Source organism: Eleutherodactylus coqui, chromosome 10 (genome assembly GCF_035609145.1).
Source record: "Eleutherodactylus coqui strain aEleCoq1 chromosome 10, aEleCoq1.hap1, whole genome shotgun sequence".
NCBI classification, from domain to species: Eukaryota; Metazoa; Chordata; class Amphibia; order Anura; family Eleutherodactylidae; genus Eleutherodactylus; species Eleutherodactylus coqui.
The window spans coordinates 45,995,284-46,139,462 of record NC_089846.1 but is presented as its reverse complement, the minus strand read 5'-3'; the positions used below and the strand labels follow the sequence as shown (position 1 = coordinate 46,139,462).

Here is a 144,179-nt window from a genome sequence, read left to right as displayed (position 1 = left end):
ACCATCCTTTCACCTACTCGACGGCATACAAAAACCCTGCATGATGTACCAAAGTTGTCAAATTAATCAGTCCATAAGACCTTCTCTTCTACTCCAGTAGTCCACTGGAAGTGCTGTTTGGCCCAGGCAAGTATTTTTTTATTTTGCAATCTTAGCAATGACTTTCTTACTAATGTTCTACCTGTCAAACCTGCAGATAGAAGTCTTCTCTTCACAGCTGAAAGTGAAACTTGTTCATTTTTTACTGCATTAAGCTGTGCCGTGAGGTGCCGATCATGCAAACTGTTGACTCTAAAAAAAAACTTGGCATCTGATTTTGTAATCGCCTTTAGTCTGCCAGACCTCTTCCTGTCAGAGTTTCCTCCAATATCGAAGTGCCCTTTGATGGTATAGGAAACTGCACTGACTGCCCCCTTGGCTTTCTTACTAATTTCTCTGTAGGACAGACCTGTACTTCTAAGGGTTATAATTGTCTGTCTTCTTCGCACACTTAGAATACAGCCACGCACACTCTGCTTACATGCTCATTTATATTTGCATTATACAGCACTTATCTATAATACTTCTGCTCCTCCTCTGTTTGGAAAGGGCAAAACTGCCCAAACCCTGCTCTAGAGGGTGTTGTAATGTGGTTTGTTTCAACACTGGTTATATAGAATCAGAGGGTTTGAAAGTAATCTACAAACATTGAGACACCTGTAGGAATAGTTTGCATCCAATGTCAAACATAATTTGCTTTCTGTGCTGCAGAGCAGCTGTTCTTGACGTGTTCTCCTAAAAAGCCCTTTACTTAAAATCATAAATTCAGAATATTGTTGGGTTGTTTGAGGTTAAAATTTCATAATATCTTTTATGTTCTTATCTTAGTTTTGAACCTTTGAACCAATTCACATCATTTTCTGGGCTTGAACTCTATTAATGTCAAAAATAACTAAAAAAGTTGAGGTGCTCTAAAACCTTTGACCGGTGGTGTACATTTTTCTTTGGCAGATCTCCTTATCTGAGGACTGCGTATAGTCACAGGTCTAATGTATCTATTGGTAAATTCAGCCCTCTTCAAAGCTAATTAAGTCTAAATGCATTAAATGGGATATTACAAAAAATAAAGTTACCCTTTCCACAGAATAATTACATGGGAAGGGGGAGCCCCTGAGTTCAAGTGCTTGGCTACTGTATCTCTGGAGTCTACCATGAAATGAATGGAGCAGTGGTGCACATGCATAAGCACCACTACTTAATTTGGAGACTTCTGGGACTCCTATTCTCATGATCATTGGTGGTTCCTGCAGTCAGACTTCCACCAATCAGGAAGTTTATCCTCTATCTGTGGGACAACTTTTCTAAATTTTATTTTATTAAAGGGGTCATCCGAGAATGATATAAATGGCTGTTGTCAGTGTAGCCTGTAGAAATGTGTTCTGGGGCAGGAGAATTCATATGCAGACTATAGCGAGAAGAAGGCAGGACCACAGGAAGAGGTGGACCTTATTAGTACATTGACAGGAGAATTCATGTGCAGCCCGAAGGGGAGGGGAGCCTAGACAGGGTCACAAGAAAGGGGTCGCCTAATGCTACACTGTTTTGAATAGTGTAGCATTAGGCACTGCCCTAACCCTCTTACGGGCTGTATGTGAATTCTCCTGTTTTAGGACAGGTTTTCAATGGCTGCATTAACCGCTATTCCTGGACAACCCTCTTATATGCCTACTATATGTATATTGACACATCTATTACGTACAGTTGTCCCACCAGCATTGTTTAATAAAATAGTTACAGTCTCTATTGTACTATTTTAATGATCATGCTTTCCAGTTTCCGTAATTTTAGCATGTAGCCCTGGCATTACTATCTCACTTACTTTTTGAAGCCCCAAGGGGGTTGTGTATGCTTGTGACCTTGTATATGCTCTTCTATGTCCAATGCTATGAATCATCCCATAGGGGAAATGTATAATGCAGACAGGAAGTCTATAAAGCTATATGGCTAACAGAAGAAAACTTTTGTACTATTCTGTAACCAATACAAAGCTTAAAACTCAAATGATAGTGACAGACGGAAGTTTTATTTCTCAGCTTAAATGCTTTTGTCAAACCGAAAAAAGGGATATTTCTCTGTTAATTTTGGCACAATAGATACTGACTTCAAAGTTTGTATAAAGTGGCCAAACACAGCATATGTAGGAAAAAAATGGACTACTTTGTGACATTTGGCCCTGCATGTGCATTACTGAGGGATATCCAGCCTGGGTGCACCTGTACGATCCATAGCAGCCCCACAGTGATCTTGTTCAAAGCGCTCGTTGGGGATCTCGGCTAAATATATTATTGTTTCTCTGGGGTTTCACATTTGCCTTACCCAAGTATTTCCTCGCACAGCTGTCTAGTCACTAACATTAATAGGAAGTTTTCACAATCACAAAATAGGGAAGGGAGCCATAGAGGAAGGTCGGGAACTACCATGCTCGCTGTAAAGACATGTGAGAACTGAAAATAGATGTGTTCACAGAATAACAAGTTGTATAAAAGCAATAACATATAAAGTCTCAGTAAAGTGACCAAAGTAGGGCACGGAACAGCTCTTTACGAACGCTGTTTGATACTATATGAGTACAGTGTGCTGTGTGGGCATAATATGATGCCATGTGGGCACAGTTAACCCATTAACGATTGAGCGGTGTAAATATACGGCACTTGGTCCTGGACTTTAGGCCGCTTTCACACGGGTGACAAAATTGCGCAATTTTCTCATGATGCGACCGCTACAAATCGCATGTATGTGAAGCCCATGGTCTCTCATGGGTTCTTTCATATTAGTAATGTTTTGTAGGATGCTATATTTTGAGAGAAAAAAAATAGCGGCATGCTGAATATTGTCGCGATTTGCGCAGTTATGTGGCCCATGTTTCCCTATTGAGCCTTTTTTTATGTTGCATCGCATCACACGAAAATGTGGTTTTTGTGCGGTGCAATTAGAAATGAGCGAGCATACTCGTCCGAGCTTGATGCTCGTTCGAGTATTAGGGTGCTCGAGATGCTCGTTACTCGAGACGAGCACCATGCGGTACTCGTCTCGATTAAACGAGCACTGACCGTTGAATTCAATGGAGCCGGCAATACAGCCGGCTCCATTGAAAGCAATGGGCTGCCGGCGAGCACGGGATAAATTTTCGGGAAGGGCTTAAAAATATAAGCCCTTCCCTGAAATTCATCCAGAAATGTGTAAAAACAAAAAAAAAATATATACTCACCCGGTCCCGGCAGACGGAGTTCAGCCGCAGCCGGCAGCAGTTCTCCTTGCCGCTATTGTGGCTTAATAGTGGGACCTGGGAACTTGAGATGCAGCCCAACATGTAGCCCCTCGCCTGCCCTATCCGTTTGTGTCGTTCCCATCACTTTCGTGAATTTCCCAGATTTTCACAAATGAAAACCTTAGCAAGCATCGGCGATATACAAAAATGCTCGGGTCGCCCATTGACTTCAATGGGGTTCGTTACTCGAAACGAACCCTCGAGCATCGCGGGAAGTTTGACTCGAGTAACGAGCACTCGAGCATTTTGGTGCTCGCTCATATCTAGGTGCAATGCAACTTTTACAGTAGAAAATCCTACTGTGTCCCCTAAAATAACCTCTAGCTACATTTAAAAAAAAAACACAATACATCACCTAAGGGGCACTGTCCGGCTTCGCTGCACTTCTCCTCTGCAGCTCCGGCAGACTTGCTTGTAGTTTTCACTCAGCGCTTCCTGGTCAGGTTTGAAAATCCCCGCTTCCAGGAAGCTCAGCTCTGATTGGCTGAACTGCAGCACTCGAGAACCAATCAGAGCCAGCGCTCCATGAACCAATCACAGCTATTCAATGTAATGGCTGTGATTGGTTCATCAAGTGGCTGCAGTGATTAATGAACCAACATGACCTTCGGAGCTCGAGAACCAATCAGAGCCAGAGCTTCCTGGAGGTGGGGATTTTGAAGCCCTGATCAGGAAGCGCTGGGTGAAAACTACAAGCAACTGTGTTGGAGCTGCAGAGGAGAAGTGCAGTGGAGCCGGAAAGCGCCTCTTAGGTGATGCATTGTGTTTTTTAGCTTTTTTTTCGGTAGCTAGGGCTTATTTTCAGGGAAGGACTTATATTTCAAGCCCCTCTGAAAAGCCGGGCAAAAGAGTACTACAAAGTCGCACAACTTTGTAGCGACACAAAATCGCGATATCGCCGTGAGAAAATGCAGTGATATTGCACAGAACACAGATGCAATATCAGTACGATTTTCTCACAGTCATTTTGCTGTCGCCCATGTGAAAAAGGCCTGACTCCCAACAGCTAGTAAAATTAGAGTGTGGTTTTAAAGCTCCTGTATTCTAGCAGGAGCAAGTCAGATCAGAGACAGCCGGGGACCCGGGGAAGAAGACAGAAAAGGTTTATAATCATGTCTGCCTTCTCTTCTGGTGGCTACGTAGCATTCAATGAGCACAGTGTAGGGAATAGAGGAAGTGGTAGTGCTGTTTCCTCTCTTGGATCTGGCAATCACATGATCGCTGAAAACCCCTGGCATAGCAAAGCTGCTGAGTCTTAGCAGACCCCGGCCCAGAAATGCCAGTGACTATTCTCACTATAGTGGATGTTTTCTCCTGTAATTCAGGCTCGTATGGATGCTGTTCTTATGTATGCCTCAAGTACAATGGGAAATTGTGATATAAGTGAAAAAAAAAATACTATGTAAATGTCCTTAGAGGTCTTATGTGACATCATCGGGGATATAAATGTTTTAAAAAGTTACAAAAATAAGTTAAAAAAATTTACAGAATAAAATAAAAATGTCTAAACTCTTGGTTTTCAGAATTACCGCACATATGTCTCAATGAACAATGTGAATTGCATACAAGCTATAGACCCCAGTGACCAGTAAGTTCCAGACGGGGCTGTTTTCTGCTGGACATTTGGGTCCCATTATTGTGTCAGAGCCTAACTGTTACCAGAGGATCTTACCAGAGGATCGTGTGTTATGCAATGGTACAGAAAATGACAGACACTTTATTCTCTCTGTCATTAGGCTAGAACCCATAGCTTCCAAGTTCACCATCTGAGGAGTAATGCTTATTCAATATCAGATGTGGTGATTATGCCCAGTGGTCTAACAAGTGACCATGGGGCCCCATAAGAAAACTTAGAATGGGACCCTGTGTCAGTATGACCACCATCATCAGCAATTCAAAGCATGATTACCATATATACTCGAGTATAAGCCTAGTTTTTCAGCACATTTTTTATGCTGAAAAAGCCCCCCTTGACTTATAATCGAGTGAGGTAAAAAACAACAACAAAAAACCCGCAATACTCATCTCTCAGCCTGTGAGCACAGTATGATGTAATGCTATGGAACTGCTGCCGACGGGTGTCCGCTGTAAGAACAGCCGCCTCTCAACGTTGTATGGAGTGGGATACAAGTAGGGGACCAACTGTATTTTGTTATGTTTTTTAGGGCGACTTCACACGGCTATATGCGCAACTACACTCATCGCTACGGGGTGTAGTTGAGCATGAACGGGGTTTTAATTTCCTTCTCGGGCCGTTCAAACTCCGTGCCACAGCGCAGGAGTTTGAAAAAGACTGCGGGAATAGAGGTCCTGGCCTATCTTTGTTCTATGTAATATTAAAGGGGTTGTCCCGCGATAGCAAGTGGGGTTAAGCACTTCTGTATGGCCATATTAATGCACTTTGTAATATACATCATGCATTAAATATTGGCCATACAGAAGTTATACACTTACCCCCTCCGGTGCTGGCGTCCCCGTCTCCATGGCAACGATCAAACTTATCCTCTGGTCGCCGCAACAGTCGCGCTTGCACAGAGAGGAATCCTCTTCTGCAGGGTCCCGACTCACGAGCTGCATCCTGGCTCCTCCCCCTTCTCAGCGTCATCACGTAGCTCTGCCCCGTCACATGGTGCCGATCAGCCAATGAGGTGGCTGTAATCGGCAGTGGAGCTCAGACTGGAGAAGAACATCCACGGTGCACCATGGGAGAAGACCCGCAGTGCACCATGGGAGAAGACCAGCGGTGCACCATGGGAAATGACGGCGGCCATCTTGAAAGAAGAATTTTTATAACTTCATGAAACGATCTAACGGTGAGTAGAAACTCTCTTTAAAATCGCTTTCCACGGGTAGATTATCATGTTTGCTTTAGGAGGGGGACTGGGCAGAGAAAAAATTTACAATTTTGCCGCGGGACAACCCCTTTAACTACTTGCAGGAAAGATAGGGCAAGTCCTATCTTTTCTCGCCCACTATTAACGGATAAGAATCCCACTGATGAACATAAAACCATTGAAATCAATCATTTTGTGTAGTCCCGTTATTCAGCTGTAATTATCACGGACGCGTAATAGGACAAAATCACGTCCATGTGTTTAAGCCCTCACATTTACATAGGAAAATCTTTTTCCATCAAGATCCAGTCGGCCGATCCTTCTGCATCGGTAACTTTAAACTAGGATTCGTATTAGGACTTTTTCAGATGACCGATTATGCATTTGCACAATGCATTTGTGCGGTGAACGAGGTAGATTTGCGCATGTATCAGCGCATAGTACTGCACTTTTTGCACATGCAGGGCCCGTTCACATGCGCATGCAAAACACCCCACATTTTAAAAGGCTCTTTAGCCTAATAAAGTCCTGATGTATTCTGTTTTTTATGGAATTGTGCAGCGTATTTTCGCACCTCCCATAGACTTTTATTGGGGCCTTTGCTTTGCAATAAGCAGAACGATAGATCGGGTATTATTTTTTTGAGTGCGCAAACACGTTAATGAGAACGACTCCCATTGATATCAATGGGATATATTCCCTGCAGATTGCACACATATATTTCAAGCGAGCAAGAACATGTGACAATACAGTCAGCTGAAGAAACCCTTACTTGTGTTTTTTCTATGTCATCTTCCCTTTCTCTAGTTGAACTTGATGCACTTACGTCTTCCTTCTGCCGCACTTGTTGTGACACTCTCCTTTCATCTTTGATGTACTTTTTGATATGAGCTTCTTCAAGTTGTCTATACTTTTTTGCCCACAGCTATTTGGACTAGCAGTGCACTTCCATGATCTGTAAGCTCCTATTGGTATTTCTATACTTTTACTGTATTTATATTGTTTTTTCGCTATGATGTTTCCTGCTCGAGTCAGTAAGCTTAGGCTTTAACCACCAGCATCCGGTCGGTGTGGGATTTTGCCCTATTTCCAGGAAGTGATGTCTATACAATCTCAACCTTTCTCTAGCATCTGCTATTTTCATGTGGTCAATAAAATCTGGTTCCAACAGTTATTTCCAGTCTCATAAATGTAGTACTCAGCAGGCTTTCATGTTAGGGTCCATTCACATGGATTCCAATTAATTCTGCACTGAATTTTGCATGAAATCTGCATATTTCAGTGTCCTTTTAATTGGACTGGGAATACAAATCAATATAAGACATATCACCTTTTTTTCCTGCAACTGGGATTGTAAACCTATACATGGAACAATCTACATGAAATGCATTGCATTACATTCATTGCAATGGCAATCTGCAAAGAGGCAGCCGCATATGGATTAGCCCCATACATCACATCAGAAAGGGCTTCTCCAGACAACCATATGAGCAATTGTGCATGCTTCAGAGCAACATATTTGAGCAGTAAATGAGATTTAATAAGGTAGATTTGGGCATGTATCAGCACATTTTACTGTACATTTTGCACACGTAGGTGTTATGTCCGCCAGGCGCACCTCACCACAACACAAATGCACTAGTTCCAAAACCGTAAATACTGCACAACTGCACACACAAAATGCCAAAGGAACGGTGAACTACGTAGTAAAATCATGGACAGATATAACATAAGGACTGTAAACAGCCAAAGCACTCACCTTGCATACCCACACGCATAAACACCTGCGCAGATACACAAAACACGTTACTGTTCACACACATATACACTGAACATGCCTGTTCACACCTGATGTCCGGCCACCCGCACAGACACTGAACATGACACTGTTTACATCTATACACACACAACAAGAAAACAAAACCTAGAATGGAGGGATACCAGTTTCCTCTTGCAGAGGTGTGTCTCCCTCCCAGCAGCACAAACCTGACAGCAGGGCCAGTTCACATGCACGTGCAATCCTCCCCCGTACCATGATTTAGGCCTCATGTCCACGGGAACAGATCCGCAGCGGGTCACACTCAAGCGTGATCCGCTCCCCATTGGGATGTCATTTTCCCCTGAGGCTCAGATTGCGTGTGCGGGAAAACACCCACAGCATGCTCCAATTTAGTGCGAGTCTCCCGTGGGGACGGCTCCCGCAGGCTTCTATTGAAGCCAATGGAAACCATCCGGTTCTGCTGCACACCGGCAGCTGAATTCCTGCTCTCTGGCGCGGGAAAGCAGGAGTTAAAAAAAAGTGGAGTGCACGGCGCATGTGCACGGTATCACATCCGCCGGGTCGAAGAAAGAAGATCCGGTCGCGACGGAGGGCAGATCCGCAGCGTCTGGACAGGTAAGTAATGCTTACTTTTTAGCCTCATGTGCGCAGGAAAGGAGGGACCCGCTGCGGGATTCTGCATGAAGAATCCGCGGCGGGCCTGATTTTCCGTGTGGGCATGAGGCCTTAAAGGCTATTTAGCCTAATGAGGTCCAGATGTGTTTTTTTCATGGAATTGCTCAGCATTTTGCACATTTGCGGGGGCGGTTTCACACAGCCATATACCGTATATACCGGCGTATAAGACGACTTTTGAACCCCGAAAAATCTGCTCTGCAGTCGGGGGTCGTCTTATGCGCCGGTAATAAAAAAAAAAAAAAAGTGTAAAAAAAAAAAATTTTATTACTCACCTCCCACGGCGTTCTGTCGCGCTCCGGCAGGATGTCGCTCGCTCCGGCAGGCTGTCGCTCGCTCCTCGTCCCCGCCGCAGCATAGCTTTCTGAATGCGGGGCTTGAAATCCCCGCTTCCAGAAAGCTAATACACACGCCGGCAGCCATGACAGCATTGAATGGCTGTGATTGGCTAAAGCACACGTGGCTTCAGCCAATCACACTATTCAATGACATCATTGAATGGCTGTGATTGGCTGAAGGCGCACGTGTTAGCAATCACACCCATTCAATGATGTCATTGAATAGTGTGATTGGCTGAAGCCACGTGTGCTTTAGCCAATCACAGCCATTCAATGATGTCATGGCTGCCGGCGTGTGTATTAGCTTTCTGGAAGCGGGGATTTCAAGCCCCACATTCAGAAAGCTATGCTGCGGCGGGGACGAGGAGCGAGCGACAGCCTGCCGGAGCGAGCGACATCCTGCCGGAGCGCGACAGCACGCCGTGGGAGGTGAGTAATAAAATTTTTTTTTTTTTCTCCACTGAATACCGGCGTATAAGGTGACAGTTGGGGGGTCGTCTTATACGCCCCGTCGCCTTATACGCCGGTATATACGGTATGCAACTATACTCGCCTTTACAAAGCCGTTCAAACTTCATGCCATAGTGCCGGAGTTTAAAAAAAACTGTGGGAAGATAGGTGCTGTCTGGAGATGAGTGAGCACCAAAATGCTCGGGTGCTCGTTACCTGAGACGAACTTTTCGCGATGCTCGAGGGTTCGCTTCGAGTAACAAACCCCATTGAAGTCAATGGGCGACTCGAGCATTTTTGTATATCGCCGATGCTTGCTAAGGTTTCCATTTGTGAAAATCTGGGCAATTCAAGAAAGTGATGGGAACAACACAGCAACGTATAGGGCAGGCGAGGGGCTACATGTTGGGCTGCATCTCAAGTTCCCAGGTCCCACTATTAAGCCGCAATAGCGGCAAGAGTGCCCCCCCCCCCAACAATTTTTACTTCTGAAAAGCCCTCATTAGCAATGCATACCTTAACTAAGCACCACACTACCGCCAACAAAGCACAATCACTGCCTGCATGACACTCCACTGCCACTTCTCCTGGGTTACATGCTGACCAACCCCCCCCCCCCCCCGCACGACCCAGTGTCCACAGCGCACACCAAACTGTCCCTGCCCAGCCTTCAGCTGCCCTCATGCCACGCCACACTCATGTCTATTTATAGGTGTGCCTGCCATGAGGAGGAACCGCAGGCACACACTGCAGAGGGTTGGCACGGCTAGGCAGCGACCCTCTTTAAAAGGGGCGGGGCGATAGCCCACAATGCTGTACAGAAGCAATGAGAAATCCAATCCTGTGCCACCTCCATCTGGAGCTGCACACGTGGGCATAGCAATGGGGAACCTATGTGCCACACACTATTCATTCTGTCAAGGTGTCTGCATGCCCCAGTCAGACCGCGGTATTTTATAAATAGTCACAGGCAGGTACAACTCCGCAATGGGAATTCCGTGTGCACCCACAGCATGGGTGGCTCCCTGGAACCCACCGGCTGTACATAAACGTACCCAATTGCAGTGCCCATCACAGCTGAGGTAACGTCCGATTAAATGCAGGTGGACTTCGGCCCACACTGCATGCCCCAGTCAGACTGGGGTTCTTTAGAAGTGGACACATGCAGTTACAACTCCCTGTGGACCCACGGCATGGGTGGCTCCCTGGAACCCACCGGCGGTACATAAATATATCCCATTGCATTGCCCATCACAGCTGAGGTAATGTCGTGCTTAATGCAGGTGGGCTTAGGCCCACACTGCATGCCCCAGTCAGACTGGGGTTCTTTAGAAGTGGACACATGCAGTTACAACTCCCTGTGGACCCACAGCATGGGTGGGTGCCAGGAAGCCACCGGCGGTACATAAATATATCCCAGTGCATTGCCCAACACAGCTGATGTAACGTCAGCTGTAATGCAGGTGGGCTAAAAATTCATTTGATTACACTGTAGGCGAGGGCCCCCAAAAATTGGTGTACCAACAGTACTAATGTACCTCAGAAAAATTGCCCATGCCCAACCAAGAGGGCAGGTGAAATCCATTAATCGCTTTGGTTAATGTGGCTTGATTGGTAACTAGGCCTGGAGGCAGCCCAGTTAAAATAAAAATTGGTTGAGGTGAAAGTTTCAACGCTTTAAAGAGCATTGAAACGTATAAAAATTGTTTAAAAAAATTATATGACTGAGCCTTGTGGGCCTAAGAAAAATTGCCCGTTCGGCGTGATTATGTGAGGTTTCAGGAGGAGGAGCAGGAGGAGGAGGATGAATATTATACACAGATTGATGAAGCAAAAAGGTCCCCGTTTTGGATGGTGATAGAGAACGATGCTTCCATCCGTGGGTGCAGCCTACGTATTGCTTAGGTATCGCTGTTGTCCGCTGGTGAAGAAGAGAAGTCTGGGGAAATCCAGGCTTTGTTCATCTTGATGAGTGTAAGCCTGTCGGCACTGTCGGTTGACAGGTGGGTACGCTTATCCGTGATGATTCCCCCAGCCACACTAAACACACTCTGTGACAAGACGCTAGCCGCAGGACAAGCAAGCACCTCCAGGGTATACAGCGCGAGTTCAGGCCACGTGTCCAGCTTCGACACCCAGTAGTTGTAGGGGGCAGAGGCGTCACCGAGGACGGTCGTGCGATCAGCTACGTACTCCCTCACCATCCTTTTACAGTGCTCCCGCCAACTCAGCCTTGACTGGGGAGCGGTGACACAGTCTTGCTGGGGAGCCATAAAGCTGGCAAAGGCCTTGGAGAATGTTCCCTGCCTGCGCTGTACATGCTGCCTGATCTCTGCGCCTCCCCTGCTACCTGGCCCTCGGAACTGCGCCTTCGGCCACTAGCGCTGTCGGATGGGAAGTTTACCATCAGTTTGTCCACCAGCGCCCTGTGGTATAGCATCATTCTCAAACCCCTTTCCTCTTCGGGAATGAGAGTGGAAAAGTTCTCCTTATACCATGGGTCGAGCAGTGTGTACACCCAGTAATCCGTAGTGGCCAGAATGCGTGAAACACGAGGGTCACGAGAAAGGCATCCTAACATGAAGTCAGCCATGTGTGCCAGGGTACCTGTACGCAACACGTGGCTGTCCTCACTAGGAAGATCACTTTCAGGATCCTCCCCCTTCTCCTCCTCCTCCTCCTCCTCTGGCCATACACGCTGAAAGAATGACAGGCAAGCAGCATGTGTACCCTCAGCAGTGGGCCAAGCTGTCTCTTCCCCCTCCTCCTCATGCTCCTCCCCCTCCTCCTCCTCCTCAATGCGCTGAGATATAGACATGAGGGTGCTCTCACTATCCAGTGACATACTGTCTTCCCCCGCCTCCGTTTCCGAGTGCAAAGCATCTGCCTTTATGCTTTGCAGGGAACTTCTCAAGAGGCATAGCAGAGGAATGGTGACGCTAATGATTGCAGCATCCCCGCTCAGCATCTGGGTAGACTCCTCAAAGTTTCCAAGGACCCGGCAGATGGCTGCCAACCAGGCCCACTCTTCTGTAAATAATTGAGGAGGCTGACTCCCACTACGCCGCCCATGTTGGAGTTGGTATTCCGCAATAGCTCTACGCTGCTGATAGAGTCTGGCCAACATGTGGAACGTAGAGTTCCACTGTGTGGGCACGTCGCACAGCAATCGGTGCACTGGCAGATGAAACCGATGTTGCAGGGTCCGCAGGGTGGCAGCGTCCGTCTTGGAGTTGCGGAAATGTGCGCTGACCCGCACCTTTCCGAGCAGGTATGACAAGTGTGGGTAGATTTTCAGAAAGCGCTGAACCACCAAATTAAAGACATGGCCCAGGCATGGCACGTGCGTGAGGCTGCCAAGCTGCAGAGCCGCCACCAGGTTACGGCCGTTGTCACACACGACCATGTCCGGTTGGAGGCTCAGCGGTCGGTCTGCTCTGTCAGACCCTGCAGCAGTTCGTGGGCCGTGTGCCTCTTCTCTCCTAAGCTGAGTAGTTTCAGCACGGCCTGCTGACGCTTGCCCACCGCTGTGCTGCCGTGCCGCGCGACACCGACTGCTGGCGACGTGCTGCTGCTGACACATCTTGATTGCGAGACAGAGGTTGCGTAGGAGGAGGAGGAGGGTGGTTTAGTGGAGGAAGCATACACTGCCGCAGATACCACCACCGAGCTGGGGCACGCAATTCGGGGGGTGGGTAGGACGTGAGTGGTCCCAGGCTCTGACTCTGTCCCAGCCTCCACTAAATTCACCCAATGTGCCGTCAGGGAGATATAGTGGCCCTGCCCGCCTGTGCTTGTCCACGTGTCCGTTGTTAAGTGGACCTTGGCAGTAACCGCGTTGGTGAGGGCGTGTACAATGTTGCGGGAGACGTGGTCGTGCAGGGCTGGGACGGCACATCGGGAAAAGTAGTGGCGACTGGGAACCAAGTAGCGCGGGGCCGCCGCCGCCATCATGCTTTTGAAAGCCTCCGTTTCCACAAGCCTATACGGCAGCATCTCCAGGCTGATCAATTTGAAATGTGCACGTTTAACGCTTGAGCGTGCGGGTGCGTGGCGGCGTACTTACACTCGCGCTCAAACAGTGGCGCTAGCGACGTCTGGACGCTGCGCTGAGAGACATTGCTGGATGGGGCCGAGGACAGCGGAAGTGAGGGTGTGGGTGCAGGCCGGTAGGCACTCGTGCCTGTGTCCTCAGAGGGGGGTTGGATCTCAGTGGCAGGTTGGGGCACAGGGGGAGAGGCAGTGGTGCAAACCGGAGGCGGTGAACGGCCTTCGTCCCACCTTGTGGGGTGCTTGGCCATCATATGCCTGCGCATGCTGGTGGTGGTGGCTCCCCAGCTGATCTTGGCGTGACAAAGGTTGCACACCACTGTTCGTCGGTCGTCAGGCGTCTCTGTGAAAAACTGCCAAACCGTTGAGCACCTTGACCTCTGCAGGGTGGCATGGCGCGAGGGGGCGCTTTGGGAAACAGTTGGTGGATTATTCGGTCTGGCCCTGCCTCTACCCCTGGCCACCGCACAGGCTCGGCCTGTGCCCACACCCTGACTTGGGCCTCCGCGTCCTCGCCCGCGTCCACGTCCTCTAGGCCTACCCCTACCCCTCAGCATGGTGTATTACCAGTAGTGCAGAAACAGAACGCTGTAATTAAATGTACCGCTTATTGGCCTGTGGTTGGAGGCTGACTTCGCTTAAGGAACGCCAGGAAATAATTTGGAGGACTACTACACCCAGCAGAGACCCAGAACACTGAGGACAGTCACAGGCAGCCCAAATAGATTTTTTTCCCCAATTGTTTTTGCAAAGGCCCACTGCCTATATTCAATCAATATATCTCTTCTCTCTCTGCGTCACCACTTCTGGCCCTGGAGTATGTCAAAGAACTGCAGAGTGTTGCACTGTGGACTGCAATACAGCGGTGATTTAACAGCCCAGACAGAGCCAGGAAATAATTTTGCACAAGCCTGCTGTAACACTTAGCTGGCTGCGTATGAATGAGGAGGACTACTACACCCAGCAGAGACCCAGAACACTGAGGACAGTCACAGGCAGCCCAAATAGATTTTTTTCCCCAATTGTTTTTGCAAAGGCCCACTGCCTATATTCAATCAATATATCTCTTCTCTCTCTGCGTCACCACTTCTGGCCCTGGAGTATGTCAAAGAACTGCAGAGTGTTGCACTGTGGACTGCAATACAGCGGTGATTTAACAGCCCAGACAGAGCCAGGAAATAATTTTGTGCAAGCCTGCTGTAACACTTAGCTGGCTGCGTATGAATTAGGAGGACTACTACACCCAGCACAGACCCAGAACACTGAGGACAGTCACAGGCAGCCCAAATAGATTTTTTTCCCCAAATGTTTTTGCAAAGGCCCACTGCCTATATAAAATCAATATATCTCTTCTCTCTCTGCGTCACCACTTCTGGCCCTGGAGTATGTCAAAGAACTGCAGAGTGTTGCACTGTGGACTGCAATACAGCGGTGATTTAACAGTCCAGACAGAGCCAGGAAATAATTTTGCGCAAGCCTGCTGTAACACTTAGCTGGCTGCGTATGAATGAGGAGGACTACTACACCCAGCAGAGACCCAGTACACTGAGGACAGTCACAGGCAGCCCAAATAGATTTTTTTCCCCAAATGTTTTTGCAAAGACCCACTGCCTATATTCAATCAATATGTCTTCTGTCCCTGCCTCACAATATATGTGTTCTGTCCCTGCCTCACAATATATGTCTTCTGTCCCTGCCTCACCACTACTGGCCCTGCAGTATATCTAGTTACTGCAGGGCGCAATGCTCTGAACGGCCGATATACAAAAAAAAAAAAGTGCAACACTGCAAAAAGCAGCCTCCACAGTACTGCACACGGTTAGATGTGGCCCTAAGAAGGACCATTGGGGTTCTTGAAGCCTAAAATACTCCTAACGCTCTCCCTATAGCAGCTCCACCAAGACAGCACTTTCCCTAAAGTATGTCAGAATAAATCTGTGGCGAGCCGCGGGAGGGGCCGATTTTTATACTCTGGTGACACCTGATCTCGCCAGCCACTCACTGCAGGGGGGTGGTATAGGGCTTGAACATCGCAGGGGGAAGTTGTAATGCCTTCCCTGTCTTTCTATTGGCCAGAAAAGCGCGCTAACGTCTCAGAGATGAAAGTGAAAGTAACCCGAACATCGCGTGGTACTCGTTACGAATAACGAGCATCTCGAACACGCTAATACTCGAACGAGTATCAAGCTCGGACGAGTACGTTCGCTCATCTCTAGTGCTGTCCTAACTTTCCTGCATATAGTTAATACTATGAGCGGTAAAGATAGGCCAAGTCCTATCTTTTCTTGCCTGTATTATTAACGGGCAAGAATGCCGATAGTGAAAACAAAACCATTGAAATCAATGGTTTCATTTTGTCCCGTTATGTGGCCATGATTATCATGGCTGTATATAGAGACTAAAACATGTCTATTTGCGTACCTCCTATACATTTCTATGGGGCTCTTGGTGTGCAAATATCCAGAAAAATAAAGTAAGTCCAATTTTTTTTTGTGCGCAAAACATCTATTCATGAATACAAACTCATTGACATCAATAGGTTCAATTTTCTGTGCATTGCGCGTATATATTTTATTTGCATGCAAATACGGTTATCTGAAGAATCCCAAAAACTCATAAGGGCAGAAACACATGGGCACATGCGCTAATACGCTCACTGCTACGGACCTGCCCTATCTTTCTGACATGTAGTACTAACTTTGTGCGAGAAAGATAGGACAAGTCCTGTCATTTCTCGCACATCGTATTAATGTGCAGGAATCCCGATAGTGGAAACAAAACCAATGAAAAATTTTCACGGCTGCATAACGGGACTAAAACATGTCCATCTGTTTAGGCCCTAAAAGTGTTTCAAAATAAACAACATTCAAGGGGATGACAAAGTAATATAAACCTACAACAGTACCCGGCTGTAAGCAGGACACCATGGTAATACTCCTGCCAAGATATTAGAAAACACGTCCGTGGACAGGGGGCCTAAATGAACAATCTGTATGGAAAAAAAGAAAACATACATAAATAAACCATTAAAAAATCTAAGATAAAGAGGCTAAGTACTACTATACTGATGCATAGTAGTGTTTTGGAAGCTTGATAAAGGATTTTGATAATCAGTTCCCCTAGTGGGACTAAAACAAAAGGTAAAACTAGTAAAAAAAATTAAATAAAACCATCAGAATCACACATTTCCCCTTCACTAAGTAGAAAAAAAAAAATAAAAATAAAAATAAAATCACACGGGGTATTTTTGCGTTCAGAATGTCCCAGAAAAAAAAGTTGGCACATTATTTCACCTGAACAGTGCACGTCATGAAAAAAAAACCCACAAAAAATGCCGAAAATGGTTAATTTTGCCTATCTCGCCTTACAAAAAAAGAATAGTAAGTGATCAAAACATTGCATAGATCAGGAAGCAGTACCATTAAAATGTACAACTCATCCTGCAAAAAAAAAACAACTTACCACAGCACCGTTTACAAAAAAAATACGGGGGGGAAGCGACGGGGAGAGAGAGATCTCTCACTCTCCCCCCTAGCCCCACGCATTTGCTTGGACGAGTATGCAGATACTCGAGAAGATCAATGCTTGCTCGAGTATCTGCCTTAACCGAGCGTGCTCGCTCATCTCTATTTACAATACATCAGTGGACGTGGGTGTATTTCTGCAACGTAAAAGTGCCCGGCCGGCCAAGATAGTGCATTTCAGCCAGGAGCATTTACTTTGCTGCCAGCTGCATAGATTCATATGGGAGCCTACGACAGCGGCGGGAGACGGGAGGTGGGAGGGAGTCTAGCAGCATCACTGCTAAACTCCCACCTCCTTCCCTGCACCTCTCCGCCCCTTGCCGGCTGTTTGCAATAGGAGGGGGCAGAGCTAAGCTCTGCACCACACCCTCCCATTGCTGGATGCGACAAGGGGCAAAGAGGGGCGGGAGCTTAGCACACTAGCTTCCGCCCCATCCCACCTCCTCCCCTTGCTGAGAGAGAGCAAGGGGGAGGGAAGGAGGGGACAGTTTAGGAGGGTGAGGGGAAGGGAAGGAGGGGACAGCTAAACTGTCTTTCCCCGCCCAACAGCATTGCGGCCTCGGCGTATACATGCTGGGCCCAGGCCGTCTGAATGGGTGCACAAGCACCAGATTTGTGCGCCCGTTCATGCATTTTTATGTCGACTCCAGCCGTGTGAATCCAGCCTCAAAGTGTGAAAAAGTTGTAAAAAAATTCTAATTTGGTATTGATATAATATATCATTTATACTGCACGGTGAACACTGTTAAAAATAAAAGTAACGCACTTGCCAGAATTGCAGATGTTGTTGGAAACAGGCTTTGTCACTAAGGGGTTATTGAAACTATAATGAAATATGTGAGGCATTATTAACTTTAATGCTTACTGTAATTGAAAGCAAATGGAGGGATCTAATTTCCCAATATTCAGCTTAGTCATGCTCAGACGTTACCAGCGACTCCAGTAGGAGACTGAACATTAGTCCTAAAGTGAATGAATTCCACAAAACGCATCACAGTAACGTTCTGTCACATACATTGTGATAAGACCCCCCCCCCCCCCCCTCCCCTTTAAAGCTCATTTACACTTCTCAATCAACCATTGTCACAATTGGCTCATTCTGTGCGGTCTTAATGATAATAGTACAGTATTAGAAGATCAAGAAAATTTTCATTTTCTGTCAATATTCAAGAATCAATATTGGAGGCTGTGAGATGCAACAAAATGTATGCCAGACTCGACACAAGTGCCAAAATTTGCTCCAATTTGAATTGAGCAATGTGATGTACAGTGCCCAGGGGCAGACCACAGGGTGGACTTATTCCCAGCTCCTCGGATCCAACATTGCACCAAAATATGGTGTTGCCCTAATACACTTTGGTGCCCCCCTGACTGTTTCTGCCAGGTAGGTCAGCCACCCTGGTTATGCTCACTGGCTGGATTATGGACCTTTCCGGTTTCCAGTAGTTCAAACACCGTTACTAAATCTTCGGGGTTATGGATTTAAGACTTTATTATAGAAGGTAGCAATGCTTCTATAAAAAATATACGAAAAGGATAATATACCAAAGGGGAAGGGACATTCTATATAGACACAGAAAAATTCTGAAAATAAAAGGGATAACATAATAGAAAATACCAGTCTTACGAAGTCAGTTCGAATAGTCCTGGTCGCGAGGAACACACGGAAGTATGGACAGTCCAGTATTCAGGTACAGCTCCTCTGCCTGACAGGTTGGGGAAAGTAACCCCACAATTTTAAAGGCTCTTCAAGCTGCACCTTTGACCTCCCCCCATGACATCCGGGAAAGACTGACTAAGTGGGTGCACAGATTTTTGCTGCACTCCAAGAGGGAAGTAATGGCATGACTTTATCTAAAAGTAGATACCAAAAATCATATGTGCAATATGAGTAGTCCAGTGGGTGTGTGATTCCACGTGTTCTGGAGATTGCACAACAATGGGAGTGGATGCATTGAGTTTGTACTCAACTGAATTCTGAAAATAGAATTGGTTTGAGGGTAAACTCCTCAAATGATTCATAATCATTAGAGTCCCATGTAGCGCAGAGTGCTAAGGTAGCAGAAATGTAGTCCTAAGCTCTCGCTCACGACCTGAAGGTTGTGAGTTCAATCCCTGCATTGGTTCAGGTAGCCGGCTCCAGGTTGACTCAGCCTTCCATCTTTCTGAGGTCAGTGAAATGAGTACCCAGTCTTGTAGGGGTGATAAATTACCTGAAAGCGTTTCAGAATAAGATGGCGCTATACCAATAACAAGGTTTATTTTATTTATAATCACAGTTATTCCTTTCTCTTTTGATTGACAGCAGTATTTCATCCCAGAGATGTATATCCTGGGGTTATGGATTGTGCAAACAGATTGGGAACAATGATTAGGATGTTGCTGGCTGGTAATTTCATTATGGCGATACAAAGAACCATAGTCATGCTGATTGCCATATCCTCAATGTTACAGTGACAGAGGATGGGGTGAGAAAACTCCTATTTAAGTGTGATAAGGGGTCTTGTGACTCTTAATTGAGCTTTGCTTGTGACAGGATGTACACATAATAACCGCTGACAGTATATATATGTCCTACAGGCCTAATGCGCACAGAAGATTTTTACTTTGGAATCCGGAGCGAGCGTTCACCTCTGGATTCCGCAGCGATAACCCTCCATGGCATGCTATAGAAAAATGATTCATCATGCACATGAGTGGAAACCAATTGTGGTTTCTGCTCGCAGATGAAAAATCGCAGCATGCCCCATTTTCCTGCGGTTCCTGCACAGACGGCTTCCATTGAAGTCAGCTTAGTGCTCAGAGGTCCGGAGTTGTAGGTGCATTGTTGGGCATGGAGGAAGGCTGGTGTTGCGGTAACTGTGAAGAACTCCAGGGATGCAGAACTGTATTGATGCCTGAAGAAGCCCAGTTGCGGCGTTTTTGATGCTGAAGAGCTGAGAGTCATTAGAGCCGAAACCTCCCGCCAGCGAACCATGAGAGGGCCTAAATATATAGGTATACACACCAGATGAACTGTTATCAGATAGGCCACTGGCCTGTGGCAGGGATATCCGGAGAAGCTGCAAAAGACCGGGTTAATTGGTGAACTATATTCTACTGCACCAAGTGTGGGATACTGAGCCTAGTGACAAGTACAATTTGAAGGACTTTTGCTGTAAGTCTGAATAGAGTGATGAATCCCCTGTATAGCAAGAATATAAAAACAACTGTTTGCATTGGTTTACTTGCAATATTTGCTTACATCTTTTGGAAAAATTTCTCAGTGAGGTTGGGCGAGAAAATCACGTGATGCAGAAATTTCGCACGAATATGAACCCCATTCTTTTGAATGGCATCAGACACATGAGCAATGTGGGAAACAAATCGCGGCATGCCCTTTTTTTGTGCATGCTCTCGCATCGCATCTCCCATTGTTTTCAATAGGGCCAGCGGCAGCATCGTACCAAGTACTAGGTGGTCTCCGCATTCAAAACAATGAGAGAATTTCTGTGATTCTCCACCGTGGCTGACCACTGTGGCGGAGGATCCCTACTTCCTTGAAGTGACGCGAGGCGGTTTAGTTACAAAAACACCTCGCATCCACAGGGAAATCGCATATTGGAGAGTGCGATATCGGCCTGTGATTCACAGTCCGATATCACACTCCACCGTGTGAAGTTAGCCTTAGTAATAAATACTGGTGGGGGAGACAGAGTGAGCGGCAGAGGCAGCAGAGCAGCTTCCCCGTTGGCCTCCCTGCACTCAGCAGCGGCTCCGCATTTTGGTGGACCAGCGGCGGCATCAGCAGTAGCGGTGGCCGCAGTACTGCGATGCCTCACAGTGAGTAACTGAGGGAGGGGGACGTGGAGGCTGGAGGCTAGCGGCATACAGTGAGGGAGCGGCGGGGACGGCAGAGCCGCTTCTCCGTCGGCCTCCCTTCACTCTGCAGCGGCCGCCGACAGAGGGAGTGGGGGACCCGCGGCCCTGACTGTCACTGAGGGAGGGAGGCAAGGGGACGCTGGAGGGCAGCGGCAGACAGTGAGGGAGCAGTGGGGGTGCCAGAGCTGCTTTCCCGTCACCCTCTCTGCACTGTGCAATGGCCGCAGACACACAGGGAGTGGGGGACCTGCGGGGCTGACAGGAGGCTGGAGGCCAGCGGCAAGAATGCAGAAGAAAGGACCTTACAGACTTGAGCCAATTGGGAGCTAGGGGTGTGACAGGGGCGTTCCTCCTGTCAAACCCCTAGCTTCCGGTGACTTCAAGATACACTAATACCTTACACCAACATATCATGACTGAATAATGCTACCACACTGTAACTGAATAGTATCACTACAGAGAAAGTAAATACCTCCATACTTTAATAAATAATATCAATATACAGTAACTAAAAATTATCACCGTACAGCCACTAAATACGACCACAACACAGTAAGGGAATAACCGCAGTGTTACTGAATAAATACAGTATATGAAGAGCAATATTACAACACAGGTGGTCTGCAAAGTAATCTCATACAAAGCCAGGACTGGATTCAAAGGGAGTGGAGAATATAAAGAAAGCACTTAGGGTAAATTCACATGGCAGAATTCACAATGAAATTTCCCATGATGAATTCTGCCTCCAGAAAAATGCATCAAAATTTGCAGTTTTTTGCCTTGTGAACATACAGCTAAGTTTCCCTGTCTGAAGGATTCACTTCTGGCTTTGGCTCGAAAAACTACAACAAAAACTTAAAAGGAATCTATTACCAGGTTCATGAAGTTTGACTCGGAGCTAAGCTCTGAGTCACAGAAGAGTACCGCATGGGCTTCTCCCTGTCCACATCATGCAGGCTGGCAGGTCTCTCCCCTTTGGTGTATAGGGAGAGAGCTGTCACTTTGTATGACGTGGGTTGGGAGAAGCCGACGTGGCCAGCTTCCGTGACTCAGAGCTCAGTTCCGAGTCAAACTTCATGAACCTGGTAATAGATTCCCTTTAAATTGCAGCATTCCACAAGATGAAATGTATGCACTGACATCAAGGCCCCCAAACACCCCCCATCATTAAAGAGTTGGGCTGGTTTCACATGACAGTATTCTGGACAGTATTTTGTATCTGTATTTATAAACCAAAACCAGGAGTGGAACCTTGTTTTGGCTTACAAATACTAGTCCAAAATACTTCCATGTGAAAGTAGCCTTAACTATATTGATAGTTAAACTATATATATATATATATACAATCTGTAGCCCTACATCTCTTCTAGTTTCAATTACAATTCAAGTCTAACGAAGACCGACAAGTTGAGAGAGTCTTCTAAAGGCCCATTTACACGCAAAAATAATCTTTCAAACAACTGAAAGATTTTGCGATCTTTTGGCATAAAGTGTTAATAGCCATTAAAGGCCATTAACACTTTATAATCATCACTTGCATGTAAAAGGGCCTCCAGGAGTTGTATGCAGAGCCCAGCGTGTGATTAATCACATGCCCAGCTGTGAACACAGCTGCATTCTTCTCCTCAAGGCTCCGGGCAGATTACAATGTTACAATGACTGCCGTGGAGATAACAGCATGTGGTCTACTGAGAGACACTTTACCTCTCAGTGTCTGAAAGATGGATTTTAAGTTCACCTTAAAATCATCGTTCCAACGAAAACTACACGATGCCCGCGTTTACATTTTCAGTCGTTTGAATGAATTTTGAGCGATAATCATTACTAGAGATGAGCGAACGTACTAGGTTCGGGTGTTTTTGGACTCGAGCACCGCTTTTTCCGAGTAACTGACTACTCGGACGAAAAGATTCGGGGGGCAGTGGGCGGCGTGATGGAGCGGGGGTAGCAGTGGCGAACAGGGGGAGCTCTCCCCCCTCCCACTCCCCTCTGCAACCCCCCGAATCTTTTCGTTCCAAGTAGTCAGTTACTCGGAAAAAGCGGTGCTCAGGTCCAAAAACACCCAAACCGAGTACGTTCGCTCATCTCTAATCATTACGTGTAAATGGGCCTTATGCCATGCAGTGCTCCTTGGGCAAAAGGTATGCAAACTGGAAATAGAAAAATCCCTTTGTATATAAATATAAATGGCCCAGTTCAAATTTAGTTTTGTCGGCACTTATAATCAGTCAACTCATCAGAAAAAACCTACGACATGCTGATGCTGAGTACAAAAGTGCTTCAGAGTTTAGTTTTGGCTCTTTCCCATCCTCCGACCCTGCTGATTGGGTGTGGTCTCATCAGAGTTAAACTAGTGTAACTTAAAGGAGACTTTCGGATCAGACAACTTCAAAACATCCATAAATAATGTGGATTCTGAGTGGGAATGTATAAAGTGAATTAGGTTGGAGGCCTTAACAAGTACGTTCTTCGACCTAAATTTCCTCCACTTACAGCCTTCAATTGAGCCAGAAAAGTTCATATAAGGCAACACACTGTGCATATGATATTTATTGTGTCATGAAGTAATATATAAGATGATCTGTGCAGATGAGATATTCCTCAGTGCAATCAGCATATTATTATCATATTAACCCTTTCCAATCCAATGTCGGGCCTGCCCCGACATCATCATTTTCCTCCACAGCTCCAATGTCGGGGCAGGCCTGACACTGCAGTGCAGGAGTGCATCTGCACCCGATCGGCAGACACATCAGGTGCAGATACGCTTGTGCACTGGTCCCCATCGAGGACCCCCTAGGAGAAGTCAGAAAGGGTTTTTAACCCGTTCTGCCTTCTCCTTTACACATTACATAGCGCTCAATTAGCGCTATGTAATGCATAGAGATTCCGGCCGGCTGGCCGGCGATCATGTGACCGCCGGTGTTACCTGACCCCCGGCGGTCACATGAACTCCGAGCCGGAAGCCTGTACCGTGAGGGGACCTGCTTACCTGACCGGCGTCTTGCGCGTTCTCCTTCTGTCTCCCGGACGGCGATCATGTGACCGCCAGGTACCACCTGACCCCAGCGGTCACATGATCGCCGAGCCGGGAGGCAGAAGGAGAAAGCGGAAAATGCCTGACAGGTAAGCAGGTCCCTCCACGGTGCAGTGAGCACCTGCACCCTCAGTTCAGGAGGGTGCAGGGAAAATGTATTTTTTCTCACCCATTTTCCCCAGCTCCAATTTATTTGGAGCTGGAGAGAATATATGGGAAAAAATAATTGGATTGGAAAGGGTTAACTGAACACTAAGGATTAGAGATGAGCGAGCACCAAAATGCTCGGGTGCTCGTTACTCGGGACGAAATTTTCGCGATGCTCGAGGGTTCGTTTCGAGTAACGAACCCCATTGAAGTCAATGGGCGACCCAAGCATTTTTGTATATCGCCGATGCTCGCTAAGGTTTTCATTTGTGAAAATCTGGGCAATTTAAGAAAGTGATGGGAACGACACAGCAATGGATAGGGCAGGCGAGGGGCTACATGTTGGGCTGCATCTCAAGTTCCCATGTCCCACTATTAAGCCACAATAGCGGCAAGAGTGCCCCCCCCTCCCAACAATTTTTACTTCTGAAAAGCCCTCATTAGCAATGCATACCTTAGCTAAGCACCACACTACCTCCAACAAAGCACAATCACTGCCTGCATGACACTCCGCTGCCACTTCTCCTGGGTTACATGCTGCCCAACCCCCCCCCCCCCCGCACGACCCAGTGTCCAAAGCGCACACCAAAGTGTCCCTGCACAGCCTTCAGCTGCCCTCATGCCACGCCACACTCATGTCTATTTATAAGTGCGTCTGCCATGAGGAGGAACCGCAGGCACACACTGCAGAGGGTTGGCACGGCTAGGCAGCGACCCTCTTTAAAAGGGGCGGGGCAAAAGTCCACAATGCTGTACAGAAGCAATGAGAAATATAATCCTGTGCCACCGCCATCAGGAGCTGCACACGTGGGCATAGCAATGGGGAACCTATGTGCCACACACTATTCATTTTGTCAGGGTGTCTGCATGCCCCAGTCAGACCGCGGTTTTTTATAAATAGTCACAGGCAGGTACAACTCCGCAATGGGAATTCCGTGTGCACCCACAGCATGGGTGGCTCCCTGGAACCCACCGGCTGTACATAAATGTCAGATTATAAACGTCAAATTAAATGCAGGTGGGCTTCGGCCCACACTGCATGCCCCAACCTGACCGGGGTTTTTAATTCATAGACACAGGCAGGTACAACTCCCTATTGTGAAGTCCCTGTGGACCGACAGCATGGGTGGCTCCCTGGAACCCACCGGCGATACATAAATATATTTCATTGCAGTGCCCATCACAGCTGAGGTAATGTCATGTTTAATGCAGGTGGGCTTCGGCACACACTGCATGCCCCAGTCAGACTGGGGTTCTTTAGAAGTGGACACATGCAGTTACAACTCCGTGTGGACCGACAGCATGGGTGGCTCCCTGGAACCCACCGACGGTACATAAATATGTCCCATTGCAGTGCCCAGCACAGCTGAGGTAATGTCATGTTTTATGCAGGTGGGCTTCGGCCCACACTGCATGCCCCAGTCAGACTGGGGTTCTTTAGAAGTGGACACATGCAGTTACAACTCCCTGTGGACCCACAGCATGGGTGGGTGCCAGGAAGCCACCGGCGGTACATAAATATATCCCATTGCATTGCCCATCACAGCTGAGGTAATGTCATGTTTAATGCAGGTGGGCTTCAGCCCACACTGCATGCCCCATTCAACTGGGGTTCTTTAGAAGTGGACACATGCAGTTACAACTCCGTGTGGACCAACAGCATGGGTGGCTCCCTGGAACCCACCGGCGGTACATAAATATATCCCATTGCAGTGCCCAGCACAGCTGATGTAACGTCAGCTTTAATGCAGGTGGGCAAAAAATTATTTGGATTACACTGTAGGCGAGGGCCCCAAAAAATTGGTGTACCAACAGTACTAATGTACCTCAGAAAAATTGCCCATGCCCAACCAAGAGGGCAGGTGAAACCCATTAATCGCTTTGGTTAATGTGGCTTAATTGGTAACTAGGCCTGGAGGCAGCCCAGTTAAAATAAAAATTGGTTCAGGTGCAAGTTTCAACGCTTTAATGAGCATTGAAACGTATAAAAATTGTTTACAAAAATTATATGACTGAGCCTTGTGGGCCTAAGAAAAATTGCCCGTTCGGCGTGATTACGTCAGATTTCAGGAGGAGGAGCAGGAGGAGGAGGATGAATATTATACACAGATTGATGAAGCTAAAAGGTCCACGTTTTTGATGGTGATAGAGAACAATGCTTCCATCCGCGGGTGCAGCCTACATATTGTTTAGGTATCGCTGCTGTCCGCTGGTGGAGAAGAGAAGTCTGGGGAAATCCAGGCTTTGTTCATCTTGATGAGTGTAAGCCTGTCGGCACTGTCGGTTGACAGGCGGGTACGCTTATCTGTGATGATTCCCCCAGCCGCACTAAACACCCTCTCTGACAAGACGCTAGCCGCAGGACAAGCAAGCACCTCCAGGGCATACAGCGCGAGTTCAGGCCACGTGTCCAGCTTCGACACCCAGTAGTTGTAGGGGGCAGAGGCGTCACGGAGGACGGTCGTGCGATCGGCTACGTACTCCCTCACCATCCTTTTACAGTGCTCCCGCCAACTCAGCCTTGACTGGGGAGCGGTGACACAGTCTTGCTGGGGAGCCATAAAGCTGTCCAGGCCCTTAAAGACTGTTGCACTGCCTGGGCTGTACATGCTGCTCGATCTCCGCACCTCCCCTGCTACCTGGCCCTCGGAACTGCGCCTTCTGCAACTAGCGCTGTCGGATGGGAATTTTACCATCAGCTTGTCCGCCAGGGTCCTGTGGTATAGCAACACTCTCGAACCCCTTTCCTCTTCGGGAATGAGAGTGGAAAGGTTCTCCTTATACTGTGGGTCGAGCAGTGTGTACACCCAGTAATCCGTAGTGGCCAGAATGCGTGTAACGCGAGGGTCACGAGAAAGGCATCCTAACATGAAGTCAGCCATGTGTGCCAGGGTACCTGTACGCAACACATGGCTGTCCTCACTAGGAAGATCACTTTCAGGATCCTCCTCTTCCTCCTCCTCCTCAGGCCATACACGCTGAAAGGATGACAGGCAAGCAGCATGGGTACCCTCAGCAGTGGGCCAAGCTGTCTCTTCCCCCTCCTCCTCATCCTCCTCCCCCTCCTCCTCATCCTCCTCAACGCGCTGAGATATAGACATGAGGGTGCTCTGACTATCCAGCGACATACTGTCTTTCCCCGCCTCTGTTTCCGAGCGCAAAGCGTCTGCCTTTATGCTTTGCAGGGAACTTCTCAAGAGGCATAGCAGAGGAATGGTGACGCTAATGATTGCAGCATCGCCGCTCACCACCTGGGTAGATTCCTCAAAGTTTCCAAGGACCTGGCAGATGTCTGCCAACCAGGCCCACTCTTCTGTAAAGAATTGAGGAGGCTGACTCCCACTGCGCCGTCCATGTTGGAATTGGTATTCCACTATAGCTCTACGCTGCTCATAGAGCCTGGCCAACATGTGGAGCGTAGAGTTTCACCGTGTGGGCACGTCGCACAGCAGTCGGTGCACTGGCAGATTAAACCGATGTTGCAGGGTGCGCAGGGTGGCAGCGTCCGTGTGGGACTTGCGGAAATGTGCGCAGAGCCGGCGCACCTTTCCGAGCAGGTCTGACAAGCGTGGGTAGCTTTTCAGAAAGCGCTGAACCACCAAATTAAAGACGTGGGCCAGGCATGGCATGTGCGTGAGGCTGCCGAGCTGCAGAGCCGCCACCAGTTTACGGCCGTTGTCACACACGACCATGCCCGGTTGGAGGCTCAGTGGCGCAAGCCAGCGGTCGGTCTGCTCTGTCAGACCCTGCAGAAGTTCGTGGGCCGTGTGCCTCTTCTCTCCTAAGCTGAGTAGTTTCAGCAGGGCCTGCTGACGCTTGCCCACCGCTGTGCTGCCGTGCCGCGCGACACCAGCTACTGGTGACGTGCTGCTGCTGACACATCTTGATTGCGAGACAGAGGTTGCGTAGGAGGAGGAGGAGGGTGGTTTAGTGGAGGAAGCATACACCGTCGCAGATACCACCACCGAGCTGGGGCCCGCAATTCTGGGGGTGGGTAGCACGTGAGCAGTCCCAGGCTCTGACTCTGTCCCAGCCTCCACTAAATTCACCCAATGTGCCGTCAGGGAGATATAGTGGCCCTGCCCGTCTGTGCTTGTCCACGTGTCCGTTGTTAAGTGGACCTTGGCAGTAACCGCGTTGGTGAGGGCGCGTACAATGTTGCGGAAGACGTGATCGTGCAGGGCTGGGACGGCACATCGGGAAAAGTAGTGGTGACTGGGAACTGAGTAGCGCGGGGCCGCCGCCGCCATCATACCTTTGAAAGCCTCCGTTTCCACAACCCTATACGGCAGCATCTCAAGGCTGATAAATTTGGCTATGTGCACGTTTAACGCTTGAGCGTGCGGGTGCGTGGTGGCGTACTTGCGCTTGCGCTCCAACACTTGCGCTAGCGACGGCTGGACGGTGCGCTGAGAGACATTGGTGGATGGGGCCGAGGACAGCGGAGGTGAGGGTGTGGGTGCAGGCCAGGAGACGGTAGTGCCTGTGTCCTGAGAGGGGGGTTGGATCTCAGTGGCACGTTGGGGCACAGGGGGAGAGGCAGCGGTGCAAACCGGAGGCGGTGAACGGCCTTCGTCCCACCTTGTGGGGTGCTTGGCCATCATATGTCTGTGCATGCTGGTGGTGGTGAGGTTGGTGGTGGTGGCTCCCCGGCTGATCTTGGCGCGACAAAGGTTGCACACCACTGTTCGTCGGTCGTCTGCACTCTCAGTGAAAAACTGCCAGACCTTTGAGCACCTCGGCCTCTGCAGGGTGGCATGGCGCGAGGGGGCGCTTTGGGAAACAGTTGGTGGATTATTCGGTCTGGCCCTGCCTCTACTCCTGGCCACCGCACTGCCTCTTCCAACCTGCCCTGCTGCTGCACTTGCCTCCCCCTCTGAAGACCTGTCCTCAGTAGGCGTAGCAAACCAGGTGGGGTCAGTGACCTCATCGTCCTGCTGCTCTTCCTCCGAATCCTCTGTGCGCTCCTCCCTCGGACTTACTCCAATTACTACTACCTGAGTGATAGACAACTGTGTCTCATCGTCATCGTCCTCCTCACCCACTGAAAGCTCTTGAGACAGTTGCCGGAAGTCCCCAGCCTCATCCCCCGGACCCCGGGAACTTTCCAAAGGTTGGGCATCGGTCACGACAAACTCCTCCGGTGGGAAAGGATTCGGAACCATTGCTGCCCATTCTGGGCAGGGGCCCGAGAACAGTTCCTGGGAGTCTGCCTGCTCCTCAGAATGTGTCATTGTAATGGAGTGAGGAGGCTGGGAGGAAGGAGGAGCAGCAGCCAGAGGATTCAGAGTTGCAGCAGTGGACGGCACAGAATTCTGGGTGGTCGATAGATTGCTGGATGCACTTTCTGCCATCCACGACAGGACCTGCTCACACTGCTCATTTTCTAATAAAGGTCTACCGCGTGGACCCATTAATTGTGAGATGAATGTGGGGACGCCAGAAACGTGCCTCTCTCCTAATCCCGCAGCAGTCGGCTACGATACACCTGGATCAGGAGCTCGGCCTGTGCCCACACCCTGACTTGGGCCTCCGCGTCCTTGCCCGCGTCCACGTCCTCTAGTCCTACCCCTCAGCATGCTGTATTACCAGTAGTGCAGAAACAGAACGCTGTAATTAAATGTGCCGCTTATTGGCCTGTGGTTGGAGGCTGACTTCGCTTACGGAACGCACAGCAGAAGCAGGAAAGAATTTTGCGCAAGCCTGCTGTAACACTTAGCTGGCTGCGTATGAATTAGGACAACTACCCCCAGCAGAGACGCAGTACAGTCAGGACGGTCACAGGCAGCCCAAATAGATTTTTTTTCCCAAATTTTTTGGGAAAAGCCCACTGCGTATATAGACTGGATATGTCTTTCACTGTCCCTGCCTCACCACCACTACTGGCCGTGGACTATGTAAAATTACTGCAGACTGTTTCACTCTGGACAGGATGACAGCGGTGATGTAAGAGGCAACGCAGAGGCAGGAAAGAGTTTTGCGCAAGCCTGCTGTAACACTTAGCTGGCTGCGTATGAATTAGGACAACTACCCCCAGCAGAGACGCAGTACAGTCAGGACGGTCACAGGCAGCCCAAATAGATTTTTTTCCCCAAATTTTTTGGGAAAATCCCACTGCATATATAGACTGGATATGCCTTTCACTGTCCCTGCCTCACCACCACTACTGGCCGTGGACTATGTAAAATTACTGCAGACTGTTTCACTCTGGACAGGATGACAGCGGTGATGTAAGAGGCAACGCAGAGGCAGGAAAGAATTTTGCGCAATCCTGCTGTAACACTTAGCTGGCTGCGTATGAATTCGGACAACTACCCCCCAGCAGAGACGCAGTACAGTCAGGACGGTCACAGGCAGCCCAAATAGATTTTTTTCCCCAAATTTTTTTGGAAAAGCCCACTGCGTATATAGACTGGATATGTCTTTCACTGTCCCTGCCTCACCACCACTACTGGCCGTGGACTATATAAAATTACTGCAGACTGTTTCACTCTGGACAGGATAACAGCGGTGATGTAAGAGGCAACGCAGAGGCAGGAAAGAATTTTGCACAAGCCTGCTGTAACACTTAGCTGGCTGCGTATGAATTAGGACAACTACCCCCAGCAGAGACGCAGTACAGTCAGGACGGTCACAGGCAGCCCAAATAGATTTTTTTTCCCAAATTTTTTTGGAAAAGCCCACTGCGTATATAGACTGGATATGTCTTTCACTGTCCCTGCCTCACCACCACTACTGGCCGTGGACTATGTAAAATTACTGCAGGACGCAATGCTCTGGACCCAATGCTCTGCACGGCTGATATACAAAAAAAAATGTGCAACACTGCAAAAAGCAGCCTCAACAGTACTGCACACGGTCAGTTGTGGCCCTTAGAAGGACCGTTGGGGTTTTTGAAGCCTAAAATCACTCCTAACGCTCTCCTTAGGGCTTAGTCACACGGGCGTTTATTGCCGCGATTTGCGCATGCGCATGCGTCCGGCGACTTTTTAAAACCATTGCTTTGCAATGGTATCGGACACATGAGCGCTTTTTATGCGCTCGTCCGATAAATTAGAGAACAGAAATCGCAGATCGCACCTATCTGCGATCTGCGATTCCTGTTCTCTTCTCTATATGCGCTCAACGGGGCCGGCGGCAGCAGCGCCGACCCCATTGAGAACATATAGAAGACAAATCATTCTTCTCTGCCACAGCTGGAACAGCTGTGGCAGAGAAGAACGATGTTTGCCCATTGAATTCAATGGAGCGGCAATACAGCCGCTCCATTGAAAGCAATGGGCTGCCGGCGTGCGCGGGGTTAATTGTCGGGAAGGGGTTAAATATATAACCCCTTACCTGCAATGCATCCTTAAATGTGAAAAAATAAAAAAAAAGGATGTTCTCACCTGCTCCCGGCAGCTGGAGATCCCGGCGGTCGGCCTGCAGTGGGTGTGAAGGAGGTGTGACTCAGGCTTGCCCCTGATTGGCTCAGCCTGAGCCAATCAGAGGCTGAGCTCAGTCACACCCATTCATGAATTCATGAATGGGTGTGACTGAGACTTGCTTCTGATTGGCTCAGCGCTGAGCCAATCAGGGGCAAGCCTGAGTCACACCTCCTTCACACCCACTGCAGGCCGACCGCCGGGATCTCCAGCTGCCGGGAGCAGGTGAGTACATCCTTTTTTTTTATTTTTTCACATTTAAGGATGCATTGCAGGTAAGGGGTTATATATTTAACCCCTTCCCGACAATTAACCCCGCGCACGCCCGCAGCGCTTGCATTCAATGGAGCCGCTGTATTGCCGGCTCCATTGAATGCAATGCGCTGGACAGCTCCGGCCCGTTTCTAATGAAACGCGGCTAGGAGCAGATTTTCGGGCGATTTTTGGGCCGATTTTTCGGCGCCGGTCACGCGATTTGCGCATGCGCATCCGTCATGCGATGCGCAAATCGCGTGAAAAAACGCCCGTGTGACTAAGGCCTTATAGCAGCTCTGGCATCAGCAGCACTTTCCCTGATCTCTGCCAGAATGCATCTGTGGCGAGCCGCGGGAGGGGCCGATTTATATACTCGGGTGACACCTGATCTCACCAGCCACTCACTGCAGGGGGGTGGTATAGGGCTTGAACGTCGCAGGGGGAAGTTGTAATGCCTTCCCTGTCTTTCTATTGGCCAGAAAAGCGCGCTAACGTCTCAGAGATGAAAGTGAAAGTAACTCGAACATCGCGTGGTGCTCGCCTCTAGTAACGAGCATCTCGAACATGCTAATACTGGAACGAGTATCAAGCTCGGACGAGTACGTTCGCTCATCTCTACTAAGGATCAAAAGGTATTTCTGAAAGGACTGAGTTTACTTCATAACAACTTTGTAGCCTATTTATTAAGCCCTGGATGCCAGAATTGTAGTGGCCAAAAGTTCTTGGGTATTTATGCTGCACCCTGCCACTTTTTCAAAAATTGGGTGTGGCTTGGGGGTGTGCAAGGCCCATACATTTCCCATATGCCAGAAACTGTCTTAAATTATAGCAAAAACCTATGCCAGCTTAGGTTTTCATCTGGCGCATGGAGGTGCCACCAGATGAGACACAGTTTATATAGACCAGTGTATGAAACCCTGGTCTAAGTAAGTATGCCCCATTGTTTTTGTCATTCTTTATTGTAAAAGTAAGAAGTCTTTGTGTAGTGGCCCACAGGGTCCTTCAAAATAGCCACACAGTCATAGTCCTGTCACACTTTGCTATCTGTTTCCAGGAGACACAGAAAATGACTTACATCAGAGAAATCTTGTTTCCCCCTTCTTCCTAAGGGCGCCCACCCACTGGCGATTTTTTTTTCTTTGCGTTTTGCGTTTTTCCTGCAGAGCAATTAGAATTGAATGTACTCCTGTCCACTGGCGTTTTGCGTTGCGTTGCGTTTTTTAACATAGGAACTGTCAGTTGCATATGTGTCCTTATTTTTCTCCTAATGCACCCATGAAAGTCAATGGAAATTAATGGAAAAGCCGCGAAAACGCCGCGAAAACGCGGCAAAAAACACCGCGAAAATCGCAAACGCCAGTGGGTGGGCGCCCTAAGGCTGTCTGTCCACTGGCGTAGCGAAATCCCATGGCGGATCTCCGCCACGAGAGCCACCGCCGGGGGGAGGGGAGGAAACCGGAGACAGTTGATGGTTCTCCGCACTAAGCCTATCTGACAGGCTCACCGCGGAGAATCTGGTAAATCGCACCAGGGGGCGGGGGAATAAGGTGGGCTGCGCTTTCCATAGCAACGCTATGGAAAGCGTTCACTGCATTCCCCGTGGCTGGATTATCACCATGGTAAAACGCAATAAAAGAACGCCCGTGGACGGGCAGCCTAAGCTCAAAGCTTGGCAACAGCTAACTGCTTATTGGCTGTATGTCATGCCCTCACTGATTAGTCAAGGGGTATGGTCAGAGCTCAGAGTGGCAAACTACACAGTGAGCCAGTATTCTGAGGAGTAGAGAAAAAGTGCAGGAACATGACAGGACGTGAAGGAGGAGTCAGTAGCAGTCTGCAGGAGAGTCTGCTTAGAGAGTCGTCGGAGGTCAGCAGAGCGAGCAGCTACAACACGCAGGGAAGCTAATATTTCCTGCAGGGAAGCTAGGATTAATCAACTCCATAGACTACCAGCATTGAGGAGGAGAGAAATTGGGACCCATTCCACTAAAAACAGTGAGTTTACACAACACCCAGTGAAGTCAAAGCCAGGGATAGTCAAGTGGTCCTTTGTCACATCTCAACTCTAATAACTGTGTCACCAACTTCTAGTAAGTCCAACAGATGACTAGGCATGTGGGAATTTCTACTGTGTTACTTCTAGAGATAGTTAGGGAGAGAGTATTGAAGAAGAGACTCTGTTCATTCAAAATTCAACTGTATTTCAAACATGTTATTCTACTGCTTAATCAATTGCTCTGCCAAACATCTGCAAGACTGCCATTATTAAATTGTGTTCTCAAGTAAAAGCTTCAGTAAAACTGTGCTCTTCCAGTTTACTAAACAAACGCTACCAGTACTCGTATCAAGTTATTTTCCGCCATTTACACTTACAGTCCCGGATTAAGTACTTGCATTACTTGACAGACCACTGTAGGAAAACTATCCATCATCTGTACCACTGTGGTGCAACCGAGTAGGACTTCTATTGCCACCAATGTTGGGTGAGATTGCAGAGCCACCCATGACATTCATCTTGTAATCCCCGTGGTCTCCCCCACTTTGGCGCATCTCACTTGGGCGCTGCATTTGAAAAAACTACAGTCTCATATTTTGGCAAAGCTATGTAACTGTAGGCAGAAAAGCTGGCATCAATGTGACTCAAATGCAGATTTTATAGATGTTGGTGCAGGTAGGTTCGATCTAGGACTGTTTGCATTAATACTGCTGACTATATACTCCAGATGTATACCGCTGTGTGCCTATACAGTAACATATGTGAAAGGGATCCCCTAGAGGCTGTACTAGGCTTCAAAAGGGAGCACCAAGATGGCTTCTCCAAACAGAATTGAGCATGCTCCTTGGGAACTTTCTAAAGAGATAATGTTAGCACCATAAAAGGAATTTCTGCTGCACCACAGACTGTGTTAGTGCAGTGGTCGAGCCAAAGCACACCAAAGTAAGGGAGACCACGAGGTTTTGCAAAAAGATTGTCACGGGTGGCTCTATGGTCTCGCCCAAGAGTGGCGCCAAAGGTGCTCTGGTCGGGGTTATGCAGTGACCCAGGGGACGAACGTAGTATGCTTACAGGAAGGCCTGTTTTGTCACGCATGACGCCAGTACTCCAATTGGACCCTTGGGATGGAATGTCGAAATAATTGCTAGCTGAGTAAATACTGGCAGGGGAGCCACGGCCCCTGCCGTGGTGAGCATCTGATGGCGGTGTGTGCCAGCAGGGAGAGTTCTGCGCGCCGCCTCTGGCACGCGAGCCATAGGTTCGCCACCACTGCTGTATGATAACACCACGCCACAAAGATGATTAATAAAGTGTACATGTGAATGTAGTTTTATCTGCACAATAAACAGTTTTATTACACACATTGTATACAACTTTCTACCTCTCTCTCCCTTACAAAGTTATAATCTTTATTCCAATCTCTGCTGATTGGAAACTACATGTTATCAGCCAATGAAAAGCTGATTGTATGTTGCTTACAGCTTCTCTGCTGTCCCCAATCACTTCATTGTTTGTTGATAAAGGGGTTTTCCAGGCCATAACTATTGATAACATTCTCAGGATAGACGATCAATAGTTGATCAGAGAGGATCCGCCACTCAGAATCCCCACAGATCAGCTGATTGAAGTGACAGCAGTGCTCGGGTGAGAACCATGTCACTTCAGTCCATACAAGGCACAGCATTGTACATTGGATGGTGTCTGTGCCTCGCATTGCAGCTCAGTCCAATGCACTTGATTGGGACTGAGCTGCTCTCAGGCTGTGTGACGGATTGAAGTGATGTCATAGTCCCGAGAAGAGGCCACAGGACTCACCCAAGTTTTGCAACCTCTTCAATCAAATGATCGATAGGAATCCTGAGCAGACGACCCCAGTCAATCAATTATCGATGACCTATCCTGAGGATAGGTCATTAATAGTGTAGTCCCAGAAAACCCCTTTAATTTCTCAATGACACAGGACACAAGTTTTTGTCAAGGGGGCATGGCACTTATTGCAACAGGGTGTAAACTTACGTCTTGTGCTTAAAGTGTCACCAGGGTGGCAATCATAGTGAAACTGTAATGATGGCTGCTAACATAGTTAGCAGCAAATCAGTAATTGTGGAAGCGGCTTACACAGTTATTGCATCTTAGTCAGTATCAGCTACGGTAGTGAGGATGACCCAACGTTTATGGCATCATCCTCTTCACCAAGTGAGTCTGAACCTGTACCCCTGAGAAGATGTCCAATGCCACTTCAGAGGACCCAGATTCATCTGATGCTCAATGGATTACCACAGAAAATTTCAGACCCCAGATCCTTGATTTTACTTAGGAAACTTAGGGGTACAATTTAATACAGCAGGGTGCAGAGGGAGTGGACTTTATAAGTTTGGTGTTTTTTTGGATGACTTTACTTCCGACATTGTTACCCAGACCAATTTATATGCCCAGAATTTCATCCAAGAAAAACCCAACTCCAGTTTTGCAAAACCCCACAAGTTGACCCCCGTGAATGCATCAGAAATCGCAAAATTTGGAGGCATTGCATTATTTATGGGGCTATTAAAGAAGCTGAACATTAGGGCCTATTGGAGCAGGGATATTTTACACTACACCCCCAAAGAAAGGAAGGACACCAGAATTGAGTCCCAAAAATCCCCCCCCCCCCCTTACTCTCTTGGGAATTGCAGGAAATCATATAGGAATTGGTGCCCCCACTGCTGGAGCAGAGTTATCACTTGTACCTGGATAATTTTTACACCAGTGTTCACCTAATCCAGAGCTTTGCTTCCAAAAAAACTGTGACACGTGGAACTATTAGAAATAAACAGAAAAGCCCCCGTAAGTCATTGCTTGGGCAAATTCTAAGGAAGTGTGAGAGCAGGGTACTATGCAGCAGCAACGTATTAAGTGCCAAGTATAAGGACAAGAGGAATATTTTACACAATACATACCCGTAGCAATACCCCTTGTCCAGTACCAGTGACCAGTATAGAGACCCCCAAGCCAGACTGAGTCCTTGACTACAATAGGTACATGGAAGAAGTTGACCTTTCTGATCAAGTACTAATTCCTGTGGAACATCTACAGGGTTTATAAACTTTCTAAATGCTGTTTTGAATACTTTGAGGGGTGCAGTTTTTAAAATATGGGGATTCATGGGTGTTTCTAATATATAGATTCCTAAAATCCATTTAAGAACTGAAAGAGTCCTTTAAAAAATCAGCTTTTGAATGTAAGAAACCGATTTCGTAATGTATCAGGTGTCAAAATTGTTTATTTTCAAGGATGTTACTGTAGTGGGTTAAGTAATGTGACCCCTACATATGTTTCCCCACCCCCACCCCTCCCCACAACCCCCCACTACCTTGATTCTTCGATCCCCCACCCCTCCCTGTGTACGCTAAGGGAAAAGGAGAAAAATAGAAATCTGGAAAGAAGCGGTAGCTGTCTTGACAAAAAATATAATATGTAACCCTATGATGTAATAATGTGTACAGCTCCGTATAAAAATGTATTCCCTTAGTGCATGTCCTGGGTGTAAGCAGAAACCCTGCTCAATGGAAAGATGCTCGATAAAACTTGTCGAAATAAAACAGATTTTCCACAAGACAAGGCTCCTAACCTTACACCCACCCCCTACCTTCTACCCTCCCTTTCCTCTCCCCCCACCCCCCTTTTCCGCACATACTGGGGCAGAAACTCAAAGGAAAGTAATTTTAAAAGCCATAATGGACTTACTGATGGAAGTATATCCTAATACTTTTGTACTATGCAATCTGACAGACAGCCTAATATAAATGCATGATCATTACTGCAAACCCTGTATGTGAACGGAGATCCTGTTTAATTTGAAAAATGTTTAATAAAAACATATTAAATAAAAATCAGCTTTTGAAATTTACTAGTAAGGGCTCCTTCAGATGTTTGCTCAGATACACTTGCTGCAGCACAGCATATTTGCACAAAGAGCCATGTAATCAGACTGTTGCGCACATCTCAGCACATATTACTGTAATATTTGCGCACTCTGGGCCAGTTCACACACCCTTTCCATGGAATTGATTGGCTATTAAAGCCTAATAAGGTCCGACTATCTTCTTTGCGTGCATTTTGCGCAGTGTTTCACTCTTACCCTTGCATATTTGTACACCTCCCATAGAGAAAGTCCTTTTTTTTTTTTTTTTGCGCACCGAGAAAATGTGCGTGCAAAACACGCCTATGAGAACAAATCCATTAAAATCAATATGTTTTATTCTCTGTGTTTAGCGTGCACAGCTTTTGTGTGCGCAACCATGGCCGTGTGCAGGAGCCCTTACATAGAATACCTCCGTAAAAGTTTTACATATCCCAGTGATTCTGGCATTGTTTTTCTGCCTCATATTGTACTTCATTTAGGTAGTAAAAATAATCAGATAGAATTTGTGTATATTTATTAAAAGCACCAAAATTGGGAAACTTTTAAAAAATTGTCATTTCTTCACATTTTCAATTGTAATATATCAAATATGTGCAAACATGCTGTACAAATTTTTGATAAGATATACATTTCCATCTGTTTACCTTATTTTGGACGCACATTTGAAGAGCCCCTGTTTGTCCTTTGTTCAGAAACATACCCGTTGTGGCCCTAATATTATGTCTGTATAGACAATGGGGCCCAAACTGAGGCTTTTAGAACAATTTTGCTTGAAGGTGTTTCAGGCCCCATAGCACACTTGTGGAGCCTTTGAGTGACCAAATGATATAGAACCGCCACAAATGACCCTATTTTGAAAACTAAACCCCTTAACGAATTCATCTAGGGGTGTACTGCGTATTTTGACCCTACAGCTTTTGAATGAATCTAAGCAAAGCAGAAGGAAAAAATTTCGATTTCAATTTTTTGGCAACTGTGCCATTTTAAAAACATCTTTTTTTTAACACCAACATATGAATGAAGAAATGGATACCCTTGTTTGTCCTGTGTTCAGAGACATACCCATTGTGGCCATAATCTTCTGTCTGTATGCGCAACGGGGCCCAAAATGAAGGAGCAGCCATTGGCTTTCAAAACAGAAATTTTGCTTGAAGGTGATTTAGGCCTCATAGTACACCTGTAGAGGCCGTGAGCGGCCAAAACAATGGATAACTGTCACAAATAAACCTATTTTTAAAACTAGACCCCTTAACAAATTCATCAAGGGGTGTACTGCGTATTTTGACCCCACAGTATTGGGAAAGAAAAGGAAGGAAAAAATTACAATTATCATTTTTTTGGCAATTGTGTCAAATTAAAAACAGGTTTTTTTGCACAGCACACACATGAATGAAGACTTTCACCCCAAAATGGACACCTCTGTTTGTCCTGTGTTCAAAAACATACTGACTGTAGCCCCAATCTACTTATAGGACACATGGCTAGGCCTATAATGGAGAGAACACCCGTTAGATTTCAGGGCACAACTGAATAAATTCCAGGCCCCATTGCCCACTTGGGCAGAAGAAAAATTGACTCCCTTAAAATAATCCCCCCATCTTCATTTTTTGCCATTCCCTAAATCTTAGATAAAAGTAATAATGTAAACTGCGTGGTATGTTTAAAGGGTAATTAGGGAGATTGGTTGGGATGGGCACATGGGGCAATAAAACCAGGTATCCCTCCTGCTCCCATGCTTTTTTGAAGGGTATTTCTTGACCCCAGTGGCAGGGATGGGGTGTAAAAAGTGGCGCTCTGTGAGCCTTCGTAAGCTTGCTGAGGTGTAGTGGTCTCACACAGAAGGCGCTCAACAAGCTGCTCCTGGAACTGCAGGAAGGCGAGCATTCCTGGATCTTCTTGTAAATTACGTATTACAGGTAGCCGTTCGAATAATACCAGACTCACGTGGTCGTATGTGGAATCTGCTTGTGGAGGCCCGCAGCGGATCCCAGCTTTGAGCCCGGCCATGGCCCTGTGTACAGCCGTGTACTGCGCCTAACTGCGTACCCACTAATTTGAGCGGAATTGTGTAATCCAATGCATTTGACCGATCTGTGTATTACCACTGATCAAAACATACAGCAGTCCCCGGTGACATCTCCCTGCACTCGGCTATCTTTGACTGTGGGGTGCAGGGAGATTTTGAATTTGCCGAGCTCTCCAGCCTTCTGCGCATGCGCGACACATTGGCACATGTGCAGAAGCCCACGGCAGGCCCCGATTGCCGGGGGACATCATGGAAGAGGGGGGGGGTGAGTATTTTCACCTCCCCTCATGGATCCGATCCATTAGGGGAGGAGGTGAAACTTTAACTTTTTTAAACTTTTGTGATCACGACAGTCCCCGGTGACATCTCCTGCCACCCGGCTACCTTCAGGAGCCAGGATCCAGGAGATTTCCAATTTGCCGGGGCTCCCGGCCTTCTGCGCATGCGGCTGACATAATGACGCCTGGCGCACATACGCAGAAGGCTGGCGTCAGGTCCTGCAGGACCAGATCAGCGGGAGCAGCATGGAGGATGGGGGTGAGTAATCTCAGCTGCCCCCATGGATCCGATCCATGAGGGCAGCTGAATCTTTCACTTTTTAAAAACTTTTTTTCACTTTAATGCAATCGGAGCTATCCATCAGATAGCGCCAATCGCATTGCTGGGGAGGGGGGGGGCTCCCCGCAGCCCAGGATAAGAGCTCCATGTTGTCAGCTACCTCCGGGCACCGACAGTATGGAGCTCTCACGTTCATAACCCACGGAGCTTTAATCCCTGCAGGATGCATGTTTTTATGTCCTCGGGGATTAAAGCCCACTTAGCTAGGATGTAAAAACACTATGGGCTGGTCACTAAGGGGTTAAAAATGATTGCAATAACTAGTGCTGGGTAACTTAGATGTTGGAAAATCGTCCTTGTTCCATCTGCTGTGTCATAACCAAGTCGTGGGAAACCCATCATGGATTGTTAGCTGTTCGGTGGATGTCCGGCTTCATGAGTATCGGGAGAGGACCCCATAGGGAAGACATTTTATATTGATTTGTGGGACACATGTGATGGATCTTAAGTCCCAAACAGCCTCACCCGAACCAAAGATTGTGAAACAAATACACAAGACACTTTCATTTGATGTTAAATTGACAACATTTTATTTGAAATAACATTATATTTTTATTCAGTATCTCAAATGTAAGATCAGACCAATTGCTATAAGTAGACACTGAAAATGGCGCACCTCCGACTCACGAAGAGTCATCGTCCAGCACTCAGGAGAGGAAAAACCCCCTGTGGAGGAAACCTCTGGGGAGCCATGGCTGGAGGACGGCCCTCCCTCCGGGCTTAGGGGGTTAATGCCAATGTGTAACAGCAGACTTTATCAGAATTGATACATTTTATCATACTTACAGTCATACATCCTATAACAGAACATTACATATGATGGTTATTAGTAAACAAGGCGAGGGCAAAGCAGAGGCCCCATGTGATGCCTAATGGAGATATCCAAATGTGACCTCTCCGGGCAGCGGATACTGGATATGACGGAGATCTGGCTACAGCATCTGTCACCCCATGGATCGCTAGGGATAATAGACATGATCTGGCTGGCTGCGCAGTTATGGCTGATCGGGCTGGCTAGGTAAATATGGCTGATCTGGCTGGCTAGGCGGGCATCCCCTCCTCCCTCACAGATGGTGAAGCTCCAGGTCTCCAGACACACCAAGCACCACGCTGCATCTGGCCGTGTCCCCTTCCGTCATGGAGTTTTATTGTGTAGGCTCTTTATGACGTAGGCCTAGCTGTGGATGACATCAGCACAGTTGCCATGGTGACTGCAGGTGTTTATCACCAAGGCCTCATCCACTTGAAGTCACCCATAATTAACTGTTTAATGACTGGTAGTGTGCTTTTCTACAGAATCCTATTAAGAAGTAAAATAAAATGATTGCAATGTAAAGTCGGTATGGTAAATGTTAACCCCTTAGTGACAAAGCTTTTTAGTTTTTTATCTATTTCTGTTTTTTCCTTCCCCCCTTTTAATAACTCCTTTATTTATCCATCGACGTCGCTGTATGAGGGCTTGTTTTTTGCGGGCCGAGTTGTATTTTTCAATGGTATTATTTAATCTACCATATAATGTACTGGGAAAAATTCTAAGTGGAGAGAAGTGGAAAAAAATTAAATTCCGCCATCTTTTGGTACGTCCTATTTCTATGGCGCACAAACTGCAACAATAATGACATGATAACTTTATTCTATGGGTCACTACGATTACTACGATACCAAACATATAATTCTTGCTTTTGCTGTACTACTTGTATTTTTTTTCAAAGATATTTAATGTTTTGAAATTATTCTCTGCCACCATCTTCTGCGCCCAATAGCTTTTTTATTTTTTTGTTGACATAGTTGTGTGATGGCTCATTTTTTGCAGGATATCCTGTGGTTTGCGTTGGTACCATATTGGAATACATACGACTTTTTGATCGTTTTTTATTGCAAAAAGCGCATTTCTGGCGTTCTTTATTTTTTTTCTAATGATATTCAGCGTGCGGGGTAAATAATGCATTACTTTCATAGATCTGACATTTATGGATCATACCAAATCACACAATGATACCAAATATGTATTTTTGTTTTATTACTTAGATTCCTTTATTATTAATACAGTCATGCCTCTACTTTTGTCGTCTTCGTCTTTCACCGATTTCTAGTTTCGCCGATTCTCCATTGCTGAATCTTGCCTCTTCTTTCATCGCTTGCTTCTAGATTCGCCGCCATCCCACGTGACCTCACTGCTAAGGTCACAGCAATTCATGGATTGCTCCAATTACAGCCATTCATGGATTGCTCCAATCACAGCCATTCATGGATGAATGGCTATGATTGAAGCATCCAGCTCTGGCTGTGATTCGCTGAGTGGGCTGTCACTTAGCTGACTCAGCTAATCAGAGCAATCTTTTGCGGGAGGCAGGGAATTTCAATCCCCTGTCACTAACAAGATGCTCTGATCATTTGACAAGTGCCTAGCAGCCTGCATGGAGCTCCGGAGAGCGGCCCCTGGGACACTGACGGCACCTGCTAGGTGAGTACGTTGATTTTTTCCTTTTCTCTCAAGCAGTGTAGCTAGGGCATTTAGCGCTACCAAAAACACGGTACCAAGCCAAAAACGCTGTAACCACTGCCCATTCATTTCAATTGGCGACGCAGGGCCAAAAACACTTGTGTGAACAGCCCCATTGAAATGAATGGGAGCGTTTTTGGAATGTCTAGAACAAATTAATTGCATTTACATTGATAGGCAATGCATTCTGCCATGACAGCCCTGGGGAATTTCAGAAGGCCTGAGCCTGCCATGACACCCGTACGACTCCCTGCGGGGGGCCCTATGGGATGATGTTTGGGGGATTTAAATGCTGCTGTCAGAATTGATTAACTGTTCCGATGAGCAGTGCAGTTTATCACACCCGTTGACGCTAGGTGTCGGCTCTAAGAAACAGCCCGTGCCCGCGATGTATGGAGGGAGATCGACGCGCGTTCATTCTTCATACATAGACTGCCGATACAGGCCATGGGATTGCCGGTGACATCATTATCTGTCCTCAGCGTTATCATTGTGTTCTCTGTGCTGTTACATAAGACTGCAAGTGACATCTACTGTACTACAGTACATCATCTGTCCTCAGCGTTATCACTGTGTTCTCTGTGCTGTTACATAGAACTGCAGGTGATATCATTATCTGTCCTCAGTGTTATCACTCTTTTCACAGGCTTAGGATTGTATAAAATAAAGAAAAAATACATATTTACCTGTTTCAGCAGCTTTTTGGTTAGCACTGGAGCCTTAGTGCCTGCAATCATAAGCTTCAGCAGTCATGGAAGAATCACTGCTGAAGCCTGTGATCGGCTGAGCTGTTACTTGCAGAATGAACGGCACATTATTGCCAGTCTGCTTCTTCAGGATGCCAAGCATGTGGGGAAAACTAGTTTATCTAATCTGACCCCACAAAAGAGCTACTGTAGCACAAAGTTATGAAAAAGTTAATGCTGGCTATGATGAAAAGGTGTTGGAACACACAATATTTCACCACTTTTCATGTATGGAACTGCATTACCAGGGCTCATGCTGACTTCTGTGCTCAGCCAAAAGCACCTGCTGTGAACACATGGAGCATCTGAAGCGGACCATCGAGCAATAGAAGAAGGTGGCCTGGTCTGCCGAAATAATAATAATCTTTATTTGTATAGCGCCAACTTATTCCACAGCGCTTTTGAGGCACATAGGGAACACAAACAATATGAAAATTACAGAAATGATAAAAGTTACATATGGTATTCAATTATTTGGAAACAAGGGGCGGGGGGGGAGGGGCGGGTGGAGGTGATAACAGAAGGTATAGGGGCAGGCAGTGGAGTAAGGGGGAACACAGCAATGTGACAATAACATGCGATATACAGTTTTTAGGACACAAATGGGGTAGTGGTAGTGTAGGAGGTGCGGGGCAGGAAATGTACATGATAGGCAAAAAGTAGAAAGCTATAAGAGGGGGAAGGGAGCATATTGTGGGGGTGGGGGACTAGATCAGGAGGTTTGGTATGCTGCTATGAAAAGGTTTGTTTTTAAGGCGCAGCTAAAGTTCCGTGCATCCAGGATTGTCCGGATGTTTTGGGGTAGAGCGTTCCAGAGGATCAGTGTTGCTCTAGAGAAGTCCTAGAGGCGAACATGTGAGGTTCGTATTAGAGGGGTGTTTAGTCTGAGTTTGTTAGCAGAGCGGAACATGTGGGATGGGTGATGCATGGACAAGAGGGAAGCGATATACGGCGCCATGGAGAGCATTGTGGGTGAGGGTGAGGAGTTTGAATGGGGCAGAGGCGTCCAAAAAGCAGCTGGATAGGAAGATGAGCCTGGCTGCTGCATTTAGTATGGATTGGAGGAGAAAGAGTTTGGTTCGGGGAAGGCCAATGAGCAGCGAGTTGCAGTAGTTGAGTCGGGAATGGATGAGAGCGACAACGAGTGCCTTTAGCGTGTCTGTGGTGAGGAATGGACAGATTTTAGCAATATTTCTGAGGTGCAGGTGGCAGAGATTGGATGTGGGGGGTAAAGGAGAGGTCAGAGTCCAGTGTGACCCAAAGGTAATGGGTGTGCTGACTGGGGGTTATGATGATGCCAGATACTGATATGGAGATGTGGGGGGGAGGTCAGCTGGTTGAGGGCGCAAAGACAAGACAATCAGTTTTTGGGAGGTCAAGTTTGAGAAAAAGGTAGGACATGGTGTTATAGACAGCGGACAGACAGTCGGTGATGTTTTGGAGGAAAGGTGCAGAGATGTCACGGTAGACGTGTATAACTAGGTTTCGGCAGCATAGAGGTGGTATCAGAGGACATGCCTGTAAATGATTTGTCTGATTGGGGCTGTGTAGACAGAGAAGGGGCCGAGGACCAAGCCCCGGGAGACCCCAACAGTGAGGGGGAGTGGAGACGCTGAAAGAGTGGTCAAAGAGATAGGAGGAGAATCAGGAGAGAGTAGTATTTTATTTTACACCATGTGGATGGCCAAGCACATTTATCTTGGGAAGAAATGATACTACAATGCCCTAATGGGAAGAAAGCAAACTGGTGGAAGCAGTGTGATGCTCAGGGCAATGTTCTGCTGGCAAACCTTGGGTCATGGCATTCACATGGATGTTACTTTGACACATACCATTTACTTAAATATTGTTACTCAACAAGTACATTCCTTCATGGCGATGGTATTCCCTAATAGCAGTGGCCATTCAGCAAGATATTCCTGGTCAGCTGCTGCCCCATCTGGAGATACCTCCAACTGCTCAGAAGGCATTAAGGTTAAAAGGCCCGAAGTAACTATAAGTCTGCCTTAAAATTGGGCGCTGTTGACTCTAAGGCTCCTCTGGAGCAGGAATCCACTTTGTTATATCCAAGCAGAGATTCTCGAGCAGATAATGGAACAGACTCTTCTCCTATTCAAAGAAGAAATAACAGATAACAAGCAACGCATTTCGATTCTGATCTGGAATCTTTATCAGGGTAATAAAAGATGTATTTGTATTAAAATAGTGGGTACAAGAGACATTGGTGTGGTAGATTGGGGATAGAGTTTGTAGAAATAAAGGTGATGGTGGTTACAGTGACAATCTGGACACTGGTACTAACCTTCATTTAATCTCTATTCGAACATTTATTTCATCATTTCACTTTTTTTCAACCCTACCATTAATTATTTCTTTTCCAAAATAGAGAATGTTAGAGTGTTTTTCACAACTTTCCTTGGCAAAACTGGAAAGTTTCTTCTTGGCATCCTACTCCATCAAATCATTGGCTTTCTTCTGCTACATAGATAACATCGCAATGATCTGAATGGACCGAATAGGAACAAAAACATTCCTTTCATTAATTTCTGAACACTGTCATTAGCTGCAGCAGCCCATCATATCCTATATACAGAGGGCTGCTGCAGCCTGTAAACATTACATCAGAGGAAAGACCCAGAGCTCATCATGCTGTACACAGCAGGAAGTCCAGAGAGGTGAGTATAAGCTAATTTGTTATTTTAACACATGGAGAGCCTGTTTCTATAACAATAAAATAAGTCTAATGACCCCTTTAACTTTTTGGACACTACCATAAAAATTCTAAACAACTCAATACAGACATCGTTGTATTGAAAATCTATTGATCAGCCTTTATGGCTCTGATAGGACAGCTTCCACCCTAAACACATTAAAAAGTCTATCAGGTTTAGCCAGGCAATCAGATATAAGTGTATTTTTCCAAACCAATGGTCAAACTCAACATACAATCACAAAACTATAGCACGCTGCAGAACCTTATGGAACCTATTATTCAGGCACCCTGCAGTGCCTCATATAACAAGTGAAGTGCCCAGATTGGTTGGGGATAGGAACGTTAGGTTAGTTGTGTATTGGCCCTTAAAGAGGCAGACTGAGCAGGTGTGCACGCTATGGGAAGATCTGACAGCCAGTGGGATAGAGTGGCGTATGCCATGCCAGAAGGACAGAAGGTACTGACAGCTGCCACTAATGCAGGAGACATGGCCATTAAATGGTATCATCTCAAGATTACAAGATTATTTTCTTTCTATTACAGACAGCGATAACAATTTTTGTCTACTGGCCAATATAATGCCAAAAATTCTTTATTTTCTCAACTTTTTTCAAGATCTTTAGGTCTATACTCTCCCAATCTATTACTATCACTTACTATTAACTGCAGGCACATCTGTTTGTGAGTCCCCCCTCCCCTCCTCATTATAAACTTCAATGACCAGGACGGGTCCTTCATTTCCAGTTATCTGTCTTGCAACCTCTGTTACTAGAGACTGACTTTAATTGACAACAGGCAGTGGACAGCAAATTAGAAGGAGGGAGACCTCTAGTGGTCAGCACTTTGAGTGCTTTTTCAACACAGAAAGGCCATTTTAGGTAAATAAGGTTAGGCTGCCTTCACATCTGTGCTGGAACCTCCATTCGAAAGGTTTGCTGCAGATCTGTCACAGAATGCTGGGCAGCTGAGCGTAAACCAAACAGACCCCATTGAAGTCAATGGGATCTTTTCGGCGCTGTTTGGTTCCGTCATAAGAAAAACCCGTTCAGCCAGTGGATTCCCTTTCCTGCTCTCTGAACAGAGCAGGTAAAACAGAACCACTGCTACAAATGCAGGCAACCTTAGGCCTTTTACCCACTAGCGTTTTTTTTTTTTTCCGCTGTGATTTCGCTGCTTTTTTTTCCCCCAAATGTCAATGGGACTTTCTAATGTTAAAATCGCATCACACAAAAATCGCAAGTTTGCGTTGCTGCAATTTTTGTGCGATTTTAACATTAGAAAGTCCCATTGACATTTGGAGAAAAAAAATGTATCGAAATCACAGTGAAAAAAAAAAACGCTAATGGGTAAAAGCCCTTAGTTGCATTTTTTTGCTAGTTTACACATTGGCTATCCTATTAACACAAGTTATTTTAAAAGTTAGTGGCCAGATAAGACTTTTGCGCTGGCTAGGACAAATGCAGTTGGACAGTCTCACACTAGAACATGGTGTTCAGGGTGAAGATCCAGAATGTTTCCACATCCATTCCAACAGAACACCAATAGTCAGTAGTCACGGGCAGCTATTTAAATTGGCTGGACTGAAAAAAGATGCATAATATGGTATCATAGTCATAGGTAAAGGTAGTAGAAATCGGGTAGAATATATATAGTGATAGATACATTTCTATAAAAGTCTTTGGAACATCAGAAGTTTTTTTGCAAAGTTATGAAAAAAATGCAATAAAACATTGTAAAGTGATATTACGTGACATCAGCCCTTGCTGTATGGACAGCATCAGCTCTGTTATACTGTATCTGTCCACTTGATATGTAGCTGGTAATGTCCTCATCTGGGTTCCAGTAAGTATTTCTCTCCGAGACAGGGACATTGCTATGCTGTGCCCAGCTGGCTGAGCCCTGGTATTTCTTCCAGACTGCGAGATGTGAGGCAGGACAAGTTCTGCCTTCTATATGAATGTCCTTATTTAGTCAGCCTGTGAGGTGGAGCAGTTCTCTGCATTCCCACAGCTCAGGGGAAAAGAGTCAGACATCAGCCCATGTTAACTCTGTGCGTCCTCCCTGCAGCCTCACAGACATGACTGCAGGGATTTAACCCACTCCGAAAGGGATTAGGATGCCAGTATAATGCGTGTGCCCGGAGGTGATCAGGATGAAAATGACCCCACAACAGAAAGCGCCTAGCAAGGACCTGGGGTCGTGGCTTCAGGAAGGAGGGAAGGTGGGTATTGCTATTCCTTATCATTAATCTGGTGTTAGTGATGCAGACTGTATGAAGGCTACACGTGTGGGATGTATGGAGACTTTCTTACCAAGCGATATCAAGCCGGCACCAGAGCTCAACTAGTTGGAAAAAATAGCTACACATTCCCATTAGAATCAGTTCAGATAAATCATTTGCATCTTAGTGCCTATGCAAATGTCCCTTTAATTGTTAAAGCGTTAATTAGGTAGAGTATTGTTCATATTAATCTGAGTATAACACAAATCTGTAAATATCAAGCACCGTATTTGTCACCACATTATGGACCGCATTTTTTTTTTACTTTTTTTTTCCTCAAAAAGTAAGTGCCAGAATATTGCACTCAAATCCTAAAGGCAGACTGCTGCCAGACGAGACCTGTCAGATTTCTGGTTCAGCCGCAGTAGATTTATGAAATGTGTTATGTAGCACATACTGACATTTCACATTAAAAATGAGTCTACCATAACTACTGACACTTTTTGTTCAAGCTGTACTGCACCAGCAAGACTTCCAGCCTGCATCTTGATATATATCTGTGGCTTTCTCACAGACAAATGACTGTCTATTAGGCCATTAAAACAACCTTTATTTGATATATTAAAACCAGGAACACTATCAAAGATTAATAGACCTTATACACTAACCTCAAAAACTTTACAGCGCACCCACCCCGAGAAGGGCGACCCTGTCCGGAACCTAATCCTTACTTCCCCTGTAACACTCTATATAGGGGGAGATCACAGTTAAATACATGATTTAATTAGCAATGATTGAATATGATACCCATTGAATAGAAAATGTCTAATATTTCAATCAACACTACTATGTATAGGTTACCCCAATTATAGCTTTCTCATAAATTCTAGACTTGCCATAAACACTAAATGCAATGAATGACATCAATCATTATCAATATAATGGTTACATTAAAGCAATCAATCCAAGCAATAGAAATTTTCAGGGATGCTATTGTCAGTAATACTGTTGTTCTACAAGTTTTTAAGGCAATCCTACATGGAACGCTTATCAATCAATTAATCGTTGCAGCGTGCGAAACGGAATGATAGAACAATGAATGATAATTTGTTTGCTTATCATCCGTAGGCATAAAAATCATTGTTAGTCGTTTTGTGTAAATTAGAAAAAAAACAAAAAACGATTGTTCAGTCATTCGAAGACGCGGGATGGGTATTGCTCCCCGATAGACCAACGATTGACTGAGCGAGCGAAATGACGAAAAAATGTAAACAATTATCTGTCCGTGTTAATAGGCGTCCTTTGAAAGCTAAATCATTGCTTGTTGTTTGCTCATTAAAATGATTAATTGCTCCATGTAAAAGGACCCTTAGCATTGAGCCTCTGGATGCATCGCATACCATAAATTGTGCATATAGTAAATTCCTATCACCTGATATGTCTTTATGATACCACTGATGAGAATCCTGACGCTGAGACCCCCGCTGATCACTAGAATACAGAGGCTATCCTGCTCTTCACATCTCTATGGTTCTTGCTGTTTTCAATTGCCTTTATGCAGGACAGACTTTGATGCTCCATTACAGCCAATAGGCTGAAAATAGGAATTTGTGCACAAAGGTACATCATAAGGCAGGACTATACAATGCCATGAAGGTGGGAATACTAGCAACATTGTGGTTGTGACACGATTTCGATACTTCTTTATGGGAGAGAAGGTTACAAGTAGTAACGTTGGATGACTTAAATACACATTTGTTATTGTGATGTTTGACTTAGAATGTGTTAGATGGGGCTGGGGTAGCGCCAAAAGCTCAGACAGAACTCAGATTTTGGTCCCTTACTAAACTGTTTGTTCATGAAATGTTTTTTAGATGTACAGGGGTGCTTGAAAGTTTGTGAACTCTTTAGACTTTTCCATACTTCTGCTTATATTTGCGCTAGATAAATCAGATTTTCACACAAGTCCTAAAAGTAGATAAAGAGAAACAAATCAAACAAATCAGTCAAAATATTAGACTTGGTCATTTATTTTTTGAGGAAAATGTTCCAATATCACATGTCTGTGAGTGACAAAAGTATTGTGAACCTTTGCTTTTAGTATCTAGTGTGACCCCCTTATATCTGCATCTAATAATAATAATCTTTATATAGCGCCAAAATATTCCGCAGTGCTCTAAATGTTTCCAGTAATTGTTGATTAGTCCTGCACATCGGCTCGGAGGAATGTTAGCCCATAAATCCGTACAAAACAGCTTTAACTCTGTTATGTTGGTGGGTTTCCTCCCATGAACTGTTCGCTTCAGGTCAGGATAGGATTAAGGTCAGAACTTTGAATTGGCCATTCGAAAACTTTGGAGAAAATTTAAAAAACCCAGCATTTCCAACACTGGTTTTAGTAGGATTTCCACTGGCGTACAATGCTGCTAATACATGAATAGGTGCACGCCTCTTTGTGTATTGGGCGCATCTTGGCACCTCCGTGCACCTATACAGAAATGTACACCAGGTCTAACCTGGCGTATATTTCTGGAATAATTTATGCCAGTTTCTGGTGTAAATTATACATTAATCTGTCAGTAATGGGCATCCAATCCCCCTTCCAGAAAGTCTCACCCAGTTTTTACAAAAGTGGCAAGACCAGCCCAAAAAGCTGAAAAGTTACACATTTTTTCACAAATTCCCATGTGCGAAAGAATGTGTGACCTTTAACGCCAGAAACTGGAGTAAAAACTAGAAATGCCCCATTTTAACTTTATTCTTCTTTAACCATTCTTTTGTACAACGACTTATTTACTTTGGGTTGTTGTCTTGCTGCATCACCCACATTACCTTGAGAATCAGCTCACGGGCAGATGTCATGACATTTTCCTTTAGATTTTTTCTGTAATTCAGAATTCATTGTTCCAAAAAGCCTAAAAGATCTCTTTTGGTCTCATCCGTCCAATAGCCCTTCGGCTTGTACATAGGCAGCCATGTTTTGTTTTGGAAAGCATCGGTTTTCTCTTTGCAATCCTGCCATGCACACCATTGTTGTTCAAGTCCTCCTTATGATGGACTCAAGACCATAAACATTAGCTTATGTAAGAAAGGCTTTTAGTTGCTTAGAGGTTACCTTGAATTCCTTTGTGAACTAAAAGACTATTATATGCCTTACTCTTGGTATAATCTTTGTTGGTCGACCATTCCTAGGGAGGATAACAATGGTCTTGAATTTCCACCATCTGTCTGACTGTGGATTGGTGAAGTCCAAACTCTTTGAAGATGGTTTTATAACCTTTTCCAGCCTGATGAGCATCAACAACTTTTCCTCTGAGGTCCTCAGAAACCTCCTTAGTTCGTGCCATGATATCCTTCCACAAATGTGTTGTGAAGATCAGACTTTGATAGATCCCAGTTCTTTAAATAAAGCAGGTTGCCCGCTCACATGCGATCGTCATCCCATTGATAGAAAACATCTGACTCTAATTTCATCTAAAAAATTATCTTAAGGGTTCACGTGCTTTTGCCACTCAGAGATGCGATATTGCATCATTTTCCTCAATAAATAAATGACCAAATTTAATATTTTTGAGTGATTTGTTTGATTTGATTCTCTTTATCTACCTTTAGGACTTGTATGAAAATCTGGTGTAATTTTAGGTCAAATATAAGTAGAAATTATGTAAAATTCTGAAGGGTTCACAAACTTTCAAGCACTAAAGATAAAGAATATACTGTAATTATAATACATGTATTTCAAGACTTTTTAGATATTGATATTTATCTTCAAACAAGTGTTTATGTTAAACATATTAAATAGAGATGAGCGAGCGTACTCGGATAAGCACTACTCGCTCGAGTAATTGGCTTTATCCGAGTATCGCTGTGCTCGGGTCTGAAGATTCGGGTGCCGCTGCGGCTGACAGGTGAGTCGCAGCGGGGAGCAGGGGAGAGCGGGCGGGAGAGAGGGAGAGAAAGATCTCCCCTCCGTTCCTCCTTGCTCTCCCCTGCAGCTCCCCGCTCCGTGCCGGTACCCGAATCTTCAGGGACGAGCACAGCGATACTCGGATAAAGCAAATTACTCGAGCGAGTAGTGCTTTTCCGAGTACGCTCGCTCATCTCTAATATTAAATCGAGTTGAATCAAGTTTTTATTCTAGACATCAGAAACCTTTTTTGGGCAGGGATAACAGTATTGGAACACGTGTTACTGGTTGTCAGTAAAATTGCACTTAGGTTTCAACCTATAATCGTAATTTCCTCATTTAGTTTTAGACTTCCTGATATCACTCAAAGTGTTACCAGTATGGAGGTGAAGAGGATCGGTGAGCTACCCCCCCCCCACCACCACCACCATTCACTGTAAGCAGATAGTCGTTCAGAAGTGAACGACTGTTATTTACATTGAACGGCGCATCGTTAGGTTTTCTGCATTTAGAAACAGAATTGTTTAGTCGCTGCATGTGTTTACACGAGACGACTAACCCTCAAATTCCTGCGGGAGCACAGGAATTTGAATGATATGGAACGCTAATCATCCCGTGTAAATGGGCCCATAGGTTGGTTTTATACAGGATGACTATCGTCCAATTACTCGCTCCAGAGAGTGAATGTAAATGAGTTGTTTTTGTGTTAACACAGCCACCAACAGGGTGAAGAGTGATAATAATAATTTGGCCTTATGCACACGGCTGTGATGGGCTCTGCTTTCCACAAGCGGAGTCTTTCATCCGCCCCCAAAGACCCCATACTAACCTCCGGATCCGCTGCTTGAAGTCCCGCATGATGCTCTGGCACGCATGCGCAGTACAGTGCATGACGCGTCGGTAGTGTCATATGACGCTGTGCTACAGCGGAAGTATAGCGTGACGGGCGGCTTCCATTGACTACAATGGTATCCGTCCGCATGTATACCCACAGCAAATAGGACATGCTGCGGAATTCCGCAGTATGTACATTGAGCTATTAGGTTCAATAGAACCTAATAGCTGCAGTGAAACGCTGCGGAGAGAGAAATTTTACTTTACTCACTAGTCACTAGTCGTTTTTGTTCAGCTTACCTAGAAAATAGTCGCTGGTTGATCAAAAGTTGCCTTGTACAATTTGTGAACAAATTCACATGGAGATTCCCCCTATGAACTACTTCTTAGCGAATAGCTAACACACAACACGCACTCGGTGTAAAAACTTTCCAACAACAGGCGTTCGTACACTTCGGCGACTTTTCTATGAATCATAGGTTCTTAGTAGAGATGAGCGAACGTGCTCGGCCACGCCCCTTTTTCGCCCGAATACCACGAAAAAATTCGGGGGGCGCCGTGGCGGCACGGGGGGTAGCAGTGGGGAGTGGGGGGGAGAGGGAGAGAGAGAGGGCTCCCCCCTGTTCCCCGCTGCTACCCCCCGCACCGCCACGCCTCTTCCCGCCCCCCGGCGCCCCCCGAATCTTTGCGCGCGAGTACTGAAGTACTCGAAAATGGCGGTACTCGGGTGCGTAAGTACTCGTAATGAGTACGTTCGCTCATCTCTAGTTCTTAGTATAAGGCCTCACTCATATGGGCGATGCATTTTTATGTCGGCTGCATCGGGGCCGAAAATCGCATCGATGTAGAATATCCACCATCGACTCCCGAGATTAATTAGCATTGTCTCATCCATTCACATGGGTGTATCGTGTGAAAAATATGTTGCAGCGCAGAATACTGTCGGTTGGCAGAAATCCTCGGAATGACTTCTAATGATTAAATAGATCCAGCTGTCTTCTTTCTTGAGCGCCGAACGCAGGTAAACACCCTCCCCTTTTTTTTAGCTCCCTTAAGAGTCTATGGGGGCTTCCAGTGTTTTTTGTCAAAAGATAGGTAAAGACCTAAGATGTGTCCGTGATTTATTTTGGGGGCTGGTTGTACTTGAGCGGGTTATTATGATTGCATTATCATCATTTTACAGTTCACAGCAAATATTGGTCACAAATTCATATCCGTATCTGACCTATAAGCATGTATCACTTATAATATTTATCATTCAGTATCATTTTCTGATGCATCCGTGAAAAACATCGGCTGTCCGTGATTTTGAATAAGTTGTCCAGAAAAAAGAAAAATTCAGGTTGGCGACCCTGCAAATGAGCAATAAAAGAAATTTTAGTGCAAAAGTGTGTAGAGCCGTCGAATTTCATTTCATTGGATCCTGAGCAGTCACAATAGGCTGTCACCTCCTGTCACTTTTCAGTTCTGCTGTCTACATTGCGGCAGGTTCAGCAATCAACTCATTGTCAGCACAGGCAGGTATACAATTAAAAGTAACACCCTTATTATAAACTGGAGGCAGATAAAACAGGATGACACCACTGACAATATAAGATGGACTAACCATTCAAATTCTCTGTACGTTGACCTCTGCTCTTAAAAAAAACGGACAGCGCCTTAGAATGTGGTAAAGAGTGTTGTAAAAAAAAATAGGACTAACCAGGTGTAAGCCCTGGCAGGCTGCTACACTGCTGGTCCCAATTTGCTTGTAAAACAATGGTTGCCTTGTTGCCTCACCTCTGATCTCCGTTGGTGTCTGCAATGACTGGGAGAGCGTTTGGGATATGTCTGAGGTACGGGAGGGTCTGGCCCACAGAGCCAGGAAGAAAACAAAGTTAAAAAGAATCTCAAGCTCTCGGTGTTGTGACAGTGCAGTAGCAAGAGTGGCCTGTAGAGGGCCTCTGAGCACAGTCGTTGTGTTTGATTTAGTTAACCTGCAGCTGCAAGGGTGCGGCTACACAGTTTAAATTTCCCCTCCCTCACAAACTCAGGGTCCTTGAAGCTAGGTGAAGCTTGGATCCATTGAAGCCTGTGGGGCCTGAGGTCTATGTAGACCTGGTGCTGGTCTGTGAGGGACCTGGAAGCACGGGTAGTCGGCCCCTCACTCATCGCTTGTCAGGGCGAAGTCACCTTCCTGGAAGGTCCACTGGAAGAAGTGGTATGTGTGGCTGTGAGCACTGTGGTGCACAACAGTGTGCAGTTGCATGTTGCATATGATATGCTGGACTGTTTGTAAACTGAATACCTATGCTGAAATAAATGCTGGAGGAACCGGCATTTGGACTTTACCCTGTTTCTGGACATCATTGCGGTGCTGCCACCCCTGGGCAGGGGAAAATAAGCAGGAGATCCCGGGCAAGTAAGCCCAACTAGCCACAGTGTGTATTTGAAAGATACAGCATGAAAATAGCAAAGAGAGAACTAACTTTGATGAGGGGATCATTGCCACAGTGAACCTTCTCACAAATCCAATGGGGCTTTTCACAATCAAATAAACAATTGTCCTGGTGTCTTTCTTATTCAGTCTTTATTCTTGGCAGTATAATAGGACAGAATACAAACAGTACGCGGTTCAAAGGTCTTTGTGACATACTTGCCTCCTTTTTAGCACAATGTGTAGGGCCAAGAATGGAATAAAGATTGGACAAGAAAGACACCAGACCATTGTTTATTTGATTGTGAGAAATCATAGAATAGTAGAGTTGGCAGGAACCTCCGCAGTCATCGGGTCCAACCCCCTGCTCAGTGCAGGATTTAGTAAAACACCCCAGATAGATGTCTGTCCAGCCTTTGTTTGAACACTTCCATTGAAGGAGAACTCACCACCTCCCGTGGTAGCCTGTTCCACTCATTGAAAGATTTTTCTAATATCTAATCTGTGTCTCCTCCCTTTTAGTTTCATCCCATTGCTTCTAGTCTTTCCTAGCAATGAACCCCTCAACAAAGTAAGTTCTCTCATTGTTAGGCCGCCTGCAGACGAGCGGGTCGGATCCGGCAGCGAGAATTCTCGCCGCGGGACCCGACCCGAGAGCCTGCAGAGACGAGCGCGTACTCACCTGTGCCTGGCGGCCCCGGCTCTTTCATGTGCCGGCTGCCTCGCAGCCGGCGCATGCGCAGACCGGAGCCGGCGGCTGGGTGAGTGCGAGCCCCGCACAAAAATAGGACATGCCGCAGTTTGTTGGCCGCGCGAGATTTCGCGCGGCCAAACCGCGGCCGTCTGCATAGGAGTGCGTATTGTAATGCACTCCTATGCAAACTTTCAGTGGCGGAAATCCCGCGGGAAATCCTGCCGCGGGATTTCCGCCCGTGTGCAGGTGGCCTTACTTTGTTGCCCTCTCTCTCTTAACACACACCCAGAGGGCAGGATTCTTTTTTTTCTCATTAACCTCTGCTCGTCATTCTCAAATATCCACAAACTCTGCTCGTAAAATAGATTAAGTAATGTTAAGTAACTGTTTCAGTTAAGCTTTTTAATAGTATCTCATTAGTACAGAAGTGTGACTTCTACACCTTTCAGTAAAGCTGGATTCAACAGGCGAGCTCAATATCAAACCAAAAAACACAGAAAAAATTTATTTTCACTGCAAATAGTCACATGGTTTTTTAATAGGAAAATTAAGTACAGCAAAAAATAATAGGAGAGTTTTCTGCAATCTCACACACAAGACAGAACATGTCTCGATTTGTTTCCCACATAGCATCACATGGCAGTGCCATACAGGAAAAAAAACGCTCATGTGTATGACTCCATTCAAAAGAATGGGGTTCATATTTGTGATAGATATGTGCATGTCGCAACACACAAATATTGCACAATTTTTTCTGCAGTGTGAAGCCAGCCTTAGGCTGCTTTCAGATGAGCATATATTGGCTCCGTATTAGGTCCATGTGGAGGGGACCATAATAAGGAGAATATGTAAATCTATAGGGGTAATCACGGGTCCATATTTTATATTCCAAAAACTTAATGTGATCTGTTTTTTGTGTGTTTGTCTCCATATTTGTATTCTTTTCTTCTGGGCTAATATGGGTCAGTATTTGTCAATAGAAACTAATAAAAATACATAGCCAAATACGGGTGAAAAATTGATGAAAAACGGATGTAATGTATTGTGAAACATGTCTGTAATAAACAACAAAGCAGGCACATTCGCCTCAGGCACAATCGCCATAAGGCAGGCACAATCGCCATAAGGCAGGCACAATCGCCATAAGGCCGGCACAATCGCCGTAGGGCAGGCACAATTGCCGTAAACCATCATAGAATGCAGTTAGCCAGACTATGATATGAAGGAGCTACTTGTTCAATGCAGACTCAACCCAGCCCATATTGAGGAGGAACGAGTGCAAATAAACATAGCCCGCACATGTGAAGAGATACCAAAGAAGCCAGCCAAAGATGGATGTGGCCAACCATACAGGATATCAACTCTCACTGATATAGCAGCGGATTGCCCTGTATTTCCAAAGGGGGTGATTGTGCCGGTGGCGATTGTGTCTGCTCTGCAGCTATTGTGCAGGTATTGCATTTTTGGCTTTTTCAGTGTCTGTTTATTCTCTCACCTCTGTGATTTTAATGTCGGTAATAAACCACCCAATCGAGGTGGAGATCATCATCGCAAGCTTCCTGATAGAGAGGCATTTTGGATGTATATTTTGCAAACCCACGAACTGCATGGTATGAATCGCCGACTTGATTTTTTATTGCACTATTTGCTATTTTTTATTCTTATTTTTATTCTTATTCTATTTCTTTGTTATTGTAATTTGCCTCTGGTGTCATGTCTTTTTGCTTCAAGTGTCCCATTGGCTGTTTATTGTGATTTAAGTGTTACTCACATGTGCCTTGGTGTCTATGATTAAGGACAATATGCTTGCCTGAAACATGTAAGACAGCACATGATTCTTCTTCCTCTGTCTGTCTGGATTTTGCAATAAAGAGAAAGAGTTCTTCTCCTACACTGGACCTACTCCCTTTTCCTGTGCATCTGTTGTGGTTTCCAGACATACAACTTTTTCTCCGGGTCTGTGAAAAATGGCGGAGGCACTTCTCTGGCTTTTTGGAACAGGTGTGAAAGAATCATCCTGTTCATGATGCCATAAGTTCCACCCTGCAGCATTCGAGGTGCGGGCCCACAGCTGAGAAGATAGCAGGGTAGATCGTGGCTTTGTCATGGGGCTCTACCATCTCCTTTCCTGGGGGTAGTATGGGACCTGACCAAGTTACTGCTGGGAGAGTTTCACAGGGAAACCTAGTTTGCAGTTTAAGTCCTTGTCACTCGTGATGCCACCGTTCTGTCTGCTGCGCTGAATCTAGAAGTTGGAAATAAGTAGTCGTTTACTCTAACTAAAGGTTACAGTTCAAAACTTTACATACGCCAGCAGGACACGGGTACAGACACAATAGTGGTGTGACAGGGAGGATTCACAGAATGACAGATGAGTTAGCAGTCTTAGTTATCTGGGGGGGTTCTGTTCCCGGCCAAGTAGCACTCAGCACTGACTGGTGGCTCCTCTCACTCTCTCTATCTCAGTCCTCCACGTTAACAGCAAGGAGGCCTGGGTGGATTGGACCCAGGGCACACATCAGGCCATCGCGCAGCCTCTTCCATCCTGGGTATCCTCTTAGTACGAGGCACAGTTTCTCCTACTTACTAAAAGGCTCGCACTTTCCTAGACTCCAAACTCTCTTCAGCAATAATATCCACTATCTCTTAGACTGCCTCTTGCTAACACTCTCTGCACTCTCCCTTAGACCCACTTGCATTCACCTTGCAAACACATATATCTAAAACATGATCACATGACACAGAACAAGATACATTTTCCAGACATAACCCAGACATTAACCCCTTCAGTTCTGCAGGGGTGCAATACACATCACAAATGCACACACATTGAAGACACTGACAATGCCATTGCACAAGCAAAACACATTTATACTTATGGAAGGGCCCCGTTAACTGTGAGCCACTACACTCTATACTACTCCCATAGGTGGAGAAACATGCTGGAGAAGACACTGCTCTTCCTTGCCCAAAGCTACCTTCCCTATGGTATTGAAAAATGGCGGACTGGCCAAACAGTTGGGAGATTGGTATCCCTTCCTCCTCCTCCTAGCAACACGTCATTGTCCCTGAATCCATTGCAACATCTGTTCTAACAGGCAGACAACAGGGATGGTCACTTATCAGTGCATCATCACAACTGGCCATTTTGGTCGTTTCCTCAAAAGAGGATAAACTGGCACACACGTCTTTTGATCTTCAGCCACTCCACAGGTGTCAATTGACCGACATTCATACAGCGACTGCTAATGGCATATCCATCTGGTATTCTGTGATCGCTCTTTGCTGCTGTCTTGGCCTCTGCAACATATGCAACCTGGAATTCTACCATGTAGGCCCATTACAGATGAGACAGTTGGATAGTAGCCCGAGCTGTCGCTACACCTCTGCCAAGCAAGAGGTGTGAATGCTGAAAGTGTGAGTACAGTTTTCTGGCCTTTTCCAGCACTGGATGTAAACTTGAGTAATTGTTTAGGAAGCATTGCATTGCCAGGTTTATCACATGGGCCAGGCAAGGTACATGTGTGAGATTGCTAGGGCAAAGGGCTGCCATCAGGTTGGGCCCATTGTCATAAACAACCTTGCTTGACTTCAGATTGTGCGGGGTTAGACACATTTCAGCCTGAGCCTGCGGAGCTGTTTCCAGCTCTTTGGCAGTGTGGCTGCGCTCCCCTAGACATATGAGTTTTAGGACAGCATTTTACTATGTCCACCAATTAGAGATGAGCGAGGGTACTCGGAAAAGCACTACTCGCTTGAGTAATTTGCTTTATCCGAGTATCGCTGTGCTCGGGTCTGAAGATTCGGGTGCCGGCACGGAGCGGGGAGCTGCAGGGGAGAGCGGGGAGGAACGGAGGTAAGATCTTTCTCTCCCTCTCTCCCGCCCGCTCTCCCCTGCTCCCCGCTGCGACTCACCTGTCAGCCGCAGCGGCACCCAAATCTTCAGACCCGAGCACAGCGATACTCGGATAAAGCAAATTACTCGAGCGAGTAGTGCTTTTCCGAGTACGCTCGCTCATCTCTAGCACCAATGTATGGAGGTCGGATTTTGTCATATATGGATATCTGTGCCAATATAGAAGTTGTTGAAAGGTGGTATGAAGTGGTGGTTGAAAAGAAAAAGGAGGAGGGGTGTGAGAAGGGGACAGAGAAGAATGAATGTCCCACAACTCTTTTGGCTTCATGCTATAACTGCAGGACATTCACCCAATGTACTGTTAAGCATTTCTAAAGCCCCTGGCCATGCTTGCTGGATCACTTGTCTGTGGTCAGATGCACCCTGCCACTGACAGTATTCTACAACATAAGGGACATATTATCACTCATATGGCAGGGCAAGGACGACTTTTTGGACAAAGAAATGGCAGTTGGTACTGTCAGTTAGCATGGAGCATCACATTGCAGAAGGCGCCTGTGTCCACTAGCGTTAAGCGTAGCATTTCCATTGCAAGCAGCTGTACAATGCTTGCATTCAGGCTCTGTATTCATGGATCTTTGGAGTGGTATTTTTTTACATTTCCATAGCTGGGGAATGGAAGGTTGGCTGCTGACCTGGGACATGCTGGAATATGGGGTAGATGTCAAGGTTAGTGAAGGTGATGGTGATGGCGGTGGCTCAACCTCTGCTTTTCATTGATCATAACTGTATACAGTGGATTGAACATGATGAAAATAATAATATTGACTTGAATAACAATTTACTTCAATGCTCTCTCCTGTTTTCAAGCTGAGCCGGATTTGTAAGACAATTCCCCACTAGTTACTCTAGCTGAAGGGATGAGTAGATTCAACAAAGTATATATGAAGCAGAGTGTAAGGTGGTAGCTAGACTAGTCCTGGCTTTGAGTTCACCAGGTAACTTTAGACTCACTGTTTCAGTGGAAGACCGACCTCAGAATACATTCTCCTCCTCTGTGCTGTGGAACACCAAGGGAGTGGAATGAGATCTCACTCAACCTCGGGACTACTGTGTAGTTACTGATTTCTCTCCTGCCCAAGCACCTCCTCCTTCTCTGACACAACCTCTCTCCTCCAACACCTGACTACAACTGAACACCCTCCGACTGGCTGAAAGCCAGAAGCCCCCCACTGCTCACTCACACCTCATTTTATGTCCTCCTCTTGTTCCCTCACTTTTTCTACTCCCCCCACTCTGCATAGGGGCTTGATTTGCTGTTTTCCCACCCTTGTACTCCGCACCAGTGAATTTGAAGCTGACTATCAGCCAATAGGGCACCAGCTGACATAAGGGCTAAGCTGTAGGCTTAGTGGAGAAAAGGAGAGAAACAGGGTCTCTCCTACAGACAGCACCCTCTATGCCCAAGGATGGCACATAGGCAGGTGAAAGTAAAAGTTTTACCAGCAGCACATTCAGACCCTCCCTGAGGCAGGACTCCATGATGATGCAACAGCCACAGGACAAGAACCATATCCAGAAATTGCAACCAGAGAAACTTGGCAGCATCGGTAGGTGCAAAGAAAATCTTGAAATGTTTATTCTCCCAGGCTTGACAAAGGCCCAATTGGTGGCTGTAACGTCGCTGCATTTTGTTCTTGCTATGGAAGAATAAAAGTTTTAAGATTTTCTTTGCACCTACCGATGCTGCCACACTTCTTTCTTTGGGCACATAGACAGGTGTGATAGAACAGGTATTGCTGTAAGTCTTCTGTAGGACCCACTGGGCCACTCCACTGCCCCTACACAATACTGACTCTCTGTGCTCAGAGGCTACTGCATGAACAGGGAGGGAGATTGAGGAAAAGGCAGCAGAAGAGGGAGCAGGATGAGGCTGACTCTTTGCCCTCTGGCCCAGTTGGTCTCTTCAAGGCAGCAGGTGGTGGGAGTTCATACATGTTGTGTTGAGGTTGTTTTCGTTCTTGCCGCCTTTTTACCTGAGATTGTACAGATAGTCATTCTTCTCTCATCACATACAGTTTCACAGAAGGCCTAGGCTGCACAAGTCCTGTGAGCAGACCTAGCCATGGGCCTGATGTTGCTGCTGTTGTGAATAGTAGTTGCTGAGGTTGCAGGAATTTGGCATGGGTTGAAGTATGGAGATGATGCTCATAGCCGACTGACTGCTGTGTGCTTGAGACTGGGAGGAAGAGGACGTGGTGGTACTTAAGGCATGTTGTGTCATCTATTCTACAACCTGTTCTGCATTCTGCGGATATAGCACATAGATAGAACCACTTCTAAGAAATGACAGTGGGCTTGTCTTGCCTCCTGAAGAATGTGGAGCTGTTGGTTCAGTGGGAGCCGCTTGAAGTGCCAACTTGGCCCATTCTCTACCAAGTCCACTAACCCCACTGCCTTACACAAGTTTCTTATAAACACAATTATGGACTCGCGATATGGGAAATGTCTTGGCCTTACTGTGGATCTACTGACCCAAACCCAAAGCACCATAGGGATCTATAATGCCATGAGTTCAAATTACTAGACCCATGGTCAGGCCAACACACTTGAATGTATTACGTATGGATAAATGCACCCATAATTCCTTTGTGTGACATTGGTCATAGGCATACATTTGATGTATATGTTGGGACATTTTCCTGCCATATATGGCACATACTATGCAATACAGAGGGATATAAACCGAGCCTTAGGGCGCCCACCCACTGGCGTTTGCGATTTTCGTGCGTGAAAAACGCCGCGTTTTCGCGGCGTTTTTCCCGCGTTTTTCGCGGCGTTTTCGCGGCTTTTCCATTGACTTTCATGGGTGCATTAGGAGAAAAATAAGGACACATATGCAACTGACAGTTCCTATGTTAAAAAACGCAACGCAACGCAACGCAAAACGCCAGTGGACAGGAACACATGTTATCTCTATGCCTGTGCAGGAAAAACGCAAAACGCAAAACGCAAACGCAGGTAAAAAAACGCAAGTGGGTGGGCGCCCTTAGATGTCAAAACATTTCTGTAACTGCAGAAGCAATGGATTAAAGTTGAAGTTGGTTAAAGTTTCTTTCAGTTGCGAAATCAGAAAATTGATCAATTAGTACCTGGGCCAAGTGCCACTGAACTACGTGAGTATTAAGACTCTTGTTTCCAAGTGTTGCCCGGAATCCTAGCTTACTAACATGTAGGATCAATTCCACCAGGTGATACTTGTAAGTGGTCATGCATCAGCAGCACGTCCTAATGAAGTCCAGATGCAGGGAGCTGTGTTTACTCAACGGATAACTCTCCGTGCCAAGCTGCTAACAATTGTATTACATTACGGTAAACACTATTCCAGCGATAAGAAAGACTAAACCGCAGCCAACATGAATTAAACCGTTAACAGAAACCACAGTCTTCTGACATTGCAGCTTTAACTCTATTAAGTGGTTATGGTTCAGAATCTGAGGTACACAGTCCTTAAATTCTCTCCCCCAGAAACTAGTGGATGCATATGGAGGAAGTTGTGTGTAAGGTGTTTTTCAGAGTTTTTGAACTTCAAGTAGTCCTCCTAATATGTTTCACCATAGAAGGACTATAGTATAATAGTTTAATATGAGACCACCAACAAACTTCTGAGTTTGCTGGATGAACTGGCCATCAGCTTTTTTTCCTCTGCTGCCGCTACATAAGACATATTGTATCATATGCAGTGAATCAAAGAAATTGTATGTAGTATATGGATGGGCTGGATCCGCCAGAGTTTACTACCAGATCTTCACTCTGTCTCACAATGGAGGATCCTAATGGGGGACCTTTTACATCCATATCCCCATGACATATGGAAAGGGGGTAACTCTATTAATATACAAGTGGAGGCAGTCTTGTGTCCGGATGGGCACATTATGAAGAAACTGAGTTTAAAATTAAAATGTGAGCAGGTCCGGCACCCCAGGAATGAAAAATTCAGGTAACACATAGTTACATTTAAAGAGGATCTCCCATGGTGTAAAGTCAGCAGGACTGGTACATAGCTTTGCAGCCGTGGCCCCGTACACTCTCTCCCTTTTTTCTCATACTCACCTTTGTTCACCTGGATGGGCTCTTGTACCACACAAGCTCTTCACAGGGGAACACAGAAGCGGACGTCACAGTTACTGTTGATGATGATAGACTCCTGTCTCATAGTTATATTGAAGGAGATGATGGTTCATCCTTCCTAACTGTATACTTGTGGTCTTTTGTTTATTAAGGTGAACATAGAAGGTAATGATAATCAGTGTCCTCCCAGCAGGCAGAGATGGTACTAGCTCTAACTGCTCATGTGATGCTGTGCTGTGCTGATGCTTTGTGGGATTATTAGCACAGCACAGAAGAACAGAAAGTAGGGAGCAATCTAAAAAACAAGATGGTGTCTGATAAGTATCAGACAGGTGGCTGCATTGCATGGAAGTGACTGCACTATACATAGGAGACATCCAGAGTGTGACAGACAATCCGGTGAGGGGGCAGGGATGGAAAAACGTGTTTTCGTTGGAGTGGCCCTTGAAGCTTCCTATACAGGTCATAATTAGAGATGAGCGAGCATACTCGTCCGAGCTTGATGCTCGTTCGAGTATTAGGGTGCTGGAGATGCTCGTTACTCGAGACGAGCACCACGCGGTACTCGTCTCGATTAAACGAGCACTGACCATTGAATTCAATGGAGCCGGCAATACAGCCGGCTCCATTGAAAGCAATGGGCTGCCGGCGACCGCGGGATGAATTGTCGGGAAGGGCTTAAATATATAAGCCCTTCCCTGCAATTCATCCAGAAATGTGTAAAAATAAAATAAATATATACTCACCTTGTCCCGGCAGAACGATGTTAGCCCATTGAATTCAATGGAGCCGGCAATACAGCCGGCTCCATTAAAAGCAATGGGCTGCCGGCGATCGCGGGATGAATTGTCGGGAAGGGCTTAAATATATAAGCCCTTCCCTGCAATTCATCCAGAAATGTGTAAAAATAAAAAAAATATATATACTCACCTGGTCCTGGCAGACGGAGTTCAGCGCGGCCAGCGGCAGTCCTCCTGAATTGCTCTGAACAGCTGTGAGTAGTATTCAGCAGCCGGGGATTTAAAATCCCCGCCTCCTGAATGAGCTGCCTCTAATTGGTCACAGCCTGACCAATCAGAGGCAGATCTCACTCACACACCCATTCATGAATTCATGAATGGGTGAGTGACTGCTGCCTCTCATCTGATTGGTCCCGCTGAGCTAACATCGTTCTGCCGGGACAAGGTGAGTATATATTTTTTTTATTGTTACACATTTCTGGATGAATTGCAGGGAAGGGCTTATATATTTAAGCCCTTCCCGACAATTCATCCCGCGATCGCCGGCAGCCCATTGCTTTCAATGGAGCCGGCTGTATTGCCGGCTCCATTGAATTCAATGGGCTAACATCGTTCTTCTCTGCCACAGCTGTTACAGCTGTGGCAGAGGAGAACGATCTTTATGCTGACAGTGCGGGGGGGGGGTCTCACTCTTGCCACTATTGTGGCTTAATAGTAGGACCCGGGAACTTGAGATGCAGCCCAACATGTAGCCCCTCGCCTGCCCTATCCGTTTCTGTGTCGTTCCCATCACTTTCTTGAATTTCCCAGGTTTTCACAAATGAAAACCTTAGCGAGCATCGGCGATATACAAAAATGCTTGAGTCGCCCATTGACTTCAATGGGGTTCGTTACTCGAAACGAACTCTCGAGCATCACTGAAAGTTCGACTCGAGTAACGAGCACCCGAGCATTTTGGTGCTCGCTCATCTCTAGTCATAATCTATAAATAATAATTTTCTGCTATTTCAGTGCTTGCTGCTTGTCTGATTTTTGGCTTTGTTTTCTTAGGGCACAGCTATAAACGGTATTACAGTTTAACGGCATTGTCTAAAGAGAGTCTAACGAACTCAGAACCCACCTCACATCACATATTACAATTCAGTCCCTTCCATATAGTTGAGCTGTAGTTACACGGATGAGTTTAGATCAGTGAAAATCTGACCTACATTGCACTCATTCGCCAGCAATTTTTCAGCAATTGTCACATATGTATGGTGCAAGTTGGCATTACCAATGCATGATTTGCATTGATGTACGTGTGATGTTTTCACACGAGTGAAAACATCACATGTGGTTCCTATAGTTAAAATGGTAAAAAATAATGCATCGCACTCACATGCTAACCACATGGCATGCGAGTGCAATGTGTTTGTTTTGCCACTGTCATAGTAAATAATGGGTGATTCTTGAACAAGAATCACCCAAAAATAGGATGCGCTGCAATTTTTCTATCCCGGACTATTGTTGACTGTTGTATAAATACATGGCCATCACAAATTTAGCAGAAAGTTAGGACACAGGGTTCATTTTTTCTATTGTAGGAAGTTTATAAACTAAAAGTAATTAAACTACCAGCAAGTAAAATGGGTTTAGAATGTAGCTTCAGTATTATATATAGGCTGGGTGCACACTGCGAGTTTCGGGCTCAACTTGCATGGGACACCATATGCTGTCCAATACATGGATGGTCTTTAATATACATTTGTGTGTCATAACTCTCGTCCATGATAATTACAAGAACGCAAAAATACCTCCACAGTGCCATCTATCGCATGGCAGAATTCCTTCATATCACAGTGACCTTATAACAAGTCATTAGAGATGAGCGAGCATACTCGATAAGGCAAACTACTCGAGCGAGTAGTGCCTTATGCGAGTACCTGCCCGCTCGTCTCTAAAGATTCGGCTGCCGGCGCGGGTGACAGGTGAGTTGCGGCGATGAGCAGGGTGGAACGGGGGGGGGGGGGGGGAGAGAGAGGGAGAGAGAGAGATCTCCCCTCTGTTCCTCCCCGCTCTCCCCTGCCGCTCCCCGCCCCCCGCCAGCACCCGAATCTTTAGAGACAAGCGGGCAGGTACTCGAATAAGGCACTACTCGCTCGAGTAGTTTGCCTTATCGAGTATGCTCGCTCATCTCTACAAGTCATCAATCATTGGGAATATAAAACCAAGCCAGAAACCATGCACAGACAGACAGACTTTATTGGGGTGCTTGCCCCTAATCAGTGTGCAATAGGATTCTGGCTTAGTCTGTGAGGGGCCTACGACATGAGCCAGGGGATATAAAACTAAGCCAAAAAACCATGTACAGACAGACTGTTTTGGGGTGCTTGCCCATGTCATAGGCCCCTCACAGACTAAGCCAGAGACTTACTGCACACTAATTAGGGGCAAGCATCCTGAAACAGCTGTCCGTGTATGGATTCTAGCTTGGGTTTATATTCCCAATCACGGATGACTCACCTACAAATTATAAGAATAGGAGATGCAATAAGTTTTTCATGCAATGGTCCATGTTCATGGACCCCATAGGCTATTATGGGTCCATGTGCTGTCCGTGAATCGACACAAACAGCACACAGACCCAAATACGATTGTGTGCTGGGGGCCGTATTGAGGAAAATGAGCATCATATTAGTGGAGGCTGGGAACCCCCTTTAATCTTCTCTGCTAGAACCTCGTATTTATTTAGATTCATTTGTTTGGTTTTGTGTTTTCCCTTCACCTCTTCATAGCATGAGTTACCTTTTAGCGCAGAATAGTCTTGTTTTTGCGTGTTTCAAACTAGTAACCAGATAGCAGGATCAGGGAAATCTACATTTTGCATTATATTGCTTGACTAATGAGGGCTGATGTGAGATTACAGGGACTACAAGTGATGTGAGGTAAGATAGGGCGACTCCTGCCAGATCCGAGTTCTTACAAAACAGTGAAAATGATTCCATTATATATTACAAAGATTTTCCAAAGTTATCCAAAATGCTATTACTGTGCCCAGAGCAGCTCAAATCAACGATTGAAATGGATTTATATTCTAAGCATAGCAATAGGTTCTTGATGTAAATAATAGTAAAGCACAAGAGAGCACAAGACGTTGTTATACTACAAGCTGTATTCTATATGTTACATTAGATGTTGGCGGATAATCATGGGACCCTGTACTAAAACTTGGAAAATAGCCTTTCTTTCCAAATGTCCGATGTCAACATAATAAGATTTAAAGGGGTTTTCCAAGATGTAAAAAGATATTATGAAAAGTAATAAAAGAGCATATACTCACTTGTCCTGGACCCTCACAGCCCCCGTTCACCCTACCGACACTCTGGCATAATGCAGTCAGCATGTTTACGGAAAATCACAGACTGGCAGCAGATAATCACAGGTTTCAGCGGTTTACCACAGATGTCAAAGTAGATAAATTATTACTAGAGATGAGCGAGCACCAAAATGCTCGAGTGCTCGTTACTCGAGTCGAACTTTCAGTGATGCTCGAGAGTTCGTTTCGAGTAACGAACCCCATTGAAGTCAATGGGTGACTCACGCATTTTTGTATATGACTGGTGCTCCGCTAAGGTTTTCATTTGTGAAAATCTTAGCAAATCACCAAAGTCATGTAAAAAACACAGAAATGGATAGGGCAGGCGAGGAGCAACATGCAGGGCTGCATTTTGGGCTCCGAGGTCTCACTATTAAGCCACAATAGTGGCAAGAGTGAGCCCCCCCCCCCCCCCCCACTGTCAACATAACGATTGTTCTCCTCTGCCACAGCTGTAACAGCTGTGGCAGAGAAGAACGATGTTAGCCCATTGAATTCAATGGAGCTGGCAATACAGCGAGGGATGAATTTTCGGGAAGGGCTTAAAAATATAAGCCCTTACCTGAAAAAGAAAGATTTTAGTGTAAAAAAAAATAAAAATGCAGGCATTCTCTTCAATGGAGCCGCTGCTGCTGCCGGCGACTCCATTGAAGACAATGGTCCGCTGGCACACCTGAATTCTTTTTCAGGGAAGGGCTTTACATATAAGCCATTCCCTGGAAATGAATTAAAAGTGATTTAAAAAACAAAAAAAATTGATACTCACCTCCCTTCAGCTGCCGGGGCACAGCCGCATCTTCTCCTGCTGTCCCCTACACTGTGGTGCTGAACTGCTGTCATTCAGCTGTGAGCTGCGCTGAGCCAATCAGAGGCAGCATTCACTCACCCATTCATGAATTCATGAATGGGTGTGAGTGAGATCTGCCTCTGATTGGTCAGGCTGTGACCAATCAGAGGCAGCTCATTCAGCAGGTGGGGATTTTAAATCCCCGGCTGCTGAATACTACAGAGAGCAGTTCAGGAGAACTGCCGGCCAGACGCGGCTGAACTCCGTCTGCCGGGAGCAGGTGAGTATATATATTTTTTTTATTGTTACACATCTCTGGATGATTTTCAGGTAAGGGCTTATATTTTTAAGCCCTTCCCGAAGATTCATCCCACGCTTGCCGGCAGCCCATTGCTTTCAATGGAGCCAGCTGTATTGCCAGCTCCATTGAATTCAATGGTCAGCGCTCGTTTAATCGAGACGAGCACCGCGTGGTCCTCGTCTCGAGTAACGAGCATCTCGAGCACCCTAATACTCAAACGAGCATCAAGCTCGGACGAGTATGCTCACTCATCTCTAATTATTACCCACTAAGACTGGTCATCCCTCTGGGATCATTTTACATACTGCTAAGAGCCATATGGGGAGGTGTTAATAATCTCACACAGAGACATGGTGTGATCAAACAGTGTCTCCAGCTAAAATACTGAGGAAGAGGCGCAACGGCCTCGAAACGTGTCTATTGAATGCAAGTATTTTCATTAATAAAAACTGAGGAGTCAAGCTTAAAACTACCTCTTGTGCCTCTTCAAGAAAAGGGATTGGCCTACAATCACTTTTTTTCTTCATTTAGTCTATGTATTTGCACGGCCTTCTGGGAAGGTGTAACGTTTTGTGGACTGGCTGCACCCTCTCAAACTCATCAGGAATTGAGCAATCTCACTCCCATGTATAGCATAAAGGGAGGAGAGTATAAAATTCCGAAACCAAGACATCGGTTTATAGACTTTGAAACTCCCAAGTACATGCTCTTTTTTCCTCTCATCTGTCATTAGCATGGTGTGATCAAAAGCACTCCAGATTTTATTGTGACAAAGAGCATTATAGTCTTTCTTATAAGCAAACGACCTACTGAGCTTGCACAGAGAATGCCATCACTTCCATAACATTTGAAATTTCCCATAATGTCATTCACATCTGTATGTTTTAATTATCATCGAGGTACAAAGGTCAGGAATAAACAATAAGTAGTTAATTAGTGAAAATAATGTACTCAAAAATCAAGAAATAGGGAGTATATGAATAATTGCAAAGACACCTGTCTTATAACTCAGTAATAATTGTCAGGAATTTTCAAGAGGTAAACAATCATGGTTGACCTATGTCATCTTTCACATAAATCTGTTACAACATCAGATATGTTTTATGCCATTATATCATTAGTGAACTTGCTTATCATAAATATTTGTTACGCATTCTGAAAAAATACCATCTTCAGAGTTTGTTAGGTGTATTCTATGCCTGACGTTTTTGCCAATTATCCATCTTAAATTAATAGTAGATCATGTAAGTCCAACAAAACATCAAGTAGGCGTGCATTAGCAACATCTGGGAACTTCAGAGGTCCAAGATCACTCATAGTAGTCTTTAAATGCAACATACAGTATTGATCAGAATGACACACAGTTGCTCTTATTCAGACGACCATATATCGGCCGGGTTTTCACGCCGGGCCGCTATACGGTGTCCCTCTCTGCAGGGGGAGGCTGCTCCCAGCTCTTCCAGCCTCCTCCCTCTGCATAGAGGGACACTGTGTATTGGCTGGGCGTGAAAACCTGGCCGATATGCGGCCGTCTGAAGCCGCCCTTTGGGTGGTTCCCATCTGTGCACGAGGTTCCACTTTCCTCTTCTGTTCGGAAGAGCAGAAAAGGGCAATCCCCGGGGCCAAACAGCTCCTTCTCTGGACAGAACCGAACAATGCTGGATGGACCACATTGACTATAATGAGGTCCATCCGCTTTCTGCTCAGCTGTTCGGCTTTTGGCTTTTTCTTTCGGTATTTTGAGCAGGATCTGTAACGGAACGGATCTATCTCCAGATGGAGGTTACGACGAAGATGTGAAACCAGCCTTACAGAATACAAATATTGATAGAATTAAGAAACAAATCACTCTGACACAGATATAACTAAGAAATACTTGAACAGAGTTATCCGCAGCATGGCTGAATTCAATGACCTACATTTATTGGTGCAGTATGTTTAATGACATTTTGGAAATTGTCATAACTTTTACTACTGCTATGTTAGGCAATCATATTTAGAATAAACTGTTGAACAGAAAATAAATGAGCGTTGCATTGTGCTCAAATAAGATTGCATAACAGTGTCTGAGACCATGTAAAGCTTTTCCAAAGGCAGAAGTGGTTAGAAGAATGGCATTTGTATACAGGACTACTGGATATAGGAAGCAGATGTTCTCATCAGGAGGCTGTGAGTGTGTATATATGTGTCTGCAAGTATGGCATTATCTATATGTGTTTCTGTATGTGGTCAGTATTTACAGTATGTGTGCACAGTGATACTGAAAAGAATTCAAGTGGCACCTCATATTTTGCAGCAGGGCTACAAGGTAGTTATAGTGTATAATGGGCTACAGATGTGGAAAGTACAGAGTTGTTTCAAACCAAACTTCCAGCAATAAGTATCATTATCTGATGTGGAAATAGTTCAGATGCCCTTTGGATTGTCTGCCTGGTACCTATACTTCTAGTCCTGGTTCCAACCCCTAGCTAGCTCCTGACTATGTTGGGCAAACACAGTGAGACGTGCAAAAAAAGGGAACAGCACCCCCGAAGAAGAATAGATAAGTTATTAGCAAGTGGGAACAGACTCACCTGGTGTGGTTGAGCCGCCTCTGCAACTGCGGGGTGCACCACAACAACTGAACGCCTGTTGGCTTTGTATATACACCTCAATGGGTGGAAGGAGAGTCCTTGTCTGCTATAGACATCTGCTCTGAAGAGTATCAATCACATCCAACTGTCTAAACCTGCAGCAAAGCTCAGAAAAAAGGAAAGAAAATGGAAGAAAGCGCACCAGGACAATCTTCATGCAGTAACCAGAAGGAGAAAGAGTAAAATGCCATTTTATCTTTCCGAACTATGTTGGGTGAAAAACAGGGAATTCCTTAGAATTCCATCAGCGGATTGGGGTTTAGAGAATGATGATGGTGGTGGTCAGCACTGTTGCCTTGCAGGGCTGGAGTCCAAGGTTCAAATCTGACAACATCTGCGTGGAGCTTGTATGTTCTTGCTGTATTTCATAATAATCACTTTTACTTAAAGGGGTTGTCCCGCGCCGAAACGGGTTTTTTTTTTTTTCAATAGCCCCCCCCCCCCCGTTCGGCGCGAGACAAACCCGATGCAGGGGTTTAAAAAAAAAAACGGATAGTACTTACCCGAATCCCCGCGCTCCGGTGACTTCTTACTTACCTTGCGAAGATGGCCACCGGGATCTTCACCCACGGTGGACCGCAGGTCTTCTCCCATGGTGCACCGTGGGCTCTGTGCGTTCCATTGCCGATTCCAGCCTCCTGATTGGCTGGAATCGGCACACGTGACGGGGCAGAGCTACGAGGAGCAGCTCTCCGGCACAAGCGGCCCCATTCAGAAGGGAGAAGACCGGACTGCGCAAGCACGTCTAATCGGGAGATTAGACGCTACCATGGAGACGAGGACGCTAGCAACGGAGCAGGTAAGTGAATAACTTCTGTTTGGCTCATATTTAATGCACAATGTATATTACAAAGTGCATTAATATGGCCATACAGCAGTGTATACCCCCACTTGCTTTCGCGGGACAACCCCTTTAACATCATTCAGATGTTGCCTTTAGTGAGATTTGAACCTAGAACATCAGCACTGCAAGGCAACAGTGCTAACCACTGAGCCACCATGCTTCTTCTTCCTCCACTCTCTCCTCAATACATGTAAGCACTTGATAAAAAGGGTAATTATTATGAAGAAGAAACCCACACAAACACAGGGAGAGCATACAAACTCTGTGCAAATGTTGTCCTTGGTCAAATTTAAGCCTAGGACCTCAGCCCTGCAGGGCAGTAGTGCTAACCACTGAGCCACCATTCTTCCTCCTTCTCTCACTCCTCATCTTCTAGAAGTTATTATGTAAGGATCTAAGCAACTCTGACAAGGAACAAATTGTGATTGCTAGACGACTGGGTCAGACAATCTCTAAAACAGAAGGTCTTGTGTTCTTGGTATGCTGTGGTTAGGTTTCATCAAAAGTAGTGAGAAGAATGATAACTGGTAATCCAGTGACAAAGTCATGGGATTCCATGTTTGTTGATGTGTATTGGAACAAAGGCTAGTCTGTCTGGTCCAATCCCACACAAAAAAGCTCCTGTAACACAAATTGCTGATAAAGTATATGTTGGCTGTGATGAAAAAAGTATCTGAGTACACGTTGCATCATTGTATCAGTGCTGCATTTTGGGTGTCAGAGCTGCAGAATAATCAGAGTGCCGATTCTGATCCCATGGTATGATGAATGATGTTTTCTTTGACATCATGTGGGGAGAAGAAGAGGAGGAATGGTGGCTCTAGGGCAGTGTTCCCCCAACTCCAGTCCTCAGGGACCGCCAACAGGTCATGTTTTCAGGATTTCCTCAGTGTTACACAGGTGATGTAATTATTGTCAGTGCCTCAGACATTGCCACAAGTGTTTTTACTATAGGATATACTGAAAACATGACCTGTTGGTGGTCCCTGAGGACTGGAGTTGGGGACCACTGCTCTAGGGCAACATCTGCATAGAGTTAAATGAAGGTGATTATTATAAAACACAGGGAGAACTTACAAACTTCATGCAGAGATTGTCAGATTTGAACCTAGAGCCTCAGGACTGCAGGTCAACAGCTCTAACTGATCAGTCACAGGGAGACACGGGACACAGCAGATAACATTGTAACCTGCCGGCAGCCGCAACGAGAACAATGCAGCTATTTACACAGCTGGACCTATGATTAATCACACACTGGGCTCTGCAAACAGGTCATGGAGGCCACATTTACACGGAAATGAAGATGATAAAAGTGTTAATGGCCATTACCACTTTATGCAAAATGATCAATAAATCTTTCAATCTTTCAGTTGTTTCCATAGCTTTCATTCACTTCAATAAGAACTACACAAACAGCGCTTGGTTGAGGCACTTATCTATTTACAATATGGTCAGAAACAAAGGGCCGTTTTTTTCATCTTGGTCATGAAAAGTCAAGATGGGAACATCTCTTTAAGACCTCATAGAAGTGTATGGGTATCTTATTACTGCTTTGTAGAACTTGGAAGTTCTGCAGAGCCATAATACACTTGATTACACTTAAAAAAAATTTTTCTTATTGCAGCAAATAACTGCTTATTGCATGACAATGATAATTAGAAGTATGAATATGATGTGGGCCAACTGTAATCGCAACAATCCAAAGATATTGCAAAATATTTTAGTAAGCAAAACTTAACTTGAGTAAATGAGGAAAGGTTGCTTAATGCTTATAATCCTAATGTATTATGTCATGAATGAGCAAAAACGCAGAGGCGTAACTTGTAGCTCCTGGGCCCCAATGCAAACCTGTAACAGGGCCCCCAACTATAATGCTTTATTCATAGTACTGGGCTCCTTATATGGAGAAGAGAGGCCTTATGGGCCCCCTAAGGCTCCTGGGCCTGGGTGCAACTGCATCCCCTGCTTCCTCTATAGTTACGCCAGTGCCTGTGCACAGAGGTGTAACTTGAAGTTCCTGGGCCCCAATGCAAAACCTGTAACAGGGCCCCCAACTATAATGCTTTAGTCATAGTATTGGGCTCCCTATATGGAGAAGAGATGCCTTATGGGCCCCCTAAGGCTCCTGGGCCCGGGAGCAACCACATGTTGCTTTTATACACACAAGTGTAGCAAACCACAACAAATCTGGATTTTTATTTGTAGCGAGCACCAAAGTATATAAAGCTCAGAAGTTCTCAGCACAACTTTAATGTTTTGCATGAAACTACTTTAGATGTACTGTACCAATGTGATTTATTGTGGGAAAGACACTCAGACTTTTCTCGGTTTGGCATTCTTTGCTTTTATTTTTTCGAAGTAGCTTTAAGAAGTCAAAATGAGCGTCACAGAGGTTAAAGCAACACTCTGGTCCGCATATTAGCCTCTTACTCTCAAGCTCAGTACTATGCAGTAATTTCAGCAACTTCATTGGTTCTGATTCACAATTCCAGCAACCTGATTGGTTGTTTGGGTTCCCTGATTCAACCTGATTGGTTGTTTGGGTTCCCTGATTCAACCTGATTGGTTGTTTGGGTTCCCTGATTCAACCTGATTGGTTCTTAGGGCCAAGCTTGAGTGTAGTATAGATACAGTATATGCCTTTGGTCCAGGAGAAACAAAGATGGCTGAACCACTTCTCTGACTACTTGATGCACACTGTGTACACTATGTATTGGTATAAGACACTACATCCAGATTTGACTGGTCAGTACTGCTCATGTGGACAGCACTGGTCAATCAAAACAGGTATAGAGTCTTAGAGTTCTGATGCATACTAAGGCCAATGACATTGAGTACTTGTTCTGGGCCGCCCATCGTCATGTTCTATCTTGGCGTGAGTAATACGCGCCAAGATAGAACATACTGTGATTTTAATTGCGTACCTATTTTATGCAATTCGTGTGAGCGGAAACATGGCCACATAGGGGAGATTGGTAGAGCGTATTCTGCGTACAAGACTTGCAAAATTGCGTCAACTAAACTACAATGCTTTTCAATGTTCCTCTCACACTTGCGTATATTTAATGTGTGCTACGCGCATAAAAGAAGAATGCAGCATGTTTTACTTTTCCGCATATTACGAGCATAAGAGCCCTATTGTTCCGTATGCAATGCATTTGCAATGAGTTTTCCTATTCTCAACGTATTTTTTTATGATATTACTAAGAGACTAAGTTAAAAAAGAAAGCGGGAAGTTGTTGCAGGTCGGTGCAGGAGTCTTTAGGGACCACCGACCCATCCAAGCTGTTGTCTGTGGATATTGGAGGCTATAATAATGCTACCATGGCTAGTTTTCATATGGGCAAACTTAATGGTCAGTGGAAAAAAACTGTGAAGCCTAGAGAGCCTCATCCTCTAGTGAAAACACGGTTCTCAGAGCGCCGCTAACAACTCTCACCAACACAGGAAAGCACGAGGTGTTTCCATGGGATTGGACAACGTCTGACATCATTTCCTGCTGGTGTTCCTTTTTGTGCATGTAACATATGCATGCATACACGCATAAAAACGCACGCATATGCGGCAATACACAAAGATACATATTTCCATATGCATGTAAAGTGCTGTGAATTTCACGCTTCGTATTACGATAAGGTCATGTGAGCCTGGCTTAATACACAGTGTTCATCAGGTATTCAGAGAAGCTGGTGTGGTAATCTTTGTTTCTCCTTGGGGATCGCTTTAACACTGGATTGTTTGTTTAATTTACGGAGCTTTATACTGCAGCACCATCTTTTGAAGGCGGCTTCATCAGAAGCCTTGCTTGGGTCTCCCATGTCAGGGAGAGTGGGTGCTCGGCTGTCAGATGACATCAGGGACCGAAGAAACTTTTGATCCCTGATGTTTCACCCTTTACATGCTGTGGTCAGTGCAACCGCAGCATATAAAAGGCTGACAGAGGGAGGGTGCTCCCTCTGTCACCTACCCGACCTCAATGATGTGATCGTGGGGTCCCAATGGGTTGCTATGGCACTTTAATATAGCCTCCAGGTCTGTCAGCTACGGTGACTTATGAGGCTCAGCCTGTGGTTATTTCAGTTATTTCTGAGAGCCACATTGAAATTAGTGGGGCTGTAGCCATGTGTTAGCAGCCAGTGGTCCATTCACTGTGACATTATAGCGATAGTGAGAAGCAACCCTGCATTAATAAACAGGGGGGACCCCCCACCAATCTATCATTTCTCAACCATCCGATGGATGGGGGAAAACTTGAGGAAACTTTTAATCTCCCTCTAATGGCCAAATGGTTTTGTGAGTAAAACTGCTGTTCACTTGCAAAATGGCAAAGAAATTAAAAGTTAGTTTGAAAACTTCTATTTTATGATAAAACTGCATGGCGATTCACTTGTCCGCCATGCTGTGGCTATTTTGTGTGATTTTAAACTTTTACAAGATATGTCGTTAATGCTACCCCTGAAATCCTCACCTATATCCCGCGCCGGTGCTTGGTCCTCTGCACCTACGTTTGTTTATACGCTGCAGTTCCATGTGGTTTACGGGACATCACAAGCTCTGCAGCCAACAACAGAGCTCAGTGATCGAGTGCTGAGCTCTGTCATTGGCTGCAACGCCTGTGACGTCCCATAAACAGGATGGGGTAGCCTGTAAATGTGACGTCCGGTGGGAGACCTGGAGCAGCGAGACACAGCAGAAGCAGGGAGAGGTGAGTATATGTCTATTTGTTATTTTTGAGCATGAGAAAGGCGTTTTACCCATAAGCTATAACTCGGGCAGCCCCTTTAAATTATGATACAGTACCCTGTGGGCAAATACTTGGCGCCAGGATAAAACGTGCCATTGGTACTGAGCATGTTGAGAAATTTTGTATTGATATCATTAAAATATTCTGTTTTCAACAGTAAAATAATTAATGATATGTACAATATGTTCAGGACACATTCATCAAAGGCTTATGAGCGGACCGAAATGCGTCATCAAGATATGTATCAAGTTACTTGAATGAAAAAACTGAAAAAGCAAAGTTATTTCCCAAGATTTCTTGTGTATTCCTGTATATTGGAGTATACTCACTTCCCTCCACATCCACCACAAATACGGCAGTATAGCTTAGCACATATACATAGAACTTGTTACACTATAGATGCTATGTAAATTTGTTTCACATTTTGCCTTAATGGAGGGTATCAGATTATAGTATATTTTTTCTTTTACGGAAGAACTTCCAAGGACAATGTAGTGAAAACAACTCAACTGGATGTTGCTTTAATCCATAAATGGGTTTGAAATGAACAATATTAGAAGTTCTTGTGCCAAGAAATACAGATCTAGAGCTGGCAGTTCACTGATGGATAATGCACCATTACTGCAGTCCAAGGAGAGACAAGCGGGTAAACTCTGAGAAGTTGCCTTGGAAACATAACACAGAGACAGAGTTGTTGATGAAGTTGTCCAAGTGACAGGTTTGAAGTTGAAGCCCAGTCAAAGCCAACGTCCACTACCCAATATGGCCTCACTGGAGGGAACAACTCCCAGTTTGGAATGACTTAATATTAAAGAGAATGCATCTACTGCACGATGTGAGGCTGAAATGGGAAAACCCTGACTGCTAGAAAGATTGTGATCTCTACAGGATTTATAACTGTTTAACAAACTCAAAATGATATTCTAGTGTTGTATTAAAACTGAGGTTTTTTTTTATTTTGGAAGAATAGACAAAGTTTTTGTGTTAGTTTTTCATTAAGTTTTTGAGCCAATGCCAGACGTGAGAACAAGAGATATATGAAGCACACTCATTGTAAAAAAAATCCAGCAGGAGTTGTTAGAGTCGAACTAAAATCTATATGTGTGATTGTAACGCTGATATAAGTAAGTGATTACAGTATTAGAGCAAAATGATCATTTATTGTTGAACACTGACCTCTTAAAGGGAGGCTCTCTTACCTTGTTGTACCATCTCTAGCTTGGATACAGGATCTGATACTGGCAGGCATGGAGGCTCTAGTACCCTGCTGTACCGCCTCTAGCTTGGATATAAAATGTGATAAGGGTGGGTATGGAGGCTCTAGTACCCTGTTGTACCACCTCTAGCTTGGATACAAGTTGTGATACAGACGGGTATGAAGGCTCTAGTACCCTGTTGTACCACCTCTAGCTTGGATATAAGATGTGATATGGGCAGGCATGGAGACTCTAGTCCCCTGTTGTACTGCTTATAGCTTGGATACAAGATGTGATACGGGTGAGCATGGAGGCTCTAGTACCCTGTCGTACCGCTTCTAGCTTGGGTACAAGATGTGATACAGGCAGGCATGGAGGCATACAGGTTCTGTATGGTATACTACAGCATATCACTCCACATTTGCGGTAACTCAGCCTCTTTATCTTGCAAACTTGTAGGCAGTCGAAATTGGCATTCCAGATGGTCTCATACACCTGGCGACTGGGCAGGCCACAGAAGCATGGCAATGTTGTGGAGGCATTCCTGTGACACCCTTATTGTGTGCAGCCAAGCATTATCCTGATAGAAATGCCTCTTACAAGTCTGTCATGAGAAGCAAAATATTGCTGAGCTGTTGTTGTCCCTCATACCACTAGTAGGGGTTACCGACTTTCGTATGTCATGGCCCCCCTGGACCATCAGACCAGCAGTGGGGACAGTGTGCCACTCCACAGCAATGGCAGGGTTGAGGCACTCACCCCTAGGTCTCCAGACATGAACACTGCTGTCTTTGGTGCCAAAAGAAAAATTTGGATTCATCTTTGAAGACAACCAGGTTCCACCCTGTAGCAGTCCAGTTTCAGCATTCACAACACCACGGTGAGTGGTTGTCAAAGTCAATACATATAATAGGCACCGTGAGACCAAATGTCTTTCAGACAAGTGCCTGAAAGTGGTTCAGACAGACACAGAAGCCTGTAATGATGGTGCCACCTGTCTCTGGTGGACAACACAACAAATGGGGCTGCTCATGCTCTTTGGAGGATCAGACGATCCTCTCTACTGGTGGTCTGTCAAAGGTGTTCTGAGCCCGGTCACCTGGTGTGCGTGCCCTCATGCATCCACTGGTCCTAACACATCCTAACAGTCTGGTCAGAACGGCCCAGGTGGCGGGCAATTCAACAATACGATTATTCAGCTTCTCACATCCCAATAATGCGCCCCTCTCAGACTTTGGCAACTGGGTGATATCTCTTCTCTGCGTCGTAGAGGGGTCAAGTAGTCAACAAGCTCTACACAAGCGGAAGAAGAGATCACTACATACAAGTATGCTCTGAGAGCCTTTTTTAGGCCAAGGGTTGAACCACTTTTAGGTTCTCAGATGGCAAGGCTGTTCATCTAATCACCAACAACACCAAATTTTTGAGATGTAACTGCATACCGAGTTTTGCAGCAAAATGACAAATCCTTCTAGGTGCTGGATTTTTTTTTTGACAATGAGGGAATAAGGAAGGACTTATACTTCTTCTTGCTGGAGCCACTTCTTGCTTTCATTAAAAAAAGCATCAAAAACTACATGAAAAACTATCACAAAAAAATCTCTGTGTGAAACCACCCTAAAATAATAAATAAAATAAAAGTCGAATAACACAAAGTCTGTTGAGAGGTTTTTGCTGCCGTGCACTATAGGCGCTATCCTACTATTACCTGGGGGTTAGCAGATCATACTGTACATCACCTCACCATCAAATCAATGTGTGAATCTCATTTGATATCTTCCCAAGTTATAGAAGATTGATAACGCAAAATATTCTATTGTAGATCCAACTATTACATAACTTTACATAATTTATATCACTAAGGGTTTATTCGCACTTCTGTATTTTTCATCAGTATTTTGTGAGCCAAAACGAAGAGTGGAACGTACAGAGAGAAAGTAGAATGGGGAGATTTGCATTTCTTCCATATTTTGGACTCACTCCTTGTTCTGGCTTACAAAATACTGCTGAAAAATATGGACATGTGAATAAACACTAAAGGCTGGTGAAGGGGGTGATTCTTATAGGGCATGTGCTCTGTTAAACCACTATTTGACAAATTCTCTTTTAGGTCATGTTTACCTAAGGCAGCATGCACATGGGCAGGTCAGATTCTGCATGCTGGAGCACGCAGCGGAATCCGACACTGTGCCCAGCCAGCATCTGCGTATACCTGCATTTTCTTATTTTTTTCTGTACTGCGGATTGTCCGCATGGCTCACTGTCGATTATGTGCAGTACAGATATATATATATGTATATATATATATATATATATATATATATATATATATATATATATATAATTTTTTTTTTTTTTAATCCTGCTTTTCCCACAGAATCTGTGGCCCAGTCACAATGTTAATGGAAGCCAAATTTTAATAGCAGGATATGCACATATATTAAATATTATATATAAAGAGAACCCCAAATGGAGAATTAAACCAAAACCCACATTAGGGTGTCTTTACCGTGTATACATTATTTTGATACTCTGGAATAATATCAATTTATGATTATTCTTCCATTTGAGCACTTTATGGATAATGACTTTGATAAAACATACAGGTGTGTCCTTCTTCTAAGTTCAACCTATCCCAAGATTTATGTTCCAGGATGACCGGCTTTGTAAATACGATTTTGTGATACTGTGTTGGGAGATATCTATGTTATATGAGTCTATGTGTGGCCACACAGTGGTTGTGTTGTGAATTGCAGCCTGTCAAGAGTTTTGCTAGCATATCGTAATGTATTGAATTTGTATCATGATGAGACATTGGAGTCCTAAACAAAATTTGCAGAAAGTTATTGGTGGACACATCTGTAATCATGTAGATAAATTATTTACTTATCGGTTTAATGATATGTGTATATATATATATATATATATACAAACAGCCTGGAGATTTTTGCATCTGCTTTTGAGACTTACTGTTAGAACCTCTGCTATAAAGATTATATCTTATGTGACATTCCATACTCAATCTATTTGTAGGTATTTACGCCAATTGCAGACTGTGATGTTCTTGTGCACAGTGCAGAGGGTTGAGCCCTATTCTCATTTGCACAAGGGAAGACTAGAAGCAATGGGATGAAACTGAGAGGGAGGAAACACAGATTAGATATTAGAAAAAACTTTCTGACAGTGAGTGTGATCAATGAGTGGAACAGGTTACCATGGGAGGTGGTGAGTTCTCCTTGAATGGGAGTGTTCAAACAAAGGCCGGACAAATATCTGTCTGGGGTGATTTAGTGATCCTGCTCTGAGCAGGGGGTTGGACCAGATGACCCTGGAAGTTCCTTCCAACTCTACCATTCTATGATTCTATAAATGAATTGGTGCAAGTCCAATAAGAAATGTAGAAATATATAAGAAATCCCGGCACTCACTTTGCTTCTTTTACTTCTTTATTCTAGTACCATGATCCATATGTTAAGATATATTGCAGCCTGTCCAGAAACCTTTGTCAAATACTTGTGGATGGGTTGCAATATGTCACCAGCATATGCATTATGCTTCTTGAATATAGAAACAAACAAAGCAAAGTGATTTTTTGTATATTTCTTGGAGTAAACTCCCTTCCTCCCATGTACACCACATGTACTTCACGAAGTGCCGTCCCAACCTACCACTTTAATAACTAATGCAATCTTTCTACAATATCATGGGGCCTCACTTTAGGCTGTCAGGTCGAAACTTGAGCCAGTTTTTAGAATAATTTATTCTTGTACATAATTCTCTTTTTTGGTTCTCATATACTACTTGTAATCTACTGGCATCATGAATCTATGCTATAGTGGTTGATAAGCATCTAAATAATCAACTGAGGTTTGTCAACCAAAGAATATGTAGGGATAATGTCTTTGTATTTTTAGCAAAGTTGAAGAAAGATATAACTTTGTTCTTGGACGCCTCGTATTTGATGCATAAGAACATGGAAATTCTAGATTTTTCATAGGATCACTATTGCAAGATGGATGTGTTATGGGACACTGTGTAGACCACCTTTATTATGGGCATTGTGTAGGCTGGCTATGTTAAGGGCATTGTGTAGACCATCTTTGTTATGGGGCATTGTGTAGACCACCTTTATTATGGGGCATTGTGTAGGCTGTCTGTGTTAAGGGCATTGTGTAAACCACCTTTGTTATGGGGCACTGTGTAGACTACCTTTGTTATGGGGCACTGCATAGAATGCTCACAAACAAAGGTATCCTTTTGCTAAGTAAACCATAACTTTAAATAACATACTGTAGTTAAGATAGAAACAAGAAGACCCTATTAATTTGCTAATGTACTAAAGGACAGCCTGAACATAAAAAGAAGTTGCAATGAGTTCCCAGTCCAAAGGATAGACAATAACTTTATGATCAGTGGGGGTCGGACCGCTAGGACCTCCACCACTCTCAAGAATGGGGATCCTGATGGTGTGCACTGTGTACATGTGTCCCCGTATAAATGAAGTGGGGGACATGCATGTGAACTGACGCTCCATTCATTTCAATAGCAGTGTCAAAAACTGCTGAGTACGAGCGCTTGGCAATCTATGCCACTATCACTGAAATGAATGGAAAGGCAGCGCACTTGCATGTCCTCCACTTCATTTATGCAATATCTCTTGAGACTCCTGTTCTCAGTATTAGTTTGGGTCATAGCGAACAGACCCCAACTATAGGGAGAACTTTAGATTTTGGTACAACCCATTTAATGCCCTCTAAATTTAAGAAGCAAACCCAGAAACAGAATAAAGAGTCTTGCTCCTTTAAAAGATTAATAACATTATTCAGAACAGTACTAATACACAGACCAGGAGTAGTTTCAAAATAAAAATCCAAGGATATTACTTGGCTAAAAGCAGGTCTCATTAGTACATCGAGACATCTTTTTCAATATCTGTGTTTATTCATAACCACCACATTGCACAACTTAAGGAGGTAAGACGATGTATACCTTCTACAATGGAGCCCATCCACACATGATGTAGGTGTGTAGACTGCCTTTGTTATGGGGCATCCTGTAGACTGTGTTATGGGGGCACTGTGCAGGCTGCCTCTGTTATGCAGCACTTTGTAGACTGCCTCTTTTATGGGACCTCATGAATCTATGGCTAATTATTGTATATTCAGCGCACTATGTGTAACTTGATGATCTATAGCTTAATAACCATATTTTCAACTTTGCTTTTTCACAGAAAATGAGGGCCTCTGTACAAAGACGACGCTCCTCCTCTGCCATAACCAGGGCCCTGGGCAGAACGAAGCCTCATGCCAGGTACAGGGCTTACTAGAAATACTGTCATAATTTTTCTATCAAACTTATTGCTGCAATCTTTCTAAAATGTCATTATACAGCACATATGAAATAAGTAACAATTGGGATATGTAATAATAGTAATACTCCTGCTTTGAAATGAGCGTTTGCTATTTTACCATGCACTGGATATCTACTTGGAGTATTTTTAATCCAGATGAATATAAAATGAGTAAAGTTTTAAGGAAACTATAAAGCAACTGTATCTGCTTAAAAGAGGTGTCCGGGGCTTTGAGGATTTTTTCTTATGTTCTGCAATGAATTACCATAGGGATCAGAGCTGTTGTGGTTCAAATGCCCTACGGGGACATAAAAACATGTAAAAGACAATAAAAATAGTGTTTAAAAAAACATATAAAACTTCTCTCCTTTTTGTGAACTTTCCCCTGCTTGTATAAAAAAATAAGACCTACATATTTGGTATCATTATATCCGAAACAACCCATACAATAAATTGAAAACTATTTATCCTGCAAGAACCTAAAAGGCGGAGGCAAAATGCTTATTTTGTTTATTTTGCCTTTTAAAAACCACAATAAAAATGATTAGAAAAGCTGTATGTACCCCAAAATTGTACCAACGAAAACTATAGCTCATCACATAAAAAAAACAAGCCCTCACAGAGCTCCGTCCATGTAAAAATAAAAAGGGATTTGAATGCAACCATGTAAACAAAATAATCAGTTCCAAAGAAAAGGGGTTTTATTGTGCAAAAGTGGAAAAACGTAAAAAAAATCTAATAATTTTGGTATCATCGTAATTAGAGATGAGCGAGCATACTTGTTGAGGGCAGATACTCGAGCGAGTATCGTCCTTTTTGAGTACGTGCCTGCTCATCACAAAGGATTCGAGTGCCAGCGAGGGTGAGCGGTGGGTTGTGGGAGTGAGCAGGGAGGAGCTCATTCCCCACTGCTCTACCCTGCCGCCCCCCGCTGGCACCCGAATCTTTTGTGACGAGCAGGCAGGTACTCTAAAAGGACGATACTCACTCGAGTACCTGCCCTTAACGAATATGCTCGCTCATCTCTAATCGTAATCTTACGAGCCAGTAGAAAAAATGGCATTAATGCTGCTTGATTAACAATGGCAGAATTGATGTGTTTTCTCTCCCTGCCCTCCAAAAAAAATATATAAACATTTTAGGTAAAGTCCCCTGGTGCAAGCACTGACTGACTCCTAGGGTGATGTTTTCTTGGCAAACTGTTTTTGTGGGATGGTTTGCCATTGCCTTTCCCAGTCATCTTTACCCCCGGAAAGCTGGGTACTCATTTTACTGACCTTGGAAGGATAGAATGCTGAGTCAGCCTTGTGCCAGCTACCTGAACCACACTGGAACATGCAACCCTCAGGTTGTGAGTGAGAGCTGAGGACTGCATTCTGTTGCCTTAACACTCTGCACCGCACAAGCCTCATTTTACAACACATTAATTATAAATCCAAAAATGGTACCGATAAAAACTACAGTTTGCCATGCAAAAAACAAGCCCTCTATTTCAATTGAAAAATAAAAAAGTTATGGCTTTTGAAAAGTGGAAAATCCCCCCCCCCCCAAAAAAAAAATGTTGCTTCCTTAGGCCTTAGTCAGACGGGCGTTTTTTCGCGCGATTTGCGGATTGCATGACGGATGCGCATCCGCAAATCGCGTGACCAGTGCGCGCAAGTCGCCCGCAAATCGCCCGAAAATCTGCTCCTAGCCGCGTTTCATTAGAAACGGGCCGGAGCTGTCCAGAGCATTTCATTCAATGGAGACGGCAATACAGCCGTCTCCATTGAAAGCAATGCGCTGCGGGCGAGCCCGGGATGAATTGTCAGTAAGGGCTTAAATATATAAGCCCTTACCTGCAATTCATCCTAAAATGTGTTAAAATAAAAAAAAATTGTATACTCACCTTCTGCCGGCAGCCGGAGCTCCGCGCGGCAGTCCTGCAGTGGGTGTGAAGGGGGTGTGAGTCAGACCTGCCCCCTGATTGGCTCAGCGCTGAGCCAATCAGAGGCATGCCTCACTCACACCCATTCATGAATTCATGAATGGATGTGAGTCAGACCTGCCCCTGATTGGCTCAGCGCTGAGAGGCAGCAGTCACTCACCCATTCATGAATTCATGAATGGGTGTGTGAGTGTTTTCAGCCTCTGATTGGTCAGGGCTGTGACCAATCAGAGACAGATCATTCAGCAGGCGGGGATTTTAAAGCCCCGCCGGCTGAATAGTGCCAAGAAGCAGTTCAGGAGAACTGACAGCGGCCGCGGCTGGACTCCGGCTGCAGCGGAAAGGTGAGTATACAATTTTTTTTTATTTTAACACATTTTAGGATGAATTGCAGGGAAGGGCTTATATATTTAACCCCTTCCCGACAATTCACCCCGCGCACGCCGGCAGCCCATTGCTTTCAATGGAGCGGCTGTATTGCCGCTCCATTGAATTCAATGGGCAAACATCGTTCTTCTCTGCCACAGCTGTTACAGCTGTGGCAGAGAAGAATGATTTGTCTTCTATATGTTCTCAATGGGGTCGGCGCTGCTGCCGCCGGCCCCATTGAGCGCATATACAGAAGAGAACAGGAATCGCAGATCGCAGATAGGTGCGATCTGCGATTTTTTGTTCTATAATTTATCGGACGAGCGCATAAAAAGCGCTCATGTGTCCAATACCATTGCAAAGCAATGGTTTTAAAAAATCGCCGGACGCATGCGCAAATCGCGGCTAAAAACGCCCGTCTGACTAAGGCCTTAGGGCGCCTACCCACTGGCGTTGCCGATTTTCGTGCGTGAAAAACGCAGCGTTTTCCGCGGCGTTTTCGTTAATTTCCATTGACAATCATGGGTGCATTAAGAGAAAAATAAGGAGACATATGCAACTGACAGTTCCTATGTTAAAAATTGCAACGGACCGGAAAAACCCCAATGGACAAGAACACATTCTATACTAATTGCTCTTCAGAAAAAACGCAAAACGCAATTTAGCATCGCAGGAAAAAAACTGCCAGTGGGTAGGCACCCTTATGTCCAAAATGGGCCATATCATTAAGGCCTCAGTCAGACGGGTATTTTTTCGCGCGATTTGCGCATGCGCATGCGTCCAGCGATTTTATAGAACCTTTGCAATGGTATCGGACACATGAGCGCTTTTTATGCGCTCATCCGATAAATTATAGAACAGAAATTGCAGATCGCACCTATCTGCGATCTGCGATTCCTGTTCTCTTCTCTATATGCGCTCAATGGGGCCGGCGGCAGCAGCGCTGACCCCATTGAGAACATATAGTAGACAAATCATTCTCCTCTGCCACAGCTGTAACAGCTGTGGCAGAGAAGAATGATGTTTGCCCATTGAATTCAATGGAGCCGGCAATACAGCCGGCTCCATTGAAAGCAATGGGCTGCCGGCGATCGCACGATGAATTTTCGGGAAGGGCTTAAAAATATAAGCCCTTCCCGGAAATTCATCCAGAAATGTGTAAAAACAAAACAAAAAAAATATATACTCACCTGGTCCCGGCAAACGGAGTTCAGCCGCGGCCGGCCGGCAGTTCTTCTGAGCTGCTCTGAGTAGTATCCAGCAGCCGGGGATTTAAAATTCCCGCCTGCTGAATGAGCTGCCTCTGATTGGTCACAGCCTCACCAATCAGAGGCAGCTCTCACTCACACCCATTCATGAATTCATGAATGGGTGAGTGAGTGCTGCCTCTGATTGGCTCAGCGCAGGGACCAATCAGGGGCAGCTCTCAGCTGTCACTCAGCTGGAAAAAGCAAATCGCGGGAAAAAACGCCCGTCTGACTGAGGCCTTATACGTAAACCCTAGAGATTCCTGTGCTCTTCAATATGATCAATGAGCTTCATAGCTAATCTTATCAAATCCTTATTTTACCTATTTTTAATACATAAACTGCTCTATGCCTCTATGTAGTCAGTGACCTAACCGCGAATCTATCTGGCCTCGTCCCAAAAAGATATAATTTCCCTTTGTAGAAGAACTTCAGAGCGGCGACAAAGGCAGCTCAAAGTCTTTTCATTCTGTTTATCAGCCGGCTTTTGTATAAATGGTTGCTTGTCGTGTTTATTTTGAGGTTAAGAGTTTCTTCAGAGAACCAATAGTCACACGAATGGTTTTGATATCTCATTACAATGTCGTGCTGGCTCAATCTTCATATACAATATAATTTCCAAGCATTGACATGTTTGGTGTATTGTGAAACTAGTAATGATTGATTTTCTTAGAAAAATACAAGAGAATCTTATTTCATAATGTATTACAGTTTGCATCTGCTATAGAACCACAAATTCAACTTTCTGGTCATCTCCCAGTTTTACAGTTTTTGGGGGGTGGTTTGCCATTGCCTTCCCCAGTCATCTTTACCCCCCAGCAAGCTGGGTTCTCATTTCACTGACCTTGGAAGGATGGAAGGCTTAGTCATCCTTGAGCTGGCTACCTGAACCAAGCAGGGATTGAACCCGCAACCTTCAGGTTGTGAGTGGGAGCTTGTCTTAAAGGCAACTTAAAGGCAACTCCATCTTAAAGGCAACTCAACGTTTTGTCAATTAAACTGGCAGAAAGAAAAAGAAATTATGGTTTACTAAAGAACCTAGTAATATAGTAGAAGAAAAGAAACCTTCACAAATTTTGGCGAAAACTAAGCCAACTGATAGGCGGTATAAACTTAGGGAGCAATTTATTAAGACCTACATTTCAGAGTTACCAAGATGGGGAGCGGTCTGAAAACCATGTCCTATCTCTTATTTTTCTCAAGGAAAGACTAGAAGCAATAGGATGAAACTGAAAGGGAGGAGACACAGATTAGATATTAAAAAACACTTTCTGACAGTGAGGGTGATCAATGAGTAGAACAGGTTGCCATGGGAGGTGGTGAGTTCTCCTTCAATGGAAGTCTTCAAACAGAGGCTGGACAGACATCTGTCTGGGATGATTTAGTGATCCTGCTTTGAGCAGGGGGTTGGACCCGATGACCCTGCAAGTCACTTCCAACTGTACTATTCTATGATTCAAACACTGGTGTAAATATAATTTCCCCCAGCACACAATGTGCCTAACATATGAAGAGGTGCATGCCTCTGGTAATCTGATTGCCAGATTGGAATCGGGAAATCATTTTTTCCTCTAAAATGAAGAAAACTGACTTCTACCTGTTTTTTTGCCTTCGTCTAGACATTGGGGATAATGCTCTGAACTAGATGGACATTAGTCTTTTTTCAGCCTTACATACTATGTTACTATATATGTTAGAATCAACCAGGCATAAAAATTAGAATACCCAGCCTACTTATTCTACTGCGAATTAAGTAATGAAGTTGGTAATGATCACTGCAGGGCAGCCTAAAAACAACCTTCTGTATAATAGCTGAGGCATAGAGAGGGTTCATGCAATCACAAACCCACAAGCAAAGCTATAGTACCCTAATTCCCAAAGCGTATAGTGGCTTTCTCGGAAATAGAATGTCCATCTGCTTCTGAGGAAGCCACTATACGGTAGCAATACCTTTTTGCACAAGCTTTTATTTTACATTATGGGATGCTCCTTGGGGTATTTTTATATTGCAAATATGGCCCCAGTTTATTTACTAATTCCCATTGTGTTTTTTCCTGGGATTTTTAAAGGTTTTTAAGAATATGTGTTGCTAGCATGCGCGTTAATAGATAAATGATATTTTTCTGATATTCTATATTGGTGTGTTATGTGATTTACATGCCATACTTTTTGTTTGTGCTTATTGTATATTTCTGTGTGTTATCCATTTAAGCATATGGTTACTTTAAGGCTTAATTGTTTAATGGTTGTGCCCACCTCTCTTTTTAGTATTATTCCTTGTGGGAAAGTGGAGAACGGCAGTGAAAACCATCAAAAGTCGCGACATTTTTGTGCAAATAAGCCTTGAACAAAATTGTGTGACTTTTTATGCCAGAAACTGGGCAAAATGTTTTAAAAATGTTCCCCATAGTTAGACTTAAGAATTCAACAGATTTCCCATTCAGCTGTGATGAAGTGACTCATTTTAAGACTTGTCTGTTTCAGTTTGCACTGTCTAACTTTTAGACAATATTGATAAATGTGCCCCACTGTGTTCAATTCTGGAGAGCTCGCCTACAGAATTAGGGCTTCAGGCAGATGCAGGCGCAAATACGCTCACCGCTGGGTAGTGTACTTATGCATGAACTGTCAAAAGTCCTTTTATTTTTACCATGCAAACTTCACACTAGTGCACAAGTGTAAAAAAAAGCAGAAAGATAGGTATAAAAACTCCGTGCGAGAAAGATGAGGCAAGGCCTATTTTTTTCTTGTGCGTAGTATCACGCTAGTGAAAATGAAACCATTAATATCAATAGCTTCATTTCGTCACGTTTAAGCCCCTACACGGATAAAAGAGAACAATTCCAAAGATGGGCTGCAAAAATGGTAGAACATCTCAAGAACAAAACTTATCAGGAAAGACTTTTTTGACCTTAATTTGTATAGCCTGGAGGAAAGAAGGGAGAGGGGGGACATGGTGGGAACCATTATATATGTTAAAAGAGGGAGTTTCTATTAGGTCTCCTTCACACGAGAGCTCAATTTGGCTGCAGGAACTGCAACCATTAAAACCCATAGGTTTCAGTGGGTTCACTGACATTGGTCGATTTTCTGTACTCATTTTCGCCACCACCGAAAATAAGCAAAATGCTCTATTTTTGCCTGCATTGACGCACCCTCGGGCTCCATGTGCACAAAATCATGCTTGTAACTGTACGTTTTTGCTGGCCCAACTACTCATTAGACTGACCCGCCTGTTCAAACATGGTGGGGGTGTGAGGCCTTAGGAAGCAAAACACTAGAACAAGAGGGCACAATCTGAGATTAGTTGGGGGAAGATCAGACGCAATGTTAGGAAATGCTATCTTACTGAAAGAGTAGTAAATACTTCCAGCAGACTTGGTTGTAAAATCAACAATAAATGAATTCAAGCCTGCCTGGGATAAGCATATGCAGGGTGGGCCACAGAAAAGTAGCCCACCTCCCTTTTCTACCACACAGTCTTATGAAAGCTGTCTTAAGGGCTGAGTCACACGGGCGTTTAGTCGCACACTTTTTTGTGCGCATAACTGATGCGTTTAAAAAATCACATGACCTAAGCCGGCAGCACGGCGGGAAAAAACACTGCTAGCAGTGTTTGTCTGCACAATAGGGCTCGGTCACACGGGCATTTTGACGCTCTAAAAGAGCGTTGCCCGCTATCCTCTGCCACAGAGGAGCGCGATGTTCTCCCATTGAATTCAATGGAGCCGGCTCCATGGAAAGCAATGGGCTTCCGGCAAGCGCTGTAGTAATTTTGGGGGAAGGGCTTCAAATATAAGCCTTTCCCTGAAAACCATCCTAAAAAAGTGTAAAAAATAAAAAAAAATCTATACTCACCTCTCTGCAGCTGCCGGGGCTCAGCCGCGTCTAGCCGGCTCTTATCCTGAACTGCTCTCAGTAGTATTCAGCAGGCGGGGATTTAAAATCCCGACCTGCTGAATGGGCTGCCTCTGATTGGCTGAGCATTGTAACCAATCAGAGGCAGCTCTCAGCTATTGAATGACAGACAAGAGCTGCCTCTGATTGGTCCCAGTGCTCAGCCAATCAGAGGCAGCACTCACCCATTCATGAATCCATTGAGCTCTGGCAGCTGCAGAGAGGTGATTATAGATTTTTTTTAATGTTTTACACATTTTTAGGATGGTTTTCAGGGAAGAGCTTATATTTGAAGCCTTTCCCCGAAAATGACTACTATTAGCTGTATTGCCGGCTCCATTGAATTCAATGGGAGAACATCACGCTCCTCTTTGACAGCTGTGAGAGCTGTGGCAGAGGATCATGATCTTCAGTACATGTTCTCAATGGGGTTGGCGCTGCTGCCCCTGGCCCCATTGAGCGCACATACACAGAACACTGATTTGCCGCAGAACGCAGTTGCATGCGTTCTGCGAATCGTTGTGTCCCATAATTTTCACCGCATGCGTTTGTGCGCATGTAAAATTCGCACATCTGACTGCTCCCATTGCAAAGCATTGGGTCTATATAAATGAGGATCGCAAACGCAACTGTCAGACGCACATACAAACACCCGTGTGACTGAGCCCTAAGTGTGTGTTTACATTGTATGGAAACACTATGGTTTTTCCACAGTGGAAAAGTCTATGATTAAAGCAAATGGGATTAAAACAAAACTTGTTAACATGTAGAGGAAAAAAAATGCTACGGATTTTCTACTGTAACTGTACCAGAACTCTAACCTGTGGTTTTGCTGCAGACCCGCTGCGAAAATTCTGCGACAATTCTGCAGCATTTCCACAGACTGTGAACACACCCTAAAAGAAAATCTGCCTTTGCTGCAACCAATCACAGCACAGCTTTCATTTTACCTTAGCAGATATCCTTTTAGACAACTTTCATAAATCTCCTCCAAGGTAATCTTCCTGCAACAGCGAATATTTATTGTGGTTGACTTCATGTGAAGCAAATTAATTAAAAAACACAAGAGACAAGTACCCAGGTACAAAACCACCTGTTAAATGTTATATTCATGGCCTGCTACAGAAATGGCGGGTCTGTAGCAAAAATGAAAAACCGAGGCCTCCATCAGTCTGGATGTCCGAAGTCATCCATGACTTTCCGCAGTGGATTGAAAATATTCTTCGAAAATCAACTTGAAGACTATCCCTCCAAGTGGTTGTATCATAAATGAAGTGTTGGCGAGAACTGAACTCTCTAAGGCCGAAACCATACCAAATCACGTATGCAGGAAGCGAAAGACCACGTCAAAGCTAAACACGTAAATTACTGAATGGAGCTGCTGACTATGGTTGCTAGAGGACTTTTGAAACCATTGCTATATTTTATAAGTCCTGGTCTACTGAAAATCCCCACCGACTCCCGAAACACCACTGCAGGACCAGAAAATTGGCGTGTCAGGAAAACAAATAGTGGGCCCAATTTTCTTCTAACCATTTGTGAATACTGCAGTTTATCTGTACATGTTGGAACAGTTTACAGTCAAGTAAGACCAAAGGAAAGAATGTACTGTGTTTTCCAACAAGATGGGGCAACATGCTACCTCTCATGATTCACTGGCAAGGGTTCAGGATTCAGGAACTGTTTGTGGAAGAACAAACTGTGACGAGGGATTATGGCCATCACGATCCCTGGATTTTTCCATATGCAATTTTTATCTGTGAGGAAATTTAAGGCAGAAAGTGTATGCCAATAATTCACTCACCCTGGGTGAACTCAGAGAACATCACAAACACCATCCACAACATCACCGTTGAAGAGCTGCAGGCAGTATCAGCCAATATGTTGCGACATGCCCAGAGGTGCATAGCAGTGAATGAGGACTACTTCCAACATCTGTTCTAACATGTAGGTAAACCAATAAAGCTTTGAAAAAAAACAATCCAATTGCTGGTTCTTCCTGTCGCAGTACTCTCAGAGGTGGGCCATTTCCCCGTGGCCCACCTTGTAGCTATCCTAAAAGAAAAATAGAAAGGAAATAGTGTAGTCTTTTTCTGCTGTGGATTTTCTATGTTTCTGTGTTTCTTCTACTGAAAATTGGTTCCATTCATCTAAATGGAGCTTTTTATGCAACATGTGCATGAAATTCTACAGGCACTATTTACAGAAATTTCGGCACCAAATCTCTTGCATGTGAATAGGCTATTAGATTTGATGAGAAAAGTAGCACTGTTCTTCCTGCCAAATCCATAAAATCTGCAACGGTGGCTCCTAACAGATGTGTAAACAGAGTCTTAAAGTGGTTGTCCCGTCAAAGCAAGTTATTCCCTATCCATGGAGGATAACTCGCTGATTGGTGGGGATGTGATTCTTGGGACTCCCACCTATCCTGAGAATGAGAGTCGGATGCGTCCAGGAATGAACAGAGAGGTGGTTGCATATATGTTCTCTATTCATTGCAACTGCTAGAGACAACCAACTGCTTGAAATTGGACGATTGTCCCATTGGAATGAATAGAGTGGCATGTGCAACCACTGTTCCGTTCATTCCTGAATGCACCAAACCCCGTTATCGGAATATGTTGAGATTCCAATGGTCAAACTACAAGCGTAACTTGAAGCTTCTGGGCCCCAATGGAAAACCTGTAACAGGGCCTCCATCTATAATGCTTTATTCATAGTACAGGGCTCCCTATATAGAGAAAAGAGGCCTTATGGGCCCCCTAAAGCTCCTGGGCCCGGGTGCAACCACATCCTCCGCAGCCCCTATAGTTACACCCCTGGGTCAGACGCTCATCAATAACTTATTCCTTATCCTGTGTACCGTGGTTAAGTTCTTTTTGTGAGACCAACTCCTTAAAAAGATTGAAGACTATAGACTGTCTGAGCCATAATCTGTATATTGCTAAATCAAAGGCTTGAAATCTGAATTGTCAGAAAGGGAAAGATTGCGTGTGCAATAAAACATGGAAACATTAATTCCCTTGTGACATTACCAAAGAAACAGACGTTATATGCTATGTGCTCATGACATGCCTAGAGGTTGGATGCAATTTTTAGACTGTGAACCAACAAGAGACATGCCTTCAGAAGAAGCATGGAAAACCAGGTGTGTTCAAGGACAGTTGAAGGTCAGATGGTTAGAGCTGAAGATAAGGCTACATTTATAAAATGCATAAAGGGCATTGTTATTTTCCTGTTGTTTCAGTATCACTCTCTGAAGGATACAGTGCTCCAGGCATCCTGTATGGTTTCCTGTAGAAGTTCTGCTCCGATAGAATCTTCTCCATAAACTCTTGTTTTTGCCAACTCTCATTTTAGAACAGAAGCAGCATCTTAAATGTGCCCAGTTCCCCAGTGGACCAAGTAGTAAATATGGAATATTGCCTGTTTTTCTTGTACCAGTCTGGCAACCATTCCTTGAAAATGATTCTACCTTTTTCCTGCGAAATTCTTTGAAATGGAGAACTTTAACCTTTTGTTCTGGTCTTCCAGTTTTTTTCCAAATTTTGTGGCGGTTCATTTTTTTTAGATATTTATTTATGCAATGGAAAAATTTTGCAGGTTGTGCCAGGATTTTCTCAAGAGATTATAAGACACTTCATTCATCAGCTCCTCAAAATAGATGTCTTGGTGGGATGCTTGATGACATGGAAATGTTAGCACGGAGATGCTAAATGTTACTTGCATGTATATTTACAAGTACAAATCATTCCTCAATACAGTTGGTCAGTGAGGCTAATCTAGGTGGAATTTTGGAGACTGCAGTCCGCCTTGAAACGAAGTGAGGTGAGTATAGGAATAGATTATGTATACCAGTGCAGGAGCGGACATACAACATGCGCAACCGATAAAAGGGGGCCCGATGTCCGCTTTGAAAGTAGCTTTTTGCTTTTAAATTGAATGCAATGGACTGAGGTAAATAATTGTATGACTCACAATTGTTGTAGATTGTAAGAGCGACCTAAAGGGGCGCTGTATTCTGTAATGCTTACATAACGTTCCTTCACAGGAGCCTTCTGCTGTCTATATCCACACTTGCGCCTGTGGTTCCAAATTCTTTTAGCCCAGTGTACCACAAACCAGTTAAAAGCCCCCCTGGGCCTGAGGTTCCCAATTTTATTTGGGCCAAATGTACCCCAAACCAGTTAAAAGTGCCATGGAGGTACCTCAACCTGTCTGTAAGCATTATTTTTTAGGCGGTAAGCTGAATCAGTAATAGTGGCCACTATTGTCATTGAGTGGAGCTACAGTTTAGATACTGTTAGATGCTGTTGAACTCCATCTTCTGACTGTGTACCATCAACCAGGGCATGAGTCGAGCTTGACAGTGTCAAAGATATTTACCACCAGTACTGGGAAGCAGCCCATTGAAATTTGAATAGCAGAACCCACTTGGGGAGACACTGGCAAAATATGTGTGGCTAGGTGGTATTGTGACACAGATTCAGGATATGATGCAGCAGAAGGAGTTACCAAAATCTGAAATGTTTATTTAAAAGTAGAATACAAAGCAAGTAACGGTATACTAACCTTATGACCCATGCTTGTCTAGGTCAGGAACGTGACTATCAACGCTCTGTTGGATCTTTAATGCAGGCCAGATGCTCCTCCAAGTTGGGGATATATCTCTCACTCTGGCAGACTCCAATAGCAACAGTCTCTGAGTTTTCAGTCCTCTCTCAGTAGCCAGTCTTTGTAATCCCTGGCGCTCCTCCACAATCTCTGCAGTCATCAGTAGCGACTCTAACTCTCACTTGTTCCCTACGTTTTTTTCCTGTCATTATTTGGGGAACCTGAGCTAATCAATAAGCATCCATCAGGAAAGTTCTATTCAGCCACGCCAAAATTTGGTAACGCAATAACGTGGCGCAACTTTTGACACAACCCGTAGTCCATTTTCATGGCAAACATTTAACCCTATAGGGTAGCACCATACAGGTACGGAACCTTCTTTTAGAAGGACCTTAAATACTGTAGCTACAGTTGAAGGTCAGTGCTGCAGTGATGGATTGCACTTTTATGGGAGGTTGGCGCAGAGACTTCCGCACCAAATACACAGAGGTCGGAGCAGAAGCCTCCGTGCTGACCTCCGTATAGTGGCCGGTGCTTGTAACTGCAGGCATGGCTCCCATTGAAATCAATCCAAGCCGAGCCTGCAGTTACAAGCACTGGCCACTACACAGAGGTCAGCACGGAGGCTTCTGCTTCGACCTCTGTGTTATTGCGACGCTGACATTATGCACCCGCTCAGCTGATCGGTTGGGGTCCCAAGCAACAGACTCCGGCCGATCAACTATTGGTGACCTATCCTGATGATAGGTCATCAATAGTATTTCACTGGAAAACCCCTTTAAGACCCTATGGCCACTGGTAATAATACCCTAGAGGTGAGTTTCAGTGCCTTATTCGGTGTTAGACTGCATTTACACGGGCAAGAAACTTCTGCAAGTTCCGAATGATGCGAAATGGACGGAATATGCATGGGAAAAGATGCATTATTTACAATGCATTTATACACATGGGACCGATTCAAAAGAATGAGGTTTATATTTATGTGAGATTTGTGCAACTCGTGAAGCACAAGTCTCAATTTTCTCAGCCATGTTAAACTGGCCTTATTCAAAAGTCAGTATTTTTATCAGTATTTTGTAAGCCAAAACCAGGAGTGGAACGTGCAAAAAGATAGTATAATGGAAAGATTTGCATTTCGTCTGTATTTCAGACACATTCCTGGTTTTAACTTATAAAATACTGATGAAAAATACTGATATGTAAATAGGCCCTCAGGGCTAAAACACGTTAGTGAAGATCATGGCTGCATAATGGGATGAAACAAAACCATTCATTTTAGCGGTTGGGTGGTTGGGTTTCCACTATCGGGTGTTTGCGCCCATATGTTTTTGTCCTTTCTGTTGGAACCATTTGCGATTTTATTTGTCACTCGCATGTAAAACATACGTTCAAAACTAGAGATGAGCGAACGCGTTCGTCCGAGCTTGATATTCGTGCGAATATTAGGGTGTTCGGGATGTTCGTTATTTGTAACGAACACCATGCGGTGTTCTGGTTACTTTCACTTCCTTCCCTGAGACGTTAGCGCGCTTTTCTGGCCAATTGAAAGACAGGGAAGGCATTACAACTTCCCCCTGTGACGTTCAAGCCCTATACCACCCCCCTGCTGTGAGTGGCTGGGGCGATCAGGTGTCACCGGAACATAAAAGTCGGCCCCTCCCGCGGTTCGCCTCAGATGCCGTGTGAGTTAGATGAGGGACAGTGCTGTTTGTACCGGAGCTGCTGTAGGGAAAGAATTGGTAGTTAGTGTAGGCTTCAAGACCCCCCAAAGGTCCTTATTAGGGCCACTGATAGCTGTGTGTTGGCTGCTGTTAGCAGTGGCATTTTTTTTTTTCTCAAAATCGGCTCTGCAGAGCGTTGCACCTGGCATTAGGGACAGAAGTGCTGCATAGGCAGGGAGAGTGTTAGGAGTGAGTGTAGCCTTCAAGAACCTCAACGGTCCTTTCTAGGGCCATATTTATCCGTGTGCAGTACTGTCCAGGCTGCTGTTAGCTGTGCTGCATTTTTTTTGGGCTTCTCAAAATCGCCTCTGCAGAGCATTCCACCCTCCATTGATACTGCAGGGAAAGAATTGTATAGGCAGGGCCACAACACAGTTATTATTCATTGAATATACGCAGTGCGGCCTTTTGCTTGTAAAACAAGTGAAAATAATTCTATTTGTCCTGCCTCTGTCCGTCCTAACGCCGGTGGACAAGTGTGAGCTGCGTGAACAACATTGCTAAATCAGACGCACCCAGCTACGCTTTACTGCTGGCTTCGCCATTTGCTTTCCTTAATTGGGAAAAAAATACCTGCTCTGCCAGAGTTATAATAACTCTGCTACCCTCACGTTCTGTGACACATAAGCAGGGACACAGCACAGTTATTAAACTTCTCATGTTCATAGAATATACGCAGTGCTGCCTTTTGGTGGAAAAAAACTGAAAACAAATCTATTTGTCCAGCCTCTGTCCGCCCTAAGGGCGGTGGACACGTGTGAGCTGCGTGAACAACATTGCTAAATCATACGCACCCAGCTACGCTTTACTGCTGGCTTCGCCATTTGCTTTCCTTAATTGGGAAAAAAATACCTGCTCTGCCAGAGTTATAATAACTCTGCTACCCTCACGTTCTGTGACACATAAGCAGGGACACAGCACAGTTATTAAACTTCTCATGTTCATAGAATATACGCAGTGCTGCCTTTTGGTGGAAAAAAACTGAAAACAAATCTATTTGTCCAGCCTCTGTCCGTCCTAAGGGCTGTGGACACGTGTGAGCTGCGTGAACAACATTGCTAAATCATACGCACCCAGCTACGCTTTACTGCTGGCTTCGCCATTTGCTTTCCTTAATTGGGAAAAAAATACCTGCTCTGCCAGAGTTATAATAACTCTGCTACCCTCACGTTCTGTGACACATAAGCAGGGACACAGCACAGTTATTAAACTTCTCATGTTCATAGAATATACGCAGTGCTGCCTTTTGGTGGAAAAAAACTGAAAACAAATCTATTTGTCCAGCCTCTGTCCGTCCTAAGGGCGGTGGACACGTGTGAGCTGCGTGAACAACATTGCTAAATCATACGCACCCAGCTACGCTTTACTGCTGGCTTCGCCATTTGCTTTCCTTAATTGGGAAAAAAATACCTGCTCTGCCAGAGTTATAATAACTCTGCTACCCTCACGTTCTGTGACACATTAGCAGGGACACAGCACAGTTATTAAACTTAGATTATTCATTCACTAGAGGCAGTGGGGCCTTTCGTTTTCCAAAAAGGGCAAAAATTATATTTGGCCTGCAGTCTTGCGCCAATTTATTTCCTGCCTGTGAAATCAAATCACTGGTAATACAGCATGCTGAGGGGTAGGGGTAGGCCTAGAGGACGTGGACGCGGCCGAGGACGCGGAGGGCCAAGTCAGGGTGTGGGCACAGGCCGAGCTCCTGATCCCGGTGTGTCGCAGCCGACTGCTGCGCGATTAGGAGAGAGGCACGTTTCTGGCGTCCCCACATTCATCGCCCAATTAATGGGTCCACGCGGGAGACGGTTATTAGAAAATGAGCAGTGTGAGCAGGTCCTGTCCTGGATGGCAGAAAGTGCTTCGAGCAACCTATCGTCAACACGCAGTTCTGCGAAGTCCACTGCTGCAAATCCGAATCCTCTGTCTGCTGCTCCTCCTTCCTCCCAGCCTCCTCACTCCACTACAATGACACCTGCTCAGGAGCGGGAACACTCCCAGGAACTGTTCTCGGGCCCCTGCTCAGATTGGGCAGCAGCGGTTCCTCTCCCACCAGAGGAGTTTATAGTCACTGATGCCCAACCATTCGAAAGTTCCCGGGGTCCGGGGGATGAGGCTGGGGACTTCCGCCAACTGTCTCAACAACTTTCTGTGGGTGAGGAGGACGATGACGATCAGACACAGTTGTCTTGCAGTGAGGTAGTAGTAAGGGCAGTAAGTCCGAGGGAGCAGCGCACAGAGGATTCGGAGGAAGAGCAGCAGGACGATGAGGTGACTGACCCCACCTGGTGTGCAACGCTTACTCAGGAGGACAGGTCTTCAGAGGGGGAGTCAAGGGCATCAGCAGGGCAGGTTGCAAGAGGCAGTGCGGTGGCCAGGGGTAGAGGCAGGGCCAGACCGAATAATCCACCAAGTGTTTCCCAAAGCGCCCCCTCGCGCCATGCCACCCTGCAGAGGCCGAGGTGCTCTAAGGTCTGGCAGTTTTTCACAGAGACGCCTGACGACCGACGAACTGTGGTGTGCAACCTTTGTCGCGCAAAGCTCAGCCGGGGAGCCAACACCAACAGCCTCACCACCACCACCATGCGCAGGCATATGATGGCCAAGCACCCCGCAAGGTGGGACGAAGGCCGTTCAGCGCCTCCGGTTTGCACCGCTGCCTCTCCCCCTGTGCCCCAACCTGCCACTGAGATGCAACCCCCCTCTCAGGACACAGGCACGACCGTCTCATGGCCTGCACCCACACCCTCACCTCCGCTGTCCTCGGCCCCATCCTCCAATGTCTCGCACCGCACAGTCCAGCCGTCGCTAGCGCAACTGTTGGAGCGCAAGCGCAAGTACGCCGCCACGCACCCGCACGCTCAAACGTTAACCGTCCGCATAGCAAAATTCATCAGCCTTGAGATGCTGCCGTATAGGGTTGTGGAAACGGAGTCCTTCAAAAGTATCATGGAGGCGGCGGCCCCGCGCTACTCAGTTCCCAGTCGCCACTACTTTTCCCGATGTGCCGTCCCAGCCCTGCACGACCACGTCTCCCGCAACATTGTACGCGCCCTCACCAACGCGGTTACTGCCACGGTCCACTTAACTACGGACACGTGGACAAGCACAGGCGGGCAGGGCCACTACATCTCCCTGACGGCACATTGGGTGAATTTAGTGGAGGCTGGGACAGAGTCAGAGCCTGGGACCGCTCACGTCCTACCCACCCCCAGAATTGCGGGCCCCAGCTCGGTGCTGGTATCTGCGGAGGTGTATGCTTCCTCCACTAAAGCACCCTCCTCCTCCTCCTCCTCCTCCTCTGTCTCGCAATCAAGATGTGTTAGCAGCAGCATGTCGCCAGCAGTCGGTGTCGCGCGGTGTGGCAGCACAGCGGTGGGCAAGCGTCAGCAGGCCGTGCTGAAACTACTCAGCTTAGGCGATAAGAGGCACACGGCCCACGAACTGCTGCAGGGTCTGACAGAGCAGACCGACCGCTGGCTTGCGCCGCTGAGCCTCCAACCGGGCATGGTCGTGTGTGACAACGGCCGTAACCTGGTGGCGGCTCTGCAGCTCGGCAGCCTCACGCACGTGCCATGCCTGGCCCACGTCTTTAATTTGGTGGTTCAGCGCTTTCTGAAAGCTACCCACGCTTGTCAGACCTGCTCGTAAAGGCGCGCCGGCTCTGCACACATTTCCGCAAGTCCCACACGGACGCTGCCACCCTGCGCACCCTGCAACATCACTTTAAGCTGCCAGTGCACCGACTGCTGTGCGACGTGCCCACACGGTGGAACTCTACGCTCCACATGTTGGCCAGGCTCTATGAACAACGGAGAGCTATAGTCGAATACCAACTCCAACATGGGCGGCGCAGTGGGAGTCAGCCTCCTCAATTCCTTTCAGAAGAGTGGGCCTGGTTGGCAGACATCTGCCATGTCCTTGGTAATTTTGAGGAGTCTACCCAGGTGGTGAGCGGCGATGCTACAATCATTAGCGTCACCATTCCTCTGCTATGCATCTTGAGAAATTCCCTGCAAACCATAAAGGCAGCTGCTTTGCGCTCGGAAACGGGGGCGGGGGAAGACAGTATGCCGCTGGATAGTCAGGGCACCCTCCTGTCTATTTCTCAGCGCGTACAAGAGGAGGAGGAGGAGCATGAGGAGGATGAGGAGGAGGGGGAAGAGACAGCTTGGGCCGCTGCTGACGGTACACCGGCTGATTGCCTGTCATCCTTTCAGCGTGTATGGCCTGAGGAGGAGGAGGAGGAGGAGGAGGAGGAGGATCCTGAAAGTGATCTTCCTAGTGAGGACAGCCATGTGTTGCGTACTGGTACCCTGGCACACATGGCTGACTTCATGTTAGGATGCCTTTCTCGTGACCCTCGCGTTGCACGCATTCTGGCCACGACGGATTACTGGGTGTACACACTGCTCGATCCACGGTATAAGGAGAACCTGCCCACTCTGATTCCCGAAGAGGAAAGGGGTTCGAGAGTGTTGCTATACCACAGGACCCTTGCGGACAAGCTGATGGTAAAATTCCCAGCCGACAGCGCTAGTGGCAGAAGGCGCAGTACCGAGGGCAAGGTAGCAGGGGATGTGCGTAGATCGAGCAGCATGTACATCCCAGGCAGTGCAACAGTCTTTAAGGGCCTGGCCAGCTTTATGGCTCCCCACCAAGACTGTGTCACCGCTCCCCAGTCACGGCTGAGTCGGCGGGAGCACTGTAAAAGGATGGTGAGGGAGTACGTAGCGGATCGCACGACCATCCTTGGTGACGCCTCTGCCCCCTACAACTACTGGGTGTCGAAGCTGGACACGTGGCCTGAACTCGCGCTGTATGCCCTGGAGGTGCTTGCTTGTCCTGCGGCTAGCGTCTTGTCGGAGAGGGTGTTTAGTGCGGCTGGGGGAATCATCACAGATAAGCGTAGCCGCTTGTCAACCGACAGTGCCGACAGGCTAACACTCATCAAGATGAACAAAGGCTGGATTTCCCCAGACTTCTGTTCTCCACCAGCGGACAGCAGCGATACGTAAGCAATACGTAGCCTGCACCCGCGGATGGAAGCTACGTTCTCTCTCACCATCCAAAACGGGGACATTTCTGCTTCATCAATCTGTGTCTAATATTCCTCCTCCTCCTCCTCCTGCTCCTCCTCCTGAAACCTCACGTAATCACGCTGAACGGGCAATTTTTCTTAGGGCCACAAGGCTCAGTCAAATAATTTTTCAGAACAATTTTTATAAGTTTCAATGCGCTTAAAAGCATTGGAACTTTAACTTGAACCAATTTTTCGTTACACTGGGCTGCCTCCAGGCCTAGTTACCACTTAAGCCACATTAACCAAAGTGATTAATGGGTTTCACCTGCCCTCTTGGCTGGCCATGGCCAATTTTTGGGATGTACATTAGTACTGTTGATACAGCAATTTTTGTGGGCCCTCGCCTACAGTGTAATCAAATTAATTTTTAGCCCACCTGCATTACAGCTGACGTTACCTCAGCTGTGTTGGGCAATGCAATGGGATATTTTTATGTACCGCCGGTGGGTTCCAGGGAGCCACCCATGCTGTAGGTGCACACGGAGTTTTTAATACATCTGTACACTTCTAAAGAACCCCAGTCTGACTGGGGCATGCAGTGTGGGCCGAAGCCCACCTGTATTACGCACAACATTACTACCTCAGCTGTGTTGGGCAATGCAATGGGATATTTCTATGTACCGCCGGTGGCTTCCTGGCACCCACCCATGCTGTGGGTCCACAGGGAATTATAAATGCATCTGTTTCCACTTATAAAGAAACCCAGTCTGACTGGGGCATGCAGTGTGGGCCGAAACCCACCTGCATTAACCCTTTCCAGTCCACTGTGTGACCTGTGAAGACATTAGGGTTTAAGGCTGTACAGCTCCGTTGTTGGTAGACGTCCGTCGGGGTTCTCTTACTGTATATTGCCAGCCTCTCTGCTGTCGGAGCCTATCCTACGTGTCAGCTCATGCAGTACTGGCTTTAGCCAGCATATAGCGCCGTTGTATAACGGCAGAAAAAGAGTAAGCCCCCTAGGAAAACCATATACAAATTGGATTGGAAAGGGTTAAGCACAACATTACTACCTCAGCTGTGTTGGGCAATGCAATGGGATATTTCTATGTACCGCCGGTGGCTTCCTGGCACCCACCCATGCTGTAGGTGCACACGGAGTTTTTACTACATCTGTACACTTATAAAGAACCCCAGTCAGACTGGGGCATGCAGTGTGGGCCGAAGCCCACCTGCATTAAGCACAACATTACTACCTCAGCTGTGTTGGGCAATGCAATGGGATATTTCTATGTACCGCCGGTGGCTTCCTGGCACCCACCCATGCTGTAGGTGCACACGGAGTTTTTACTACATCTGTACACTTATAAAGAACCCCAGTCAGACTGGGGCATGCAGTGTGGGCCGAAGCCCACCTGCATTAAGCACGACATTACTACCTCAGCTGTGTTGGGCAATGCAATGGGATATTTCTGTGTACCGCCGGTGGGTTCCAGGGAGCCACCCATGCTGTGGGTCGACAGGGACTTCACAATAGGGAGTTGTACCTGCCTGTGTCTATGAATTAAAAAGCCCGGTCTGACTGGGGCATGCAGACACCTTGACAGAATGAATAGTGTGTGGCACATAGGTTCCCCATTGCTATGCCCACGTGTGCAGCTCCTGATGGCGGTGGCACAGGATTCTATTTCTCATTGCTTCTGTACAGCATTGTGGGCTATCGCTCCGCCACTTTTAAAGAGGGTCGCTGCCTAGCCGTGCCAACCTCTGCAGTGTGTGCCTGCGGTCCCTCGTCATGGCAGACGCAATTCTAAATAGACATGAGCGTGGTGTGGCATGAGGGCAGCTGAAGGCTGCCCAGGGACACTTTGGTGTGCGCTGTGGGGGGGAGGGGGGGCGGTTGGGCAGCATGTAACCCAGGAGAAGTGTCAGTGGAGTGTCATGCAGGCAGTGATTGTGCTTTGTTGGAGGTAGTGTGGTGCTTAGCAAAGGTATGCCATGCTAATGAGGGCTTTTCAGAAGTAAAAGTTGTTGGGAGGGGGGGGGGGGCCCACTCTTGCCGGTATTGTGGCTTAATAGTGGGACCTGTGAACTTGAGATGCAGCCCAACATGTAGCCCCTCGCCTGCCCTATCCGTCACTGTGTCATTCCCATCACTTTCCTGAATTGCCCAGATTTTCACACATGAAAACCTTAGCGAGCATCGGCAAAATACAAAAATGTTCTGGTCGCCCATTGACTTCAATGGGGTTCGTTGTTCGAAACGAACCCTCGAGCATCACGGGAAGTTCGTTCCGAATAACGAACACCCGAACATTTTGGTGTTCGCTCATCTCTATTCAAAACTAATGGACACCGGATGCATTTTGTGCAATTTTCACTCAAAATGCATCTTAGATGCTTGAAAACGATGTGGAAAATTGCAAGTACACAAGTGGAATTTTGGAACAGTTTTCTCAGAATAGTACCGCACTCGCCTATGTAAATACAGCCTTAGGCCTCCGCTTGAGTAGCATTTTTTTCATCCATGCGCAGTCCATTAAAAAAATAGACTACACACAGACAGCATACAGACCCATAATATTTTATGGTGCAACACAGAGTTTTTCTGCACGCACAGACTGCATGAACAAACTTATCACATACACTATTCTTATCTGTTATACGGACGAGACTCAATAGGGATAGAGAAAAACGGACAGCATGCAGCTACTATTCGTGGGCTGTCCATTTGTTTTTAAAGACACAGAAAAAAAGAATTTGGCCTGTTTCAGTTTTTGTGGATGTGGAAAATGCCTGGTATACTAAGAAAAATACTAAAAAACGAACGAATGTGGAGGCCACACGGAGCTGCAGGCGTATTAAAAAAAAATCAATTTTTTCAAACGCAACACAGCCTTTTTTTTAACGCAATTGTGTACCTAGGCATAGTAAATTCAAGTTAGGCCGCGAATATTTGCTGTGGAATCTGCAGTGGGCATTCGCCCCACGAATCCGCAGCAAATACCGCCTGTTACTTCCTATGGAGATCCACTGCTTCCTTCACATAAGCGGAAATCAAATCAATAGCGATTTCCGTTCGCAAAGGAAAAATCGCAGCATGCTTTATATATATGCAGGCTCCACATGGACGGCTTCCCTTGAAGTCAATGGAAGTCATCCGACCCGCAGTCCGATCGCAATGAGCATTGCAGACAGGTCGCGGATTCCGCGTCATTGTGGAAAAAAGATTTAAAAAAAAAATCTGTAGTGCACCTGTGTGACAGCGAGCTGCTATATCCATCCGCAGTACAGAAAAAACGACGACAGAGCAGGTACGCGCGGACGCCGCTGCTGCCAGCCGTATTCCACTGCTGGATTCTGTATGCAGAATCCGGCTCTGCCGTGGGCAGGCGGTCGAATTTTAACACAGAAATTATGACATCTTCATAGAATACATAAGCAGTGTTGAAAACAGTGAAAATTGCAAGTCGGACATCTTTTTTGTTCTGGAACTTTCCATTTCTGAAAAGTACTTCTTGCATTTTGCAGTTGTCCCAAACATTTCCTAAGAGGCTTCTTTAGGAGAATCTGTTCTTGGTTGTCATTAATGTTGCACCCTGCAGTGGAATGATGTGGTGCCCAACCCTGTGCGGTGACAAGTGACATGGCCTCTCAGCCAGCAGCTGCTCTCTTATGTAGAATGTTCTGCATAGGATGTATCATATTATGACATTCATTCTGTTCAAGGAGCACTAATACTAGGAATGAATGATAGCATTACACAGGGGATAAAGCCGGCCGCACAGTTTGGAATCCGCATTCATTTCTGCACATTCCTTAAACAAACAAATTGGCAGAAATCCTGTAGAGAACATGGGGTTAATCTGGTAATCTCTTCCATTGTCCGCTCTGGGCCGGCTGAGGGGTGGAGTTTAGACACTGATAGGGTTTAACAATAGAGATGAGCGAACGTACTCGTTTCGAGTAATTACTCGATCGAGCATCGCTATTTTCGAGTACCTGGCTACTCGGGTGCAAAGATTCGGGGGGCGCCGGGGAGCGGGGGATGGCGTGGTGGAGCGGAGGGTAGCAGTGGGGAACAGAGGGGAGCTCTCTCTCTCTAACTCTCCCCCTCACTCCCCTCTGCAACCCCCCGCTCACCCACGGCGCCCCCCGAATCTTTTCACCCGAGTAGAGAAGTACTCGAAAATCGCGGTGCTCGACTGAAAAAGGGGCGTGGACGAGTACTTTTTTGTTTCTAACTTTAACATTTTTCAAAAATAATAAAACCTAATAAAAACTACATAAATTTGATATCATTGTAATTATACTGACCCGCAAAATAAAGTTGTCCTGTTCTTTTTTTTTCGCACCCTGGAAACCATAAAAGCAAGGCCTCCTAAAAAACAGGCAAAAATGTGGTTTTGTTTTTCTTCTTACATTTCATCCCACTTATATATGGTATATTATATGGTACATTAAATGGTATGAAAGACACAACTGCTTCCTCATATGGCTCCGTTGATGGAAAAATAATAGTCGACAACTTTCTCTTATTCTACATTTATTATAAAACCCAATAAAAATTATTGAAAAGAAAAATATTTTAAAGTGGGAATGAATCATAAGAGCGATGAACCAAAAAGTGGTTGATCAATAATGGATTGAGGAAGAAGGGCTGGGTTATTTTTTTGTACATTTTCTATATTTAGGGTTTCTCTATACCAGTCTACCACTATATCCGAGTATTAGCCCCCATTCACATGGGCGTATTTGTGCATGCCTCACACGAGCACAATTGCGGCCTCAAAACCAGTGCCCGCAATTTGCAGCAAATAGAACCCATTGACTTCAATGGCTTCCCTTACATGTGGTGTTTTTCCACGCACATTTTGAGTGCGGAGAAAAACATGCAACATGCTCTATTTTTCAGCGCAATTGTGAACAGAAGGCCTGTCTGCCTGAAATTTTGCGGGCTTATACAAAAACATCTGGGCCTACTAGGTCAGCTGACCCACCTAGTAGGCAGCCACTACTCAAACAAGGCGCTGCTCGGACAGCACCGATGTGAGCCATCTCACCAGGGCAATAACGTGCAGCAAAACGTGCCAATGCAGGCACAGTAGCCTGTGATCATGCGCCATGCATAGCACATATACGTTGCGATAGCGACTGTATGTTCACTTATGCTCATCTGCAATACACAGTAACTAGAACTCATAGATTCCAATAGGTTCATTCAAATGCGCGTATTTCAGACACTTAAAAAAAAAGCGAAGCATGCCCTATTTTCCTACGCAACCAAAATCCACACAGAAGGTAATGAAAATGTGCAAATGCTCGTGCAATACACTTGGAGATGCGTGGAACACTACGTAATTGCACAGGAGAAGGAGCACGTCTGGACTAATTAGCCATTTCACTTGGTGCATCTTAGTTTGCCGCATGCAAATATACATGCCTTGCGGGCGCAAAAAGTAGAGTAATATATACTGATACGTACGCAAAAAAAGTATTGTTCATTTCTTAAATATGTAGGAGCTCATGCACACGCAAAAATGCATATGCTTGTGTGAAGGGGGCCTTAATGCCGCGAACACTAAATAATAAACTATTATTCTTCCAGGGAGATCACTCTGCTTCCTGCTCATTCCGGGAACGGGCTTCTCCTGGGGGCGCTCTGTAGCCCCAACAACATGTTCATCCTGAGAGAAAAAGTTCACCTATCCAGCGGATGGCAGACCCAAGAAAGACATCTCTTCCTGTTCAGTGACTCCCTGATGATCGCCAAGTCAAAGTGAGTACATCTGACATGACCTGCATTGTCATGTAGACATCACAGACACGTAATTATCATTCTTTATACATTTACAACCTGCGCTATATTAACAGAACCGTCAGCATGAACTCATACGGTATGTGCTTAATGACTGCAAACGTCTGTCCTCAAGTGAAGCTCTATATGGGGCACCTGCACTGAATGCGGAGCTCAAAAAATAAACTCTATTTTCTACATTTTTCTATATTTTTATTTCTTCTTTTTTATGTTTTTGGTGGCCAATTTGAATTTTTTACAGTGCAGGAATGAATAAAACTCTTTGACGCTTTTCAATAGAAAGCAAGTTCCATGGCATGTATATGATCATACGATGACACGTTGCATGGACAGTCACATACAACTTGAGCCTCTATCTTTCCAATTCTTAATTTGATTAGAATGGGATGCTGGTCATAGAATACCTCCTTAATGGCTTTCTAGAAAATCCCTGGAAGCTATTAGTGCATTTCCTTCCATTCAATTTAATTACAGTAGGGAACACTGTTAAGCTTTTGAAGAACCAGTGAGCCCTATTCCCACCCGTGATACAGCAGGTTGCCATTACCAACCCTGGAGAAGTCATTGTTCTTTGCTCTAGACTATATGATCCTCTGTGGGACAATTGGCAAATGTGTGAAATTATTTTACTTAGCATAGAAATAGCAGTTTAATATCCAACATTCACATGGCAAGGGCAAGTGCGCAGACATCAGCACACCATATTCTCTGCTAGATTATTGCTCCTCCATGTTATGGAGTTTGGACACACTCGTTTAACTGGTGTAATAATGAGAAAATTGACTTCCATTGTGTAAAAATATTAATTGGAGGGTGGGTTTTTTGATGGAGGAGATGTTTTTGACAGCCATTTTGAACTCCTCCATAGTAATTTCAGCTCAGGTTTTTCAAATAGGAAAGGGGTCATGTGATATATTTAGAATTTACTCAGAAATACACTGAAAGTATCAGCTTTGCCCTATTTTTACTTGTTTAGGAGTTAAATTGGGGCAAAGTTTCACAAAGTTCTTTAGTATCTTTACATGACTTTTTAATTGGTCCACCATTCTTCTGGATGCACATGGCTAAGCCTTTAATCAAGTGAAGAACTGCAGGTGACATTTCTTCACAGCACTGTAGGGCTCACTATTTCAGTTGAACCATATTGCTATTTTTTATATACACAAGGGACTTAAAATGGCACATCCAGCTATCTGCATACAGCCATAGCAAACTGCAGAGGGGCACCATCCTGTTGAAAAAAATTAACATGGGAACTCACTGTTCTCGTTGAGCACAGATGAGAATTTGAAATTCTGTAACATCTGGAGGTACTTCTCACTCTTAAAGGGGTTGTCTCGCGGCAGCAAGTGGGGTTATACACTTCTGTATGGCCATATTAATGCACTTTGTAATATACATCGTGCATTAAATATGAGCCATACAGAAGTTATTCACTTACCTTCCCTGCGCTGGCGTCCCCATCTCCATGGCTCCGTCTAACTTCAGCGTCTAATCGCCCGATTGGACGCGCTTGCGCAGAAGGGTCTTCTGCCTTCGGCTCGGTCTGGCACGAGCGGCGTTCTGGCCCCGCCCCTTCTACGCGTCATCGCGTAGCTTCGCCCCGTCACGTGTGCCGATTCCAGCCAATCAGGAGGCAGAGAGGGGGCGGGAGCCTCAGTTCCTGCTTCTGGTTCTTCCATCCTCCTCCCCCCTGCACACGAGGACAACGTATATCGGCTCGGCGTGAAAACCGAGCTGATATACGTTCGTGTGAATGCACCCTTAGACACAATTTACCAACTTTGCTCTCGGTTAACTCCTAAATAAGTAAAGATAGGGCAAAACTGAGACTTGTATTGGGTTTCTGAGTAAATTCTAGCCAAGACTAATGGCTCACATGACTTCCTTGCTATTTGAAAAACCTGAGCTGACTTCCATAAACTGGAGTTCAATGCTGCTGAAAAATATCTCCTCTACCAATAAATGCAGCCTCCCTTCTAATTAATACTTTCACATACTGGAAGTCAATTTTCTCATGTGTCCAGACCTTTGCCTCATCCCGTATATTCCATGAGGAAGAAGAAAGAAAAAAGACAGCGCGCCCATGTATTAAATCGGAAACACACAAAAAGGTATAGTATGGTTCATAGTAATTTGTGGATGACACCTGAATTTCAATGACTTCTACTTGAATAGTTATCTCTTGCCTTCCATAAGTTTTGAGTGTCTCCTTTCCTCCAAGGTCTTCTACCATGAAGCTGAAGAAGCAAGTTCGACTGAGTGAGATGTGGATTTCAACATCCCTTGGAGAAGTGTCTGAAAAAAGACATTGCTCTGAAGACTCTTTTGTAATTGGCTGGCCCATGGCAAACTATGTTGTAACATTCAGGTATAGACATTTAAATAATAAAGTAGAGTTGGATTTTTTGTGACTTGCAGATTGCAATTGCAGCAATCTAAGGCTAATCCCATGAGCCTAATGACTTCAATGACAGTGCAAGTTTGCACAGCAAAAAAAGACCACTTTATGGCTCTATCAAGACCAGCCTCTAGTCTAGATGTCAACATCAGAACCTGATTGGTTTTGATAGTGGCACCTGGATCAAAAGCCATTTAATTGTCAGATGTCAAACACATCTATGCTGCATGAACAGCTTCTGATCATCAGGTCCCAGTTAAACAGCTTCTGATCATCAGGTCCCGATAGCAGAAGAGTGCTCAGTGCTCATATAAGTTAACCTCAGGACCTAATTTTTTTCTGGTCCTGAGAGCAATACTCAATTTAGATTGAACAAGCATTCATTAACGCATTCGCTCTTGTGCTGCCTGTTTAGACAGACATATGCGTTTTTGGCTCGATCAAACGAGAATCATTCAGAATCATTCCGTCTCTGTATAAGCAAATACAAGAACTGAACGACCGCTGTTTAAAACCGAACGATATGCGAATGAGCCAACAATGATTTTCATGCCTGCATAAAATGAACGATGAACGAAAAGTGAACAATTCATGTTCCTCATTCAGTCATTGGCTCAATTTTTTCCCAAATGATTATCGTTCACTTTCATTCTTTGGAATGATTTTTTTGAACCATAAGGCCTCGTGTCCACGGGCAAAAGAAGAATTAAAATCCGCAGCGGATTTTAACTCTTCTCCTGCCCGCGGATCCGCATCCCATAGGGATGCATTGACCACCCGCGGGTAGATAAATACCCGCGGATCATCAATAAAAGGGATTTTTTTTTAAATGGAGCATGTAAAAATCTGGACCATGCTCCATTTAGGTGCGGGTCTCCCGCGGGGACGGCTCCCGCAGGCTTCTATTGAAGCCTATGGAAGCCGTCCAGATCCGCGGGAGACCAAAATCGGAATTTACTCACCTGCTCCGGATCTTCCCTTCACCGTGGCTTCATCTTCTCTCCGTCGCGGCCGGATCTTTTTTCTTCGGGCCGGCGCATGCACGGGGCACGCAACCGACATGCCCTGCACATCCGCCGGGCCGAAGAAAGAAGATCCGGCCGCGACGGAGAGAAGATGAAGCTGCAGCGAAGGGAAGATCTGGAGCGGGCCAGAGGTGAGTTAATTCTTATTTTTATGCCTCATGTCCGCGGGGCAGGAGGGACCCGCTACGGATTCTACATGGAGAATCCGCGGCGGGCCTGATTTTCCCCGTGGACATGAGGCCTAATTGTTACATCTAAAAGCATCTTAACTAGAGATGAGCGAACATGTCCGTAACGGACACATCCGCACCCGGACACCGGCTTTGCCGAACACTGCAGTGTTCGCGCGTAAAGGTCCGGGTGCCGCCGGGGGGCGGGGAGATGCGCGGCGGCGCGGGCGGCAGTAGCGGGGAACAGGGGGGAGCCCTCTCTCTCTCCCTCTCCCCCCCACTCCCCGCCGCACCCCCCCGCGCTGCCACGGCGGCCCCCGAACTTTTTCGCCCGAACACTGAAGTGTTCGCAAAGTTCGGTGTTCGGGCGAAAAAGGGGCGGGGCCGAACGTGTTCGCTCATCTCTAATCTTAACCCTTTCCAATCCACTGTCTGACCACTGAAGACATTAGGATTTAAGACTCTACAGCTCCGATGTTGGAAGATATCAGTCGGTGTTCTCTTACTGTATATCGCCAGCCTCTCTGCTGTCGGAGCCTATCCAACATATCACCTCATGCAGTACTGTCTTTAGCCAGCAGATAGCGCCATTGTATAACGGCGGTAAAGAGTGAGCCCCATAGGAAAACCAGGACACAAATTGGTTTGGAAAGGGCTAACTAAAGTGACAGCTGAGGGTCCAGAGGGATAAAATTAGGGTTAAAGACTGTATGTACACCTTCCCAACTATTTTTTTTCTTGTGCCAACACATCTATAAAGAAAATAAAGAAATTTTCTACAGGTCTTTATATAAGATCTGTTATCATTTTCTTATACAGCCCCTATACGCACCAATATGTCACCATAGTAACACATTCTCCCCTTAAAGTAACACTCCGCTGCTTACTTTAATCCTTTCTATTCATAAACATTATAAATAGCATTCATAGGGTAATACCTCTCTATGTATACTCTGGGGACTAGATGAATAAAACATAATGTCCAGGTCAATGAAGATAAAGACAAAAGGAAAACTTGGCAAGAAGTAAGATCTTGACTTCGGGAGAAGGAAATCTAGACTGGACATGGTGCTAAAATAGAAGCAGGAAGGTCATTTGCTTATGTCGTGGATGGAAGGAAGGAACTGGGTTATGTCTCTAAATGTGCCTTTGGTAAGAGCGGTAGTCATTTCATTTCTTTCTGCATTGTTTTCTGTTGCAGTTCCTCCGAGACAAAGGAGAAGTGGCTCTCAACTTTATGCTGGTAAGATTTAACCTCATCTTAACTCTGTCATTACCAGAAGGAATGAAATTATCCTGCTACAAATCCAGCCTACACTTTATCAGGATCCGTATAGATTTACATAACTTTAGCTTTTTTTTTTTTGCTTCAAGTCTGTTCTTATATTTGTAGTTGTCGTCCTTGAGTAACGATAGCAGTTGGTTTACGTAAAACCATACATAGCAATTTTTGGTGACAATGACTTGTGCCACATTATAAATCTATCTCTTAGAGGTTTGACTACAATTCGCTCACCACTGACATAGCTGTTAAAAAAAGCAAATAAATGATAAATCATGTTATAGATTTTTATAAAAACCAAGTAGCTTTTAGTCAACAATGGCCAATCTTAAATCTGCATATGGTAATACTGCTGTACATCTTCCTGCTGATTGTGAAATCCATACTGTAATTAACAGCTCTACTCAATATCTAACTTGTAGTCTTAGGGGAGCACTTACTTTTTCTTGAGTTTCTTTCTAAAGTTAACAACTTGGATGATTTATATATATTTTTTTACTCTCAGGCATATTAATGAAGTAAAGAAAGATGAATACCCCCAAAAAATCCCTATTAGTGTTTTGTACCTGGATGCGGATGAATTCATGTCTGTAAGTATCTCTGTGGTTAGCATTTACTCTTTGATGGGAAACTCATTTGAGATTTATCAATGGCATATTGAGTATAACAAACTTGGTGTAAATCACCAGCCATATTAGACACATTTCTCTATCATACGCCAACTGATCGTTGTTATATCTACATTCCAAAACTTTGGGCAACTCTTAGCCGTGTCCCTTTTTTTTTTAGACATTTTCTAGAAACTGTCCATGTGAATGCAAACAGTAAAAAAAAATCTAAAAGACATAATAAATTGGGTGCAGACCATCGACCAGAGCAGAACAAGCTCCCTTGATACCCAGCCACCCCCCTCTTGGTACCTGGGAGTGCAGAACAATAATTGTCAAATGGCTATTATTTCTTAAATTGCCCCTTTTCCAACAATGTAGCATTATTGTTGAGAATACCTACTCTTAGACCCTCCTCACATGTAGTTCTAAATCTGTCGGCTCTTCCTGCTCCCCTTGAAGCTCCATCTGTCATATTACCTATATATTATATTTATATATAATACATTAACGCACAGTATAGTCTACATGATTTATCAATTTTATTAACATATTCACATGCACATGCATCAATATCACTACGTTTTTCAGCAGATGATAAATGTAAGAGCCTTTACTTGATTAACAATTCTTCATTTAGTCACGGAAATTGTGCCTTGCTTACTTTGCTAAACAGAAGGTAAACAAGCCCCATATGTGATCACTTCCCCAGCACAATTACATCAGCTCACATCTGGCTAGGAAGTAAGAGCTGCTGACTCTTTACTTATCTTGTAGAACTACATACAATGTTGCATAAAAAACCTAATGACCTTCTGTATTCGATCTCCTGCTAAATGTCAACAAAATATTTCACTTCTGTTAAGGCGGCCATACACATTAGATGTTGGCCGGGCCCACCGATTTTGGTGGGAACCTCCCGACTCTTCAGAAGATATCAGGATAAAGCAGTGTCCGGCATATTGGATTTCAGTATGTCCTATACTTTTGTTTTCAGGGGAGATACTTCACTGCCAGAAGAGTCTGGAAGTGACTAACTCTGCTCTCCCCATTGAGGAAACATGCACATTCGGATAAGCCAAGTCACAAGGTCACAAGGAATAATTGGCCGCCGAATGATCATTCAGCCGAGAGCAATTTGAAGTGTATGGCTAGTCTTAAAGCACAGGAAAATTACTACCGCGTTTCCCCAAAAATAAGACAGTGTCTTATATTAATTTTTGTTCAAAAAGGTTTAACTTTTTTTCATGTATAGCTGCCTGGACACTATTTAAATTGACTTTTTTAGTTAACTGTTAGCAGGGCTTAATTTTGGAGTAGGGCTTATATTTCAAGCATCCTCAAAAAGCCTGAAAAATCATTTTGCATCCTCAAAAATTCTGGAAAATCATGCTATGTCTTATTTTCAGGGAAACAGGGTATGTATCAATTAAGCTAATAGATAACAAAAGTATCTGATGTTAATAATAAGTATAATATGCTGTTTTTCACCATATACAAGATAAAAACAGGAACAAATAACCAGTGCTCGATAAATAGCATTTCTAGTAGTAGAGCGTGAAATATGCCACCCTTGTCAAGATGTGATGTATAGCAGGTGACAACCGACCATTCAAGCAATTGGGCACTGGCTTAGGGTTGAGAGCATTAGGAAGGCTCACAACCCTTCATCCAAAAACTGCACCAAATATCTCTTAAAGGGATCAAAGATCCATTTTACTTATGTGGATTCCTAATTCCCTGCTTCCTATCATAGAGTTAAATGATAGCTTTCTAGCTGCCACCTCTATGGGAGGCTCACTGCATAGAGCCTCCATAGTATTCAATATATAGGGCGTTCCAAAAAATGAATACACACTGTGCCAGCTTATAACTCATTGGGGTAGATAAATTAAAACTGGTTGAAAGGAAAACTTGCTTAGTTACCCAGAACAACCAATCAGATTCCACCTCTGGAAAATGAAAGCAGAGACCTGATTGGTGCTATGGCCAACTAAACCAGTTTTCCTTTGCACCAGTTTTGATTTATCTCCCCCACTTAATTTTCACTCCTTTTCAGGCTTAACCAATTAGAAATAATAGGTGAAGCCAGACTAAGCTTTGAACAAAGAAAATTCATCCTAAAGTGCTTCTGGAAGTTTGAAAACACAGTTGAAGAGCAAAGACAGTTTCAGACAGCGTTTCAAATAAATCCACCTACATGACTTACTAGCACTCAAATGAGAGAGAAGTTTGAAGCAGATGGAACTGTTCAGAATGTCCTCAAGAAACGTTCCGAAAAAAAGTGGACATCAACGAGCCTCACAAACCAAGAAAGGTTGATGGAAAAGTATCTCCAGAGTCCAAGAAAATGTGTTCGGCAAGAGTCGTAAGACAAGAATTTCAAAATCAAGTGACCATCACATTTTGAAGCACTATATTTCCCAGAAAAATTCACGCTCTCACTGAAGATGATCCAAACCGAGTTTTGCGAGTGGTACTTGGCAAGAGGTGCATGAGATGCCCAGTTTCCAAGAAACATTATTTGGAGTGATGAGGTTACATTTAAATTGAATAGTTCAAATAAACTCTCAATTAACCTGAGAATCTGCATGTTATGGAGATACGTCATCTTAATTTACCCAAAGTCCCAATGTGATGCAGCTTACCAATGAAGGGATTAATTGAACCCTTCTTTTTTGACGCTACTGTGACCGGTTGCCGTTTACTTGAACTTGTTGCAGCAATTTGTCATGCCACCACATTCAATAGGACTTGAGGATGAGGAGTTTTGTTTCCAACAAGATGGAGCACCCCCACACTACCATCATAATATAAGGGCCTACCTTGATGACAATGTGCCAGACAGATGGATTGGATGAAGAGGTTCAGTAGAATATTCCCTGCTTTCACCATACCTGATGCCAACAGACTTTCTTAAATATGATACTTAAAAAAATAACGTTTACAGCAAAAAAAAAAAAGGAACTGTCAACAAATTGAGGGCAGCCGTTAAAGAAGAATGTGCCAAATTACCAAATTAAATGATTCTTGATGTTTGCAATTCCGTTGCTTTGTGTTTTCTGCAGTGCCTGGACCAGAACGGTCATCAGTTCATAAGCAGGCATTTACAAAAAGACGAAAACAATTAGAAAAATAGAATTATTTATGGTGCAGAGTTTGTTTGGCCAGCAAAAAAATACCAAAAACTCGTTCATGCGCTACTACACTCCGTAGTGGCGGGTGTAGTTGCGCATACAGCCGTCTGAAACCACCCTTAACCTGATGGAGACAGTGGGTCTATTTTGAAATATGTTGTGGAGTGAAGATATTGCTGAATCTATACCTTTGCCTTGAGGTGGTTGGGGATAGTTTCTACACCAGTGTAGGCAACGGCAAATGTTATTTGCCATTGGGCAAGATGGCTTGCTTTTACTCCCTCAAATCACTTTCACCATATGTGCATGTTTGGGACTACCTCTGTTTGTGAATGTACCTATTCAAGAGATCATGCATTGCCTCAAATAAGAACAAGGGAAAAGTGGAATATAAGTTAAGCAACTTTCAGGGATCCATTGTTGTGTGTTTATATGTTTGATCGTATTTGGTAGTTTTACCCCTGATGGCTCATTCTGGTGCTTTACCTTCTCTTCTTATCTAGAGTACCACAATTACTGTATGTAACACAGATGATGCAGAAAAAGTGATTAAACACACGACTCAAGAGCTCGGAATCCCTGTAAGCAGAACGACCTAAATAATTATATTATAGTATAATGTAATGTAGGATATTTATAATAATACGTAGTGTCTGATGTATATACCGTAGCTCATTCAAATTCTATGGGAACTTTGCATTTTATTTAAAGCAGCCCTCCGGTTCTGGGCCAAAATTTGGACAAGACTGAGGGAATCTCCTGCTGTCCTTTCTCCACTTTTCTACTGCTGAATCTCTTCTTTCTCGAGTTCCTGTTCTTTCTGCCAACATGACTATGGTGATTGATAGACTACCAGATACATATTAAGCCCTGCACTAGAAGTCTAAGACAGTACAGTACCGTCTGCTCTGATTGGGCAACACTGTTCATGTGAGCACTGCTGGCCAACTCGAATGCAGAATTCATTGTCTGATTACACATCTACAATGTGCTTCAAGTAATGACAAGAGCCCTGTGAAAAAGCAATCAGTGGGAGAAAGAATGGTGGTAGGTATTAGGTAAAGGTAAAGTCCCCTGCAAACACAGAGTCATGACTGACTCGTAGGGCGACGTCACATCTTTTACCCCCCAGCAATCTGGGTACTCATTTTACCAACCTCGAAAGAATGAAAAGCTGAACCACGCATTGAACCACGGATTGAACCCGCAACCTTCAGGTTGTGAGTGAGAGCTTAGGACTGCATTTCTGCTGCCTTAGCACTCTGTTCCACACGAGGCGTGGGTAATAATTTCCTCCAAATGTTTGTTCCCAGGACTGGAGGGACACTTTAAGCTTTCCACCTTAGCTTTAGATAGAGTTTTATGCTACCATACCTCACTGACCTTGAAATGGCGGAACCCCAGTATTGTGTCAAGCATTGGATGATCCTCATATATTCATCTTAATATATAAGACATATATTCTAAGAAATAATGTTTTGCATAATGACTTCAGTACACATTATATGTTGGTCCTGAAAGTTTTCAGAGTCGTTAGACTAGTTAGAGTTGTATGAACCTCTCTTGCTCTCCTATGAATAGAAAAGTTTAATATCCTGTTCTATTGTATTTTTTGTCCAGGGCCGGCCAAGTGACTACCACCTGTGGGTGATGTCTGCAAAGGATGAGTCTCCATATCCTCTTTTTGGTGAGAGCTTTGCTGAATGTCTGAGAAGGGTGTCTGGGTAGCACATGTTATCTCATAGTACCCTTTGGCTCTAGCGGGCGTCCTTAACATATTCAGTGCAGCATTTATTAGGTTCTTTCTGAAATGATGTGACCTCTTCTACCAGGAAACAATAAATGATTTCTTGATGCGATGTTGTATATCAATAAGAGAGGACATATAGCGAACATATCTCAAAACAAGCATATGGGGAGTTTTAATTGTAGAAACCCCCTAGAATTGTAATTAAGCAAGCTATAAAAAGCAGTACAAAATATATTAATTAATCTATGCACATTATACTTCATCTAAATGGTTCCGTCCAAAATAAAGTCCTCAGTCGTAAGCCTTGAATCTTTTGTGGTTCTTATGTTATCTTCTCTTTGATCAGGTCATGAACACCCTTATAGCATTGCAATGAACAGTCTCAGGGAATCAGTGGATACGCCCAGAGGAAGCAACAATAATCTTCTGCTGGGTACAGACATTGCAGAAGATGTGTGTCTTGAACAGTTCCCTCAGGAAGGACTCTTCCAGTTCATTATTAAAATGAAGCCACAAGTTCCTTTATACATGAGAAGGGGTAAGGATCTACCGAACAAGTAACTCTGACTTCCTCTTAACTCAAGATGCTAAAACCACTGCCATGAAAAAAGTATTCAATCTGTAATAGACGATTAATGTCAATTGTTTCACATCTATTTAGATAGGAATTTCACATTTATTTGTAAAAAATCTTTAAAGCATGCCTGTACTTTTAGAATGATCTGTTATGTTTGTGTACATGAGGAATGTAATCTGGTCATTACAAGACTTGCATACTGAATTGCTCACTAGTTTTTCCCATCTGCAGGCTGTATATTTAATTTTCAGGTAACTTCTCCACCCTCCATAGACGTCTATGGGCAGCATGAGATATCACCCTCCTCCACTTCCTGTTATCCCTCTTGTTAGCTCTCTTACTAGAGATGGACTTGACATGACAGCAGGAGTGGACTGTAAGTTAGAAGGAAGTTAGACTCCTAGTGCCAGTCCTTGACAGTAATTTTTAGCGTTATAGATTAGCAGTAGAGCAAATCACTAAATTTGTTATCACATTGGCTTTCATATTAACACAAGTTGTCTCAAAGTGCAGATGCCTTTATAAGATTTTTCATATTAACACTGTGTTTCCCTGAAAATAAGACCCTGTCTTATATTAATTTTTGTCCCAAAAGAGGTGCTTGGTCTTTCTTTCAAGGAATGTCTTATACTTACCTAGCAGGTGCCTTCCGGGTCCCTCTCGCTGCTCTCTGGCATTCTGACAGGCTTGCCTGCAGTTCTCAGCACCGACAGAACATCACTTGCTGGTAACAGGGTTTGCAAACCCCGCCTCCAGCAAGTGATTGCTCTGATTGGTTGAGCTGCCGAGCTTGAGAACAAATTGAGCCAGCGCTCAATGAACCAATTCATCGAGTGCCGCAGAGATTGGCTGAGCCGCGGAGCTCGAGAACCAATCAGAGCAATCGCTTGCTAGAGGCGGGGTTTTACAAACCCCATTACCAGCAAGCGATGTTCTGTTGGTGCCGAAAACTGCAAGCAAGCCTGCCGGAACGCTTGAGAGCAGCGGGAGGGACTCGGACAGCGCCTGCTAGGTAAGTATTGCTTTTTTTCATGTAGAGTAGCTAGGGCTTATTTTCAGGGTAGGGCATATATTTCAACCCCCTGAAAATCAGGGTGAGGCTTATTCTAGGGGTAGGTCTTACTTTTGGGGAAACAGTAATAATCTTCATTGACATGGCACTAACATATTCTGCAGAGTTTGCTATATTTGTATGAGTTTCAGAATAGACACACTTTGAAGTTTGACTCGGAGTTGAGCTCCAAGTCACAGAGGTGGGCCGCATCGGTCTCTCACTGCCTACATCATTAAGAGTGACAGCTATGTCCCTATACACAAAAGGGGAGAGAGCTGTCACCATTGCAGGCGGGATAGGCCAGTGCGGCCAGCCTCTGTGACTCGGATCTCAGTTCCCAGTCAAACTTCAAAGTATGTTTATTCTGAAACTGCAGAATTCAAAATAAAACATACCAATGTAATGAGCATAACTGTCTCGGGCTCATGCTACTCATTGTTTGGGCAGCATGAACCTGGTGACAGAATCCCTTTAACTTGATATTAAAATTCAAAGAGTATATATAATGCATATCATTATTTCAAAGTAGAATCTGAAATGAGTTTTTCATCATGTATGTTTTATTCTTTATTCAGAATCCCCCCAAAAAATCTACAGAAGAAAGAAGTCACTAATAGACTGGGCTCTGAGACGGACAGGAAGCACCACTTTAAGTACCCCTGTTTCACAGTCGCCTCTTACACCTCGCAAACTGTTTGGTCACTCCTTGTCATCCGTCTGCCCTAATGGCAATCTACCCAAGCCCATAATGGTAAGACAGACTGACTATATATGCTTTAGACAGTTGTATGGCATAAGTATAAGGGCGGACTTACACGAGTGCCTTTGCGCGTAAAATGCAGAGAATGGATCCCATTGATTTCAATGGGTTAATTTTCGTTCTTCGATTTTGTGCGCAAATTCTGCACACACACAAAAAAACGCAGCCTGCTTTATTTAGGTGAGCATTTATGCACCAAAGGCCCCATAGGAGTCTATGGGGGTGCGTAAATTTGCGCACCCGATACCCATGCAATTGCGCAGGAAAAAGAAAACATCAGGAACTAATTAGGCTAAATAGCCGTTTTACTTGGGGTGTAGCTGTGTCCCACGTCCAAGTGACATGGCCCAGCGAGAGCAAAAAGTACAGTAATATACGCAAAACAGTGTGCTACCATATGCCCATGTGAAGCTGCCCTAAGGGTATTGGCTACTGGCTGTTTAACGGAGATTTTGCAAGCATGGAAGGCCTCATGCACATGTCGAAGTCATGTGCATGGCGCTTGTGTGGCGGCTTTCAAAGTCTCTATAGAAGTTGTGAGCTGGCATATATTTTCTCCAGAGGAGAATATCTCCATTAGGGATACCACCCACTTGCGTTTTTTCAACGCTGCGATATTGCTGCGCTTTTTAACGTGATTGTCAATGGGACTTTCTAATGTTAAAAACGCATCCCAAGTTTGTGCTTTGCGACTTTTGTGCGATGCGTTTTTAACGTTAGAAAGTCCCATTGACATTCACGTTAAAACCGCAGCGATATCACAGCGTTAAAAAAACGCAAGTGGGTAAGAGCCCTTATAGTGGTTAAATAGGACGTCTGGGTTAGAAACTCATTTTGAAATAGGGAACTTTGAAGTGACGAGGATTTCCTGTTCAGGACCGCCACCTTTTCCCCAGGGCAGAACACAGCTACAAGAGAATCCCATGCTCAGAAGGACCCAAAATCATGCCCATGCATCTAAGGGGTTGTACGCATTACAGCCCATATGCTCTGCCAGCAGAGACCACATATGGGCTCCGTATGGAACAGCGCATGCCCATGAATTATGCTATCACGGACATGCGTAGTGTAATTTTTTTTTAATTCTCCACTCTGTTCAGAGCAGGGATGCATACGGAACTGTTGCCCATACACAATGCATTTTTATGGACAGCGTATCATACGCTGCCCATACTAGGGCTGCATATCATCCACAGAGAAATAGCGCATGCTGCAATGTATTTCTCCTGTGTATCGATACGCAGTGCCCACATGCAGGTGTGCATGGGAGTATGAAAGTCAATTGACTCCATTCACCGCATGTTACGCAAGGGATATACATGTGCATAATATGCAGTGACAATACACCCATGTGAATGAGCCCTTACTGGGTAATAATTAGGGATATCATAATGTATTTGCAAAAGTATATTAATGTTTTTAGATTCAAAAAAACATCACACCTAAAAAGAATTTAAAGATCTGAAACTGGGACCCCAACTATGAAGCTTCATTGATAGTATTGGTTTGCTATATGCGGAAGAGAGACTTTATTGGCCCCCTAGATCTCCTGGGCCCAGATGCGACTGCACCCCCTATACCCTGGTCGCCTGAAAATAAAACTTACCCTGAAAATAAGCCCTAGCATGATTTTTAAATAGTGTCTAGACAGCTCTACATGTAAAAAAGAAATATTTTTTTAATATAAGACCCTGTCTTATTTTGGGGGAAACATGGTAGTTACGCTCATAGATAAGACTACGTATATGTCTCATTGTTACTCTTAAACCTCTAGGATATGCTTCTACTATTATATGAAGAAGGACCGAACACTAGGGGTATTTTCAGGCGCTCGGCCAACGCTAAGACATGCAAGGAGCTTAAGGAGAAGTTGATCTCTGGGGATGAAGTCCATATGGACGGGGAATCTGTCTTTGTAGCAGCTGCAGTGATCACGGTACGTAACTAAAACATTTTCCAGTGTAAGAACAATAGGTGTTCTGTGTATGTCAACGCGCCAAGGAAAATAAACTCAAGGGTATGTTACGGAGATACTTTACAGAATACCACAGTCATCCAACCAAATGCATGGGGTGCAAACAGATAAACATCCCTCTCCTGGTCCTGTAGTCAGAGAAAATTCTGTATGTAGAAATATTTATTTGTTCCTTTATCTGAGTTATATAGAAAGTGAAACACGGCGGTGATTATGGTTACAACATGATCTCTAAGCATAAAATATGAAAGATCACGAATACGGTCATTTTTATGTATCTTTCCATAATGTACTGATGAAGATTTTGGCATTTCAGAGACCATCATTTACACCTCATAAAATGCACCCTGGTTACCTTTCTATTTCTAGAACTAGATCAAATGAATACATAGAAATTGGGACCAGAAATGACCTCCCATAGGATGCTTTTACACACATTTTTGGAATAATGTTGTAGTTTTTGTTGCAGTTTTTTAGCTGAAGCCATAAGCAAATTCAAAAGAAATGGGAAATATAAAGGAATGACTCATAGTACTTCTTCCATCTATATCCGTTCCTGGCTTCAAAAAACACTCTGTGTGTAAAACCACCCTTAGGGCTCTTTCACACAGGCGCTGCGATTTTCGTCCGCCCACATTGTGGCTGAAAATCGCATGAATGAGAGTCAGCCGCGACCAAATCGTGGCTGCATCTCACATCCTCTTGCCAATTCAGACGCCTGGGAATACCGCCAGCTCGGGGGAAAAAGTTCAGCAAAGGGAGGGGCGGGAGTTTAGAAGAGCTAGAGCACTAAACTCTCTCCCCCTCTCCGCCCAATGCTGGCTGCCGGCAAGGGGAGGGGGCAGGATGGAGCAGGAGCTTAGTAGAGTTAGTCGTGCTAAGCTCCCCCACCCTCAGTTCCCAGCCTATGGGAGCTGCGGGGAAGGGGCAGGGTAGGGTCTTAAGCAACACGAGCCGCTGCTAAAAATTCCTCCCCCTTCCCTTTCCTGACAGCTCTTATAGGCTCCCATTGAAGTATATGGGAACAGCCAGAATATTCCAGCAAAAGATAGGACAAGTCCTATCTTTTCCGGCCAGCCAGAATACGCACCGTATGCGCTGTCTTTTCTGGCCAGACGATTTTACGCACCGGAAAATCACCATTTGAACAAATATATTGGAATCCAGTGCATGTGATGGTCGTGATTTTCGGTAGAATTTTCGGTAAAATCGCGACGATAAAACGCCTGTGTGAAACTAGCCTAAGGATGACACCATAGGCATAATATATTGCAAAACAGAAGTTTTAGCAATTTATTTTACAAGCAATAGCGTGTTAAAGTGCTACTAGGCAACTGAAATGTTTTTTTTAAAAATCAACACAGTTTTCAAAAATATAACACAATAAAACTCCCCCCCCTCTCCTATTTAACATGCAAAAAATATAACCAATAAAAAACATAACTGATATCGCCACAGCTGTAAATGTGCAAACTATGAAAATATCAGTTTTTATCCTGCATGGCAAATGCTGTAAAAAAAAAAAAATCACAATCCCAGGATTGATTGTTTTTTTTGTCATCTTGCCTTAAAAAAAAATGGAGTAAAAAGTGATCAAAAAGTCATATGTACCCAAAATCATACCAATAAAAACTACTGCTTATCCTGTAAAAAAAAAAAAAAACAACCACCAGCACAGCTCAGTCATCAGAAAAATCTAAAAGCTATGGGTGTCAGGATACGGTGACACAGAGCAAGTTTTTAAAAGTTTTTTTAACAATAACAAAACATAACACAAACTACCGTACATAACAGCTATATAAATTTGGTATTATCCTAATTGCACTGGCCTGTAGAAAAATTAATGAATTCTAATTTAAAAAAGCTATTTATTTTAACATCTAACTTGATTATGCTTCTCCGAAGTGAATTTCACCAAATAGCGGTAATCAGGGTTATAAACGTATGTTACATAAGATTATATGATTACACTGTCTTTCATCTTATACATATGTCTGATTACCTCTCACCTGAAGAACTGACCATCAAACTACATGTATATTTGATTTAGGATTTTCTACGCAATATTCCTGACAGTGTTCTATCCTCAGACATGCACGGGCTTTGGATGGAGGTTACAGAAATTGAGGAAGCGGAATATAAGATTAAAGTCATAAAAAGGTCAGTCTATCATGAGACCATGTGTTTACTGTTATGTTTTCTTGCTTCCCCAATTAACTTACATTTCCCATATTCTACTTATCCAGATCATATGAAAGGAAGTGACTCTAAGGGTGCTACATAAGGTCTTTACGTTTAAAGTGATAGTCGGGGTTTTAAAAAATCACTAGTAATCACCCGTAAGTTGTCGAAAGTTCTGTTGAGCTGCTTGATTGTTGACTTCTATGGTTGCTATTACAAATATAAAAATAATTGTGAGAGGCCATCAGTTAATATTGGATGAGTAGTGCCCATGGATGCCAGCTCCACCCCACAGACTCATTCGGAGATTAGGAAAAACTGCTTATGGTCCTTTTACATGGGGCGAATGTTGGAAACTTCAGTGTCCGACAGTCATCCCAACCACCGGCATAACTATAGGGGATGTGGTTGCACCCAGGCCCAGGAGCCTTAGGGGGCCCATAAGGCCTCTCTTCTCAATATAGGGAGCCCAGTACTATGAATAAAGCATTATAGTTAGGGGCCCTGTTACAGATTTTGCATTGGGGCCTAGAAGCTTCAAGTTTCGCAGATCTGATCCCAATGATAATCGCTCCTGTGCACACAGGAGAAAAAATCACTCAGTAAATGGAGCCTCACAGTAAACAGGCAGTTATTAATAGATGGAAGACTGTCTATTTACACAGGTCCATCGCCATTTAATTCTTATGCCTGCTCGATCCAAATGATGAACAAATTATAATTCGCCACTCATTGGCTACCGGCTTTTACCCTGAATGATTATTATTCAGGTTTCTGCTATCCAGCAAGAATCTGAATGATATTATTCAGAGTCAAAGGGCTCGTATACTCATTCTCACCTAATTAAAATTTAATGAAAAACAACCAAACAGGACAAAAGAAAATTGTAGACAGTATTCAAAGAGGTTTTCCTATTGGAAGAGCCCATCCTCATATGAGAGCCAGTGAATAGCTGGGGCTGGAGTGGGTTTAGCGGCTGAGCCTACTGGCAACTAGCGATTATCGGGAAATAAGAAGATACAAATATTATACTGTGTCCATTTAGATAAATAGGAAGGCTCGTAAATACATGGTTGTTCCAAGTCTGCCAAAACAGGCCCTGCTCTTTCTAGTGGTCCTCTACTCTCTACTAGGGTTGATGACTATCCAAATAGTGCTCCTTTCTTTGATGCAAAGCTAAGGACATGCTGCCCTCCCCAGTTCTTACTTGTCAACTACACTTACAAAGTTTTTCATAATTTCCATGCCCAAGGACATTCACAGTAATTAGATAAATAGATAAAAAAAATAATTGCAAAAGAAATCTGAAAACCCATGACCAAACCCAGTGGTAGACAGTGGTTTCCGCAAAAGCAAGGGAGATCCTCCTTGGCAAAGCGAAAGCCAGAGCAGCCATGTATATGAGGATACGGGGACATAAAAACATGACTGTAATAGTATTTTTATCAAGAAGAGCAAAGTCTTCCAAGTTGTCATTTCTCCTAATTATGAAAAAAATCCTAACTTCCTATTTCCCATTAATAGGATGCTAATAGAGATGAGCGAGTATACTCGCTAAAGGCAATTGCTCGAGCGAGCATTGCCTTTAGCGAGTACCTGCCCGCTCGAGACTGAAGGTTCGGGTGCCGGCGGCGGGCAGGGAGCTGCGGGGCAGAGCAGGGAGGGGAAATCTCTCTCTCCCTCTCTCCCCCCCAGCTCCCTCCTGCTGACAGCCGCTACTCACCGCTCCCCCGTGCCGGCACCCGAACCTTTCATCTAGAGCGGGCAGGTACTCGCTAAAGGCAATGCTCGCTCGAGCAATTGCCTTTACCGAGTATACTCGCTCATCTCTAGATGCTAATAAATTATATGCCTACTAGTAATGTTTTAGAAATAAGGACCGGATTTAAGCTTATTTAACTGAAATGATGCAGTCTTCTTTTTTAGCTTGATGGACCAGCTTCCAGAGGCAAATTTTATTTTGCTGCAGCACTTGTTTGCTGTACTGAATCACATAGAAAAGCACTCTGAAGAGAATCAGATGACGGCTTCCAACCTTGCTGTCTGCATAGCTCCAAATATGTTATGGCTTCCTTCTGTCAGCGACCCAGAAGAAGAGAGCAAGTCAACAAAAAAGGTAAAGGTAGAACCACAGATTCATTTAATGGAATGCACGTGGCAAAAAGATATTGGGGGAGATTTATTAAGGTTAGCATTTCCTGCGCCAGACTTATTCTAAAGTGAGCTGGAGAAAAATTGCAAAAATATTAAATGCCCCATGCCTCTTTATAAATGTTTTGCTGTCCATGCGGCATAAATTCAAATCCACGCAAGCCACGAACTGGCATAGATTTTGTGTTATAAGGTATGCCATGTTCTGGAACAGATTATAGTAAATGTGTGGGGCTGCAGAAGTCCCGCCCCCCTCAGCCAAGCCCTGCCCCAGTTTTTTTTACTAAATTGGAGGGGTAGCAAGAAAAGTATCAAAAAGAGGTCACATATTATTGCTCAACTGTGCTGCCGCCATAATTTACAACTTTGTTATGCCATAATTATGCACCATCCATAATTAATAATTGTTCAGAATCATAACTTGCCATTTCAGTAGAAAAATAAATAGCTTTCTAAAATGAAAGCATAGATAGGACCCCTTTCCATCATACATAGGGTTATATACATCCTACCTTAAGATGTCTATAGCTGTCCACAGCATGTTCTGTATATGGAGCTGGCTTGGAAGCCGAACCCATTTCATACACGGTGGGTATCAGATGCCGTTAACAGCCAAAACTCACCTGTAACAGCCAGGATAAGAGATAATGCTGATTGTGGCTGTTAACACCTTTGATGCCAACATCAGTTCTGACAGAGGCATTCAAATATCTTGATCAATCAGAATTTAAATGCACAAATGGCCCCTCTGCGATAAGATCATAAGGATGCCATCCAGGTGTCATGGCAGCCTGGGGCCTTGTGAAACCTCCTAGGACTGCCATGATTGTTTGGCTATTATCAATGTGCTTTTGACATGTCTTTAATATAGTTAAAGTACAGTATAATGCAATACTACAGTATTGCATCACATTGTATAAGTGATCACACAATTGCAAGTTCAGGTCCTTTATGAGGGCTGATAGAAAAAAGTAAAAATAAGTAGAATAATGATGTGTTTATTATAAAAATAAATAATATTAAAAGTACAAAAAACTTTTTTCCAGTTATCACATCTTCTAATTAAAAAAATGTAAAAAAAAATCTATAAATTCGTATTACTGCATCTATAAAGGTCCAATTTATTAAAATATCACCTTATTAATCCTGCATGATTAACTCCATCAGAAAAAAAAAACGCAAAGGCAGAATTGCGCAGTTTTGGTCACTCCATCTTTAAGAAAAAAATTGAACAAAAAGCAATCAAAAAGTCCTATGTCCCTCAAAATTGTACCAATGCAAATTATAGGTCACCCCGCAACAAATGAGCCCTCACACAGTTCCATCAGCAGAAGAAAAAAAATGTGGGGGGGTCAAAATATGCTGACAAGTATTTTTTTTCTTAAATTACTGTATAAAAAAATATATAAATTTGGTATGAAAAAAACGATTACAAAAAATCCTGTGCTCACAGGACAGCTTTAAGACAATATCTTGGGTTTTCCCAAAGAATTATCACTTGGGAAATAACTGACACTTACTTCGAAGGAGGGGGGTATGGTACCACAGAAGCCTCCTCCTAGTGTCAACACTTCATGTAGCAATAGTGGTCATGCTGCGGTATTCCAACCAGCATTGGATGGAGAAAACTTTTTTAATGTTCACAGACAGAGGTAATGTGTTTCGGTGCAAAAACGCACCTTTTTCAGGTCCTGGTCGGAATACCGCGGCATGACCACTATTGCTACATGAAGTGTTGACACTAGGAGGGGGCTTCTGTAGTACCATATCCTCCTCCTTCAAAGTAAGTGTCAGTTATTTCCCAAGTGATAATTCTTGGAGAAAACCTGATATTTTGTGTTAAAGCTATCCTATGAGCATGGAACTTTTTGTAATAGTTTTTTTTCATATTCTATATGCCGGGGAATCTTACCCTCTGTTAGGCCCCCCATAATCCCTGCAGGTCTCTCCTAACTAAGCGGATGCCTCAAGCATAGGAACTAGCTGACCACCACCTATCCATAGGATCACAGGTGAGGTGCCTGGTTGCCCCACAGGGCCTAGGTGTCCACACCAGGTGAGCCCAAATTTCCATCTCGGAGGCGTTCTCCCACACACTACTCTATATAAATTTGGTATTGCTGTCATCGCACTGGCCCACAGAATAAAGTCAACTTGTCATTTTTTGCTGCACCATGAATGCTGTAAAAATTTAAAAAATTTAAAATATTGCAATTGCAGTTTTCTCCCATTTTGCCTGCCATTTTTAAAAGTCTACCAAAACATTATATGATACATTAAATGATACACTTAAATACTACAACTTGTCCCCCCCCCCCCCAACAAAAAACAAAAAAACAAGCCCTTCTGTAGATATGTCACCCAAAAAATAGAAAAGTTATGATTTTTTGAAAGTGGGAATACCAGAACTGTGGAATGGGACGCCAGTGCATCAATGACCCTTGGTCATGAAAAGGTTAAGTTACTTGCCACATTCCCAGCATCACTGCGTCATTACACTGAAAAAACAGTAAACAGCTAGTAATAAATCAGATGCTGCCAGAGAACAGCCGGCTTTAACCAACGTTTAAACACAAGACTTGGTCTAGGACCTCAGTGTGGGAAACTTACATTTTTTTATTTATTTTTCTAATACCTGTGATTTTAATATGGAAAAAGGAAATTTATGAAATCTGAAGTTTACTTGGTTGTTATCAGCAGGCCAGTTCTGTGTTTATTCTGACCTTACGCTTGATATGTATATTTTCTGTCTTGCATTCCAAGCATCCTAATTATAGAAATATTTCCTTCACTGATGGAAAGAAATAGTAAATGTACTGAGGACTCGTATTGTGTGGAGCTGGGGCTGCTGGCTGGGGTCCACTTTGAGCTGTACACTGTATATTTGGCACGTCTGAACACTTTGTTCCTTTTTTGCGGATTTCCTTAATATCAAACACTTTGACTCATTAAAATATAATTTTTATTACACCAAGTCAATGCAAAAATAGCGCAAAGAATGTTGAAAAAACGGTTAAGAGGAAACGTCAAGAGGAAAGCAGGTTTCTACACCGACATAGAAGGGGGTTCTTTACTGTAAGAGCAGTGAGACTATGAAACTCTCTGCCATAAAAGGTGGTGATGGCAAATTAAATAAGAGTTTAAGAGGGGCCTGGAGTTGGGAAGAATTTTTTTTCCTTAAATGTGGAAAATTGGCTTCTACCTCATTGGTGTTTTTTTTTTTGCCTTCCTCTGGATCAACATCAGGAAGGTGGGGATGGAGGATGGCTGAACTGGATAGACATATGTCTTTTTTCAGCCTACTATGTTACAAAGGTAGAACAAAGTTTTCTAGGTAGTATTCTAGCTAAACAGTGGTTTGTCCTTTCAGGTGGCTCTTCTGGTACAGTTCTTGATAGAAAATTATGAGCTCATTTTTGGACAAGATGCTTCATCCCTCTTCAGCAAACACAGAACACAAGAATCAGGCAGCACAGATGACTTGTCAGGTAAATTGTTGGTAGAAATACTTTAATACTTAACTAATGGCTGAAAAAATATCATCTGAATGTGTCCCCTTTAGGTCATATGGGCATAAAGAGCAGGGTCTCCAATTAGTACTCCCTCTATTATCTAAATTGGAGAACAATTCTTTACTGATTTACAGTTGTCAGAGCTCCTTTTTTATGTTTCAGTACCTCAGATCTTCGGCTTCTATACACAGATAAAGTACTTCCAAGTTATTAATTAAATATTAAACCTGTTAGTACTAATTGAAGGCTCTTTGCCATATACTTTATTAGGAGACTGTGCCTCCCTTCAGTTATAATTCCTGCCAAACCTCTTTACTGCCCGCTGTAAATAACTTGCATAGAATTTGGTTACACCTTCTACAAGTTGTGATCAGCCTTCAGAGGGTGGCATAGTCCCTTAATAAAGTATATGGCAAAGAGCCTGGGGTGTCCACATCTGGACGGTTGAGGATAGACAAAAGGAATAGTCCACAGAACTCTTTAAAGTAATTCACATAAGTATATCAGGCTGATGCTAATTTACCTATGCCCTACGAATTCACTGAGGCCCCAAAGGTATGTAATAAGGTGACAGCATCAAATGGGTTTGTCAAAAAAAGTGTTATGGCTCCATAGAAAAATGCAACGTTTCGTCCTTAGCAGGCCTTTGTCAAGCATGCTTGACTAACACCTACAGTACCAAGATCAAAAAGTTGCATGTATTTTTAAAGATAAATCTGATAAAACTCTATGGATGCTGTCACATTATTGCCATCCTTAGGATATGTCATCAATAGTTGTTCGGAGTGGTCCGCCTCTTAGGACCCCCGCAGATCAATGTACAAAGAAGGAAACAGACGGCACCATTCACTTTGCCTGGGTTGATAAGGCAGATACTAAATTCAAAAATTAAATAATTAAAAAAATCGGTACTGAGTATCAGACGTTCACTTTGAGTACTGGTTCAAACACCATTTTGTCACAACTATTGTCTGTGTGAGTCTTGATATACAAATGTAGCAGAATATTAATGTTGAGATTCAATGCATTATAACTAGAGATGAGCGATCATACTCGCTAAGTACAATTGCTCGAGCGAGCATTGTCCTTAGCGAGTACCTGCCCGCTCGGAAGAAAAGGTTCGGGTGCCGGCGGGGGGCGGGGGAGAGCAGGGCAGATCTCTCTCTCCCTCTCTCCCCCCCAACTCCTCCCTGCTCACTCCCGCAACTCACTGCTCACCCGCGCCGGCACCCGAACCTTTTCTTCCGAGCGGGCAGGTACTCGCTAAGGGGCAATGCTCGCTCGAGCAATTGTCCTTAGCGAGTATGCTCGCTCATCTCTAATTATAACCTAACTACAATGTACTATACTGCTGTAAATGGAGTTACCCCGAAGCACCAGTCATGTTAACAATTGTTACAGCTGTATGGTCATGATTTACAGCACACCTTTTTCACTTCACTTCCACTTTTCTGTAGGCTTACATCTTAGCCATGGACAAGATTCCTCAGATGAACTTGAATTTGCATCTGTACAATTGGACAAGTCTGACACGAATCTGTTGAAAGATGAAGATATTTTGTATGATGAGTCTTTGCTATTGGAGGAAAAAGAAGACTGGGATCTGTTTAGCGAAATAGCAGCCTGCTATCAGAGCAAAACAAATATGGACATCCTGGAATGCTATAACAATGACCCACTAAACTGTATAGATTCTGGTTCTGGCTGTTTCTTGAGTTCAGCTAGAGACAGATGCTCTTCAGAACCAAGCGTATGTCTGAGTTCTAGGCTTCCTGCCCAAAACCATGAACCAGTGGCTCGTCAGTCTAGCTGTGATGCCACCATAATACACAATCATATTGATTACATAAATCAACTGAAGCAACTGCAGCTGGAAAGTCAAAAGTTATTAAATCAAGAACGTGGTTCTAGCAAGAAAAACACTCCACGTGCCTTTTGGAGGTCAACTCAGGCAAGCACAATAATGAAGGAAAGTAATACACAAATGATAAATGGCTCCAGCATGTCAAGCTTTTCAAGCCTTTCTTCGACTACCACCTCTCCTTCCGTCTCCTCCTTAAGCTCTTTGGATAGTGCCTTTTCTTACTGCTCAGAGTCCTCTGTATTCAGTCCCACTGATGTCACATCTCTACCTTTTATGTTCGGGACATCCGCCAGATTGCACACACTCTCCCCAGAAATCACCAAAAAGAAATTGAGAGAGTGGCATATACCTATGACTACTCTCTTTGGTGGCAATACTTGCGATCTTGATTCTTGGGATATGCAGTGGGAAATGGATAGTACAGTGAGAGAGAGTGATAAAGCCAATAACGAAACCCTAGTTAATAGTGACATTCGAAGGGTATGTATCGACAAGGAATCAAAACAACATTTCCATTTGCCAGTACAAGCCAAAGAAATGCTAAAAGAATCATTCAGAACCGAAGCTGCTCCAGCAAATGGTCATTGTGTCTACAAAGAAACCTCCGTCAAGCACATTAAGATTAGAAGGCAGGAGCCATCCAATGATGATGGTCTACAGAGTACAAAAAAGACTTTCTTCATGTCTCCTAATATAATGTCAGCAAAAAGTCTAAGTAATCAAAATCTAAACAACGATTCAAATAGTCCAACTTCCCAAAGCACAAAGCTCCAAATTCCACAGACTATGTTCTATGGTCAAAACACACCATTGGTGCTGCATTCTGTGTCTAGGAAGCAGCATCCAGAAGTAGAGATGCCTTGCTGGCAGACACAACTCAAACATGTTATCAACAGGTGCTCTCCAGTTGAGACAATAGCCGAAAAGACATTTGAGGAGCTTTCTGCAGTTGCCATAGATAATGATGTCATAAATAAAGAGCACAAGTTAAAAGAACCACAAACAGTGACTACCAAGGACAACGCGCATGATAAAAGTTACAATAAGACCATAACCTCCTTCAGCCAGAGTATCCGTGTAAGATTGCCATCTTCTGTGAAGAATACTGTGAGGGATTATTTCAAGCATACTGATGCTAAGTCTTTGGGTTCTTCCCAAGTGGTGACTGCCGAAAGTGATCTGATTCAGAAAAAAACTGAGGATTGTAAATCACAAGGTACAGAGGACTCCAGGGGAACACAAGAGGACAGCTGTTTGGTAGAGGAATCTTTTGTCTGAAACGGTTGACAAAAAGAAATGACTTTTTGTTGTGTAATGTCGAAAATATTAGTGCCAAAGAAGATACTGTACAAAGACTAAGATGTGCACAATTCAGCTTGTAGGTCGAGTACCAGGTTTACTGTACATAGTATTCTGTTTAGAGTGTGGAGAATGTATTATATTTTTATTACTAGAAGATGATTTTATATTATTAACGTTCCTTATTCCATGTTTCAAAGGGACAACAATAGTAACTTTTTCTACTATCACTATCACAGACTGAAGTCTTCTTACAGGTGGCATAAGACATTTTAGAAATGGGCAAAACATCAGTTAGACTATTATTTGGCTCAACTGATAAGAACCCAAATCCTCCAGCAATTGCTTTACAAATATTTAATTAGTTTAATTATCTTCTAATAAGGATATGGCCACATGGATACTGTTCAGTGGCCCATTGAGTTGTAGGAACTGAAGTGCCGCTGTGTAGTGTTCAATGTGATTCAATATGTTGGAGCAGAGGCGTAACTTGAAGCTCCTCGGCCCCAAATGCAAAAGCTGTAACAGGGTCCCCAATTATAATGCATTCTTCATCATACTGGGCTCCCTATATGGATAAGAGGCCTTATGGGCCCCCTAAGGCTCCTGGGCCCGGGTGCAACTGCATCCCTGCATCCTCTATAGTTACGCCAGTGTGCTGGAGATATTCTCCCCGAGAAGCAATTCTTCCAATGGCACATACCACAGTTTTAATTTTATGTTGGATTCTTATGAGGTCCAAGAAAAAAAAAGAAATCTCTATATCCCAATATATGGAACAATGGTATATCAGACTGCCAACCTGTTTTAAGGGAGTTTTCCAGCTCTAAATAATTGATGACCTTTCCTCAGGCCGTTCAGCGGAAGTCTCCTACCTGTTACTCCTGGCAATTGACTGTTTCATGGGCCGCTGTCGTGTTGTACTAAGCAGGAAGTAGATAGCTCTGTAGATTTGCAGTGGCCTGCCATGGTATTGCAAGCTCAGCTCTTAATAAAGCGAATGAATAGGTCATCGATTAGTTAGCACTGGAAACCCACTTTAAATGCATAGTGACTGTAACAGAATAAAGATCCTGATGAGACTGTGAAGCAACTGGCAATTTGTGAGCATTAGTACTGTACATTAGGAAGGAATAATGACTGTAGTATAATTGGAAAGAAATGAATGTTGACAATGGTTTGTGGACGTGATTAGAAAGCTGCGCTAAAGAGTGATTTTTCATAGAGTGTTGAGGTCTTAGCATGTGAGACATATAGTATTGAAAACTGGAGTTTTGTTGTTGGGATATGGAGTTGTCTGAAAAGCAGTAAAGAATTATACCAAATTCTTGACAATTTTTGAGATTAGTGATCACCGAGCATACTCGCTAAGGGCAATTGCTCGAGCGAGCATTGCCCTTAGTGAGTACCTGCCCACTCGAGAGAAAAGGTTCGGCTGCCGGCGGCGGGCGGGGAGCGGCGGGGGAGAGCAGGGAGGAACGGAGGGGGGATCTCTCTCTCCCTCTCTCCCCCCCCCCCCCCCCCCGCTCCCCCTGCTCACTGCCGCAACTCACCTGTCACCCGCGCTGGCAGACGAACCTTTTCTCTTGAGCGGGCAGGTACTCGCTAAGGGCAATGCTCGCTCAAGCAATTGCCCTTAGCGAGTATGCTCGCTCATCTCTTTTTGAGATGCAACTTTGTGAACCACTTAATGTATTCAAAATCAAACATGCCATTTACGGTACATGATAATAATGTTAGTAAACCGTGTTCAGAATGGTGCATCTTATATTTTGTCAAAAATCCCTAAGCTAATGGGAAATGTTGAATAACTCAGTCAAAGCCTGTTTCAAGTCGAAATTTGCTAAAAGTTCAGTTTGTCAGGAACCCTAACCTTAGCCGGTTTGTCTCTTCTGAGCTTGCTAAAAGAAGAAGGAAAAAAGATGGAATAAGAAGAAAAAAGGAGAAGAAGGAAAGAGAAAGACAAGAAGGGGTAAAAAAGAATTAAAAATAATGTTTCCTTCCTTTTCTTATTTTTCTTCTTTTTCCTCTTTCCTTATCCTTCTTTTTTGTCCTACTTCCTTTTTTTAATTCATTAGCTTTGCTTTAAAACAGTTCAGAATTACCTAAATACACTCCTAAGTGACCCAAGAGTGTTATCTATGGCTTTACAGCTCCTAGATAGTGTTCTACACTGGTTTTAGTGATATTGGGGATGTTTCAGTTCAGTTCGGTTTGAACTAATTCAGCCTCAACTGGACTTTTCACCTAAATTCATCAAACCAGAAGAACCAAACTTTTCAAAAGTTCACTCATTATTACTGATGGGCTAAAGCTAATGGAATGGTGGCAACTAGAGGCAACAAAGAGATTTGTCATTATAAAATAATCTCATTGAAATCAATAGGGTCTCTAGTAAAAACAACTCTTGAAAATCAACTAATAGTTGAATTACAGCTTTGTTTTGTACTGAGCCATAAACAGGACTCCCTTCTTCTAGGGGAGAATATCTTCAAACACACAAAGTCTGACATAGCCTGTAACATAACACAGTAACATAGTATGTGAGGCTAATTGAAGACAATGTCCATCTAGTTCAGCCTGTTTCAACCCCCCCCCCCCTTCCTTGTTGATCCAGAGGAAGGTAAAAAAAAAAACTGAGGCAGAAGCCAATTTAGCCCATTTGGGAGAAAAAATTCCTTCCAACTCCATAATGGCAGTCATAACAGTGCTTGGAGACAGTATGGCTACTAAGGAGCAGTGAAGATCACGTGTGTAAGGCTCTGCCATGTGCATGAGCCCTTAATCAGAATTACCGTAATTGACTATGTTCAAGTATATGATTTCAATTTGTCAAATTACTGGTTGAATTTAATAAGAGACAGACAATACTTGATGAGTTACTGGCACTGTCGATCTTAGTAGTTGGTTAAGAAATGTTAGCACAATTTTGTGGTCACATTATGAGCCAAGAGTAAGTGGTATGTAAGTATCAGACATGGAAGACAAGACTGTGACATGCTGTGAAATTAGCGCAGTTAACTTATTGACAATGCAAATGTAATTAGAAGACAGAAAATAAACTGTGATCAAAAGGTTCTAATTGAAAACATGACATAAAGCAAAAATGGCACAAAAATGAAATAATATTAAATCAGAATTTGATTATAAGCATGATAGAAAAAGAAAATAGGTGGAGCATTTTCTGATGTCGCTATCCAGATTAAAAAAATGTTGCAACTCTCACCCTAGTCAGTAGAGCACACAAGGACAGGCTCACATGGGCAGATTGGATTCACAGCCTCCCGCAACAGATTCCGGCTGTGAGCCTGGCCAGTGACCCTGCGTTTCGCAATAAATTGTATTGCACATGACCGTAGAGGCTTGCAGGTGGTCAAGCGCAGAATGTTTTTCTTTTATAGTTTATTTGCATTTCCCTCACTGTTGCTTAGCGATGACGCGGGTATCTGCAGCCCATATGCAATGTTAAGGGCTGTGGGTTGGACCGCCCCCATGGACATCAATGGAGGTCATCCACACAGATTCAGTGTGACAAAATAGAGCATGCTGTGATTTTTCTTCCATTTGCAGAATACGCAATTTATATCCGTGAGTGTAAGCGAAGAAACGAAAATGCACGTCTTTCAATGCCCATGTTTTACCGTGGATCTTCCGTGTGGATAGCAGGGAAGATCCCAAATTCGGAAGATGCAAATTCGCCCATGTGAGCCCGGCATAATGCTTCCTGTTTTCTGTAGCTCACTTTACAGCATTGCTATGTATGCTGGGACAGGATGATCATTTAGCCCATTACCTAATTTCAGAAGTCCTCTATTGTGCCACTGTAGGCCTTGATAAGGGGCTAACCATGCTGTTTTGTGCACCCTCTGTTTAGTGTACAGACTGGCCTGACCATGGGTCCGAAGACCTGAACTCGGAGCATCATACTCAGAGTCTGCGGTTAGGCCAGGACACTCTTCTGAAGTCCATCTGGTAAAGAAGACAGTGTGATTAGCCCCTAAGGCAGGATTGTAACATTATACACTATATTAAGGGTATTTTTAGAAGGAACGATTATCGTTCAAAAAATCATTAAAACGAGTGAAAGTGAATAATTATAATCATTCAGCCTGAATGCAGCTAAGAATGGAATGACAAACAAGAATTGTTTGCTTATCGTTGGGTTTAAACAGAAATCTTTCAGTCCCTCTCCTTCACTTATATAGCAAATGTTAAAGGCTGAACAATTCTGAATGATTCTCATTTGAACGATCCAACAATGCATTTGCCTGCATGTCACGTCACTCACTCATTTAAACGAGAATCGGCTTGTCTAAGGGGACTCTCAGATAAAGCTGTTTGTTTTTCCTGGCCTCGGTCTTCTTGGAGACTCTCTTCTATTGGTGCCATCATACCATATAGGAAGGATGTGTGTGCCTCCAATATGGTAGCCCCATAAAAGCTTTTAAAGAAGATCTGTTACTTGATAAAGTCAATGGGATTCAATCAAGTCTGACATCCCCCATTGGGAATAAGCAGTAGGGACCACCCACTTGACACATTCAGTCCATCGGGAGCTGGACCTAAGAAAATCTCATCTGGGTGAAGGCAGATGAGTATGAAAAAAATTGGTGATAGAGTCAGTGGGGCCGTGGTTGCAGGGCTGTGCCGCCAGTCCTACTAACTTTATATAGTGACAGGTCCCATTTAAAAACGAAACAATACATTTCTAAACCAAACAGCCACAGTTGGCCCCAAGTTCGCCTAATTGTTTTTGAAGATTCCAAGTTAAATTTTCAATGAAAGCACGGCTCAGATCTTGCTGGTTTTTAATTTTGGGTTCGATTTGAAGTCAATTGTTGATTGAGCAAATATGATTATGTACATTATGGTCTATGGAAAAATCTGTAAATGCTGCCAACACTAAGACCATGTTGTTCTTATGCCGCTTTTGTATTTTTACACTTAAACTGTTTCAATAAAAATGATGGATGAGAAAAATAGAAACAAACACACTATTTTTTTCCCTAATACTTAAATGTCAGTGAGGCCTTAGTCAGACAGGCGTTTTTTCGCACGATTTGCGCATCGCATGTCGCATGCGCAAATCGCGTGACCGGAGGCGAAAAATCGCGGAAAAATCTGCACCTAGCCGCGTTAATCGTCGCAGCAAAACGCCCGTCTGACCGGAGAAAAATCGCCGTGCGCATCAAAATGCGCATGAAACTTCGACTGCCCGGCGAAAAAAATGATTTTGGTGCGCACATAAAACTCCGAACGCAGATAGGCGCGATCTGCGAATCGTCGTGTCCTATAATTTATCGCATATCCGCATAAAAAGCGGACATGTGAGCGATACCATAGCGAACCATTGGTTCTATATATGTGCAAATCGCATGCGCAAATTGCGCGAAAAAAACGCCCGTCTGACTAAGGCCTGAGGCAGATTTACTAATTCTGTTTGGTGTTTAGATGTTTAGTGCAAATGTAGACAAGCCAGATGTGCGGAGCTCATCACTGTGGATCATGCTGGATGATAACTTTGGCTTACTTTGCGCTAAAAGTTTTGGCACACTATAGGAAAAAGTTTAGGAAAACTTTCTAAAAGAAAAGCTGTCTTTGTTGCCCATTGTAACCAATCACAGGGAATCTTTCATTTTTTAAGAGCACTATGAGGAATGAAAGCTGAACTGTGAGTCATTGCTATGGCAACAAAGATAGCTTTTATTTTAGGCAATTTCATAAATCTCCCCCATTGTCACTTCTAAAGCTACACTTCTTTCCTGGTAAGTCACACCGCCTTAAGAAGTGTTGGAAACACTAAATAAGTATGGTGCAAGACATGAGCACCAGTATCTAGTACAGGTTGCACCAGAGTTCAGGCGCATTTGGATTAGTAAATCTCCCCCATTTTTTTAACCCGTTAACGACCACATTAACATTGGAAAAACTCTCATTAAGATGTCTCTTTTTCATTGTGGATTTTGTATGTATGTCTCAAGTAGATATAGTTTATGCATAACCTAGATGCCTTAAAAGCATTTTGATCCCTTCAGCCTCATTCAGACGAGCATGTTTTTTTGCGTGCCTATGTGCGCAAAAAAACCTTGCATGAGTGGAAAACCCGTGAACGGACAAAGTTTGCTCATGAAACTTTGCCCGCTCACTGGAGCAGCTACTCCACAAAGGTCCCCTCATCACTGAACACTGTGACAGCACTGCCACAGTGTTCAATGATGACGGGTCTGCAGCAGGGATAAAAGAATCCCCTGCCACAGCTGTGGCAGAGGAGCACGATGCCATCCTATTGCTTGCAATGGGAGCGGCGCTGCTGCTGCCTTATTGAAAGTAGTGGGATGAAAACAACCTCCACAGCAATGATTTTCGGGCGAAGGAAGGAGGGGGGTGGGTGGAGGGATGTGAAATATAACCCCTCCCCTGAAAATCATTCCTAGCTGTAGAAAAAAACAAAAACAAAAAATGAACTCACCTTGAAGCGCTGTCTGGCTCTTCTCCCCGTACCCGGCAGTCTTCTTCTGTATTCTGATGGCAGGGGAATGAAAAATCCTCGCCATCAGAAAGTGCTGCTTCTGATTGGCTGCCCCTAAGTTTTTATTCTGGATCGAAACTGGGAACAAGTTCCAGGAGCCTCCCAACTTTGGTGATGATGAGTGCTGCTGGAAAATCTGAATCTTTAAGCTGTGGCAGGGGATTCCTTCATCTCCGCAGGGATGAAGAAATCCCCTGCAATACCTGTCACAGCTGTGGCAGAGGAACGCATCTTCTCCCTATGTTTTCAATGGGGCCGGCACTGGTGTCACCGGCCTCATTGACAACATGGTGAAGCATTCAGGGGTTTCACATCCAAGGAATCCCCTGCTGCAGCTGTCACAGCCGCAGCACGGGATAGCGATCCGCTTACATTATTTTCAATGGGGCAGCATAGGCGGCCCCATTGAAAGCAATGTGATGGCATCGCGCTCTTCTGCAACAGCTATGACAGCTGTGTCAGGGGATTCTTTCATCCCCACTGCAGTCACAGCATCACTGAACACTGTGACAGTGCTGTCACAGTGTTCAGTCATGAGGGAACGCCCCGCAGGGATTAACGGAACCCTTGAGGAGTCCTCTCATCCCTGCAGGGACGAAGGAGTTAACTGCAGGACATTTAAAAGGTGGTTCTGGCCAGAAGCACCTTATAAATGCCCTGTTGTAAGCAGCGGGGAATCTGTCCCATGCCCATGAGTTTCCATTAACTTCTGCTCCCACAGGAGTCAATGGAAACTCCTGCAAAGCACGCAGCTATGTCCTATCTTTTTTAGGTGCGCGCTGTTTTGCACTTCAAATTCCGCGCATATGAACGCTTCTATAGGAACCCATTGGTTCTTTTACAAGTGTGCATTATGTGCGTGCAAAACACACGCTCATCTGAACAAGCCCTTAATGAGTAACATCACTTTAATTTAGTTTTAAGGACTAGTCATTTTTTTTCTTCTATATTTAAGCGGTCATAATCTGGTTATTTTTTATCTAATCTAGCTATATGAGATATTGGGTTTTACTTACCTGCACAGGTGTTTTTCATACTTGTCTAAGTAAGCACTGCACCTTACGTGAATGACAAAGGTATTAGGAGGTGCAATTCATTTGTCAAATCTGCAGGCACCCCTGTGCGGCAGATGGAAATCTATGTCAGCTCTGAGCTGGAGTACCTTTTTGCCATCATCTTTTTGGCATAGATTATAGTAAATGTGATGGACAGCATGCGCCTTTACCCCCTAAAGCAGGAGGGGGGCGCAGTCTATATGCCAAAAAGTCAGAGTTTTGACACGTGTCAAAATTGTGACTTTTGTGCACCAGACCCCATTGTATTTTATGGAGCAAGTTGTTATCTATATAGGAACCATGTTTGGCTTCCTCTAATATATATATATACTACAGATTAAGAATCGGCAGCATGTCTGTTTATGTTGCAGATGTGCAGAGGATTTTTGCCATAGAGATCAAAGGAGAACATACATACCCAACACCAAGATCCGCAAATACACTTTTGCTGCGGACTTTGAAGGGTTTCTGCCCCGGAAACGCAGAGAATCTGCTTGGAAATCTGCGTTTGTTGATGTTTGACAATAAAGTCTGCCAGTGTGAACCACTACTGCCATATTGCAAAAAAGCAACACATTCCGCTGCAGAAAAGCGGCATGTAAAGAAAACGCTATTGCTTATACAATCGGCAGAACAGCTAAAGAACGTCTGCAGCTCAGACATCCTATGTGAAGGTTCCTATAGCTTGCTACAATTATTTAGACATTTTTATAGTTTTTGTTTTTTTATATTTACTACTTTTCTATAAAGAAAATACTTTTATATAAAAAAAGTTTTGTTTTTGTGCCACAGCTTTCCAAGACCCAGAATATTTATATGCTTCCACCGACTAAACTAAATGAAGCTTTGCTGTTTGTATTAGGACTTTTACAGTATTTTGCATTAGTACTGTTTGGGGTATTTACGGATTTTTACATTCTTTTTGGGATCTGCAGAGAACAGCTCTTCTAGGATTGTTTGTTACGGCGTTTTCTGTGAGCGATAAAAAACATATTCTTTTTACAGTACTGTTCCCTTTTTTTTTTTTTTTTAAAGAAGGGAAAGTTTTTTAACTTTTCTGTAAAACCACTTAGATGCTGCACCCAGCATTGAATGGCATCTGAAGGGTTAAACAGCTAGGTTGAGTAAATACAGTAATTAAACACAGAGAAATGTTTAGATGAGCAAGTGCTCACCCCATATATGCCAATCAGAGGCCAAGTGCGCTTTGTGATTGATAAAGGGCCCTGAACAAAGGTCCATGTCACCCCTCTCCCTGGGATGATCCAAAGCCATGCAGGAACAGAGGGAGAATTTATTAGGGTACGTTTACATGGGCGAGTGCAACATCAGCCCAAAAAACCTGGAACAATATTGCACTTGCAAATCCGCGATTATTATTAAAGTGTGATGCCATTGTAGCGCATCACACTTGCATGAAAGTCACATGTATATATTTTTTTTATACATGTGGAGAATGGATAATTTTTCAGCAGAATTGCCCCAAAATAAGACATGCTCCAATTCTTCACTTGCAATGCTTCTCGCAGCGCTGCGAAAGCAAAATCCCCCGTGTATATGCACCCATTAAAAACAATGGTTCTTTTCCCCTGGGATTTCTGTGCATCTCGCAAGACACAGAAATTATGCGGGAAAATCACCTGTGTAAATGCACCCTTAGGCCTTAGTCAGACGGGCGTTTTTAGCCGCGATTTGCGCATGCGCATGCGTCCGGCGATTTTTTTTAAACCATTGCTTTGCAATGGTATCGGACACATGAGCGCTTTTTATGCGCTCGTCCGATAAAGTATAGAACAAAAAATCGCAGATCGCACCTATCTGCGATCTGCGATTCCTGTTCTCTTCTGTATATGCGCTCAATGGGGCCGGCGGCAGCAGCGCCGACCCCATTGAGAACATATAGAAGACAAATCATTCTTCTCTGCCACAGCTGTAACAGCTGTGGCAGAGAAGAACGATGTTTACCCATTGAATTCAATGGAGCCGGCAATACAGCCGCTCCATTGAAAGCAATGGGCTGCCGGCGTGCGCGGGGTGAA

General features: G+C 44.5%; 1 protein-coding gene across 1 annotated transcript; it reads left to right on the top strand.

Annotated features, from left to right (window-relative positions):
- The first annotated feature begins 48,195 nt into the window (after nucleotides 1-48,195).
- Nucleotides 48,196-136,123, top strand: LOC136580410 (rho GTPase-activating protein 20-like). Its single transcript, XM_066580970.1, has 15 exons — nucleotides 48,196-48,409; nucleotides 84,078-84,157; nucleotides 108,601-108,771; nucleotides 111,035-111,181; nucleotides 113,608-113,649; nucleotides 114,194-114,278; nucleotides 117,937-118,014; nucleotides 119,054-119,120; nucleotides 119,530-119,721; nucleotides 121,390-121,565; nucleotides 123,349-123,510; nucleotides 125,600-125,709; nucleotides 127,657-127,846; nucleotides 131,252-131,369; nucleotides 132,851-136,123. Exons 1-15 carry the CDS (start codon nucleotides 48,341-48,343, stop codon nucleotides 134,533-134,535), a joined length of 3,372 nt encoding a protein of 1,123 aa, XP_066437067.1. The 5' UTR covers nucleotides 48,196-48,340; the 3' UTR covers nucleotides 134,536-136,123.
- Nucleotides 136,124-144,179: the final 8,056 nt, after the last annotated feature.

Excerpts from the sequence above, each read along its gene's own strand:
- LOC136580410 (XM_066580970.1), top strand. The coding sequence starts at position 48,341 with ATGAAAATGACCCCACAACAGAAAGCGCCTAGCAAGGACCTGGGGTCG. Across the intron at positions 48,410-84,077 it reads GGCTTCAGGAAGGAGGGAAG|AAAATGAGGGCCTCTGTACA; the intron begins GTGGGTATTGCT and ends GCTTTTTCACAG. Across the intron at positions 111,182-113,607 it reads AACTATGTTGTAACATTCAG|TTCCTCCGAGACAAAGGAGA; the intron begins GTATAGACATTT and ends TTTCTGTTGCAG.